A 144,179-nucleotide genomic window follows, 5' to 3' on the forward strand; every position below is an offset into this window, starting at 1 on the left:
CTGTAGTTATGATTTGCATTTCTCTGATAATTAGTGACGTTGAGCATATTTTCATGTGCCTGTTGGTCATGGCCACTCTTATCCAGAGATAAGTGTCTGTGTCATCTCTGTAACCTAGCCACCTAGACCAGCAGAGGTGCTAGTTGAGGGCGGGGAGATTCTAGAATAGGTGGTGGAGGACAGGCAGAATGAGTGTCTGTTACTGCCTGTTCAATGGCAGGGATGGCAGCTTTTCTTACTAACCTTCCTCTTGTAAGATTCTCCTAGGAAAAGAAGCCAAACAGAATACTGGAAGATTTTCTTCCAGAATTTATTATATGAAGCAAGTGGATCCAAGGAGAGCAAGGAGTTGTCTACACAGGATGCCACGGTGTGCCACCCAGATCCCCTTCCAGCTTGTTTCATTCATTCCCCCAGCTGGTAAGGGTGTTGGTGGCAGGTAGCTCTCAGAGAGTTCCCTTTCTGGGACTTTCTGTAGGATGGAGAGAGCTGCCTTGTGCAAAGTTATGCAGAGGAGAGCCTGTAATTAATACCCCAATTTGAGACAACTTTGGAGGATCACCTCAGCCCCAGAGCTTCCTGTGGGATTGACTGAGACCTTTGTTGCCATGGTATTGCAATTCCAATTCACCTCTCCCCATCCCCAATAAGCCTCCTGCACACAAATCTCTATCTGGGAGTATGATTCTTGGATTTCTGACCAGTGACAGAAGGATTGTGCCAGATTATATCCCACTAGAAATACATGAAATGATAGTTTCATCGCAGAATCTCTGGTATTGGATACCTTGGTTTTTAAAGTTGAGGATTTTTTTATCGTGGTTATCTATAAACTTATGACGCAATGTGGTGCACTAGTTTTATTTAGAATTTTAAAAATTACTAGCAAGGTTGAAAATATTCTTACATGTTCATTTGTAAAATGTTTGTAGGCATGACTACTATGGGACCTGGTCTTTATATGTCATCTGGGTCAACGGCCATTTCTTTGTCACTTTCCTACTACTTTCACGTGGCACACAGCAGAAGATTTTGACGCACGCTCATCTTGTTTACCATCAAATAAGACACTACTTTGTCCTCCAACTTCGCAAATTCCTAGAAGGGCAAATTCATGAAATTGGGTTGGGAATATGCTCAATATAAATAAGCTATTTATTCAAGGGCTGTGACCATACCTCATGGCTTCTCTTCGTTTAAGCTTTTCAAGCTTGTGACTTCACCTCTTCCAAGGCTAGGCTATTTTCTCTGGATTCAGGGCTACATATTTTAGGACTAAATGTGCAGACGTGTCACTCAGCACCCATGGCTCTGTATTGGGATCCCCTTCAGACTGACAAAAACTTCAGCTTTTATCTAATTTCATTAGGAAAGATTAAACAATATCAGGATATTTAGAAGCCTTTTCAAAAGTCAGAAATACTTTAATAACCCTCCAAACCGTACTGACATTTAAAAACTTGATTATGCAAAGAACTTCGTCTCTGGGACATGGGATTACTGACTGCCAAAAATAATTCAGTTGAGACCTGGAATCTTTTTTTTAGCTCCAAGAGAAGCGCTGTTAGTAGGATTAGTTAACAGACCCGAATCCCCATTTTGAGCAAAGACATCATATGTGATTAATGTAATATTTGGAAACAGATACCCCATAACTTAGGATGGCTTAACTTGAGAAGTTCAAATTTTTACAGGCTTATCATAAATAGCACTTTTAACCATAATGAACAAACTTCGTATTTATGAACACCTAATAGCTGAAGCTGATGTGCTTTTCGAATAGACTTAAGTCAATGCAAGTAATCAGTGACAACACAAGGCGGTGTGTTGATTTGAAAGGTGAAAACAACTTTTGATTATATGAATTCCTGATTGGCTAAAGAGCATGCATGCTCTGAACTAAGCTATAAATTCTTAGCTTATCAATAAGGCATTGGTTGTCACTTTAAAAAAATCTTACGAACAGAGCTTGGGAAACCAACAGGAAAAGGTGGTAAGTGGAGTAAAGGATGGGTGAGTCATTCAGAAAGATACCTGGCTGGCAAATTTCAGATTTCAGGGGAAGCTGAATGGGCTGATATAAAGACAGGGAAGGCTTCTCTGGAGAAGTGAGCTGATGTCTTCAAAGATGAAGGGTACTGTTAAGATAGATGCTTCATGCTTTTGAAAAAGGAGCAGGGTGGTCTCTGTAAGAGAAGTCACCTTTGAAACTCCTCCCTTAGAGTTGACCATTCACACTCACTCACTCATCAGTGGAAAATTTTTCCCCAAGAGAACCAAATATTGAACACTTCCAGGGTCCCTAGAGCAGTGAAAACTGCTGATTGTGATTACTAAGAAAATTCCCAGGAAAAGACAACATCTTCAGTCCAATTTTCAGGAACCAAACAGCCTATGCCCACCCTCACCCTCAAGATATTTTAAAATATAGATTTATATTCTGTGTTTGTTTTTACATATTAAATATGTCTGTCAAAGTGTGTATCCAAAGCGAGGGTGTTTTCCCATGATTATTTTATATTTTAATTATATGGAATGGATTTTATGGAGTGAAAGTCCAATTCAAGAGTCAACTCTGGGACTCTTCTAGCTGTCATCCACAAACTATTGTATATCATGTGTCAATAATATTTGCATTTCTAATTCCAGGTTGTCATACCTTCTGAGGCACGGAGAAAGGAAAAGAAGAAATGAGGGTTAACAGCCATTGAGCAGTGCTCAGTTTGCAGACAATATGCATAAAAGATCTTACTTAGTCTTTGTAAGCACCATTGCCAAGTAAGTATTATCATCTACATTTTTTTAGGGGAGGAATCTGAGGCTCAGGGAGGTTAAGCAGCGTGTCCAGGTCATCGAAGTTAGTAATTGGCAGAACTGAGACCTAACTGCAGGTTTATTTTTGGAGGCTGCTTTTACCAATAATCTATCCTATAAGAAGATAAAGGTATGGCATTACATTATTAATTTGAAAGTGACCTTTGTGAGTTTTACTTCTTTTTATCCAAAATATGCCTAGCTCCGTGCTGGGTACACAGTAGAAGACCAACGAGGGTAGGTGAGGAAATGGATAAAGCATGACATTTGGAACTGTAGCTCTCAGGCTCCAGAGCCAACCCCCCGGGCTCAGTTCCTGGATTCACCACTAAACAAATACGTACCCTGTGGCAAGTCTGTTTATTCATAAGGCAAAATGGGGATAATACTACTTATCTTTCAGGGTGGTTGTAAGGATTAATTGAGTTGATGCTACTAAATTACTTAAAACAGTGTCTGGTACATAATCAGTTCTCAGTGAATATCACTTTTTTTTTTTTTTTTTCCGATACGCAGGCCTCTCACTGTTGTGGCCTCTCCCGTTGCGGAGCACAGGCTCCGGACGCGCAGGCTCAGTGGCCATGGCTCACGGGCCCAGCTGCTCCGCGGCATGTGGGATCCTCCCGGACCGGGGCACGAACCCGTGTCCCCTGCATCGGCAGGCGGACTCTCAACCACTGTGCCACCAGGGAAGCCCTGAATATTAGTTTTTATCATGATTGATCAGATAGATTCTGTCAGATTGTAGGTATGTGAACTTGGGTAAGCCTCAGTTTCCTCATCTGTAAAATATGGAAAAATAATTTGTCTTTCATGGCTATTTTATTTAGCAAGCATAGCTTTTGTCTGCATTCAGCAGGTATTAATTCACTTAACGCTGGGTAGCAGCCTAAAGAGGCAGGTACCCTTCTGATCCCCATTTCACAGATGAAGAAACTGAGGCACTGAGAGGGTAAATGTTTTTTTCAAGGTCATACAACTGGTAATTAGTTGAATTGAGATTCAAACCCAGACACTCCAGCTCAGAGTTTGAATTTGTAATGATGACTCAATGCTACAGATGCAATGAAATAATATTTGTAAAGCATTTGTCCAGTTCCTGACACATAGCAGAAGCTTAGTAGGTATCAGCTCTTCTCCCATCTTCTCAATAAATACCTTTAGAAATTCTCATGGGATGCAAAATGATGTGAATTTATCAGCTGGTCTACTTGCTTTCCTAACATGTCCAAGCTTGTGTGATAGCAACATCTCTGTGCTCTTTGGGGGTACCCAGAAATATGTGAACATATTTCTCTCAGATTAGGCCCATCTTAGATCATCTTTTCTGTTAACGCATTGGAGTACCAGGAAGAAAGACATCAATGTGCACTCATGCGTGTGCAGTGATATCCTGGAGAGCAGCTGTCAGCGATGACAGTTTGCAGCAGAACAGCTGGCGGGCAGAGCTGATGTTTCTAATGACTGAGAACAAGTAATGGAAGTAAGGCAGCCAAAGAGATGGTGCTCGCAGCAGTGCACACCACCCCACGCTACTGTTCAGAGTTCCCTGATGAGGAAGCCGTAAGAATTCCAGGTGGGACAATTCTGTGCCGTGCAGGACTGTCCTTAGAAAATCAACCTGGATTATTTCATACGTTGTCGGATTTGTAGCCTTCTTCACTCTCAGATACGAAATGCCAGTAACTCCACTGTCATACCAACGACTAAAAATCAAAACTAATCTATGCTTCCACACATTGCTTCCCTGCCGTTAAGAGGTGGTGTATCACCTCTGTTGAGAACTGCTTCTGGTCAGGCCCACGGGGTTCACCTGGGATTATGAGTAGAAGGCTTCATTTTATATTGCCTTGCAGTTTACAGTCAGGGGGCAGCCTGGAAACCTTAGCATCAGCGCCCCCTGGGAGCTTATTACAAATGCAGAACTTATGCCCCACCCCCAAACTATGACTCAAAATCTGCATTTTAACAAGATCCCCTGTGATTTGCATGCACATTAAAGTTTGAGAAGCATTATCATACTAAATAGAAGATGGGCTTTGGAGTAAGAAGGACGGGATTGAAATAGAGACTGCCTCTTACTAGCTCTGCGACCATGGGAGGGTCACTTAACCTTTCTAAGCCTCAGTTTCTCCATTCTGGAGGAGAAGAGGCCAACAGCCAGGTGACGCTGGGAACCCTTGAAAGGCAACGGAAGTCTCAAAACTGTGCCCCCATGAGGAGGGCTGCTCGGTGAGCTTGACTGCTTTTCAGAAATGGATGTTCAGGAGGAGACAGCACAACCGCTCCAACAGCCTCTGGGCCTCAGGACTTGAGATTTAATCACCGTTGGGGCTTACTTATCCCGTATATCATTGATCACTTATCAGCTCCAGAGCTTGCTTTCGTGGCCCAGCAAACCCATCTGCAGCCTGGAATTTCCTCATCGGTGGGAGGTCGATTGGAGGGATGCGGAGGGCAGTGTGGCTGTTGGAACTTCCACGGTGAAAGTGAATAAATTAAAGGAAACCCTGCTCATCCCAGCAGGTCTCTTTATCATGCTCCAGCTTTCAGAAATCTGCATCCTTCTCCTCACAAGACCCCAAGCAGAGGCAGGGAGCTGGGAGCCATCGGTGGGTGGATGGGGCCAGGGATGGCCATGGCTCTGCCTGCAGCAAGCAAAATGCTGAGACGGGTTTTGAACCCTTTGTCTATCTTCTCCCCCGACCTTTTTTTTTTGCGGTACGCGGGCCTCTCCCTGTTGTGGCCTCTCCCGCTGCGGAGCACAGGCTCCGGACGCGCAGGCTCAGCGGCCATGGCTCACGGGCCCAGCCGCTCCCCCCACCTTCTTTTTCTATTTGTTGGGAGTGGAGGGCTAGTGGGAGGGGAGAGGGAAGGGCAATGAAAGTAGGGAGGGGAGAGGATTTGGTACATTATATGCAATATGAGCTGTTCTCTCTCTCTCTTCCATGTTCATTTAAAATTTAGGTCAAAATAAAAATATATGCATTTTGTGGGTTCATAAAACTTCATTTACTGTATCTTTAAAGAAAACAGAAGTAACAGCAATGTATATAAAAGTAATGATTTAATGACTATAAGCAAGACAAAGCAATAGCGTTATAAACACAGCGTCCAGTTCAGTAGCTCCCTTTCTTTTCTCCAGTCCCCAAGTTGTACTCACATTTTGACAGAACATTTGCGTTGCCACGTAAAGAACCACGACCAGAGGAGATGGTGGCGGAGGATAAAAGGAGCCTGCGAGTGGGAGAAGAAAGCTCTGGACAGCAACGTGTCACGTGACTAGCTGCTGAAAGGAAGTTTTTTGTACCTATGCATATTCTCCTCCTTGCTTTGATAGGGATATAGGCATATATATTAATCAGTTCCTTTTCCCTCCTTTCTCATGCCCCCTCTAGCCAATATAAAGCAGGTAACCCTATAATTTGGCATTTAAGTCACAGGAAAGCAAAGGAATATTGCATCTGAACTAGGAATGAATATTCTCGGAGATAAGGTGACATATGGGAGGCGGTGTCTTTCTTTTCCAGGAGCAGGTGAGTACATCCTCAGTTGTGTAAGGGACAGTTGTATCACATTAGGGATAACAGGATGTTATGTCTTCTGGGGGAAGTTCTAATCTGGGGAAAGACGAATGGACTGTACTGTCTGTGTTCAGCTCAGCATCGTTACCACCCTGCGCTCTGCAATACAGAGGAGAGAGCAGAAACCACGCTTCTTGTAATTCCCTTTCCTGAAAGGTTCTGGCTAGAACTCGTCCGTAAGAGGTTCTCAGGTACAATATGGAAAAGGCAAGGCCATTCTCCAGAAGCTGTCGCCAGCAGGTGTGTGGGCAGCTGCGCCCCCCCACCCCGAGCTCCTGAGAATGACCTGCCTCACTGCTGCAGCCTGAGACACTGCAGCCTCCCGGAGACCCAAGAACGTCAGCAGTTATTTGGCATGGTTTCCCTCACCTCTTCTCCTCCCGCTCTCACAAAGCCTGCGTAAGACTCTCATTTCTATCTGAAATCCTTAACTTCATAGTGATTTTAATATACATCCCAGAAATTCAAGGAAAAGTGTTTTTTGTTTTGGTTTTTTTTTCCCCTGGTGAACCCTAGTTACAGGGCTGAATGTCCTGGCACAGGGGCTGAGCTGTGGGCATTTGTGTCTCACACCACCCGACAACATCTGGCTTCTGACTGACTGGAACTTTTCAACACTCTGCCCAGCAGTGTTTGTTACGGTGGTTTCTGTCCAAGTGTCAAGGGAGACATGGTCAGTGGGGGAATAAGAGGGCGGTCTGGACCATCTCACCGTAGCTGCTGTGTGGTCTGGGGCCTGGGAAGGGTCAGCCTGGAGTCCCCTGCTGTTGATTACAGTGGTTGTCAGGTGGGTGACCTTGGCTGGCAGTGTGAGAATCTACACAGAGGCAGCTTAGAGCCTGGTCGGCCGGGTGCCCTAAGAGCGGCCCCCTGGCTACTCTAGAAACCTTCCTATAGGTAGGGATCTTGCTTCTGCAGCCTTGGCCTCGGGTTGTCCCACTGGGTTCACTGGGATGGCTGGCCCAGTGTACGTGCCAGGAACCTCTGGCACACAGTGAGGGCTCTGTGGAAGTGGTCAAGAGCATGGACTCTGGAGGTCCACTGGTGACATCTGAATTCTGCCCCACCACTTACCAGCTGTACGACCTGGGGCAAGCTTCTAAACCTGTTGGCCCTTAGTCTTCTCATCTGTACCGATGGGGATATTAACAATATCTCTCCACAGGGATGTTAATCCATGTAAAATGCTTAGAACAGTATCTTTGACACAGTTAGTCTATGTGAGAATAAGCATTATTATGACGACCCCAAGGAAAGACGAGTTAGCGCAATGATGGAGCCTTTGGACAAGAGGGGGCAGTGACACCAAAGGCAGCGTCCCTAGTCCAAGGCTGCTGTGGACTCACATCCGACTCCTGGGGAGAGCAGGGAGGCTGCATGGGGACAATAAGAGAGAGGTTTTCACTAAAACGCTGGGTGACAGCGGGGGCCTGTGCTCTTGCAGAACTGGGGGGAGGGGAGGCAGTCTCCCCGTTGGCAGAAAACACAGCCCAGCAGGGCAGCGGGAGTCAGCAGAAAGGTGACAGTGCCTGGCAGGGGGTACGTGCTCAGGAGCTGACTGGGCTCGCTCTGGGCTCCACACCAGGCACCCTCGAGATGGCCCAAAATAGCTGAGCGGGACTTTGCAAGGGATCTGACAGTTTTAAGACCTGGGTTATATTTACATCAGATACCAGTCCCATGGGTGGAAATGGCTCTGCTGACAGACAGACCTGGTTTGAATCCCACCTCTGCCACTTACTGAACAGTAAATGCTTGGATAGCAGGGGGCGTCGCATTCACTGTGGAGCACACAGAAGGATTCAGTCCATGCATGAATGCATTTAACATCCTGGAACCTCAGTTTCCCCATCTGTAAGATGGCAAGAGTGTAATGACCCCTAAAGGGTGTCATTAGACAATTGATGCAAGGGTTACATTAGACAATTGCCCACAGGCACCTAAAATTCCTAGTGAATATACATTGCTTCTTTTGTTTTTAATAAATATTCAGTGTCTTGCTTAAATAGAAACACAATACATTTGTTGACTGGAACGGATTAATGCTATTTTAGTGAAGAAAATGTAGCCCATTCTACACTTGCCAAACACTACATCCTTTTTTTTTTTTTTCGGTACGTGGGCCTCTCACTGTTGTGGCCTCTCCCATCGCGGAGCACAGGCTCCGGGCGCAGGCTCAGCGGCCATGGCTCACGGGCCCAGCCGCTCTGCGGCATGTGGGATCTTCCCGGACCGGGGCACGAACCCGTGTCCTCTGCATCGGCAGGCAGACTCTCAACCACTGCACCACCAGGGAAGCCCCAAAGATTACATCCTTTAAGAGAAGAGGTCATACCTCTTACAGGTGTTTTCCCAATTTGATCAGTGTTTTTCAGTGTCATTCATGACTCAGTCCTTTCTGACAAAAATCAAAATATAGCTACTAGCTATTGGTGCATACTGTTGAATATTACGAGAGTAGAAGACTGAAGATAGGTTACTCAGTGATTGAAACAGATTATGACCTGACTTGGAAAAGCTATAATACAGGGAAAAAACTGATCTGGAACCAATAATTCATAATATGTAAACACTACACATTATTATTAGGCTTTTTCTTTCTATACACACTTAATGTGTTTTCCAACCAATCCTGTTCAGGCAAGCTTGGAATAACGGAGTTGTTACTTGCTTTTGTGCCCACGGCGGGTCTTCGAGAAATGACCGAATGATCAACGGGGAAGGGTCTGTTTCACGTCTGGTTCTCTTTGTTCATCTTGAGTCCTCCCCGGCAATCCTCCATGCTGTGCCGCTGGAAGCCAGGTACCTAAACATATGAAATCTGACCTCAATTTTAAATCCATCATCAAATCAACTTGCTCTAGCTTGCAGGTGGATCCGCTGCTCTCCTATGTTGCAAGATACATGGGCTTTGTTATTGCTGCGTTCTTCAGAATCAGAATAGTCTTCGGTTGGCTTCTGGAGGTGGAAATTATATTCTGGATGATTGAAATTGCTTGCTATTTAACTGTCAGATGGATGGGTATGCCGAATTTTTTGAAGGAGAGCAAAGCAAGTATCCAATGGACTGCTACTGCCTTAACGTGACTTATCACGGATCACTACCTGTTTATTGAATCAAAGTGTTTATTTTTATAACTATTTTATAAGGCATGGTATATGGTTAAGAGTAAAATCATTGCTTGGAAAGCTTCTTCATTTCTGACATCCTTCAATTCTCTTTCAAGATCAGAGAGAACTTCCCACTCTGCAGAAAGTATTATTTATTGATGTGGGATAAATTTTCTCTAAGAACAAGCCAGGACTACTTAATCTGAGCAGTACTGAGCATAGGAACCGAACGGCTTGAATAACAAAACATATCAAAATGCGAATCAACACTGTCAGATGCAAGCTTTTAAGAACTTTAATTGATGTAATTATCATTAGTATGCAATACGTCTTACAACAAATGTAGATACAATGAGATCAAATATCAAAGAAGTTGCAAGTTTTTCCATCTTGAAATGACGTTGGCTAACTCACCCCAAAAAAGCAATCTGGCATTGGTCTCTTGGTTAGCACTATTACCAATATCAACTAGCACTTTAAAATCAAAGTTGAAATGGTACATTCATTTGCCAAAAAGAGAGAAAAGGCAAAGAAGGTGAATCCACGTGCAAATTAGCATCTGGCCCAGTTGCAAAATTCATTTCCCAGATGCGAGGGATTGAACCATGCACGCTTGCAAGCAAGATAAAGGGCAAACAGATGACAGTAAACCAAAATCAGCTCCACAAAGAACTCAGAAAACTTTGGGATGGTAAAGGCCAGGTCTACTGCTGTTAGCGTTCAGGTATCCATATGTGTTACCCTAACTCAATAGTCTGTGAGACCTATGTCCTGGGCCATCCTTTCATTCAGGGATGGAAACCATCCTTCATGGTCCCAGGAGTCAGGCGGCGGCACTGGGGGTTAGCTTGGAGTTGTAACAGCTGTCTGTATCTAGTTACTATACAGCTGTCGTTTCATAGATTTAAGTAAAAACAACACATCAAACAAGAAACTGAGATCACGTATACATTTATGTAATACTTAAAATGTCTATAAATATTTTTCTCCAGAAATTGAAAACACTGTAGACATGATTTCATTAATCCTCACAACACATTTGTGAGGTAGCATGGGGTGAGGTCCATAGGACAGCATCACGCCCGACTAAGAAATGAAGACACAGACGTCCAGGGAGGGCAGGAGACTTCACTGGGGCCACGGTAAAAGAAAACAAACTTGAACCCCACTCTGTCATTTGCAATCTGTGACCTAGAAGAGGCTGCTGGCCTCTCTCCTGCTCTGACATTCTCTCTAATGCATTATGACTAGTCCGGTCCCTGGAGAGTACATGGTTGTTTTAGACCAACTGGAACCATTTCCCTTAAGTAGGCTTGAACAGACTCGCTCCCTGAGGTAAAGGACGTCAGTTATTGGCATATATTTCAGGTGTGTGTGTGTGTGTGTGTGTGTGTGTGTGTGAGTGTGAGTGTGCTAAGCCATGTTTGTTGAATGCAGTTGTTAACATTTTTGGCCAACTCAAAAACAGAAAAATGCACTTGGCAAAATAAGGTTCAACCCATCGGTATTTTACACTAACATAACAAGGAGTGTTAGTTTATGGGAGGCTGTCACCTTGCTGAATGCGTCTGCTGTAGGTCCAGATCGCTCTCTTTACCCTAAGGATCCGGAAATTAATAAGAGCAACCAACCCATCAAGCGCTCTTGTACAACAGCAGCCTTGGTAGGGAAAGATGCTAGCTGAGTCAGGATTCCCTGGGAAGAGGCTGGTCCCTCTCACCCAGTATTTATGACTGAGCAACACCCAGAAGACCACCTCTCCAAAGGTGCTTCACGGACGTTTTGTCAACACATCTGTGGCCGAGGGAGGAAAAAAACATATGGAATGTCCTGTCGTTGTTGAATTGTCCTTTGCCGAACTGAAAGCCTATAAAGGGGGTGAGGGTAGGAAAGAGGGATCATTACTCAGGCCAAGCATGGTCAGAAGGGGTACCCTTGGTCATTCCTGGCCATTTTTCTGAGAATGTCCATTTTCTTTGTCCAATTTCTTTCAGAGCGGGGGATTGGCACATCATGGAAAGTGTCACCGGCCCTAATGTCTCTGCCACCAGAGAAGTTTAGCCCAGCACGGTAGCGGCTGTTTTCATGTCAGTACTTTTGCTGGGCCACAGTGAGTGACAGGAGGAGTTGAGGGTCAAGTTTCTGGAAACTAAACAGAGTCATGGCAGCAGGTCCAAGTTTAGAAATAAAATATGATGCAGTTTCAAGTTCTTTATGATAGCATAGGATACCATGACACATTCTGAAACAGAACCCAATGTATATTTTCTACGCTATGAAATCAGGACTAAAATGCTGGCTGCTAATACACAGGTGTTTCAGGAGGACAGGGTTAGAGCCATGAAATAAAGCTATCTAGAAAACACACAGAAATAAAAAGGCAACCATGCATAGCAAAAACAACCCATCCGCCAACACTAAATACTTTTGAGATAAAAATTGAGCGAATCGTTTCATTTAGGTAAAAGTAAAAACTATCCCTAACCTGGGGCGTCTTGTTTTGTCGCAACGAGCATCACAATAAATTAGGGTTTCTCACACTCGGCACTATTGACCTTTGGGGCCAGATAACTCTTAGTTGGGGTAGGCTATTCTGTACATCGTGGGATGTTTAGTGCCTCCATGGCCTCTACCCAGTGGTAGCACCCCCAGATTGTGACACTCAGAAAGTATCACCAGGCATTTTCAAATGTTCCCTGGATGGGGGAGGGGAAGCACAATTACCTGCTGTGAGAAGCACTGCTGGAAACGGATGCCCACAAGATGATCAGCTCTTTCTCAAAATTCGTGATGCAGGATTTGAAAACTAGGTACCCAGGGGTGTCCATTTATCAAACAGCAGAATTAGTAAGGTAAACATTTGGGAAAAATGAACGGATTAATCACTGTGTCTGTACGGAAAAGCCTCACTGAGCAACCGCAGACAAACTAGTGCCTTTAAAAAATTAACAGCAACAAGAACAACAACAAGAACAACCAGTTTACAGCCTTTATCGAACAGACAGTAAGGCGGTGAACCAGTTGCTTTGGGGGTAGAAAGCAAGGAGTCTACAGGCTCCTTCAGGCAGTGGATGTCTCTGACAGTTACTGAGGGCAGCTCTTACCTTCCCTAATGAGGTACGCGGTGTATGTTACACGCCCCTTCCCTCCCACCCTCCTCAACGCCCCCATTGCACACTCACTTCACACGTCTCTCCCTTTCTTTTCTACAGCTAAACTCATCTCACAGTCTTCTCCTGTGGAACCGCTGAAAGCTTGTGGGCTGGGGTCCCAGCTGCGGTTGACTAGAACGGGCATCCTCAGCAGAGACAGGTGTCCTGGAGGGGAGGCCAGGTAGCAGGCAGGCTGAGATCTGACAGCAGCCTGCTACTCTGCCCCTTGGCCAGCTGGCCTCCCCCAGGGCACCTTCTAGGTTCCTCTTTCCTTAATTAGGCAGCTAAGAAACTGGCATCCAGCTAGCAGAGCCGAGCAGGTGTCCTGTGGGACACAACCAGATAAATTGAGATTAAAAAGGAATCTGAGAAACCCCTGCTTCCTTACCTGCAGGGCAAACTCCTCCCAGCACTCATCGCCTTTCCCCTCATCGAGACTGAATGTAATCTCCTAAAGAAAAGTTTAAGAAATACCACACACTGAAAGTTCCCCTAAAAGGAACCCTTGACGACACAACTTGATCCCTCTTCCTGTTTCTTCTCGCAGTGGGACCTGCGCTGGGTACAGACACCTCCACCGTGGCGTCCGGCCTGGACGGCGTAGGGTTGGCCCGTGTCAGCTGCATGTCAGACTCCACTCACTTTTAAATAATTTTCTTTCTTTCTTTTTTTTTTTGGTACCAGAAAGGGGAAGTTGTAGCAGCCAGAGGAGAGGGAGGAAAACAAAACAACCAAACCAACAAAACAGGGCTTAGGGTGGTCGCTCAATGCACATCAGGTACTTGTTATTAATTCTACTGGATAAGCACTGATAAATAAAGACAGTTACTCCTCATCTCAGGCCACCTTCCTTGGTTAGGAGTCATCGTACAGAGGATTGTTGTAGTTCCCCCAGGACCCGTAGTCGTGGTCGTCCAAGAGCCTTCCGTAGGAGGAATGCCTGGTGGGAAGGAGAAGAGGGGTGTGGTTATTTGGAGAAGTTGCCCATCTGTGGACAGCCCCGTGCCCTGGGGCCTGAACCGGGGAGAGGAGACACAATTCTTCACTAGGACACCCCTCGGTAGCAGACGCACCAAGCCGGGAGGCCCCCGTCCGCAGACACCTTGTAAGTTATGACTGATCCACTGGGAGCCCAACTGGCGCCTTCTGTCGAGATCCGCTGGGTCCTTGTCTCTCTCCTTGACCTCCAATGCTGGAGGAGGAAGAGGCCCCTTTTCCATGGCTATTTAATAAGAAGTAATGGGAAAGGGAAGGTTGCATTCCTGGCATTTTGGCTTAGGTCCTGGACTTCATTTTCCCTGAAATGATAACGACACAACCAGAACCGCTGTTGCTCTCACCACGCCCTCCTGACCTTTATATAATGTTTTATAAGTTACAAGTTCTTCTATGTTCCGTGTTCACTTGATCCTCAGAATAAAACCATGGGCCAGGTATTGTTCATCCTTATTTCTCCGATGAGGAAAATGGGGCTCAGAGATGTTAACTGACATGCCCAAAGTCACCCAGCTGAGCTATGAGTCGAACCCTCACCTCCGGGATCTGAAGCCAGTTCTCTGAGCTCAGCTCCCTGGAGTCTGCTTAGCACCTTAGCTCAACGGCAATATGGGTTTATCCGGCTTTGCTGGCTCATTCTGGCAACCTGTTCCACGATTAATGTTATTTCAAAAAGAAACTGAAATCAGATGCTTAGCACTCTTCCGTGTGAAGCCTTTAAGTGGCCCGTCATCCCACACAGAGTCAAAGCCAAAGTCACTACGATGGTTTGCAAAGCCCTGCAGGGTCTGGCTCCTGTCACTTTTCTGAGCAAATCAGCTACTATGCCAGTGCCTTTTGCTCGGTTCCAACCACACCGGCCTCTTTGCTCTCTCCTCTCATGCCTGACACACTCTTGCCTCAGGGTCTTCGCACTTACTGTTCCCTCAGCTTGGAGCAATTGTCCTCCAGATCTCCACATAGCTCATTCCCTCATTTCCTTACATCTGCCCAAATGTCACCTTCTCAGGGAAGCCTTCCTTAGGAGCTCTATTTAAACTTGCCCCTCCCCGCCCAAAGCACTCCCTGCTTAATTTTTCTCATGGCACTCACCACCTTCTAACATGCGATACAATTTACGTATTTATTTTGTGACTGCCTCTCTCCTCAAATTAGACTATACATACGGATTATTTGCCTGTTTTGTTTGTTCTTGCCTCTATCTCCAGCACCTAGAGGAGTAAGTCCTCGATAAATGTTTGTGGCAGAAACAGTGATAGGAAAAAATACATCCTGAACGTCCAATCTGTTCACAAGGTGGGAGCTTCCTGGAAATGATTATGGCATTTTAAGAATAAAACCAATGACAGGATTTGGAGAACACCACAAAATGAGCATCTGGTGCCTCTGAGGTTCAGGCTAGCTTGTGAATTTTGACACCTCGCCACTGGAAATCAGGTAGGCTATCTATAGTACAGATGAACATACCCACTCCCCCTAACTTTCTTCTCAGCTAGATATGAAAATTAAACAAAATGAAAATACAGCCCGAGAGGCACAAAAAGCTTTTGCTATATACTTCTATCTGTTGCTAAAATAAGCGCTGTCACTCTTCTAAGCTTATTTACATCTGTCAGGTAGTTGCAAAGAGATGCTTGACGTGCTGGCTTCAGACTCCTAGCTTTCAAAATTCTGATTTCAGTCCCGAGGGCTGGCTCAGTTGACCCAGTCTATACACCTGGAAACTTCCACAAAATAGTCTGTTTTCCCTGAAGACCCACACTCATTTCTGTGGGTGTAAGAAGGAAAGAGGTCACAAATAACACACCACTGATCTACTGATTGGCAGGAATAGGGGAGGGCAGTGTTGGTAAATGAGGTCCCGCCCATCCATCGCCAACACTTCCCCCACACCTAAAACCTCCAATTCCAATCAAATTCTTTAATAGGAGGGTTGAGAAATGGAAGTTATAGACTGAACAAGTAGAAACCTAGGGATTACAAGACTGGAGCTGGGCCTAAGTTTCAGCATGACTTACTGTGACAAGTCTGGCCAAAAGGGACCCAATAAGTACCTTCTTTTATTGATAGGATACCCTGTCTCACCGCTGTGTGCTTTCTCACAGCATTTTTATATCTATCATATAATTTGATTCTCATAAAATGTCAGTTGAGCCTACAGATGTATGTCCTTGAATATATTTTTAACTCCCTGTTTCTTCATCTATAAAATGGAGAAACAAAAAAATTGCGTTAGGATTGGTGGGTGGATTAAATGAGGTAATGCATATAAAAGACCTGGCACGTAGTAAATGCACAATAAATGTTGCCCAATATTGCTTTTTAATTTTTATTATAATGAAACTTACACAAGCGCATGACAGATCTGCAAATAGAAAAGGATACTGAGTGAAAAGTGCGCCTCCCTCACTTTCTCCAGGAACTCCTGAAACTATGCCCCAGGCAGAGTTATAAAACCAGCTTCTTATATTATAACTTAAAAAAAATTATTACCATGCGAGAGTGGGGTTAGAGGATTAAACATCTTCTGGGCGTCAGGTCTTACTGCTCGTGGTTATTGTAGGCAAGACTATTTGATCAGAGCTATACCTGAATCTGCTGTATTATAAGAGATGTCTACTACACACACACTAGTAAAATAAAGGAGAAAGATGGAGCCTTCATTTTTCTTTGTCTTCTCATTTGAATGGACTGTGAGTTGAGCAAAATACTGATAAATGAGGGAAGCAAAGCAAGAAATAGAGATAAACCATGTTTGGGAGTATACTGAACCTGCAGGGCATGTTTTAATGTAATAATGAGCCTAAACGAGAAGAATTGGGTGTGCTGGGATTCAAGCCAGGTTTGGATAAATCCTGTAATACCGTGGAAAGAGGAAGACAAACACATTTTGTGTGTGAGTGTGTGTGTGTGAGATAAGAAGAGAATCATTAGTGATCACTTTAAACTATCTCTCTTGGTCAGAACCTCTTAAATCATGGCATGTTTTAGATGGAAATGGGGGAATTTTTCAGATTGGCATTTGTCAGGTCTAAAGTGGTGAAAAAGCTCCCACTCTCGGGGCTTCCCTGGTGGTTCAGTGGTTGAGAATCCGCCTGCCAATGCAAGGGACACAGGTTCGAGCCCTGGCCCGGGAAGATCCCACATGCCGCGGAGCAACTAAGCCCGTGTGCTACAACTACTGAGCCTGAGCTCTAGAGCCCGCAAGCCTCAACTACTGAGCCCATGTGCCACAACTACTGAAGCCCACGCACCTAGAGCCCGTGCTCCGCAACAAAGAGTAGCCCCCCGCTCACCACAACTAGAGAAAAGCCTGCACACAGCAACGAAGACACAACGCAGCCAAAAATAAATAAATAAATAAATAAACAAAAAACCCCTCCCACTCTCAAGATTAAGAAGGTGGGGCTCGGCCCAAGGGATCTGGAAGACTGTCACTGTGACGTACTGGGAGAGGTGGTACTAAAACGAAGGCCTGTTGGCTCTGTACTGCAAGGCTGCTGCGTTTAATTTCAATCTTAAGAGCACTCTGTATGAATGACATCCTCGTCATGTCAAGGCAGTTTCATTTACTCCATTTCTTCATAAAGACCGCACCCAGCAAGCCAGCATAGCTAAGTTTTCCATTTGCTGTGCATTGGCTTCCTTAGACAGTAAACCTTCTGGGGGCAGACTACGTCTTACTTTGCTTCTCATTTTCTGAATGTCTGATATGTTGCTCTTAATGTGATGGTACTTTTATAAATACTTGATAATAACTGCTTACATCCAGTAGCATATAAACAGTACACGGAGTAAAGGCACAGAGTTTACTTTGTCAATACCAGCGGGGATTAGCATGGCCTGTGGCAATTCATTGTGCAATATAACCATGGCAAAGCGAAAATACCTTATTAAAGAACAGAAAGGGCCAAAGCCACCATTTTAACCTTAAAGATAGGAAGAGGGAAGAGAACTACCACTAAATTTCTCCCGTGTGATGACATGGCTTTGAAGCACTCAGTATAGGCCCACCGTCCTTGTAAATCAATGACACTGTGCTTACTGTCACTATTGTTCTACTGCGTGGGATGATTTAGTTAGCTAAAAGCAGAACCTGAGGGGACAAAATAGGGAATGATTTCTGTGAAGCCCTTGCCTCACTGCTTCCTTCTCAAGTGGTTTTGCTCTGACAAAGCAACACTCCCCACTCCCTGCAGTCACAACTGGTGATGCTTTGTTGGTGACAACTGGTAAATGTGGTGTGACATTTATGGTTTGAGGCCTTCTCCACAACTGTGAAAAGGTACCTATTTTAAGATAGCTATAGCATCAATACTTAATGGAACTCAACGCTCTTTGAAAATGAATGAGGTGTTTAACTTTTTTCTGTGTTGAGACAAACATATTTTAGAAAACACCTTCTTTACAAGGGTCCACCCCGGTTCCCCAGCAGGTCTCCAACTCTGTTTATTACTACTCCTTCCAAAGTCCTCTCCTCTCTAGTAAAGTGAGTCTTGCCATTCAATCACTGGTGCTTATTATGTGCTAAGAAGGAGAGTTATAAAGATGAATAAGATATGGCTTAGTGCTGGGAAAACACAACTGAACTTGCAGCTCCTTGGTCATTAGCCATTAGGCCTTAGATTCTTAATCATCCATTAGCAAAGCTAGTTTGGTGCAGCTGTCACTGGCTCCTTTGTTTTCGCTGGTGGCTTTCTTTTTCTGATTGTCATTTCCCTGCCTGGCTCCTTTCATTTATTCATTGAAAAGTTATCATTGATCAGTCCTTATTTTGGGATTTGGGGAATACTTCAGTGAAGTAAGAGACAGAAATCCCTGTCCTAAGGGGGCTTACATTCGAATGGGGGAAGACACAATAAACAAGACATGAAAAATAATATGGCAGTTGGTAATAAGTACAATAGAGGAAAATAAAGGAAGGAAGGGGAATGAGGGGTTCCATATGGGAAGTGGGGATTATAATTTTGAATATGGTGATCGGGAAAGTCTCACGAAGATGTCATTTGAGCAGACACATAAAGGAGATGTGGATGAGCCATGGGGATGCCTGAGGCAGGCCCTACAGACAGAGAGAACAGCATGTGCAAAGGCTCTGGGGCAGAAGCAAACAACACATCTGTGTGGTAGCTACTGACCTATAATTAAAAAAAACTTTCTATATTGGGATGGTTTTAGATTTACAGAAAAATTGCAAAGATAGTACAAAGAATTCCCATGAGCCCTTCACCCAACTTCCCTTGACGTTAACATCTGACATAACCATGGCCCATTAGTCAACACTAAGAAATTAACATTGTGAGCTACCAATGTGAAGCTAAGAAATCTGTGACCATTAGTGGTGAATTTATCTGCCCACAGTTAACCACTGCAAGTTAGTGGCAACAGTTAGAGTATCATAATTCAGTATCTTTAAATAATCACCTTTACTTTGAAGGGGCAGGTAACATTTATTTTATATTTTAATATCATACTGGCAGACCCTCATCACAGAAGAGGCCTGCACGTCGGAACACCTGCCTATTTGTCAACAAGTTCAGAGTCACGAGATAACTAGGGGAAATCTATGGTTTAACAGATTCCCATCGCTTCCCCTTCTCTAAACCTAGTTTCTCCTGATCTGGAATAAACCAACACGGCTGCCGCACCCCAAACTTTCTTACCCAGAATCATTCACTCAGCCAGCAAGTATCTATAAAGCAACTCTTATATGTCAGGTATTGCCAGGGGCTCTCTGACCTTCTAGTGGAGGAGACTGGCAGTGGATGCAATGATTCCAGTACAGGGAAGTGAATGGTACGAAGGCGGCATGGGCAGCATGAAACTCACTGTGGAGAGGGTGAGGGTGGGAGCTTCCCAGAGAAGATCTCTTTTGAGCTAGACAACTTGGAATTAGCCAGATAAGAAAGAGGTGAACCAAACACCTCTGGCCAGGGATCAGCACGTTCAAAAAAAACAAAGGCACGAAACAGCAGAGCGTTATACCTGGGAAACTTTAGAGCCAAGTGTGTTTGGAGTGTTGGGAGGAAAGGGTAGAGTGGGGTTACTCGAAGTCTGATCCTTCGACCAGCGGTACTGGCATCACCCGTGAGCTGGTGAGAGCTGCCACTGCATGGGCCCCACCCTGACACACTGAGTCAGAACTTATGGGGCTGAGACCCAGGAAACTGTGTTTTTAACAAGCTTGTCCACTGGTTCTTTTTTCTTTTTTTAAATAAATTTATTTATTTTATTTATTTATTTTTGGCTGCTTTGGTTCTTCGTTGCTGTGCGGGGCTTTCTCTAGTTGTGGCGAGCAGGGGCTACTCTTTGGTGTGGTGCGTGGGCTCCTTATTGCGATGGCTTCTATTGTTGTGGAGCACAGGCTCTAGGCACGTGGGCTCAGTAGTTGTGGCTAGCGGGCTCTAGAGCGCAGGTTCAGTAGTTGTGGCGCACGGGCTTAGTTGCTCCGCGGCATGTGGGATCTTCCCGGACCAGGGCTCGAACCCGTGTCCCCTGCATTGGCAGGTGGATTCTTAACCACCGCGCCACCAGGGAAGTCCTCGCCCATTGGTTCTTATGCACATTGAAGTCTTGAGAATCACTGAGGTAGAGAATCAAGTCAACTAGACCTACAGAACGCCAGAAGCTGACCGGAAAAGGTCATCCTGTAGCTAGCAAACACTGGAAGATCTCAGACTTCATGGCTGGCTCTTTATGGGCCTAGTTTTTCAACCTTACAACAACCAGGAAGAATCCAGTTGTCGAAAATGTCATCACTAGAAAGACTTCAAGCAAAACAGGTGACTTCTACAAAGATGTCTTAAGGGCCAGGCCCTGTTGTGTCTACAAATCAAGATCACATTTATTTTTGTGAAGGGAACAGCCGTGTTGTCTGTCTGGGCTACCAGCACACGTAATTATAGCAGCATCCACGTTGCTGGCGATAGCAGATATGGTCTCCTGCCCGGGAGATTATCTCGTGGCTGAACAGTTTTGAGCCAACTTAAACAAAACAGAACTGACTTACCTCATTCTTCAATCATCACTAATTAAAGACAACCTTCTGCTAGAGGCAGGCGGGGCTTTTGCTTTCTTTTGCCCTGGAATAGAGATTTCTCACAGATAGCTTCTATTAATGAATGTATAATGTGGGTGCCACTTCCCAGGCGTTTAGAAAAAGCACAATTGAAATTGCCAAGATGGAACATGGAAGTCTGCACGTCAACAGGTAATTAGAAAACGGAGCTTCTGTGCTGTCTTCCTCCTCCTCCACCTCTCCTCTCTCCTTTGAATCCCTGACGCCTACGGAACGGGGCTGCTGGTGGCTACAGTTTACTGAGCACCTAAGTAGGAAGCGCATGATAATTACAACGAGGACAGCAGTTGGCCCTTCCATGGCCCTCACTTCAACCCCGGAACTGCGTGTTTACCTGTATCGTAGTTTAATCCTCATAACAAGCCTGAGTTAGGTATTAGTATTCTAGTCCTATTTTACAACAAGGAAAGTGAGCGCAGAGTGATTAATGAACTTGCCCTAGAGTCCATATTCTTTACCATGTTATACAGTCTTTCCAGGTCATCTACATTCATTACTCCACTTCATCTTCAAGACAACCTTGAAAGATAGGTGTTATCAGCTCTATTTTTGCAGGTGAAGGATCAGGGAGATTATAAATTTGCCCAAAGCCACCTAACTAGTAAGTAGAAGGGTCAGTATCGAACCTGATTGCAAAGCCCACGTACCTCCCTCCACCCCACATTGTTGCTGGCTACAGTGCGGGGGTGGACAGTAGAAAAGAGCCTTAGGTTCTGGGCAGTTCATTTTTATAAATTGCATCCAAAAGCGGCTTAGGTTAGAATGCCCTTTTTCTGGTGGTGAGGCTGCCCTTTCAAGCGGATCTTCTTTTGCCTTTGCCGGGACATCGGCTGGGCCTGGGGTGATAGGGCGTGGTTGCAGGCCAGAAGCTAATGGTTCCCTCATGGGCTGTGATTTCAGTCACTTGCTGCTCCAGCCAAGTGAGCTAAAAAAACCACAGACAACATACCTCTGTCATGTTATTGTTCTCAGAAATGTGGGACAATAGGAATGGAGGAAATTTCCAGCCAAGGCAAAACTCAACCTTAGGTACACACACACACACACACACACACACACACACACACACGCATGCACAGTTGTCAATTGAGCCAAGTGTATTTTTGATGAATGATTAGTGGGGCTTTCCAAGAATCTGGCAAAATAACACTTGAAGGGGTTTTAGCACAGCCTTGAGATGCATGAGAGCTATGAACCTCCTTATGTTATCATTTTTCCAAAATAATTACCAGAGCAGCAGAAAGAGGTTTTCCTTAGGGGGTTTCTAAACAGGGGTCTGATCACTTTATCCATCCTTAAGTTTGTAGTGCCAAAGATAAATAACAATCTTATACTTACGCCATGGGGGCCTTTCTACATTAAGAGGGAGGAATTACATTACACAGGAGAGAAACAACGACTAGTTCAATTTAATCATTCACTGAATTTATCTAGTGTTGAGAATGCTTGGAGAAAAAATAGAACTTTTTTAATTTTTTAAATTTAAATTAAAAAATTTTTTAATTTAAAATTTAAATAATTTTTAAAATTTTAGAATTAAATTTTATTTAATTCTTTTAAATTTAAAAATGTTTTAAATTTTTAAGTAAAATGTTATACAATTTTAATCAGCACTCATTAGAACCAATTTTAATGGCATGCTAACAAAATTTTTCCAAACCCAGTAAGTTCTGAGATGGCAGAACTGTGTCTCATGACTGATGTGACCCCATTGCTTAGAAGAGTTCCTGGCACATGGCTAATGCTCAGTAACTATCTATTGATCAGCTGTCCCACTGGCGTTCCTTCCAGCTGACCACTTTGATGATGATGACGATGATGGCAGTGCTATGTACTTGGGAAGCAGCATCCGTTAATCCTTCCAACGATGCTACCAAGTAGTTAAAATTACGGTCCTCATCTTACAGAGGAGGGAAGTGAGGGATAGTGAAGCTCTGTTACATGCCCAGGTGATGGTAGAACCTGCTAGAAAGTGGTAGGGCTGAGATTGGAACTGAGATCTCCCTGCTCCTGGAGTCTGAGTTCTTAGTCACTGTTCTAGTCTGCCCGTCTATCATCAGTGGTAGGCTTCAGGTGGTGAAGTTGAGTTCTTGCCTGGAGTCAAGAAGAAGAGTCCTGAGGTTATTTTAACATCATTTCTGGCAAGTGTGTGGCGAGAGGGAAGTGTTTCTATTTTGTTCCATACTCTCTGGAGGCATTTTTGGTGACACAGCCCTTTGGAACTCACCACTGGTGATTCCAGAATGTCTCTAAAATTTCTCTGTAAGTTCCTTTCTTTGAGTCCCACCCAGAATCTCCCAAACACAAAGAGAAACTCTGTTACAAAGTGGGAATGAGGTACCCAGACTAGTTCATAAAAGCCAATTTAACTAATAATTAAAATACAGTGATAAACTAGTAATTAAGCCAGATGGAAAAGGGTAGCATTCAGTAAGCTATAATTCATAAAACTGTTTGATGCTCAAGGAAATATAGACTTAATGAAGAGAAAGATTGTTTTTTTAATTTGAAGACCACTGGATCCTTTCATAAAGGCTTTTAGACACAGGTAATGCTAGCACTTTAATTCCGATTTCTCTTTGAAACCTGGCTTTCCTGTTCTTTGTACCTTAGATAGGGGTGATATTACAAGGCACTCTCATACTTGACACCAGTCATTAGATTGATTTTGTTCATGTGTAGAACAAAAGATGGAGGGAGATAAAAGGGAAGGGGGAGGGGAGGGTTCCCCACTGGGCGCTGGTCTGGGCTGGGGTGACCGGAGGAGATGAGAGGGGGCAGCAGAGGGGATGTGTGTGTAGAGATGAGAAACTAAATACGTGAGCTCCACGTGGGGAACCAGGACACGCCTCTTGAAGGAGAAGCACAGCTGTGATGAGAAAAGGTCAAGAGTGTGCCTGTGTGCACAACTGTGCCTGTGTGATTGTGTGTTCTTACGTTCAGTTGTGCATTTATTCCATTTATCGAGCATCTTCTTTAGGCCAGCCCTGTGCTCACAGATAAAGTCTGGGTCCTCAGGCAGTTTACATTTTTGTGGGGAAAAGAGACAAAAGACAAGCAAACAAGCATATAAAAAAAACCAAATAAAATCACATACAGTGAAAACAGCCAGGATGAAACTAATTGAGGCACTAGGAGAATAAATAACAAAGGCACCAAACTGGAAGGGAAGTCTCCTGGAGAATGTGACTCGAAAGCCATGTATGAGGAAGAACTAGAAGAAGAACATTTCAGGGAGAGGGACCAACAAGAACCAAGGGCCTGGAGAGACAAAGTACCTGGTGAGTTCTAAGAACTGGATGGAAAGCCAGTGTGACTGCAGCTCAGTGGTTAACAGGGAGAGAAATGTGTGATGAGCAAGAAGACGTGGCAGGGTGGGTCCATGAAGGAACTCACGCCAAGCTGGAGGGTCAGTTTAATTCTAAGGGCAGGGGGAAAGCCACTGGGGGCGTTTGAGGGAGGGAGTGACAGGTCGAAGGAGCTTCCACAAAGTTGGGCTTGGCTGTTGGGAGGAGAACGCATTGGGGGGTCAGGGACCAGTTGTGCTCATCACGGTGGCATGCGTCCTCCTGTCCCTGTTATAGGCACTGGGCAGACTGGGGAACCAGACAGCCACTTGCCTTTTGGCATTTTACAGCTGATAGGACACTCAGTGTGAGTAACGTGGTTTTTGAGAGTTTTGATTTTACAGACGGTAGACGACAGAAGTGGAGGACTCACAGGGTACTGCAACTTTCTCTTTGGCTAAAGAAAGTAAAAACTCAACTACCATCTGTGATCACATTCTTTTCATAAGAGAAAGGATATTTTAAAACCCAAACTATAAGGATATAATCTCGGGAGGAAAAGACCCAATTTTGTAGAAAACACTACGCTTTCCTTGTAGTTTCAACATTTTGCTTTAGAAGCGGTGAGAACCTCCTTCCAGGCTGGGTACACACTCCCACATCAGTGTTCAGAACATCAGTGCTTTGGAACCACTGAGCCTGCCTATCTCGCCCATTTCACAGGTGAGACAAAGTGAGGCTCAGGAGGCATGTGGCTTTCTCAGGGTGATGATGTGAGTTAAGGGCAGAGGGCCAAGGCCCCAGTCCCCTCACTCCAGGTGCATTCTCCTTCCATTACATCATCACGCTGTATAGTCCGGATGATTTCTTCTGCTTTGCCAACTTTCAGATACTGCCCCATCTATTCCTGCCCAGGGTGCAGTATGCTGGCCATTTTCACTTCCCTGCCAAGATTTCTGAGAGCTGAGATACTTATGAAGAAACCAGAACTCAGCAAAACAGCTCACAGCCCAGAGCCTGATAAAAAGGAATTCCATTCTTTATAAAGAAGAGGAGGGTGGTGTCTTACCTGATCTTTAGATAGGCTGCAACTCCGAACACCAGCAACACCACAGCAATGACTGTCACTGTAATGGCGGCGATGCTGCCTGGGAAGGAGAAGAGGCACAGAAAGAAGATGAAGGAAGGGTGTTCATTCCAGATCATTCTGCAATGCGAAACCCAGGAGCTTAATTCTGTTATCAAAATGCTTCTCAGGCTAGGCTAAGTTCGGTAAATGGCCAATATTTATGAAGACCTTTTGGCTGGCCCTGAGTTCAGAAAACAGTTCACAGTAATATTTGATCATTTTTTTAAGAATGCCACCGATCTGTTGCTGCTGCTGCTGCCGTCTGCAGGGGTAGTGGATTTAAAATCTCCTGAAGTACTATTTTCTTCTTTCACGTGCTTTAGCTTGTCTTTCTAGCATTTGCAAAATATTGGAAGACCTAGGATGCTTAGTCAAGGGTCATGACAAAATAATGCTTTTGATTTTTTGATAAAACAGAAACACAGCGCTATGTCAGTAGTGTCCACTTCAAAAGGGTCATCTTGGTAGGAGATGCACTAATTTTAATGATGCCATCAAATCAAAGCATTTTAAAAGAACACCTCTTTGGGTCATGTGTCCAGTTTTCAGCCCTGAAAGGTGAATCTGATTTTGTAGAGGATAAAGTCAAGTTTGGTGTATAAAATAAGGTCAAGTCTGGTAGGTAACGCTATGTTTTGTTTGTAGAAATAACCAGGTACAATTATAAAGTAACATGAAGGTTTTATTGTGTAGTTTAAAATCTGTTTCCAAAGGCAACTATTAATGGGCAGTTAAAAAACAAAAAACAAAAAACCCTTTGAGCACACAGCCTTGTAAGAATAACCATACTGCTTCCAGAGATTACTACTTTGGGGCACAATGCTCCTTTTGTGTGAGTTGGTGGCTAATAATGTATATATTTCAGTTTTATTTCACCTCAGAAATACCAAGAATCAATTGGGCTTTTGTCTCCTCATTGTTAAAGTGACCTTTTGGCATTAAAATTGGTACTAGGGATCCCATTTACTCGTTCAGGCCACTGAGAAATTATTTTTTACTTCAACAAATGAATGGGACTCTTAAACACATTGGAAAAAGCATCAGATCTGGAGTCTGAATATGCGGATTCAAGTGTGCTTCTATCATTAGCTGTCTGACTATGGGCTAATTACTTAACCCTGTGGACCCATCCACCACTCACCTGCTGTGACAGAAAAAGAAGAGCTGTTCTACCTGCCCACATAATTTGAAGAAAATTAAATGAGGTGCCCTGTGCACCAAGCTAAAGTCCTATCCAGATATACCTTCCTGGACCAGTGCCCATCTTTCATGAACTACATCGCAAAGGTGATGGATCTGTCCCACATTTTTGGAGATTTACTATTTGTGGATGATTTTGCCACTTCTCCTTCTATTTTTTTCCCCCCTCTCTTATGAAGGGCTTTTGTATATTGTTCTTCTCATTAGCCCTTCCACCAAAGGAATTAGAGCAGAGCTAAGAAGCAAATGAGTCTACTCATTAACTCTTTGGTAACTCCCGCAAAGGTTTGGGTGAAAGAAGGCCACAGGAGACATGCATGCCCCCGCTGGTTATAATTTCTAAAAGGCCAAGGAGGTATTGCTAACATTGAGACTAAGACCAGAACTTGATGTGTCTACACAGACCGACCATAATGTACCATTTTAGAGCTTCCACACTTCTGGACACTCACACGCCCATCTCTTTGCTCCTAGAGTCCTTTAGGGCCAGATTGGTATAATTATCAGTACAGTTCTCTTTCCTTTTTACTATTGTCAAGGTAGAATTATGGCACCGAACACTCAAATATGAAGACTGGATCAAGTAGAGAAAGTTTGAGGTCAGTCCCCTTATGGATAACCTCTACTCTGCACTCAGCTTCTCAGCCTCCAAACTGCGCTGAAATTAGAACAATTCAAAGTTCACTGAAGCCTCTTAACAGCTCTTTTAAGAGCTTGTGAAATGAGGATTATTACTGCAAGGTAAGGTGATGGGGGTATTTCAAGATTCAAAAAGGTACACTGATTGCAATTAGGAGCTTTGAAAACTGACCTTTAAATTTAATTTCCTCCTTTCAAAAAAATGGGAGGAGAGAAAGAATATAGTTGATTTCTCTATAAGACCCTTCCTTCTTGCCCCAGGATACATTTAATTTAGGAAATCATAGGTTTGTCCTTCAAAGTTTCTTCCCTAACTCTAGGCAGTTGGATCTCCTCCAACTCTGCGATTTACTGGATATATTTAAACACCACCTCTACTGAAGATAAAACAGGCAGTTCCCCAACTCAAGTGCTGTTTTTTTTTTTTTTTTTTTTTAAACAGAAAGTAGTAGAATGACCGGCTTCCTCTCCATGTGACTGATGGCTGTCTGTCTCTGGGTGTAGACCAGTCTTCAAACAGGGCTCTTCAAGGCCACCCTTCTTGTTCACAAAGGACAGCCAGGCAACAAGAGATGGAATTAGCAGGTGATTCCCCCCGTGGGCCCTTGAGGGCAGCTGAGCGAAGGGGCGTTTCTGAGGGTTCATATTGCCCCAAAGGAGGCCAAAACGTGTGAGGTGAAATAGATGGTACTTAAATATTCGGGCCACCTCCTTAACGATTCTGCCACCCACCAGCTCTTCTCAGAGGGTGCCACCATGGGGGCAAGGGTCTTCTGGAACTAGAAGGGCTTCATCAGGCCCCCAGCCTGGGAGGGCTTGTGTCCTAAGCTCGCTTTCACCTCCAGGGCAGCTGCAGCTGCCCCCCTCCGAAGCAGCCGGGAAGTTCATGCTGGGAAGTTCGACGCCATCGCGGTTTGAGCATCTGAGGGGTTTGCTGAGCTGACAGTAGCCGAGGGTAGCAGGACTTTATGCGGGAACCCAAAAGGCCTGATTTCCTCCTTGTGAAAACAAATGCCATTTCCCCCGGAGTTCTGTTTAAAGTAAACTGGATACTTCATGACCCTTTTTTCCCCCTTAGATTCCATATATATGTGTTAGTATACAGTATTTGTTTTTCTCTGGGATAAGGAGGGTGGGAGGGAGGGAGACGCAAGAGGGAAGAGATATGGGAACATATGTATATGTATAACTGATTCACTTTGTTATAAAGCAAAAACTAACACACCATTGTAAAGCAATTATACTCCGATAAAGATGTTAAAAAGAAAAAAAAAATACAACAGGGTATTGCTTTTATCTGTATTTTCATTAGCATTCAGTCAACTCAAAAAATGTATTAATTAATTAATGACTGCATTTTGTGTGTGTCAGTCATAGGATGGGTTATTACTATAATAGCAGAAATTAAAAATATAAGGAAATAAAAAATAAAGTAAACTGGAATTCCCCTTCTCGTACTTCGTCTTTCGAGGCAGGGCAGGGAGAGGAAAGATGAGGAAGGTGTGGCTAGGGCAGGGAAGCTCTGCCCTATGAGGAAGGTGTGTACACTGGGTGGGCAGTGCCCTGGGGATGGGGGATGGGGAGGTGGCTGGCATTTCTGTCTTCCTCATCTTCCCTGTTGGCACGTGTGAGTTTCAGACTGGGTGTGATTCACGCTGTGAAGCCCTGGAACCAGAAGAAATTAAGAGAGAACCGGAGGAAATTTATGTATTTTCTAAGCCGAGATGCTAGAATATTCCACCGTGCCAACACGTTCTGCCTGACCAGAGAGCCACGAGCCGAAGCCTCCCTGAAGTCTGGGTCTCTCTGACGGCGTTTCTCAGGGGGCCATTTCCCCACTTTCATAACAGCTCAGAACAAAAAAACAGAACAGGCTAGAGAATGATCTGTTCTACACTTGTGGGTGGTGACTTCGGTCTGGTGCTGGGCCAAGAACTTTACAGCTCCCAGCTCATTGAATTCTCTTTATGAGATGAAGAGAATGATTCCCATTATATGGACGAGCAAGTTAAGGCTCAGAGAGATTGAAGAACTTGATTCAGGTCTTATAAGCTGGTAAATGATTAAGCTGTCATTTGAACCCAGGACTATATCCTAGGTTTTGCATGTCTAATCATTCATATACTGGTGACATCCCTGGCCCTTTTCTCAGCTTGGCCAGCTCCTACACTTTCTTTATGACAACGAAATAGCAACCCTTCTGGGAAGCTTTCCTGACACCCCCAAGCAAGCTGTAGTGTTGTTGTGTGTTCTCAGCTCATTGTGTCTGCTTCTCTTAAACACTGTGATGTATTTTTGAGCTTCCCCAGACAGATTCTAATCATATTCATCTTGCATCCTATCCCCCTTCTCCCTGAACTCTCCGCACTGGGCACAGTCTCTAGCCCACAGTGGGTATTTAAATTATTTTTTTTAATGTTGAATGATTAAATGTAATACTCGCAAAAAAAATAAAAAAGATAACTGGCAGTTTCTGAGACCAGTCACTGTGCTAAGAAGGTCCCCAAGCAGCAGCCTCTCCACCTGTCCATCGTGGAACCCCTGCTCCAGGTCCTACCTCGGCATCTACTCCTATGACTCTACAGCTACGGTCCAACTGCCCCAGTGTGTGCTTGCGAGTCCCCATGGACGACTGAGCTGGAGGAGAGTTATTTTAGGACTCTCTGTCTGAATAAAGTCAGAAAATATCCTTGAAGTAACCAGCACAAAATCCCAGAAGCCCACGCTTCTGGTTGGACCTGGTCAGACTACCCAAGGGAGAGGGTTTCCCTGGAGGGCATCACTTGCCCTGCTTCGACTCTGTTCTGTGCCCGTGCAGTCCTGGAACAAACGATGACATCATTTACAGGCTCTCTCCGCCGCCCCCAACACCTGCCTCTCTTTACTACGCTTCGGCTAGTCCTTCGCAGACACAGGACGTCCTCCACACTAGAAGGGACTCTGCTCCTGTCCAGACTACCTCCGCATCACTTGTCCTACTTGTCCTAAAGGTGTCCTCCTGTCTTCCTGGGCTTAGCAATGTTCCCAAACCTCAAATGTTCCCCTGGGGACTCTTCTCATTGAGGGATTTTTCCCCCCATTTTAAACATGAAAGAAACGTTTCATCTGACCTCTTTGGCAGGATACTTGCCAATCATATCCAAAAATGAGAATATTAGGATGTGATAGGATGAACTCGAACGACCTCCGAAAGAGCGAGCTTTCCTAGGCTCTTTAAAAAAGTTGTTATTGCTCTGAGAGAGCCGGGGACAGGGGAGGTGACGGTGGGGTGTTCTCAGGATGATAAAAGAAGGTGAGTGTCTTGCTGCTATCTGTGGATGACTTCCGAACTACATCTCATTGGGAATTCATCAGTCAGGCTTGTTTAGAATGCACGTGTAAATGCTTTGACCAAGTTCCTGGGTATGCTTGTGTGTGTCTGATCTATTTTGAGAAGTCTTTAACAAAACCTCTGGACTGTTTTTCAATGTTCTTACTCTTTTCTTTCCTCTTTCCCGTCTAGAGAATAGGTAAGAAATGGAAAATAGGAGCAGGTGGCCACTTCAGAGAGCGTGGTGGCTTCTTCAGTCAAGGTCACCAAGAGGAAAGGAACATTCTGTCTCAGAGGAATTCTTCCTCTTTGAACGCATGTGTCTGCGGGACTTCCCTGGTGGCGCAGTGGTTGAGAGTCCACCTGCCGATGCAGGGGACGCAAGTTTGTGCCCTGGTCTGGGAAGATCCCACATGCCGCGGAGCGGCTGGGCCCGTGAGCCATGGCCGCTGAGCCTGCGCATCCGGAGCCTGTGCTCCGCAACGGGAGAGGCCACAACAGTGAGAGGCCTGCGTACTGCAAAAAAAAAAAAAAAAAAAAAAAAGCCAGAGTAGGGAAGAGGTGGGAATGAAGATGTTCTCTAGAGGATGGGCTGAACTTGGACAGAGAGCAATGAAATTTTTAGGCAAGAACCAGCTAGATGGAGGTACATATATACAATGGAATATTACTCAGCCATAAAAAAGAATGAAATTGGGCCATTTGTAGAGACCTGGATGGACCTAGAGACTGTCATACAGAGTGAAGTAAGTCAGAAAGAGAAAAACAAATACCATATCCTAACACATGTATATGGAATCTAAAAAAAAAAAAAAGGTTATGAAGAACCTAGGGACAGGGCAGGAATAATAAAGACACAGATGTAGAGAATGGACTTGAGGACACGGGTTGGGGGGAAGGGTAAGCTGGGACAAAGTGAGAGAGTGACATGGATATATATATATATACTACCAAACGTAAAATAGCTAGCTAGTGGGAAGCAGCTGCACAGCACAGGGAGATCAGCTGGGTGCTTTGTGACCACCTAGAGGGGTGGGATAGGGAGGGTGGGAGGAAGACGCAAGAGGGAGGGGATATGGGGATATATGTATATGTATAGCTGATTCACTTTGTTATACTGGAAAAACTAACACACCATTGTAAAGCAATTATACTCCAGTAAAGGTGTTAAAAGAAAGAATAAAGGACATTAAAAAGAAAAAAAAAAAAACTAATTCTTCTGAAAGTGTAGCTATTTGTTAAATTGAACTTTATAAGTAGTTATGATGCAAAATTAAAACTCCTTTATAAGGCATACAGTTTGCATGCAAATATGATACAGAACTGTTTTTTTTTTTTTTTTTTTTTTTTTTTTTTTTTTGCGGTATGCGGGCCTCTCACTGTTGTGGCCTCTCCCGTTTTGGAGCACAGGCTCCGGATGCGCAGGCTCAGCGGCCATGGCTCACGGGCTCAGCCGCTCCGCGGCATGTGGGATCTTCCCGGACCGGGGCACGAACCTGTGTCCCCTGCATCGGCAGGCGGACTCTCGACCACTGCGCCACCAGGGAAGCCCAATACAGAACTGTTTTTAATTAGCACAATCCAAGCTTGTCTCCGTGTTAGTCCTTCTCTCTGCTGCCCCATCCCCTCAAATCTTTAAATCATTAAAGTACTGCTTAATCATTTCTTCACACAGTGGCAGAGGTAAACTTTATTAAAATTAGTCAAATATGACCACAATTGGAATCTTTTACTTCATGTTTATACTATTTCTCAAAAGCTAGTTAGTTTGCCGGATTGGTCAGTGGACAGACTTGGGATTCAAACCTTGGGCAGGATCCCTAATATCTATACTTTTCCACTTCCTGTCATCAGAAGCCCTGGTTTGGGGACTGGCTTTGCTTTTATCTAAAAGCATTTTACCTACTTGGGTAGCATATAGTTAAAAATGTATACTAGAAACACAAATCTCTGTTGAGATAATAAAAGATTTGCATTCACCCAAGCAAGTGTGTGTTTCTTTTTTCTTCATTTCTCTCTCCTGCAGGCACATCAGCTGTACTTGAAGAATGCAGGGAGCCCAGGTTTGTAATCAATGCCAAACGGGGCACACAAGTCGGCACAGTTCCCGGTTACCATGGTTTTAAAATTTCCTTACTTCACTTACAATCACAATCTTTCCCAACACAAATGAAGCCTCGTTCCCACCTGGAATTTTTTATAACTACCTGTTTAGGTCGCCCAACCCCAGCTCTCCTTTGACACCTGTAATGTAAACTAGGCTGGGTTTCTAAGAATAGCAAACAGTGCCCCTCATCCCCTTTCCCTATAGCATCCTGACAAGCTGATGTCCACACAGCAGCTTCCCATCAACGTCACGTCAGGGAGCATTCCTCTCATTCAGTGCTCTCCAGACCAAAAGGAGCCCAGGGGGAGTAAGGATTCTTCCCGAAACAGGGGTGACCCCTACATCTGTATGCTATTAACAGACTCTCCTTAAAGACTGAATTCAGTCTTGGTTTAACAACATTTCTCAGGGGACAGCTCTAGTATTGTGCCAAGAACAGTAATAAAAGCATTAAGAAAAACAATCGTGGTCATAAAAGTCTCAGCAGCCTTCCTTTACTGCAGTTCCCTGTGCCAGGCACTGAGTGAGGCAGAGCGGGGTAGGTATCTCCACTGAGGAGTTTAGCAAAAGCAGTTAACAAAAATCTATTCAACCGGTTAGTATGCAGAAATGGGATTCAACCTCTGAGGCTGGATTCCCCAAACTTATGCTTCTCTACTTTCTGTGACCGGAAGACCCGGCGTGAAGACTGGCTTTATACATGCACTAGCGGAACAGTCTTGGGCAAGTCGCTTTACTCCTTTGCGCCTCTATGGCCTCATTTGTGCCCCTATCTCTACCTGTAAAGTGAGAATTCGTTCAATCATTCACACAACTGATGTTTATTGTTTACTACGTGCCCAACTTTGATGAATCGCTTGCTTCCTCTCAGAGTGCTTTTACTAATTAAACAGTGTATTTAAAATGCTTTGTCCATCATGAAGTGCATTACAAAGGTCTCAGTCTCTGGGCATCTCTTATCCATAAAAACTCTGAAGCCGGGAAGAAACTTGAATCCAGAAAAGATCGGAGTCAACCCTAGTATTCGAAATGACTGCGGATCTCAAGCTCAAGTTTTGCTTCCAGCCTGATCATGACCAATGGAATAATGTAATTTTACTGTTGAAAGGAAATTAAGAAGGTTCATTGCCTCTAACCCCTTCATTTTACAGATGATAACATAGAAATTAAGAGATTTGGTTGAGATCAGACTCCATCAGTGGCAGAGCTGGGACTAGATACCTTTGAATTCCGGGTTTGCCTTCTTTAAAATTTTCTACCTCTTGGTCTTATCCCAAGTAAAAGCCTTAAGGCACTGATAGCTGAGGCAATAAACAAAGACAAGACCCCATCTTCTATGTCACGACAATGTTTTCAAAATTCAAACATCTCTATACCACTCTCATGATTTTTGCCATGTCCACATCACTGATACTATTATTTTCTTAATATCTGTCTTTTTTTTTTTTTTTTTGGTGGTACGCGGGGCCTCTCACTGCTGTGGCCTCTCCCGTTGTGGAGCACAGGCTCCGGACGCGCAGGCTCAGCGGCCATGGCTCACGGGCCCAGCCGCTTCGCGGCATGTGGGATCTTCCCGGACCGGGGCACGAACCCGTGTCCCCTGCATCGGCAGGCGGATTCTCAACCACTGCGCCACCAGGGAAGCCCTAATATCTGTCTTTAAATTAAATTATTTTTCTTTAGATACTGACTACATATAGCCACACCCTAAGCAATGATAGCTATGAAATCATGAGTTTGATGTGCTATTTTAGTTTTTTTTTCAAATTCATACTGAAACAAAAACATAGATTTATTAGAATGAAAAAGCTTCATCCTCTTGCATACTACCTGTGTAGGGACTTAAATCATACTTTTGGGAACACTGCTCCCACGAACCAAATTTTCACAAAGAAACTCGGGGTGAGATGCTGGATTGGGGGTAGATCACAGCTCTCAGATCCCCTGGAGGCGGCCAGGAAGAATGGAGGGCAGAGAGTCGGGGTCATCAGGGCCAGTGTCAACACCTGTCACTACTTTAGGGAACGTGGCAGCTTCATGAATACTGCTTCTTGGTGGAGGCCAAAACAGGGGAAATGTGGCACAGAAGGGACAGCTGTCCTGACTTACCCAACCCCCGGGGGAGCAGTGCAGACATGAACAGAGACTGTATTTCTAAGACCATGATGCTAACTAAGCCCTGATGATTGTCCCTAAACATGCTTCGTGTCAGTTTCCGCTTCTCATTCTTTCCTGCAGGGCAGCGTCACAGTGCCTGGCTTTATAAGCCTATCCTAACTCTTTGAAAGTTACCTTATATAATAAATGTAATTCAGCCTGGGCTGAATTATAACCTGTTCCGGGCTGAGAGAACCACACCTTGACATGAGTGGGGATCTCAGCTCTGAGTCAGACCTACCCTAGACTTCTTGAGGGATGGAGAGACAGTGTTGGAGAGATTTCTGGGGAATAATTAAAAAAAAAAAAGATCAGAGAATCCCCTCTACTGTTTGTCCTGGATGAGGAGAAGTCTCCTTCTCCTCTGGTGAAAATTCTGATCTATAGTGTGAGTGGGTGAGCAGTATCATGTTAGGTCATCAAATCCTTTGACTGAAGGACAAAGATATTTCTATTCAGGAGTCAAATCAGAAAGAGGGAAAGAAATCCTGACATCTCTCTGCTATCGGAGTATCTTTAATGCAATTAGCCTTGAGAGTATCAAAAAGATACTGGAGGGCTTCCCTGGTGGCGCAGTGGTTGAGAGTCCGCCTGCCGATGCAGGGGACGCGAGTTCGTGCCCTGGTCCGGGAAGATCCCACATGCCGCGGAGCGGCTGGGCCCGTGAGCCATGGCCGCTGAGCCTGCGCGTCTGGAACCTGTGCTCCGCAACGGGAGAGGCCACAACAGTGAGAGGCCCATGTACCGCAAAAAAAAAAAAAAAAAAAAAAGATACTGGAAACCCTGAAAACCTGGGGGTTTTCCAGTTGGGGACAACTAGCTGTGTGGCAGTGGGAAGGAGGAGGTATGTGTAGGCTGAGAAGTCAGCCTTTTGTAGCCTCTGACTTTCAACTTAAGGGGCCAAGTTGGTGATCTCAACTCTGAAGTCATCCCTTTGCAAATTCCCCATAGAGAGGGGAGAATCATGTATCGCAGGTGCCATTTACCTGCATGAAGACAGAAAAAGAAGGTTTTTGGTTGTTCTCTTTAGTATTTCCTCTATCTCTTCAGTATTCCAGTGATGAAAATGAGACATGACCACAGATAAAACAATACTGAAGGGGAAAATAAACCAGAAAAATTGGTATATGCCCTTTTTGAGACTCATCTAGCCTGCAGGTGAAGGCTCAGACCCCTTTGAGGCTCATCAGCCTTGGCACGTAAGGCCTTCCATGCTGCCATTTTCTTGGTTCCAAGGACACGGCAAGAAGGAAGGGAGGAACTTCTTAGGGCCCAAGACAGAGTCCTAACCCTGTTTGCAATGATAAACTTGCAGTGTGCAAGTTTATCATTTTTTATCATGGAAAAATGACTCTCGCTGGGGAGCAGAGAGTCAGTTTCAGGTCACCTGTCTCAACATCTTGACAAAGGGCCGTGACCCTATAATTCCTGCAGCCCAAGGACTTGGGGATTTCTGCAGAATCATTAGTTAATTTAGCTTTGCCTCCATGTAATTAATCACCTAGGCAAGGTAGGAACCTGCTTTTGGAGACTGTATTTTATTTACCAAGCTTGAATTTCTCCCAGACTCAGGATCCCAAGGTTTTAGAGTTAAAAACTTTGGAAAGAAAATAATTTCCAAACTTTGATGCCAGTTAGGGGAAGAAGGCAACCTCCAGGTCTTAATCCCCCACCTCAGGTGCAAGTGGAGCCTCGGCAAAATCCCGTAAGCTCAGCTTTTGTATCCTCCCTCCTCCATGATTTATTTTCTCCCAGCTAGAAATCTCTAGTTGTATGCACTCTTCAACGCTTATCTTTGGATTTTCCAAGTTTCATGAAAGTGCTACTATTTCCAATGTGAACATAGTTACTTTTCTCTTTCACACTTTTTGGATTATCCTTTTCTGTATTGTGTTATAGGCAGGTGCTAAAATGGGTCTTGATTACCTAATCTTTACAGTAATAATCCTCTTGGGAGTCTTGAAGTGTTGTCACAAACATTTTATTTTTTCAAGTTAACAAAACACAAAGTCTAGAAGAGTCAAACTCTTGCTGGTAACCACACTGAGAATTAGGGACCCAACTGTAATAAGAGCAGCCAATGTTTATTTAGTGCTATGTAAGGGACTCTTTATAGACTTGTCTCATTTAATTCTAAAAAGAATCCTATAAGGCAATTATAGTACGATTATTACCCTCATTTTACAGATGAGGAAAATGTGACACTCAGTGATGAATAAACTTGCCAGGTCATCCACCTAGTAAATGGCATTGGTGAGATCTGAACCAGGCAGTCTGATGCCAAAGTTCATACTACAAGTAACATGCTTACCCTCCTAGAGCCTGGCTTTGAAATGACGCCATAATTTCACCAAACAGAAATATGGCAAAGTGTTTTTGATGGCCCACTTCATGGACTTTGAGATTTTATGACTTTAATCTAAGTTCACCTTAAATTTTGAGCCTGTGTTCTATCCCTGAAGGCCTGTGGGTCTGATGATAAAAGCAAGATACTGTTAAATAAAACTCTGTCTCTTACTGGCCGATATTTTTCTTTCCCAGGACCAGAGAACAAGGCATACCGAGGACAATATCAACTTAGTATCCATTATGTGTTCTCCTCATGCAATACTCCTGACTCAACCCACTTCAGGGGGGGAGTTCTAGAACCTTTTCTGAGGAAGTCAATGGGTTAGTGCTGATCTGTTCTCACTTTCCTGTTATTATTTTGAACAAAAAGACATGCTCTTCTGAGTCAGAAGATTACAGTAAGTTCAGTCTGGATATGGAATCGGGAATATTCCAACCAGTTTTCCCAGTGAGCCAACAAGCCATAGATTCATTTATGATATCAGCAGCTGTGCTTACAAGCTAAATTCCACTTTCTCAGTGAAGTGTTTCCAAAATCACTTTAGTCATATGTGACTAGTGAAAATATTTGAAGCAGAAAAAAAGAAAGTGTTCCATGGAGACAAAGTCTCTAAATGTAATGAAAGGTGAGACAAAGTATGTGATGGAGTTGCATTGCTACTAGATAACAATACCAATGGTAACTAGCTGATTTTATTACCTTGCCATATATTTTTCAAAGGATATTTTGGAAATATTTTAAAACCAGATTAAGATTTAGGCAGTAAAAGTAAACCAAAGGAGAACTAAAAGTAGTAGAGACAAGAATTTAGAATATTTTTTTTACCTGAAATATTATCTGACAGTTGGAGCTCCTTACGGGAGTTTACTTGCTGTAAGCAAGCTTAGAGGTTTAGCTTAAGTTTAAAGAATTGGGCACAAAAGAAAAAATGTGAGTGAGGATTTATAATCCATACTCTTGTCAGCCTTGCAGTCCATGTGGACCAAAGATAGGAGCCAGCATGATGGGAAAAGAGAGATGTGGTGGGATTATGGGAGCTTTGACATGAGAATGAGAGTGAAGAGAAGTGGGTGAATTTGGGACCTACTAAGAGTTCAAACCGACAGTTCTCGGTGATGGAAAGAACACAGAGAAGGAAGGAGGGTTGGACTAAAAGATGTTGGTACCATTCACTGTTAGAGGCCAGGTCTGGGCATGTCATGATTTAATATTTGTAAAACTGAGTCTAGGATAGATACAATATTTTTTAGGATTATTGCTTTCTGATATATTTTGGGCAATCTGGAAGAATCTGATCAATAAATGTTTAACGCTCTTTTACGTTTTTTTGTTAAATCCTCATTTCCCCCTTTAATATATTTTGAATAGATCATCGAAATATAATGGTCATTAACTTACTATTGTATTACTTACAATACATATATTTTTTTTTACTCCTAAAATCTTTCTAGGTATACTTTAAAAATGATTCTTCCCCCTTTTCTAGGAGTTAATTCATTTTTCAAATCTATATTTATCCTAAGAGTTGGTCTGGAATAAGGAGGTGTTTTGACAGCTGAAAGTCCCTTGCAGGTACGGATGCAGAGAGGATTAGATATCTGTGCCTGCCTGGTGTCATTTCTTTCAGGGTATTTATTAGCACAGTTTGTACTGAATAAATCTGGAGTCAGACTAGCAAATTAAAGTTCAAAGGCCTTCACCCATTTTCACAATTAAGAGTCCTTCTCTTTGTAATGGAAAGCATAGGACAGCATAAGACCAGGGGCCACTTGGATTTTATAGACAAAAGAGAATACCCAGTCTGCAACAAGCCGAGTGACTACAATTTTAAAGTTTGCATATGTAGGAATCGGGGACGATTCGAGTATCACTTGGTGTGCAGTATCAGTTTATCCCTTAAGCGTTCACACAGCACCATTCAGTGCAGTTCAGGATGTCGCAAACATACTGTAGTCACGGCTTCCACCCTTGAAGAGCGCTGATTTAATAACCCAGACGATATTTAACACATCACATCTCTCTCTCTTTTCCTTTAAAAGCAAAACAAAAACTGAAAAACGAAAATGAAAACTCATTTCTTCTGCACAGCCGCTTTTGGATGGCTGCGGCTACCACCTGCTTCTCCTCCCATCGGGAAGCTCCACCCCTCAGGCCCAGCTGGCAGCCCTGGGCGTTGGACAACATCCCATGTGGCTCATGTCCACAGCAGGTCTGGAGGCCGTAGGTCCTTCCCAACTTTTCATTCCTACGAATTCAGCTAGGATGGGTTCAGTGGAAGGAAGACCTGACTTCGGGTCACTCAGGAGAACTGAATTTGAATCCTAGCCTGGTCACTCAAGTGAGGACTTAAGTCACTAAACCTCTCTGTGCCTGTTTTGTCACCTACAGCAGAGATACACCATCCAGTTCACCTCGCTGGAATGTTCTGAAGATTAGATGGAGGGCTACCTGTGCCAGTCACGAGCCCAGTTCTTAGAACACGTATATTCTCAGTAAGCCTCGTATGAACGTGAATCTCATTCCTTCTGCCTTGGATAATTCTAATAAACAATTTTTGTGGTATGATAAGCCAACAACAACAACAACAAAACCCCTGGAAGATTGTCTCTCTTGTGTTCAGTTTATAATGAAGAGAGCTTAAACTCAGAGTAGCTAAATGACATGGTCTGTCAGTGACAATGGCCAACCGGAAACCAGGTATAAACCGGTCTACGTGTCACCAGTCCTGAACTCCCTACAGTTTACGTACATGGATTCCTGCCAGTTGAATATTCTTAAGTATAATTCTGAACATGTTCTGCCTCTGATCAAAAGCCTTTGGTGACTATCAATGGCTTGTCAAGTAAAGTAAGTTGCCTCATCCTGTTACTCAGGGTCCTCTAACACTTGTCCTGAAATCTTCCTTCCGGCTTCTTCTGCAATGTCTTCCTCCACACATCCTGGGATCCACAGGCTACTTGTCATGCTGGGTACACGCGACACTGTAAACTCCACAAGGCTGGCGACTGTCTCATTCATGGCCAAATCTTCACTGTCTAGCCAGATGCCTGACTCACAGTGAGAGCTCAGTAAGAGTTCGTTGAAGATGATGGGCAGACTTCATTATGATAAACACAGTAACAATGCTAATAGCAATCACAATAGCAAAATAATAACAATAATGATGCTGCTGTTGACAGTGATAAATAATAGTAAAATAACGAGCACAGACATCAACAGAGTCATAGCTCAACAGTCACTATGCTGTACATAGACCCTCGCCAGGTCTCTCTGGTGAGGGTGTGGTGAGTAGTGAGATCAGTTACAGGGGTATTTAGTTTCTTATCTCCATTAAACTTTTTAATAACCCCATCATTTGGAGACTACCCTTATCCCATTTTATTGGTGAGAAGACCAAGGCTCAGAGAGATTAAATAGCTTCCCTGGTACTGGCTGATTGCCTCTTTCATACATTTATCCAACAAGTGTCATTTCAAGTCTACCATGTGTCAGGCTCTGTCTCAGGGGTTGGGAATGTAACCTACATCCTCCCGTTTGTGAGCAACATCCTTGCTTTCGTGGAGCTGACAGTCTAGTGGCAGAAAGCAGACACCTACTCACCAAATAAATGAGACGATGTCAGCAAGTGGTAAGTGATTAAAAGGAAAGTAAAGCAGGATGAAGGGATCCATGGCGATGCGATTACTGTTTCAGAGAGGGGTATGAGGAAAGGCTCCTGAGGAGATGACAGCTGCACAAAGTCCTTCCTGATGACAAGGAGCGAGCCACTGAAGACCCAGCAGGAAAATGTTTCAGGCAGAGGGAATGGTAAGTGCAAAGGCCCTGGGGCAAGAGTGTCTGCGGTCTGTTCAAGAAGCCGTAAGATTGCAGTGTGTTTGCTGGTGAAAGTGGAAGCAGGTGAGAGCATTGAGGCAGGGCGGGTTCCGAGTGTGCTGAGCACTGCAGGCATGACACAGACTTCAGCTCTTACTCTGATTCAGAAGGGCAAGCGAATGGAGTGTTAGAGCTGAGGAGGGACAGGATCTGTCCTGGGTTTTGAAAAGGGTCGCTCCGGCAAGGGTGTGGTGAGTAGTGAGATCAGTTACAGGGGTATTAAAGTCCCACACGTGAGAGAGGACCGAGGGGTGAGAGGAAACTGGGTTCTGAGGGACCAGATGCAGCGTATGTGAGAGATGAAAGAAGTCTAGGATTATCCCACAGTTTCTGAGGGAGGACTGGACGGAGGGGTGAGGAAATCAGTAATTCATCTGATCCGTATGACATCTGAAATGCCTAAGAGCCACCCAAGTGGAGACCATGAGTTAGCTGACAGCTGGGTGTTGACATGTCTTTAGTTCAATGAAACAAAACAGGGACAGAATTTTACATCTCCGGGCTATCAGCATGTGGATGGCATTTTTTTTTTTTAATTTATTTTGTATTTTTTTTTACATCTTTATTGGAGTATAACTGCTTTGAAATGGTGTGTTAGTTTCTGCTTTATAACAAAGTGAATCAGTTATACATATGTTCCCATATCCCCTCCCTCTTGCGTCTCCCTCCCTCCCACCCTCCCTAACCCACCCCTCTAGGTGGTCACAAAGTACCGAGCTGATCTCCCTGTGCTATGCGGCTGCTTCCCACTAGCTATCTATTTTACGTTTGGTTTAAGTCACGAGATGTGATGAGGTCATCTCAGGAGTGAGTGTGGGGAGAAGAGGAGAGCGTGCGTGTGGAGAGCTGGGGGAGAGGAAGACAGTGTTGGCCCTGGGGTGCTCCAGTGTAGGAAGGTGAGGGGGTGAAGTAAGGCGACAGACACGGAGAAGGAGCAGTGTGACGAACCAAGAGAGACTGTCCTGGAGGTCAAGTGGAAACAGTGCTTCAAAATGAGGGCAGTGACCATCCGTGTCAAATGCTGCTGTTAGGTCGGGTATGCCAGGACTAAGAATTAACCCTCAGAGCTGGCAGTGTGGAGGGTACCAGATACCCCGACCAGAGCAATTTCCGTGCTTGCAACTGCCGGCTGGATTCTGCACCCAGGTATGTGCAGCACACAGGTGCCTGAATCTCCCCTGCCCTGTCTTCTCCTCGGGCTGCAATTCCCTTCATCTCCTACAACTCAGTTCATGTGCTCCCTCTATCATGAAACCTTCCCTAATCCCGCCAGTCAAATCTAACTCCCATAACATTTACCTTGTTTTTGAATTATTTATTGGTGACTATGTCTGGATACTTGTTGAATGGACAAGTCCTTGGATTATAGAAATATGCTATGTGAACTCATACAGAAGAAGACAACATGCTCAACAAAAGTGCAGTATGATTACTGCCACTATGAAGGCAGCACAAGAGTCTCTAAAACAAAAACATCTGCAGATAGTCACCTGTGAGCACAGTGTCACAGGGTACTGCCTAGTCTGCTGGGCTGATGGTGGAGCAGTGCGGCAATGCTGGAGCTTAAAGAAGACCCAGTGGTGGTTTAAAGGATTTGGGCTCTGGGCCCAGCTTTACCACTGGGCGGTGTAACCTTGGGTGAGTCACTCCAAACTTCTGGGACGCAGTTTCTTCACCCTTGAAATGAATCGCTTGTATCACATCTGCTCAAAGATCCTCCCACCCACCCTGGTTCATTCTCAGATCAGAAACTGAGTGGTGTTAAGAGTTACTTGTGTCCTTTCTTTTTACTCAAACTGTAACATCTCAGAGGACAGGTCTTACGCTTATTAATACTTCTTTGCATCAAGCACCAGGTCCTGGTGGCCGCACAATAAATATTCTTCGATTTAATAGATCATAAGGGATGAATCCCCTTGGGTCTATGAAATGTACACTGGCCATGTTCAGTGATCTCCCTCTGACCTGTCACACCTTCCTCTCAAGTCAATCAATCTTTCCTTCATTCATTTACCCTGGAGTTCTTACTGGGGGCCATATTCCCTAGAACTATAAAGTTCTGGTCCATGACCCAGCTCTGTCACTAATTTTGTGTCTCTTAGCCCTGCTGGCTTTGAGTTGAGGAAATCAAGACACATGGTCGAAAACACAAGCCAGAACAGTGGAACAGGGCTGTCTTGGATAATCTAGCCCATGAAACTGAGGGACTTGGAAAAAGTAGTAGGTTACGCCACATTAGGGAGTGTCTTGCATGCCAAGCTCAGAATTTGCGCTCAGTATATTGATCCACCATGTCTACGGTATCCTGGAGGGGGCAGAGGGTGGAGGAAGGGAAACCAGTGAGAAAACTGAGAAAGCAGTGCAGGTGGTGGGTGAGGTCTGAACGAGGAAAGGGAAGAGATGGGGCCACTGCCTCAAGCCTGTTCTTGGATGGCACCTTTGTTAGGGACAGACCTGAGGACCCTAAGTCAACGCCCACTCTCCTCCAGGTACCGAGTCCATTCTTGAGATATTCCCTGCATGCTGGCAGCATGGAAAGTATCAGACAGAAAGTGGGGATGTGGCAGAAAGTAAAGACAGAAAGCACACATCTAAACACAGCGTGCTGAGCACTGGCCGGAGGTACAAACAGGGCGCTAATGGGGACGGGGCTACGCAGAGGAAGCTATGTTTCGACTGCGAGTGCCGGATTCCCTCCTTTTGCCTCTGCAGATCCACTCTCCACCTTTCTCCACTTTGCTCTCTGACTTGCCCTCCAGGAGGCTGAACTGTATGCACCACAATGGGCTTCCTTGACCTTGGCTTCTGGCTGCATATCAGAGTAGGGGGGGAGAGGGGGGGCAGAGTATAGATTCCCTTCACTCCCAGAGGTTAACCTTGAGTTAGTTGTGCCCCTCCCCCAAGAGTCCCGACTCCTCCCAGGGTGGTCTATTCTACAAGACCCTCCTTCTGGGTTCTGGTTACTATTCTCTCCTCCTAGGTCTGACTCATGACAGCTCTGCAATTATGATGCCCTGTGGTTTTCTTATGCACCACCAGCTGTACCTTTGTAATTCATTCCTTTAGCCCAGTTTGATTGCATCTCTCTCTCTTGTTGGGACTCTCACTGATACACACTGGGCCTTTGAAATAAGAATTTGCAATTCTTTGGGACCTTATCCCTTAGTAAACTGTGAGCTCTTCCATGAGGAGTTATGTCTTGTTAATCTGAGCTCTGTTTCTCCCCACCTCCACTGTGTACCAGAGTTTCCATTCGTAATGGTTGTTTATCAATTATTTGTTAAAAGATGTTAATTTCTCCTCGGTCACAGCCATTTCTTTGACCTCAGCTGGTGCTGTGTGGCTCAGTCCCAAATACTCCCCTCTGAGTCCGTGGCCCCTGGCAAGATGACTCAGGCCAGGGCCTAACGCTCCATTTTCCCCTTCATCTGCTGGCTGCTCTCACCTCACTGTTTCTTAATCAAGAGGCCAAATGTTCCTACTAAGGCCTTTTCCTGCCCAATGCCCTGAAGTTTCCAGACTTCACCTCAATGTCAGATGCATGTGACCTCAGAAAAGACCCTAAATCTCTCTCTATCATAATTTCCAAGACCGCAAAATCAAGATAAAAATAATACTAACTTTACAGGGCTGCTGGGAGAATAAAAACAAACGTGACATTCCACAAAAGTTGTTGTCTTTCCCATGAAATATATCAGTGACTCTGAAGAATAAGCACATTCTCTCCACCCCCCCCCGCCCTACTTTCTTTGACTGTTTCCATGAGGTAAACACTGCATTAATACATCGAGCAAAATCATAATAACAACTGATATTTCCTGAGTACTTACTCTCTGCCGGGAACTATTCTAGGCACTTTATATGTCATTTCATTTCATCTCCACAAGAACCATGTAGGATACAGCTTTCTTTATCCCTATTTTACAGATGAGGAAAAATAAGGGCACCCTGATGAAGTAATTTGCCCAAGGTCAGGAGCCAGAACTGAAACCTAGGAAGCTCAACCCAAAGCCTTTGCTTAACCAGTCTCATTGGTTTACATAGATGAAGACGTACGTGAAGACAAATTATAAAGATTGGCCACAATTAATGAACTATCATGGGGAAATTATTAAGAGACTAAAAGTGAAGTTTGCACTTGTGGAAATTCTTAGGAATTATAATTCAGCTAGGTGTTGCACTCCAACATTCAAACTTAATCCGTTGTGTTTGGTCAACTGAACGGCATTCTTAGCACCTCAGTGTCATCAAGGCCACGTGTTCTAGCCAGAGACTCACCTGAACTTAGCGCATGCTCCACTTCCTGCATGATCACCCCGGGGGGGGCAGTGGTGGTCTCCGTGTCTATCAGCATACAGGTCACTCTGGGGGGCACAGTTGCTTGGGCCGTGGTCTCGGTGGGCACTGGCTCGGCGGGGGCATGTGAAGTGGCTACGTGGCCAGAGATGTGCTCCTCCGCTGGGGGCTCTGATGTGGTTAGAGCTCCTGTGGGCTTGGTGCTGGCCTCAGCGGAGTTACGGTTGGTGCTCACAGGGGCAGAGGGAACCTCCTCTGGTGGTGAGGTTGATGGGGGTGAAAATGATGAGGCTGGCGCTTGAGGGGAGGTGAGTGCGGGAGACTCAACGGGGGGCTGCGACCCTGTAGCTGCCACCCCGGCCTCGGGAGTGTCTGAAGTGTGTTCCTCGAGCGTGGGTGTTAAGTGGACCCCACCGCTTGTTGGTGAGGCGTCTGTGTCTGTGCCCTCCCAGTTGGAGGCTGGGCTGGTGGGTTCCTCTTCTCTGGGCTCTGTGGAGACGTTCTTGGCGGATGGAGATGTCCGGGCCGATGCTGTATCTGGGAGGACCGAGCTGCTGGGTGTTCCACCGGTAGGGGAGGCGGGAGGGCTTTGCGGAGAGAAGGCCGTTGGTGGGCTGCTCTTTGCCGGAAGAGAAACAGGCGAGAGGGCTGATCCAGACGCGCTCTGTAGCCTCAGTCCTGTAGAAGAGCCAGTACAAAGGTGGTTAATGTGTGAAAACCTGCGCGGCGAGGCCGTTTTACAGTATTTTCACGTCTTTCTCATTTTACACTGTGCCTCTGTAACTGTGAAGGTGACTTTAAAAATAGTTTCTTCCCGCTGTTGCTCTCTCCTCCCTTGGTGACTATCAGTAGGAACCAGCCTGAAGGCTCTGCAGGAGCAATTAGTGGATCGGTCAACACAAGTCCAGCCAGTACACAGCATGAACTAACCTTGTCTTCTGCTTGCTGAAAGCCAGGCCCTTAAAAACCGAGACACTCTGCGGAATTGATTTTATGAGAATTGGTCTGGACAGTCGAGGGAGCTGTTGCACAATGCTTGCGGGGATGCCCAGCCCGTGTGATGGGTGTGGGGAAAAGGCATGGTTGGTGAGTGCAAAGCCAACCACTCACTGATTGGCTCGTCCCTGTCAGAGGAGCTCATTGATTGGCTGTTCCCTGCCGTAGGCGCTCACTGATTGGCTGCTCCCTGTTAGGGTTGTGAGCTCCGCAACCTTGTACAGGGATGCAAGGGTTATGGGCTTGTCCACCGGGGTGAATAAAGCTGTGAGCACATTTCCTGTGGAGGAGTAAAGGGGGAGGTCCCAGATTAAAAGCTGACAGGAAGAAAGAATCTGAAGTTTGGAAATATTTTCTTAGACTCGAACCTAGTTCTCCCAAATTCTAGCCTGGTGTCTTTACCATCATGTCATTTCGCCAAATATTCTCTTTCATATTTTGTAAAATTTAGAGTTAGTTTCCTTTCTTCATTCCTCCCTACCTCCATTTACCCATTCAGTTTCATTCATTCATTCATTCATTTATTCATTCAAGTATTTAATAGATGGCTTCTATGTACTAGCACTCTGCTAGACCCTGAGTTTATGATTTCATTTTTTATGTAACACATCTCTTGATTGCCTCTCCACACCCCTTACCATTCCCCAACTAGCTTTTCCTCTAGTCATTTCCATCTCAGTGGATGGCAAGACCTATCAGTTACTCAGTTGAAAACCCAGATATCATCCTTAATGCATCTCTTTCCCTCACTGCCCCTCCTCCATCCAATCCATCAGCAAATCATGATGACTCTACCTTAAAAAGATATCCCGATCCAATCTCTGCTCATCACCTCCCTTATTATCTCAACATCACCTGAGCCACCAGTCACTTGTCTAGACAACTGCCACAGTCTGTTTTTTTTTTTTTTGCGGTACGCAAGCCTCTCACTGTTGTGGCCTCTCCCGTTGCGGAGCACAGGCTCCGGACGCGCAGGCTCAGCGGCCATGGCTCACGGGCCCAGCCGCTCCGCGGCATGCGAGATATTCTCGGACCGGGGCACGAACCCGTGTCCCCCGCATCGGCAGGCGGACTCTCAACCACTGCGCCACCAGGGAAGCCCTACCACAGTCTCTTAATTGGTCTTCTAGCTTCCAGATTTCTTCCTTTCAGTCTACTTTTCACATGGCAGCCAGTATAATATTTTAAAGTGGCAAATCAGATTAACTGACCAAAACCTTCCCAAGGTTGTGCTTAGAACAAAATCCAAAACTACTCCCCTATGTCATCATCCCATGTTCTCATCATCATTCTAGTTGATCTCTACTCAAATGTCAGCTCCTCCTCAGAGGAGCCTTCCCCAGACAGTCCTAACCAAAGTCATTCCTACTCCTTCCCCTTGCTTATTTTTTAAAAGATTTTTTGATTGTTAAAATATACATAACATTTTAACCATTTTTAAGTGTACAGTGCATTGGCCCTAAGTACCTTTTCACTATTGTTCAACCGTCACCACCATCCATCTCCAGAACTTTTTCATCTTCCCAAACTGAAATCCTGTACCCATTAAACAATAACTCTCTATTCTTCCCTTTCCCCAGCTCCTGGAAACCACTATTCTACTTTCTATCTCTACGAATATGACTGCTTTAGGTACCTCATATAAATAGAATCGTACGATGTTTGTCCTTTTGTTTCTGACCTATTTCACTTATTAGCAAAATATTGTCAAGGTTCATCCATGTTACAGCACATAGCCAGAATTTCCTTGCTTTCTAAGGCGAAATAATATTCCGTTGTATGTATACACCACATTTTGTTTATCCATTCATCCACTGATGGCCACTTGGGTTTCTTCCATCTTTTGCCTATTGTGAATTATGCTGCTCTGAATATGTGTACACAAATATCTGTCTGAGACCATGCTTTCAATTGTTTGGGGTCTATATACTCAAAAGTGGAATTGGTGGTTCATATGGTAATTTTACGTTTAATTTTTTGAGGAACTGTCACACCCTTTGCTCATTTTTATTTTTCATAAAATAAATAAAATAAAATAGTTTCTTCTTGAAACTACATATTATTTATTTGCCTAATTTACCTCTCTTCTACCAGAATGTAAGCTCCATGAGGGCACAGGGACCTGGTCTTATTTATTGCTGTTTCCTCCAAGCCTAGAAGAGTGCCTAGGTCATCATAATTGCTCAATAAGTACTTGAGGAAAGGAGGAAGGAAGGGGGGAAGGAAGGAAGGAAGAGAGGGAGGGAGGGAGGAAGGAAGGAGAGAGGAAAGGAGAGAGTAAGGGAGATAAGGAGGGAGGTAAAGAGGGAGCGTGGAAAAATGAATTAACTTAGGAACTTTATTTAAAACAATACCCCAGTATTTCTCTACTCCCTTCAACACATCACTTAGTATGGCCACATCCATCATAGCTGCCTGGGGGCTGGCTGCCTACCTGGTGTTATTTGAAGGCAGGAAACTTGCTTACAATGTCAACCTCTGTCCTTCCACCACAACATACACTGATGCCTGATGTCTTGTTAGGTCTTCAACTATTTAACTCTCCAAACTCTGAGGAGATTTCCTTGGGGGTAGCATATAGGTAACAGCCAAACATGATCAAGATTCATAAGGGAAAAAAAAATGGGCCAGATTTTCGCACAGAGGAAGGGAGAAAAGAGGAATGCAGAGGGATGTAAGCATTTGGGATAAGATCTGCTCACTTCTTCATTCATCTGCATGACAGACTCAGTAGCTGATGGAAAATTGTGCTATAGAATTTAACCTGAAAACAGAGTTTTCTCAATATTTAACTGAATTTAACACTTGGATGGTTATCAAAATGATTGGTTTAATTTTTTTTTCTGAGAGGAAGTTACATTTTAATCAGTAAGTATCACGACAGAGGGACTTTTGTTAGCTAATTCATGGTATCTGTGTATAAAGTGACAGTTTCCATCCATCTATGGGATCCTGAAAAGTTCTCTGTGTACTGACTGTATTTTCCAGTGGCTTATCATTTTAGCGATGTTGCGTGTTCATTTCTGATGGGCTTTCACCTGACCCCTGCCAAGCTGATTGGTTTAATTTTATTTAAAGGTGTTGGTCAAGACCGTAAACTACAGGAAAGTTACTCTCCTAGTAAACTGGGGGCACACCTCCCAAATTAAGCCACATAATAGTCCATGTTTCTGTGGTTGACTTTTGGGAGCTGTGACGTGTCAACAATTTCAGGATGAATATAGGTCAAGAGGTCTTTGAAATATGGACAAAACAACAGTTGGAACAAATATTATGAAAATATCAAATCTTCATATGTGACCTTAGAGCATACTGGCTTTGCATCCTGGTAGCTCTCATAGCTCATTAAAGATTCTGAGGCCAAAAAAAAAGAGACAATGTTTAACTACTGTTTCTATATCATATAATAGGTGGGCAGATGGAGGTAGAGCCTTAGTCTGGCAGCTGAGTCAGAGTCTTTGGAATTCTGGGATGAATGAAGAATGAGTCATATGCAAAGGAGCAAGACTTCATTCATTCATTCAAGCTTTTATTGAGTAACTTCTATGTCCATGGCCTTACCCTCAAAGAGTTCACTATCTAACAGAACAGAAAGGACACACAACTTTCTGTAATATGATGTGATAAGCATCTTATGGAATTACAAGCAAGTTGCACTGGGAGCCCCAAGGAAAGATGAATAAATATTGTATGGGGACTGTGGAATGCAAAAATATACAAAGTCATTTTCAAATGACATTTAGAAAAGTCACAGAAGAGATGACATTTGAGTTGGTTCTGAAAGGATGAGACTACACAAGATGCCATTAAAGTGTATGATATTCAGGGCGACACCTGCATTGTCATTTCCAGTGGAGCTAAAAGCTGTACTATGGAAATCGTTATAGTGCTGAAAATGACATGCTGCAAGAATTAGTTTTGTGGCTGGAGACATCCATTTTCTTGTTTAATTCTGACTCATATACTTTTATAACTCCTACCCTTCCTGCTTCCAAAGAGGACTGAGGTGGTCATTCCCGTGGCTACCTATTTAGTACTTATTTAAAGTACTTTGCAGTCTCGTTCAGATAATTCCGACTCCTAACAAACAGCAATGCATAGAAATTGTGGGACAACGCTGCTCATCTTCACTTGGACAAGGCATTAAAAGCCTCTGCTTTGCCTGTTCGATGATACATTCCATATTGCTCTGAGTACATGAGGGTTGGTCTTCATGAAGATATCCAAGGCTCAGGCGCCATGAAGATATCCAAGGCTCAGGCACCATGACTTTCATCATGAAGATATCCAAGGCTTAGGCACCATGAAGATATCATCCAAGGCTCAGGCACCATGACTTTCATCACGAAGATATCCAAGGCTCAGGCGCCATGAAGATATCCAAGGCTCAGGTGCCATGACTTTCATCATGAAGATATCCAAGGCTCAGGTGCCATGACTTTCATCATGAAGACATCCAAGGCTCAGGTGCCATGACTTTCATCATGAAGATATCCAAGGCTCAGGTGCCATGACTTTCATCATGAAGATATCCAAGGCTCAGGCGCCATGACTTTCATCATGAAGATATCCAAGGCTCAGGTGCCATGACTATCCTAGAGAATGCGTGCTGTCCTAGTTGGCTCAGGCTGCCAGAAAAAAGTACCATAGACTAGGTGGCTTTAACAATAGAAATTTGCTTCTCACAGTTTGGAGGCTGAGAAGTCTGATGTGGGCCAATTCAGGTTCTTGTGAGAGCTCTCTGTTCCTGCCTTGTAAGTGGCAACCTTCTAGCTGTGACCTCACATGGCCTTTCCTTGGTATGTACTTGGGGGAGGGGGTGGTGAAGAAAGCCCTCTGGTGTCTCTTCTAATAAGAACACTAATCTCATGATGTGGGCCCTGCCCTCATCTAACCCTAATTACTTCCCAAAAGCCCCATCTCCAAATGCCATCCCATTGGTTTCAACATTGAGAATCACTGAGATAGCCTGAGGAAATATCATTTATGCTTTATCATAGGTAGGACCCGTGTTTCCACAGGACTACAAAATTGATTAACTCAAACAGCTAAGGATATATCCCAGGATTTCAAAAAATTTTTTAGAGCTAGAGAGGGTCTAAGTGATGCATGATTACAGCCCCTCATTTGATAAATGAGGGAACAGACACAGGGAGGGGAAGTGATGTAATTGACCTTACACATCTAAGAGAAGAAGTTGGGCAGTGTTGCCTGGAAAGAATCATGTAGAGACAGGGTCAGAATTAGAATTCCCCACCAGCACACTGTGCCCAGCCTCGAAAAGGCCGGTAGAACGTACTTTAGCAACCACCATTACAGAATAAGCAAGGAGGAGCCCACGTGAGACTGCACAGCTAAAGAAGTTAAAATAATGTACCAACAAGGACCTACTGTATAGCACAGGGAACTATACTCAACATTTTGTAATAACCTATAAGGGAAACGCATCTGAAAAAGAATAGGCATATGTATAACTGAATCACTTAGCTGTACACCTGAAACTAACACAATATTGTAAATCAACTATACTTCCAAAAAGTCATTAAAAGTAAACAAAACCAGCCCCCCCCAAATAATGTAGTGCCCCATACACCTTCCCACCCAAAGTAGAGCTACTTTCTGAAGAAAAGAATTAGTTCTAATATTTCCTTGAGAAAATGGCAGAGTAAATAGAGTAAAGAAATTGAACCCATTAACCGCTAAATTAGAGGTGACTTTACCAGACATGGTGTCCGTGCCCAGGCAGTGACAGGCTCACGTGCCTGAAATGGAGTGACTCAAAGAAGGAAATCTCTCAGACTTGGCCCAAATGAGAGATCTAGGGGTATAAGGGCCAACTTAATCTGAAATTCCTCCTTGTAAATTTACAAATGGAAGTCTTTCCTGAAGTTTGGTCAAATTAAAGCTTTTATGTTGTAAGCATAGCTGCCAGATTGTTGCTCAGAAGAAAAGCAGATTCTTAGGTGGATAGAAAACTATTTGTTTCCATGTGTACTATCCTTTGATATGTGAAAAAAAACAGGTCTGGCTTGAGCCTGGGTTTCTTGCCTTGCTAGGAAGAGAGATTTGGGGGCTGATGGCTGGGACAGGTAGGCGAGTTCTCCCAGTGCTGAGGGGAGTTACAGGATATTCCAGGGTGGAGAGTCTGCATTCTGTAGATGTGCTCTTGCCTCCTGCCCAACTGGGTGTCAGGAAGATAGGTCTGCAACGTTGGCAGCCGCTGGATAATGAGTGCCCTGAACTGCCACTTCTTCCTGGGTTTTGTGAGCAGCAAACTGGGTCAGTGCCAGAGTCCCAGATGGCCTGATTACCTGTGTTGCTCACCTGTTCTCTCCCCCTAATCCCCCACAGCATGTCCTCTCCTGCCCTTGGCTTGTCAAGTGCCTGAGAAAACATGTGACAAAGCTTTGGCAAATTCGGTGAAATTCAATCAAAACACAGTCAAGTGCTCTCCTGGGCGGCCAAGTCAGCCCGAGTGGTGCCTTGGCCTGCGGTCTCGGGGGATCACGCCAGGCCTGCCTTGCAGAGGCCCGACAGCTGCTGAAGGTCTGCACGCTAAGGAACTGCTAACGGTCAAGGCCAACTGGACCATGTCACTCCCCTTTGAGGGTGGAGGGCAGGAAAGGAAGCCTGCACAGAGGATACAACTTCACATCCCCACTGAGGCCTAGAAGGCTCTTTGTGACCAAGCCCAGTGTTGCCTCTTCAGCCTTGCTCCCCACCAGATCCCAGAACAAACCAGCTTTTTTTTTTTTTTTTTTTTTTTTTTGCGGTACGCGGGCCTCTCACTGTCGTGGCCTCTCCCGTTGCGGAGCACAGGCTCCGGACGCGCAGGCTCAGCGGCCATGGCTCATGGGCCCAGCCGCTCCGCGGCATGTGGGATCTTCCCGGACTGGGGCACGAATTCGCGTCCCCTGCATCGGCAGGCGGACTCTCAACCACTGCGCCACCAGGGAAGCCCCAAACCAGCTTTCTATTGTACTCTAGTCCTTCTGCCTCAACGGCTCTCCCTCTTACGCCTGCCTGAGTTACTCCTCTTCATCCTTTAGTGTTAGCTTAAGGGCCTTTGCTGATTCTTTTGCTAAATCCACCCCCCTCCTCCAGCCTCAACCCTTTATGTGCTCAGAGCACCTTGTATCTTAACTTCATAGCACTGAAACTGGCACGTAGCTAGGTAATCACTTATGGGAAGCTTTGTTTAATGCATGCCTCCCCCTTTAGACTCTAAGATTCACATGGAGCGGGGACTGTAGTGGATTTGCTCACCACATATCCTCATTGTCTGATTCACAGTAGGAATGCAAATATATACCTATATATGAATGAGAGAATGAGCTGAGGACTCTATGAAGGACACTGTGCTGACCACTTTCTATGCATCATCTCTTCAATAGTAATATCCATTGTTATCTTGGTTTCACAGATGACAAAACAGAGGATCAGAAAAGTTAAGCAACCTCCCTAAGGTCACACAGCTAGTACATGGCACAGCCGAAGCTTGAACCTGAAACTGTTGGGCTCCAGGCCAACCTTATAACCATCCCACTGTATTGTACTGGGAAATGCAAGGGTGTTTTTGAAGTCTGGGCCTCATGTTTGTAAGGTAATCAAGCACCAGTTTTCCTCTGTCTCCCATAATACATTCTCTAGTGTGGGCCAATAGAGTGGGCTTTAAAAAAATTACCCGACCCTGTGAACGCTTTCATTCCCTTTTATCCTGCTGCAGGCTCCATAATGGATGGCCTCAGGATAAATTCCGTACTCCTTGGTTCAGCACATAACACCTTTTATGATTTCCCAACCCCACCCTTCACAAGCCTTGCGATTCAGCGTGCATTCCTGAACTAGCTGCTGCCCCCCTCCCTGCATTTGCATCTGCTGTTTCTCCCACCCTGGCTCCCCTCTCCCCAGCCCAGTTCTGAGAACTCTGGAGCCTCACGTCCTCTGTGAAGATTCACCAACTTGAAAGAGCCCTTCTTCTCTGTGTGGCCACAGCACTAATCGTAACACACGTTATCCTGAGCCATTTCTCCCCATGCTCGTCTCCTATCAGGCTGGGAGCCCTAATAACAGGGACAGCAGCTTATTGTTTGTGTCTTAGTGCCTGGCCCAGAGAAAGTGCTCCATAAATATTCATTCAGTAAAAACATGGATTTTTCTACCTTTTGGAAAACAAATAGTCTCTGGCTTATATGCTGGGCCATGATGGCAGAAATGTATCTTCCCTTTGATATGTCTGTACGTTCCATAAAAACTACCAGCTAATAGGATATTTTGGACCAGTCTCTAAACATACTTTTGCGATTTTTGCTCACTTGTTTCCACTTTGGAAACTGCAGGGATGTCTTCTCTCTGTGCATGATATAGACCAGAGTCACCAGCTATTGAAATGCTGGCCATCAGTCGGCCTAAACACAGGCGGGCCTTACCATCCCTGCACTGAATGGACTAAACTTCAGCAAGTTTTTAAGAGAGGGAGAGAGTACAAAATAATCTTAAAATGATATGTATACTTGAACATAAACGCTAGGTCTTAATGTTGTTTAGGTTGAGTGAAGCCGCTGTTTGGGACCCTCACACTTAACCAAAATTCCCCATGTTGCGTCTGGTTGGGCTGCTAAGGGCACTCCAGAAGGTTCATCTAACATCTGCAAACCCATTACTAATCAGAGTCTGGTCCAACCATATGGCATTTGAAAGCCCTCATAGGTCTAGACAGAATGTGCATGCCCCAAAGCCATCAAACTGTGTTTAAGAAGACACTTGTTCAAAGCAGAAGAGCCATATCCTCCTGAGTGTTTTGTTGATGGAAATGAGATCTAATTCTAGTCCGAAAAGAGGAAAAGACCTTCTGTTTTCCAGCCATCGAATCAGAACGGGCAGAACTGGCGTATGGCTCAATTTCTCTATGGGTGAAATCAGGACTCATGATATCATCAGGCTCCCTGTGGAGGCTGTGAGTGCTAATGAGAAAATAACGTTTGTGAAGAATGTCGTGCTTCCTGGGGAAAGGAAATAACACCATTTTCTTTCTTTTCGCCAGAAGCAGCATCTGTCTTTGTCAGTCAGATGCCCCCCCAAGACTCATTATCTTTAAGTTGGAGGCTGACTGTGGTGGCCGGCCTCAGGGGGAGGCTTTGCTGAGCAAGGATGCCAGCAGATACCCGAAATTCTGGAGGAACCACATTGGGGCTTCTCTGGGTGGGGCAGCGAAGAGAAAGAGGACGTAGGGAGGGTGAGTACCTTCTCTTCGGCGCTTTGCGGTTAAGGTAGATATGGGCGTAAGCCATGGGTAGTGAGATGGGAGAAGAAGATGACCTAACGCCTCCTTCAGGTGGCAGGGGATCTTCTGAGCCAGTGTTAGGTTTTGCAGTGGGCCCAGTCCCAACGTGTATGGGGTCCAGGGCAAGAGTGTACACAAAGGCCCACAATGAGGATGTGTAACTGTTACAGATTCACAGCCTGTGCTCCATCTAGAGCCCTGCAGCCTTCGGAAGAGGGGGATCCCTCTGGTGACTGGAGACTAAGGGGATCAGGGAAGTGCTGGGGCAGCGTGGGCCAAAGCCGGGCCTGGGACCACCTGAACCCAGGATGGAGACTGATCCGGTTGAAAAGGAAAAAAAGGCTTTGTGTTCGGGTGTCATAAAATGCAGCAGTCTCGGGGCTTCCCTGGTGGCGCAGTGGTTGAGAGTCCGCCTGCCGATGCAGGGGACACGGGTTCGTGCCCCGGTCCGGGAAGATCCCACATGCCGCGGAGCGGCTGGGCCCGTGAGCCATGGCCGCTGAGCCTGTGCGTCCGGAACCTGTGCTCCGCAACGGGAGAGGCCACAACAGTGAGAGGCCCACGTACCGCAAAGATTAAAAAAAAAAAATGCAGCAGTCTCTTGCCTCGTCGAAGGTCACACCCCTTCCTTCCACTCCACCTCCCACAGGCCCAAATCACAATCAAGTCATTTCTTATACCCTGCAGCCCTGGAAAGTACCAGAACTTAAGAAAGTCCATAGTATCGGTCTGCTTTGACTCTGAACCGTTTCCTTCAGAGGATCTTTTTGAAGCTTAGAATTGCCCAAAGGGCTGAGGCAGCCTTGATGCCTTCTCAGCCCCATTGCCTTGTCAGCCTAAATGCCCTTGTCCATTTCTTGCCTCACTTTGTCTCCAGCTCAGTGGGTGTACCGTCCATGCCTTTTTGTTCCACGAAGAGCCAGAGCTCTTTAGGTGGTCAGCTCCATGGAAATCTGCCTTTGGCAGGACAGTTCTTGGGGGCATTCCCAGGCTGATGCATCCTGGCATTCTGACTGGTGAATCTGTAGGCAATTTGACTACTAACAGGATAACGCCCATGAAATGCAGAGAGATGTTGTATTCCTGTTTGCCTCACCACCAAAGTCCACCACTGATCACCTAGGGGTCAGACAAGAGGGCAGGGATGGCTCCAGTGCAAACACATCTCCAAGACTGGGAATATGACACAGAGATTTCCTGTGCTGCAGGAGAGGGCCGCGGGGGCTTTCTGAGAGAAGAGGAATGACCCATGATATTGGTGGGCCTCCTTTCCCTTCCTGCCAACATTTTCTTCTGAGGGTTTTCTGCAAAGGTGTCAGTCAGTATGAATGGTTATGGTTACGCTTCCTAGTTTCTTTTTAAAATTTTTGTGTCCTTTTAAGATAGAAGAATAACTTACATACAATAAAATGCATACATCTTACGTGCACAAATCCATGAATTTTTACACGTGTACATACCTGCATAACCACGACTCAGATCAAGATATAGGACTTTTGGGATTGACATGTATACACTGATGTGTATCAAATGGGTGACTAATAAGAACCTGCTGTATAAAAAAATAAAGGAAAAAAAAAGATATAGAACTTTTCCAGCACCCCGGAAAGTTCCCTCGTACCTTCTCACAGACATAATCCTCTGAAGGAGACTCATTCTGACTTTCATCACTACAGATTAGCTTTGCCTGTTTTTTGAACTTCAAATCAATGGAGTCATATGGTGTGTACTCTTTCATGTCTGAATTATGAGACTCACTGTGAGACTCTCTTATGTTGTTGTATATTTTAATAACGCATCATTTCTCATTGCTGGAGAGCATTCAATTGCATGGATATACCACAATTTATTAACCCATTTTACCAATGGTGCACAGGTAGGCTTTTTCCACTTTAGGGTTATTATAAATGAAACTGCTTGCTTCATAGCTTCTTAGTTAACACTTTTCCAATGCTTATTAAAAGCCAAATCCTGTAATACTTTTCAAGTATTAGGTCACTTAATCTTTACAATAAACCTAGGGTAATTATTATTATTATCCCCATTTGACAAGTGAGCAAACTGAGGCAGAACGAGGTTAAATAACTTCCCAGGATATATAACTAGAAAGTAGTACAACTTGGATTCAAACTCTAGAAGGTAGTCTATCTCAATAACCTGTCTTCTTAACCATCTTGCTAGATAGCTGCCTGTTACTGTTAAAGCTATTGGCCAGACCACTTATTTGCTGCATGACCTTGGGCAAGTCTCTTAATTATTATCTCCTCGTTGGTCAACTTAGGATAACAACAGTACTTCCATTCATAGAGTTATTGAGAGGATTAAATAAATAATCCATATAAGGCAGAAACTGTTGCTTGACTAACCCAATAGCCATTCCCTATCCCCTCTTGCCAGTCTACCTACAGAAGCTATAAAAGATAAATGCTCCTTTTCTAGCCTCCTTTGCACTTAGAGGTGTCTATGTGCCCCAGTTCTGCAAAATGAGGTTGATGAGATATAGGCTAAGGGGTTTCTGGAAAAATTTTGCTTCCATATAAAAACAATATATAAGGAAGAGAAATTCTCTTAGTGCCTACTTGTCCCTCCTCCTTCCTACCTTTAATGTAGATGTGATGTCTGGCACAGTGGCAGCCATCTCGTGAAGCTAAGGATGAAAGTCAACCCACTAGGGATGATGGAAGTGAAAGAGAGAAAGAACCTTTCTCCTTGATGATACTGTTGATCTTGCCAAGCCAGGACTAGAATGCCTGACTTCAGACTTCCTATTAAAGCAACAACAAATGCCTTTGGGGATTAAGGTATTGTTCAGGTTTTCCATTACTTGCAGTATAGATGACAGACCATGTAGAATGCTTATCACAATGCCTGGCACAAAGTAAGAGCTCAAAAAATACTAGGCTATTATGTGGATCTCTGTCTAATTGGAACCTGGGCCCAAATGCCTTCACCTTCTTTAATTTGTTAATGATTTGCAAAAGGCACTTTTCAGGCATCATTAAAGAGGAACTATTCCTCCTCCTGGCGTCAGCTGTGAGCCTCCAGGATGGAGCGCTCCCCACATCCTTCGACAAAGCCACAGGCAGCTGGACCTGTCAGTGTTCCTGGCGGTATATTCTCTAGGCTGATGTCCACGAAAGCTGAGCCTCCTCCCACACCCACAGAATGCATCAGAAAGGAAAAAAAAAAAAAACACCACACAGCTAAATAGGATTTGTATTTCTCCACCTTATTAAAAAAATGTTCAGAAGCATCGTGGGGCAGTTTTCACCACAAGTCTTGTTAAGAACATGCGTGGGGCTAGGTGGCTGCAGCAGGCTGAGGAAAGAGAGCAAAGAGCCCTCAACAACCATCAGGGACCAGGGCCTTGGTACTGTTAGACAAGCTGGCCTGCCTTGGTCAGAGCCATGAGGTGTAAGTCATGAGACACACTCACTAGAATGGCATCCGACCCTCGTTTTTAAACTTTACGCATCACTTAGCAGTTTACTTTTAAAATATTTGATTAGACTTTTGTTTGTCTAGATCCAGTTCAACAAATACGTACTGAGTGCCCGCTCTGACCAAGGCACCCAGGTGTCTAAGTGATTATGGAGGAAGGCAGACTAGAAGAGAGAGAAATTTGTTTTATATTTCACATAGCCTTTCCGTGGACAGCTGCAATTGGACTCTGTTTTCCCCTCGTGTAAGCTGATGCTTAGGGCCTTTTGCACCTGACCTTTCCAGATAAAGACTTCTGATATTGGCACTGTCGTGTTCCTCCTCTACCACCTCTTCTCCACGCAGGTTGTCTGTTTTGTCAAGTATGCTGAAAGGCCAGTGCTGTGGTCTGAATGTTTATGTCTCCCGCCTAACTTCATATGTTGAAATCCTAATGCCCAGTGTGTTGGTATTAGGAGGTGAGGCCTTTGGGAGGTGCTTACCTCATAAGTGTGGAGTCCCCAGGAATGGGATTAGTGGCCTTATGAAAGAGACCCCACAGGACTCCTAGCCTCTTCTACCATGTGAGGACACAGAGAGAGGCTGTCGGCTAGGAAACAGGAAGAGGGCCTTCTCTGGAATGCGACCATGCTGGTGCCTTGGTTTTTGGACTTCAAGCCTCCAGAACTGTGAAAAGTAAATTTCTGTTGTTTATGGGCCACCCAGTTTGTGGAATTTTGTTACAGCAGCCCCAATGGACTAAAGACAGAAGGGAATAAACAATTAGGTGAAAGGGATTAGTAGGCTATTAAGTAAGACTCTAAAGTAAGATACTCATTAATTATCATTTCTTCCCTTTAATCCTCTTTCTGCTTTTTAAGCTATCTCCTAAACAACAACAACTACACTAAAATTGTAAGTTTACAAACTCATGTGTCAGGGCAAAATTCCTAGAATCTGAAGATTATTGTCCCCTAAGACATGGAAATGAGAATGAAGTTGTTACTCGCTTGAGTCAAGTTCTAGGCTGGAAGTGCAGAGGTAGAATCTGCAGCCCTGAAGCTACCTGGTTTTGTGGGTGTCAAGGCCTTCGTTCCTTGGACAAGCTGCTTCTCTTTAAGACTCAGTTTCCCTGATTATTAACCCACTTCCCCATAAGGGACCCTCAATGCTGTGCTTGGCCTCCCTGCCGAGAGGGGTCATTTTCAGAACTAGAACTGGGTGGAAGATGACAGCTGTGGATGGAACCATGCACAGCAAGACCCGACTCATCACCAGAGACTCCAGGAGGGACCTTGTGTTTTACTGTCTCCCGGAATGTGGTCCAAGTCCTGATATGCGGTCAAAGATAGATGGACCATCCCTGGAGACTGGGAACCAGGTGCCCATTTGTTCCCGAATAAAGAGAAGTGGCCAGGAGAACAGGAATCAGTCATTAGGAAGTTCCAGGTACACGTGCAAGCTAAGAGCTCACACGAAGATAGGAAGAGCACAAGCTAAGGGCAGACAAATCTTGTCTCCAGTTTATGTGTGATAAGGGTAATCTATTAACTTTGCCGGAGTGAATTTTCTCTGCAGAAATGTTCCTTATAATGAACAGAATCCATTGAAATCAATATGAGGAACCATGCTTTATGTAAGAGATGTTGTGGGTAATGAATTTTAATCAAGTACGTTAAGTGACGAGGGGATCTGGCTGTTTGAAGGAATTCCATGGTGAATCCTCATTTAATGTGATTAATTACCACCTAATCTGTCACCTGTGTAAAGCATTCTGTAGCCTAAAAATCCAGACCTCAGAATCTTCTGATGAAAATCTTTGGGACCCATTAAAATACCACTCCACAGCCACTGCTGACAGATGCTATTAAACACATCAATCTGGAAGGACAGACTCTGATGACGCAAGCTGAGTTGGGTGAATTGCAGAAGCTGGATAAAAATTGGCTCTGCTGGTAGCTCAGCTTGAAGAATGATTTTGCTTTGGGTCTACTTATTTAGAATAAATGTATAAGTGTTGCTGCTTAGGAAAGAATTATTCAAAAAGTAAAGTTGCCCATCCTATACCTCATGAACCACATCTTCCATCTATTACTAGGTTCCCTCTGGCCATGTTGGGATTAGACAGGGCCCCTCTAAATGTACACATGCTGAATTTGAGGCAGAGGCAGCTCTACCTCATGGCTTTATTTCAAAAGTAATTCCCAGGTCTAAATAACCAGCCTGGCGTTCCCTCCTGTGTTCCAGTCCTCTGGCTCCAAATGCCTTTTGGGTTTTGCCCTCAAAGTCAGTAAGTCTATCGACTGGTTTTTCATTCCCCATCCAACCAGCTCCTCTGGGTTTATTTCTGTCATCACTCTTCCGCTTACCCAAGTTCTTTTTATTTTTAAAATAAAACTTGCATATATTTAAGGTGTACAACATGATGATTTGATAAGACATATACACAATGACATGATTACTACAGTTAAGCTAATTAACAGGTCATCTCCTCACATAGTTACCATATTTCGTGTGTGATGAGAACACCTGAAATCTACTCTCTTAGATTTTAGCAAATCTCTCTTAGCAAATTTCCAAGATTCAATACAGTATTACTAACTATAGTCATCATGCGGTACATGAGCTGTGTAGACTTACTCGTCCTATAGAATGGATCCTATAGAACCTTGTACCCGTTGATCAATATCTCCCCATTTCCCCCACCTCCCCACCCTGGTAACCACCATCCTACTCTCTACTTCAACTTTTTTAGATTCCACATATAAGTGAGATCATGTAATTCTTTTCTTTTTATGTCTGGCTTTTTTCACTTAGCATAATGTCCTCGAGGTTCATCCAGGTTGCTGTAAACGGCAACATTTTCTTTATCCATTCATCCAAAGCCACGCAAAGCAACCCTGGTGTTTGGGCCTGGGTATGTCTTTCCAGTAATCCTTCGGGTCCTTTTGTAAGGAGGATCTTATTCCTGCAGATATGGAGGCTACTAAGGGAAGCACTTCGTTTGCATTGTGGTGAAACATTAAGCTACACGTTAACACACACAGACACACACACACAGACCCCCGCACCACTGTCTCACCCTTCTAAATGCTCCTTCAGAAAGGAAGAATTTTTTCTGCCTAGCCAAACATACAAACTTCTCACATATCTAACCAAAAGGAAATGGGTGGGCCGTTCCTTAGTCCATAGGACAGATGCCCTCATGTCCTTCGGCAGGGGCTATCTGCCAGCCGGACTATGGGGACACCTCTCTCTAGCTCAGAGGCTGCTTTTAGCAAACAGATTCACATCTCACCCTAAAAGCACTTATCAACTGTTAGTCAGGTCTCTGAAGGCTGGAGCAGAAGCACTTTGCCTTGGTAAGATTATGGGGCTGTAATTGCATTCACAAGTCTTCATCCAGAAAATCTACTTTTTATTAAGTCCTGCTCAAATAATATATAGAAAAGCCAAGCTTATTCTTCAGAGGATCAGTAATATCATTTCTATTTGCTGTGTAATTAAATCCAGAGCATTTCAGCTTTGGCTTCTCTCTCTGAAATCTACCCTTTCATTCACAACCTAAGCAAGCAACAGCAGAATAAAAAAGATACAAGCAAACTTTCTGAACAGTACAGAGAAAAGTAATTCTCCTTCCTACGTTACGGCTGAATACACAACCTAGAAAGGAATATGCCAGGTATTGATTTTGATTTCTGGTTTCACCAGAATAAAGCCACAATCAGTCTAGCTAAATACTACTTAGCGAAGTGAGGAAAGCAAAATTCTCTTTAAAAAAGTGGTAAAATTAGCAAGTCTGAAACTTCCAGCCTCACAAATGAGCCCCGATTCCATCATTCCAGCTGCACCCAGGTCGTTTCTTCTTGGATAACATTTTATCACTGAATTCAACAGGTCCCAATCTAAACTGAGCAACTCCAAAGTAATTCTCTTAAATGCTCCGTTGATGCTTCCAATGGCACTAGTTATGTTTAATGTATTAAAAGAAAGTTTGACATAGATACAGTGGGTACAGAGTAGTGGTTACCAGAGGCAAAGGGATGGCGGTGGAGAGCTGGGTGAAATGGGTAAAGGGGATCAACTGTGTGGAGAGAGATGGAAACTGTTTTTGGTGGTGACCATGTTGTGCGGTATACAGAAGTAGCAATATGATGTTGTACACATGAAACTAATATAACATAAACTTATATATATGTTACCTCAATAAAAAATAAAGTCTTTTCCAAAAAAAAGTTTGATTTTTAGCATCCTATCAAACTCATTCCTTGTTTATCCTTCAATTAAAAAAATTATCTGGAGTCCACTGTGTATTCGATACCATGCTAAGTGTTGGGGAGAAAAGAATGAACAAGGTCATTGACCTCACGGAACTTAATATTCAGTGGAGTAAGCCAATGAGTGATGGTACAGGGCAATGTCCAAGCACGTCAGAGAGGGCCTAAGGCACACGTGGTTCAGGGTGTTAGAGCACTTCTGAGCAAAGTGACCTCTCAGATTGGATGTGAGGGGTGAGTAGACATTAGTCCATGAAGAACAGGGAGGAAGGTGGAAAGGATGGGAAACATTTTAAAGGGAAAGAGCATCACCTACAAAATCCCAGAATGAGAGAGTATGAAGTCTTATGTCTGGAACCTAGAATGCAAAATGAGCCGGGACCAGATTATGTTGGGCCTCGGAAGGCACGTAGTAGTTCTGGACTTTACCCCAGTGATTTTGAACAGAAGTGTGATGGGATCAGCTCTGGGCTTTTGGTAGATCACCCGGGTGAGGGTACAGCATTGATTGGAGGCTGGCAAGTGTGGAACCAGGGAAAGCAGCAAGAGGCTGTTTCAGAGAAGAGGAGTCCCTGTCCTGGACTTGGGTAGTGGCCACATAGACGAAGAGAAAGGAGGGACTTGGAATGTGTCTTGGACTGGGCTCCTTTAATGTCACTCTCAGTACCATCATGTGGCCTGCACAGAGTCAGTGCTTGAGGACCTGCAGAGCGTACACAGAAATCTGGGGCCAGATGGCTCTGTTCAAACCCTGCCTCTGTTCCTCATTAGCTTTGTGACCATGGGGAAGTTATTTAACTTCTTGGGGCCTCAAATGTAAAATAGGGATAATAATAGTGTATATTCCATAGTAAATAAACATTAAATGCATAGTTAATACATGTAAGCATTTAGAATGGTGCCAGGAACATATGAAGCACTCAACAAATATTAATTATTATTATTATTAATGTGTTTGCTATTGTCATTTCCTTTATCCACAGTCTCATCAAACTTTACCCAGGCTACTCCAAAATGGCCTCTAAAATAGCTTTCCCACCTTATTCTTCCCTTACCTAATTCTACTCTGTACATGACTTCTAGATTAATCTTCAAGACATCTTTCACCATGTCATTCCCTTTTCCAGATTTTATAAGCCTCCCAGATAAGTCCAAAATCCTTAATCTAATGAGTAAAACTCTTTCTTATCCTGGTCTTATTCTATTCTAAGCTTATTTCCCATTATAGTGATACTCCAGGGTATGCCATTTTGGCTTACGAGAATCTAAATTTGCAAGGGATTTCATGTAATATCTGCTCTGGCTTATGATGATGCATTTATTTACGTTTATGAGAACTGCTTTGGGTGATGTGCACCTCCCAAGTAGCTGAGAGCCAGGAAACAAGAGCCCCTATGAGGTCATCTTTCCAGCAGTGAAATATTTCCAGTATTTCTGGTTTGCAAGTCTATAGCAGTGACAATCTTATGCACCATTTGCATTGCTTTTATTGATTTACTTTATCTTTTGTGGGTTAAAAAAGGACAGTAAAGGTTTAAGGGTATGGTATAGAATAGTTAGAAATGAACTGGATAAAGGCATTCAGCCTTATCACAGGGTAATTAATGAAGGGAAATTGCCTTGGAAGGCCACGCCATGACAACTAATGTCATCTACTGAAGTGAGAGTGTTCATCTTAAGGGGATTTGGTGTTGTTTTAATATAAGTGGCTTAATTTCAGGGCTCAGGAAGTACCAACATCTCTTGAAATTTGAAATTATCAGTAATTATGTTTTAGACTTTATAGGAATTTGCCTTATGGAGGTTTTCTGGAAGAAATTACCCTGGAAAGATAGAGGAAGACTGTTTTCTTCAAAAGTCATACTCTGCTTAATGTTGGGCATTGACTTCTTCTCCTCCACACACATTACCAATTCCTGCTTCCTGGCCCTGCTGGTACTCTGCCCTCTGCCTCAGGTCCTCCCCATCTTTCTTCTACCATTTTACCAAAGCCTGATTATTGCTAGGTCCTCTGTCCTCTGTGAAGTCTCTTGTAATAATTACAACTCACATTGATGTTTCTCTTCTCTAAACTTCTATTGTCTGTTCTTTATACTTTTATTTATATCTTTTTTGAGTATATAAATAATGTATAATTAATGTACAGTAAACAGTTTATATTTAGTGTACAAAACTGAGATTTGACATACATATACTCCTCTGAAACCATCACTGCAAATTAAGATAATGAACATATCCATCACCCCCCAAAGTTTCCTCATACCCTTCTGTAAGCCCACTCTTCTTCATACCCTGCCTTGTCCCCAGTCCACCAAAAATATAAAATTGCCATACAGTTCCTTTTTTTATTTGTTATAAAGTCAAAATCCATTGTTGATATTCTTGCCTTAAACACTCAATTATCTTGTAAAGACATGTAAAAATAAATAAATAAATAAGGGGAGGGCTTCCCTGGTGGCGCAGTGGTTGAGAGTCCGCCTGCCGATGGAGGGGACACAGGTTCGTGCCCCGGTCCGGGAGGATCCCACATGCCGCGGAGCGGCTGGGCCCGTGAGCCATGGCTGCTGAGCCTGCGCGTCCGGAGCCTGTGCTCTGCAACAGGAGAGGCCACAACAGTGAGAGGCCCGCGTACCGCCAAAAAAATAAATAAATAAGGGGAAAAGTATTTTATATTTATCCCCATATATATTCCACTTCCTCTCTCCTGATGTATCAGCAACACATCGTTGCATAACAAACTACCCCCAAACCCAGTAGCTTAAAACAACATGTATTATTTCAAAGTCTCTGGGGGTCAGAAATTAGGGTGCAGCTTAGTCAGTTGCTCTGTGTCACCTCACAAAGCTACAAACAAAGTGTCCAGAGTTTCAGTCAAAACAAGGCTCAAGTGGGGAAGGCTCTGCTTCTACATTCATGCATTTGCTGGTTGGCATGATTCTGGTGAGCTTTTGGACTGAAGACCTCAATGGCTTCACGGCTGTTGGCCAGAGGCCAGCCTCAGTTCTTTACCACATGGGCCTCTCTATAGTGTAGCACACAGCATGGCTGACTACACCATCTGAGGGAGCAAGAAGAAACAGAGGAAGAGTGTGAGCAAGAGGGAAGTCACAGTCTTTTACAGTCTCCTTGGAAGTGATGTCCTAGCACTCTTGTTGCATTGCATTCGTTATAAGCAAGTCTCTAGGTCCATCTCATACACAGGGAGGGGAGATTATACCAGAAGTGGGGATCATTGGGAACTACTATAGAAGCTTCCTACTACTACATTTGTGGGGGGGGGGGTATATATTATACAGGGCACAACATACTGCTATCATTTTTGTTTCAAAAAGACAATTCCTGGAGCTCTTCATTCCTTTGTTTAGATCCAGTTTCCATCTGGCATTATTTTCCTTCTGCCTGAAGGAGTTCCTTTAACATTTCTTGCATTGCTTGTCTCTTGACAACACATTCTTTAAGCTTTTGTGTCTGAAGAAATCTTTACTTTGTTTTTCTTGCGGTTTTTTTTTTCTTTCTTTTTTTGCGGTACGCGGGCCTCTCACTGTTGTGGCCTCTCCCGTTGCAGAGCACAGGCTCCGGACGCGCAGGCTCAGCAGCCATGGCTCACGGGCCCAGCCGCTCTGCGGCATGTGGGATCCTCCCGGACCGGGGCACAAACCCGTGTCCCCTGCATCGGCAGGCGGACTCTCAACCACTGCGCCACCACGGAAGCCCTTGGCTTTGTTTTTGAAAGTTATTTTTGCTGGGTACAGAATTCTAGATTGATCATTTTCTTATTTCAGTACTTTAAAGGTGTTACTTCACTTTCTTCTCATTTGTGTTGTTTCCAATGATAAGTTTGCTGTAATTTTTATCTTTGTTTTTTTATTAATTGTCTTTTTTTCTGGCTGCTTTAAATTCATTCTCCTTTTCCTTAATCTTAAACATTTCATTAAGATGTGGCTTGATACAGTTTTCTTCATTATTCTTTTGTGTGGGGTTTGTTAAACCTCTTGGATTTCTAAGTGTATAGTTTTAATCAAATTTGGCAAAATTTCAGCCGTTAGGTTTTCAAATATTTTTTCTGTACTCCTCATTTCCTTCAAGGACATGTATATTAGGCCACCTGAACTTGTCCCACAACTCATTACTGCTTTGTTCATTTATTTTTAAAGTCTTTTTTCTCACTCTGTCATTTTGGAAAATTTCTATTGCTTTGTCTTCAAATTTACTAATTTTTCTTATGCTGTGTCTAGGTTCTGTTAGTCCCATTCAGTGTATTTTTCATATTAGACATTGCAATCTTTTTCTATAGGTTTGATTTGGCTCTTTTAAAAAAGCTTCCACATCTCTCCTTAAAATGCTCATTTTTCCTCTATCTTCTTGAATATACCGAGTATATTTATTATAAGTATTTTAATGTTACTTTCCATTAATTCTATTACCTGTATCATTTCTAGATCTGGATCTATTGATCACATTTTCTCCTCGTTATGAGTAGTATTTTATTGCTTCTGTATATGCCTGATAAGTTTTGATTAGATGACAGGCACTGTATCTTTTTATTGGGCTGGCCAAGAAGTTCCTTCATTTTTTTAAGTAAAAATAAAAGACACGTTTTTCATTTTCACCAAGAACTTTATTGAACAATGTATTCACCCTTTTGTTCCACTACCTTCTGCCATTTTTCAGGCAACTTCATAATTCCACCTTCCCAAAACTTTTTATCTTTTTGAGCAGAGAACTGCTACAGGTGCCTTTTACAGTCTTCCAGGGAATTGAAATTTTTTCCATTAAGAGATTTTTGTAAACACTGAAATAAATGGAAATCCTAAGGTGCAATGTCTGGTGAATTCAGTGGATGAATCAGAACTTCCCAGCCAAACTATAACAGTTTTTGCTTGGTCATCAAGGAAACATGTGGTCTTGAGTTATTCTGATGGAAGATTATTCATTTTTTTGACTAATTCCAGGCGCTTTTCATCGAGTGCTGCTTTCAGTTGGTCTAATTGGGAGCAGTTCTTGTTGGAATTAATCGTTTGGTTTTCTGGAAGGAGCTCATAATAGAGGACTCCCTTCCAATCCCACCATATACACAGCATCACCTTCTTTGGATGAAGACCGGCCTTTGGTGTGGTTGGTGGTGGTTCATTTCACTTGCCCCACGATCTCTTCCATTTCACATTATTGTACAGTATCCACTTTTCATCACCCGTCACAATTTGTTTTAAAAAAGGAATGTTTTGTTACACTTAAGTAGAGAATCTCATGCAAAATACGGTCAAGAAAGTTTTTTCTTCCCTGCTTAATTTATGTGGAACCCAAACATCAAAGCGATTCACAGAACCAAGCTGGTGCAAATGATTTTCAACACTTGATTTGGATATTTTGAGTATGTCGGCTATCTCCCGCGTGGTATAACGTTGATCGTTCTCAGTTAACGTCTCGATTTGATTGCTATCAACTTCAACTGGTCTACCCGACCGTGGAGCATCGTCCAGCGAGAAATCTCCAGCATGAAACTTTGCAAACCACTTTTGACATGTTCAATCAGTCACAGCACCTTCTCCATACATTGCACAAATCTTTTTTTGCATTTCAGTTGCGTTTTACCTTTCTTGAAATAATAAAGCATAATGTGCTGAAAATGTTGCTTTTCTTCTTCCATCTTCAATATTAAAATGGCTACACAAAAATTCACCAATTTTGATAAGTTTTTTAAAAAAATCCACGCCGATATGACAGTTGTCACAATACAATCTAACAAGATTGTCTGGATGAAGTTAAAGACAACTAAGCGCTGCTAGAGCCAGCATAAGGAAAGAACGAATGAACTTTCTGGCCAGCCCCAAAAATCTGGTCTCTGTTCCTTCATCATGTTCAGAAGTAGAAATCTGTTTCCTATCCTTTAGTAACCTATAACACAGTTTACCCTTCCAGCCCCAATTTTCATATATCCCTTGTGCTCATAAGAAACATGCTCCTGGAGGGCAGAACCCATATCACCTGACTTCTTTTGCACCATGAACAGTGCTGTGCACACGTTGAAAATATATATTTCTCTTTCCATAGTCTCTTGGAAGGATTGGCTGTGAAGTATCTTCCCTTTGCTTTTATGATAGTGCATCCTTGTGGTCCTTCTCTTATTTCTGTCTTCTCCATATTTAGTCCTCTTTCCACTCTGTAAATACAGGAGCTCTCCTTCACGACGTCACCCAATGTGGTGGCTTCAGCTATTATCTTTGTCAAATACTTAGTGGCAACTTTACAACACCAGAGGGTTTTAAACTGGAATTTATGTGCCAAATATTTTAAAGGTGAACAGAGGTGAAAAACTGCCACCTGGCAAAATTAGTCTGATTATTCTAATTACTATGCTTGGTTGACCCCCATTATTTAGGCCAACTCCCCACCTTCTGATCCTAAGCTCACACCCTCTACTGTGATTTTCAGTGGCTGCCCAACTCAGCTGGTAGTAACCTGTGACTTTCCAAGACTTTCCCTGGATGGTCCTAAGTCCCTGTCTCTTGCATCACAGACAGAGCCTGAGGTCCATTTGCTGTTTGTAGTACTGTTCCTGCATAGCTAAGTTTCATCTCTGGCTAGATCTGTATTGTGCCGAGGCCAAGATTATTCCGGAGGCACTCACTAATCCCTATTTATACTGCAGTTGCAAAATTCTTCCTCCTTCCAGCAGGAAAAACTGGTTTTGTAGATGAAGATATCAATGAAATTGCTACCTCATAGGTGCAAGTCACTCCCTTAAGGACCTACTGCAGTGACTTCCAGACCTTACATGCTTGTATTACAAACCCTACCAGTGGACGTGCTACACATTTCCATGTGGATACTCTGCTCTCACCTCAAGTCTAGTATATCCACCCTTCCCTGCTAATCTGATCCTTCCACTGTGGTTTCCACTGTCATTAATGGTGCCTCCAACCTGCTAAGCTCAGGAGTCATCTTTGACATCTTGGTCTCTTAATATTTTTACTTGACCTGTTTTCTAGTTCCAACAGTTTTACACTTAGGATGTCTCCCGTATGTCTGTTTCTCTTATTCGTTTGTTTTCTATACAGCCCCATTTTCACTCATCCCTGATGCCCCCGCCTCTAGCATCACCAGTCCATCCAAAACTGCATTTCCAGGTAAATCCCCTTCAAGGACAGCTTGCTTGTGCGAATTTCCTTTTCAAGTTTCAACAGCTCTTCACTGTCTACAAAGCTAAGCCCAAACTAATCCTCCAGCACTGAAGGCCCCTTCCTCAGTGATTTTGGCTTATATTACCTTTGTAATCTCGGCCATTGGGCCTCCCCCCACCGAATGCTGTCAACTCCAGTTTAATTGGACTTGTAGCTTCTCTTGGAATTCTCTCAGGCCCATTGATGCCTGTTGAAACCCATGAATGTGAACTTCAAGGTTCAGTACACATGCCAACTCCTTCATGTCATTTTCTCAGAGTTTCTATCCAGAAGTAATAGCCATGTGCTCATGCTCAGAATAGTGCCTTGGCACACAGTGGGCACACAAGAAGTATTTATTTGATTAGTGAACCACCCTTTCTCTTTTATACTTTCATAACATTTTGTACTTGTTCAATAGCACTTTTATCATCCTGCCTTGATGCACCTTGAACCTTGAGCACCTGGGATGTGCAAGGTTCCACACTACAGAGCTAACTGAATAACGGTTTTCTCTTTCACAGCAGTGTGAACATGCCCCCTGTACACACGAGCGTCTCTCTCAAGGTGGTGTGAGTGTGTCCACTTGTACACACGGCCGTCTCTCCCACAGTGACATCCCCAAGGGAACAGACCACATCCTACTCCTCTTGGCTTCATGCACGCACCCTAGCGCTGGGCCTTGTATGACACACAGTAAATGCTGAATTGAAAAGAAATGAATTCTCTTCTGAATTAATAAAATAAACACAGCTCACATAAGAGTTGGGATGCTGACATTCTGTTTATGTCTCAGATAATTGAAAGGAGGACAAAGATGATTTAATAGCCCAGGAGGAAGTAGGTGCTGACTTGCTTCTTTGTAGTTGACTTTATTCCTTTCAAAACGGAACAGTCTGTCCTTATTGATCAGTCATAAGAGAAAACCACAAACAACACAAAATCTGTCAAGTTCAGTTTCTTCAAAAGGTGATCAAGCTAACTGAATGGCAAACTTTAAAACTTTACCATCTCCTGACCTTGATGTAACCTGGTTCGATAACACCTCAAATATTTTAATTTTTAATATACAAAATGAATATTCTTGTAGCTATTATTTCAAATTTTAAAAAAGTCTTTACAAATAATTTTAGTGCGTGATATTCTTATGTACTATTAAGATAAGGTTTGATTTACACACCTTTCCTTAATATAATTACTGTTTTTAGACAGGACGACTAGACCATTCATTGTCTTTCAATAACTACCAGTATTTAGAGTGGATGTGTTATGAAAATGCTATGTCTCTTCTCTTCTAAGAATGAATGCCCCCACCTAACAAAGGAGTGGTCCCTGCAGTCTCACCCAAACACCGTGGTCCTGTTTTCCAATCACAGCTGACCCAATGGGGTTGCAACTTGACTCAAGTTAGACCAAGCAGATTCCATCCTCCAGGAAATTGTATTTGAGACTGACACGTTAGGTAGTCAGCCAGAACTACTGTTTAAATTGGGAGGGCATCTTCCCATGTGCATAAAGAAGAAGGGGAAGCCAATTTGCAGATGAAAAATAATGTATCAAACATGAAAGAAAAACACAAATGACATTGAGCATTTAGCATGTGTCAGGTACTATCTTATTTAATTCTTACAGAACTTAACTAAACTCAAGTGTTTGCAGTTGAGGAAACTGAGGCAAAGAGGGATGAATGGAAGTGGCAGAGCTGGGATGTGAATCGAAGAGTCTGACTTCAGAGCACAGGTTAGTGTGACATTCTCCTGCCGTGGAGCAGCAGAGTAGGATGAATGACCTCGAGACTCCGGAGAGCAGAGCCAGCTGGCTTCCTTATCGAGAGGTTTACTGGTCTGGACTGAGACTTGTCTGAATTGTCTGCCTTTGGGTATAAGGAAGACCAATTTCTTTCATTAAGTTCTCCCCCTTTGCTTGAACGATTTCAGAGGTTTCAGTTACCTACAGTCCCGAAGTCACATACTAGAGCTCTGCCCCCTTCATTTACACTCATTGTCAGACCCAGAGTTGTCACTGTCATTGAAGTTCACGTGCATACGCTCACACTCCCATTTCCAGCAACCTCCTCTGCTGTTTGTGTTCCTTTTCCACACACAGGTACACATGCACAGCACGTCTTTGCACCTGCTTCTGTGTTGTACATACAAATCAGTTACTTGCTTGTGGAAATGTAGGAAGGATAATGCAAAGGGTTAGGAAGATATCTGGCACTTTGCTTAATTGATGGGCCTGGTGAAATTATGAGGGAATGTTTTATTGTGAGTCGCTGTTCGTAATACCTGCAATTAATGCTTTTAGTGTAATTAAGCAGTTCGAACGTTAGGGAGAGAAGGGTAATTAAATCTGTGTTTTGTCTTTCATAGTGCAAAGGAAACCTTTCAAAACAACTGGGAAAGGTAAAACCTAGCCAAATCCATTTTTTACCAGGAAAGTTTCTGGCAAACTTTTGCTGGCATCTAAACATATGTAAATCTTCAAATGGGTTTTGTGTATTGCAGGTCCCATGCATTGTAAAAATGCCAACTTTCAGCATTATTGTTATTAAGGGAAGAATTCAGGTATGTAATTTCAGTCTAGTCCTTGTGGTTCTTGGCTTTCTGCCGAATAAAATGAGGCAATTTTATGTCATTTGGGCTCTGCATTCAGACAGATCAGGGTTAAGTCATTGGGTTAAATCAGATCAGGCTTAAATCAGATCAGGGTTCAGTCATTGCTTACCACCTATAAGCTATGCAACCTGGAGTAAGTCACTTTTGAACTTGGGCAACTTACTTTTGACCTTGGGCAAGTTAATTTGTTATTTTCTGTCCTCTGAGCCTCAGTTTCTTCATCTGTAAAATGGGATAAGAGTTGTGTCTCCTTCACAGGATTGCGGTGAGGATAAAAGGGACAATCCATTGTTGGGAGAGCAGCCTGCCAAGGGCCCAAACACCTGTGCATTTCTTTGCTGAGTGTGCCAAACTACAGGCCATCATGGCCGTCTGACACTGAGCCATTTCTGTAGCTAGTCACCTGGCCAATCAAGTAGGTCAAAGTGACACAGAGTGACTACCATCTGACTACTGGCTCCTTGGCTTGTTCACTACTTGCTATAAAAGGTGAGCCCTAGGTCCTGGATTCCTCAACTGCAGCACAATTGCCTGCATTGGCGCCATCTGGGCCCACTGTGCCACGTGGGATTTAGTGGCAGAGGAACGGGCCCAGCCGTGAGATGCTCCTGCTACTTGCTGTGCCATAAATAAAAACTGTCTTGCTCTTATTCACTGAGTCTCGTTGTCGACTCTCAGCCACGTGGAGTTTTGGCGAGCCAGTCTTCTTGCTTGCTGACTCACGTCCTTTGGCTCTTTTTTGAGGGCTGTTTGCCCCTTGCCATCCTCTCTGACAGAAGTTAGCAAGCTTTCTGTAAGGACCAGACAGTAAATATTTTAGGCTTTGGGGCCACAGATCATCTCTATTGTGTATTTTCCTTTGGGTACTTCTGTCTTTAACCACCTTTTAAAAATGTAAAAAAAAGTTTGTAATTCACAGGTTAAACAAAAATAGGCTGAGGGCAGAATATAATTCCACTCTCACGAGGCTGGTCTTCTTCCCTGATATCCACACAAAGCACTTAACACAGCATGTTCTAGATGAGTGAAAAGTCAAGACACGTTAGCTATTCTTACACTAATACTTTCTGTTTGTTAATCTCTAAACCTGAGGCAATCCTGTTAGTACTCAAAATAATGTTCCCAGATAGTGGAGAAATTTGTTACACATATAATGCACAATTACTAGTTCTTTCCATTCTTACAAGTGAGTTCTGCTTCTTTGGTAACAGGACAATTCTTTATATCAGGCTTCCCAATGTGGTACCAAGAACAGGTTACAGGTGTGTATGTAGACACCGAACCCCTTAAACTTCAGAGCATCTGGGCAACTGGTCCTGGGCACTCTCCTCTGTTTACCCCAATGTGCTGTGCAAATGTTATCATTTTCTATATGTTCCAAGTCCTGCCAAAGGTTGTTAAGCCCTGCTACAAGTCATTAAGTTATTGTTTCACAAAGTACGGCTTTGGTGTATAATAAAGGAGGTTGTACATTTTGCGAGCACTCTTTCAACCAGAGTGTAAGAGGCATGGCACTCGGAGAGGCTCACGGGTTCTTTCACCAATCCCAGGTGACTGCAGAACGCTCTCTCCAACTGGCAAGGTGATAAAAATAAGCCACACTAACTGGTTAACTCTTAATGGTCCAGACAGCCTCTGAGTAGAAAGAGGAACAAAAACCAGCCAGGAAGACATCAGTGACATCAAGAAAAAAGACAACGAGATAGGTCTTGAAGGCTTGCTGGACTGAAAGGCGAAGGGTTGAGGGGAAAGGGTAACCAAAGGGAACTAATAGTTCACCATTTCCACAAATTTCCACCCACTGGTTCTGGTTAAAAAGGCAAACTCTCTAGACACCAAACCTAAGAAAAAATGAAGACAGGAAAAGTAGTGGAAGAAAGAAGGAACAGGCGGGGAGGAGGGCAGGAAGCTGAAGGTAAGGGGCTATGGGCTGCAGAGGCTGCACAGGGGACTGGAGACAGTCACAGGGTGACATAGATCAGGGCCAGGCATGGCGCCCAGCAGAGCCAGGCTTCAGGACAGGGCGATAAATTCCTACTGGTGTCTAATGGCTGGACCACACCAGCATCCCATGGCATCACTGCATCACGGAAGTTCTGTAACAATGACCTTGAGTAACCCAGAGATGCAAGGAAAATGCACAGTCCGCTTTGCTTTCTGAGTCAGGAAAGCATACATTTCAGGAAGATTTCCCTCAAAAAACAGTCATGAGTCAAGACTTCAAAAACTCCCTCCATAAAAAGACAGAGATATTAGTTTTCTGTAAAACCTCATCCCCAGACCATACTTGGGAAGGAAAGCCACACTCTACTACGAATCTCATAGTGTGTGAGGGGTGGGGTGCAGGTCAGCGTTCTTTTTTTTTTTTTTTTTTTTTTTTTGCGGTACGCGGGCCTCTCACTGTTGCGGCCTCTCCCGTTGCAGAGCACAGACTCCGGACGCGCAGGCTCAGCGGCCATGGCTCACGGGCCCAGCCGCTCCGCGCCACGTGGGATCTTCCCGGACCGGGGCACGAACCCGTGTCCCCTGCATCGGCAGGCGGACTATCAACCACTGAGCCACCAGGGAAGCCCTAGGTCAGCGTTCTTAATGAGCCTTTCCTGGTCCTGAATGTAGTCAATTCCTCTAGTTTTCCCTCTGAGTGTAAGATTCTGAGTTATCCTTGCACATACATGACAGTATCTGATGCCTGGAACAATTTTGTGTGTGTGTGTGTGACGTTGAGGGTGAGAGGGTGGTGAAAATCTGATTTTTTTTCTGTTACAGTGTTAATGGAAAAGTAGGGGAAGAATCATAAGGCTAGCAAGCATGTTTTACAGGGTCAGAGACCAGAATCTGCTGAATAGTGAGCTGATGGACCTGGGGTGATAATGACTGCCTGCATGAAAAGAAGTTAGAATGAAAACTCTATGTATCTTCGAATAATGGCAACTTAATTCAGGCATATCATTGGGGAAACTGCTTTAGAATTTTTTTTCTCTTAAAGCTTGACTAAACTTCTCAGAAAATGTTCCTGAAGGAAGTGTTTCTGAAAGTTGTCCCAGAAATGGAAGGCCATTGCCTCTGGAGTAGGTCCACGTTCACCAACAGTGGCCGTGTTTCTAGCCTTATTCCGAGGCACCAGCAACTTTATTTGAAAAATACACTCATGCACTAAGGGTGACCAGTGGTGATCTTTGGATGGCTGGAAGAGGAAGTTGCTATTTTTTTTTTTTAAGTTTGCTTGCTGGAAGTTTCTAATTTTCTACAGCACATATATATCACAACTGTAATAATGCAAAGCTCTTAAAAAAAAAAAAAAAAAGAACTATGTCCAAGCCATCGTGGGAGGGCCCATTACATAGAGGTTGGTGTACAATTTGCTTGCTTTCTCTGATCATATTAATCTGATTAATACAATGAATGGAGTCAAAGGTAATGCATTACCAGCGCTTTACAAACTTCTCTGGTATGTAGGTGCCTGTAAAACGTCTGGGAAATGTCAAAATCTAGTAAGGAATATCCCTTGCCTTATTCACAGACACACTACTGTCTTTCAACTATCCCAAAGTTCGTAAAGTGGATCAAGGAAACAGAGATTACTAAACTACTGCTGGTTGGAGCTTTAGGTCCCATGTTTTTTGTTTTATTTTGTTTTGTTTTCCAGAAAGAAAACCCAAATCACAACCTAACATGACTGGGAAATCCAAAGCGCTCATTAACTACGCTGTCTGGTTATGTTTAAGGAGAGCTCATTTATCGCTAAAGCTAGGCAAAAGATGGTTTTTAAAACAATGATACATCAGAATTTAACGCATCTAATACAGGCTGCAATCTTTCAAAAATTGGATGTCATGATCTACCTGTCTTAGTGTTCAGGGACTGCACTGACATTTAAAGCCTGGGGTGGCGGGGAGGGAGGAGAAATGTGCAAACTGTCTCTTGAGGAACATGCCATGGCAGCTTCGGCTTTCAGAGCGGGGCAGGGCTGGGCATAGTCTGATTGACACAGTAGAGTGGGGTGGCAGGGCAGCGGCAGTGTCCAATCCTGCCCCTGAAAGTCGTCCCCTCAAATCGTAAGCGGTCACAATAATGTTTGTCTCCACATTCACCTTTCTCCGCTGTGGTTGCGACCACTTCCGCAATCTATGCTAATAAACCAGAATGAGGAATGCAAATATTCTGGCAGGCAGGTATGGCCAATAAAAGACTTATATGTCTCCATGTCTCCTAACCTTGAATGGGCAGAGCCAGACTGAAAGAACTCCTCTGGAAACCAATTCATCACGTGTGACGGTCTTCTGTGGTCCCCTATCCTAGGGGCAGCTACTGCAGAGAGCTTATTTATGGTCAACTTAGGAAAAGTTAAAGCGGGAGTCAGATGCTTTTCCTGTGATCTCTTTCAAGCTTCAACTTAACTGCATTTCTCTGTATGATGTTATCTCTTCTACAGGCTCCTAAAGCAACAAAGATGAATCATAAATCTGTATATGTGAGAGCTGCTAATTAAAGTATCTTTATTAAAATTATCTTTTTGTAAGAATGTTGTTGCTGCTAAAATAAATGTCATTTAAAAATGCACACACACACAAAAGACCAAGGACATTGGTAAATACTGGTATCGAGTCACTTTTGACTCCATTCATTGTATTAATTAGATTAATCTGGTCAGGAGAGGCAAGCAAATTGTACACCAAACTCTGTGTAATGAACCCTCCCACAATGACTTGCGTATAGTTTTCTTTTTCATTTTCTTTTATAGCTTTGCATTATTACAGTTGAGATATATATATATATATATATACATACATACATACATATATATATATATATATACATACATGGTAGAAAATTAGAAAATTCAGACAAGAAAACTTAGAAAAAAATAACAACTTCCTCTTAAATAAATATGGAAGTCTATAAATCTGGACAAGTCCTCTTGGTGTAATTCAACCATTTCCAGTGGCCCATCCTCCCAGCGTCATATCTTTGCTATGTCAGGAGGGAGCCGTGGGTCCCAATGTCCTGAAATCTGAGGGAGGTGGCCTGAGTTCCCTTGGCCAACACCTCAGGAACTTGTGTCAGGAAGGAAGAGAAAGCCAGAAGCTATAAAGTATGGACAGTATAGGTTTTTTACACCCGAAAAATGTATATTTAACTTAATGGCCAGCTAGAGGCTTGTGCCATTGTAAGAGGGTCCAGGGGGAGAATCTGAGGTTACCCAGACCTTCAGGGCAGGATTTGGTCTTCAACTTGTACTCCCTTCCTGGACTCAGATGCAGATAAGGAGACCTGACTCTCCAGTGGTCCAGAAGAGATCACGTCCCCAGCTCTACCCTGGGATGATGATTTAACACTGGGGAAGTGCCCAGTGTTAAAGTTTTCAAGATGCTGAGATCTTTAGGGGGAAATAGAAGTATTTTATATGCTGAGGTCATTTATTCTTTTAAACTCTTTAAAATCTGTTCATAGTTATTGGAAAAAAATGTTACTCTCTTCCACATATATTTTTCCAGCATCATCTAATTGGCAGGTTTTGCTAATTTTTCTCTTTCAAGTTTACGCTGCATATGACGTGTACCACCCTGAAAACACCCAGGTTTTACATTTTGCTGACTGAAAAACAAAAACAAAATTCAAACCAGCAAAATCATAAACAAGGCTTCTAAAAGCAATGGGGAAGTAGAAGGAAGAGGTAAGTTTAAATACTACTGCGTAATGGGGATTGTAGGAGGTACATTCGTATATTATTTTGTTTAATCTTCAGAATAACACTGTGGGGTATTATTGTCTCCTCATTTACAAATGAGAAAATGAGGCTCAGAGAAATAAAATTCACATAGCAGAAAAGGGGCAGAGCTGATGTTTTCAACTGCCACCTGCCTGAAACAAAACCCACGCCTTCCCCTCTGTACTGGACCAGCTTCCAGACGCCCTCAACCCTCCTATGCCCAAACTGTAAATTTCATTTCATCTCGCTGCCTGGAAACATCAAGATGACATCATTAGGGACTTCCCACTGGAAATAAAATAATCCAGAGAACACAGAGAGTCGGCTGTTAATAGGCTCAGATCGATCTGTTACTTTCTTAGGGTCTCTGCCCATCAGAATAAGAAATCATGGAGTACTACTTTGTGTATTTACCAGAAGAGTTTTCACAAGGATGTGAAAGTAAAAGACAAGTCCCCTAAATGGAACTCTTGATTCTGGAATCTATCTACAACAGAATGTCAGAACTCACACGATGCAACTAGAAAGCTGCGCTATGAACACGTTGAGAACATTCAGATTCAGCTGGGATGTTTACAAAGGCAGAGATTTCAGAAAGGTTTTCACTTAGATTTGTGTTTCTCTCTGAAGGTACCTTGTTGTTATGAAACAGACACACACACAACTCGATACTAAACGGACTAAATGGAGCGTTCTGAAAGAAACACACAGAGAGGTTTCAAAACCAAGTAAGCAAATGTGGTTGAAAGGAAGTGTTGTCACAGGCTTTAAAAATAATCTTTTTTACACTGTAAAAACTAAAACAAATCCAATGTTTAGGGCAAAAAAGCAGGGATCCCTAATGGTGGAATGAGGTCTTGCATAGGATGCGGAGGTTCCAGGGCCATGCAGCCCTGCCTCTAGCTCTTCCTCCCTCCATCTCTGGAGATGCTCAGGGAGCTGGTGCAGACAGTGCTGCTCCTCCAGGTGTGATTCAGGATCTTCAGGGCTTTCACCCCATGTCCCGCTCAGAGCCAGGGACGTGCATGTTATCAGTGCCCTGGCTCACCTGTGCACAGCCCCAGCCAGACCCCCACTGCCAGTCACCTCGAGGAGCTGTATGTGAGTAAAGAAGCAACCCTGATATCAAATCCTGGTGCTCGTGGCTGTCTTCTGGTCCTTGTGGGGACTGGCACCGTCCTGCTAATCGGCGCTGCAGAAAGAACGTGTCCCTACACCTTGGACGTCTCAGAAACCTTCAGGACTTTCTCCTGGAAAGAGTAGACTAGACCAGGCTGGGAGAAGGTGGGATAAGGTCATTAAAAAGTTAAGCCAGGTCCTCAATAACCTCACTGGTGGGGAAAGGCCCCGGAAGGGACAATTCAGGAAAGCAGCACTCGGAACCTCAGAGCTCACCTTGCCCAGCTGCTGCTACATTGTCAGATGAGCAAGCCCAGCACAGAAACACGACCTCAAAGGCAGTAATTCTCAGCCGCACTGTTATTTCATGCACCATTAAGAGAGGTGAAATGCTGCCGATAAACTAAGATAGGTCGTCGATCGTGAGATGCATCCCAGTTTCAGAGATGGTAAATGTAAAGAAAAACAAGTGGGTGTCTTAGAATGGTTGAGATGTACTAAGCCACTTGCCCCCAAATGCTCAGAGCTCAGTCCTTAGGGTTTTTTTTTTTTTTCCCTCTGCTACACTCTGTAGCTGCATTCACGGACAAAAATCCCAAAGCTCAGAGCTTAAGTGACTTATGCAAAGTCACTGAGCTGATAAGGAGAGAGGCAGGACTTGAACTAGACACGGAACTCCTTCAAGATGGCTCCCATGACTCTATGTGGCCTTTGCTCCAAGGTATTGATCTCTGGCTCTGGAAAACTAAACTGAATTCCTCAGCAGAACGTTTGTCTCCTGATTAGGTTTTGCATATGATAATATAAAAATTAATAAACTGCTTCCTTGATCACATGCAGACAGGTCGAGAGCAACCAGAGTGAGCATTTGCCAGTGGGGAGGACATCGCCTCTGGATTTACAACGTGCTCAGGAAAATCTATGAAGTAGATAATCCGTAGGCGTGGCAATGAAAGAGCTACTTGTGGCAGTTAGAGTTGATGTTTTATTAGGTCTTACTGGAATACAGGAGAGGGGAGAGAACAATTTTATTTTCCATAGGCCTAGCCCTTCCCTTCACCCCAAAGCTAGCGTGCTAAGATTCCTCCACAACTCCTGTGCCCACGAGTAAATGACAGAAGCTTACCCTGCTTGTCACTAAATGCTCCAGGGGCGGATGTGTGAACTCCCCAGCCCCAGGTGACCCAGAAGCCCCTCAGACTTGAGAAGAGGGACAAGGCCACACAAGAGGACAGCTCCCTCTGCAGTGTCATCTCTGGCCAGGCTGGTGTCAAGGCACGAATTAGGCTTGGAAGAGAATGATGTGGAATGTCTCACCTGGCTGGCTCCCCAGGAACCCCGGATACCGTGTACCTCCTGTTCACACACTGTCACTTCGAAGTTTAGCTTAGGGAGGCATGGCCTCTGATTCCTCGTATGGGGACAAGCTTCCTTTAACTCAGAGTGTTCCAACATCTGGATTACAGGTGAACCTAGTCCCTGGGCTGGGGTGAACTGCCTTGATTTTGATTCTTATTTTTTTTTAACATCTTTATTGGAGTATAATTGCTTTACAATGTTGTGTTAGTTTCTGCTTTATAACAGAGTGAATCAGTTATACATATACATATGTTCCCATATCTCTTCCCTCTTGCGTCTCCCTCCCTCCCACGATTTTGATTCTTATTGATATTGGATCTTGAGTACTCCAATGACTTGGACAATAAAAAAGGTTGCATCTGGACTCACTTGGCCCCTGTAAGGTGCCCTGCCAGCTCGGCCCACAGATTATCTCAAGATGAGGGTGCAGTGCACTGTGATCTCAAAAACAGTGGGAAACCAAACCCCGAGGCTCCCTGGCCACTCTTGCTGCCGGCCTGGTAGCAAGGTGTTGGGAAGTGCCCCAAAGAGAAGGAGCCGGGGAAGGAACAAAGGTATGGCCTTCTCAGGAGGTGTTTGGTTCCATTGCCCCACCGCCCAGGCTTTTGGCCTGTATCTTCTTTGCTTTCCCTGCCTTGTGAAGAAAGGCAACACTCTCAGAACAGCACCTTCAAACAAGCTGCTTGAGAAAATGTATCACTGCTCTTGAGACACTGTTTGCACCAGCAAGATGGGCACGTTAGCTCTTGTGATGAAATGGGAGGCCGCCTGCACTCTCTGTCCTCTTCTGGCTCTGGAGGACCACTGTGTGGGTCTGGAAGGCGACACGTGGGTGCTGGCGCTGGAGAAGATGCAGTGGCCGCTGCACGCAGATCGGGTGTCTGCTTGCCAGCAACCTGGACGATACAGCCTTCTGGGTGCCAGGCTGTACGCCCTGCCTCTGAGTCCCTCCTTGTATGTATGTTAAGCAAGAGTTATGGCTTGTGCTTTCCCTCTGAATGCCTGCAAATGCTCTTTAAGTGACCGAACACAGCCAGGAAGGCACCCTGGACCCTCCAACACGACCACCAGGGCCCGTGAGCTTGGTTTCTCTGGGCACTCCTGAAAGTGAGAAAGAGCAGCCGGAGAATGTCAGCTGCCCCTCCTCACGCCCTTCCTTGTCGTCAAGAGAAGCCCTATGTACACATACCATGGCGACCTTGACAACATCCACCTGCAAGGAGAGACGGGCAGCCAAAACACAGTTTACTGCATATACGTACACAGTCGAGTCTGGGTCTCTGGGAGGTTATTTCTAGTGAACATGAACAGCTTTGCAGACCAGCTCATCCTAGGCTATTATTGTCTTCCACAGCCTTTCTTTCTTTCTCCCTTTTTCTTTCTTTCTTTCTTCTTGCTTTCCTTTCTTTCTTTCTTTTTTTTCTTTCTTTTCTTTCTTTCTTCTTTCTTTCTTCTTTCTTTCTTCTTTCTTTCTTTCTTTCTTTCTCCTTTCTATCTTTCTTTCTTCCTTTCTTTCCCTTTCTCTTCCTTCCTTCCTTCCTCTCTCTCTTTCTTTCTTGCTTTTTCTATCTTTCTCTCTCTCCTCCCTCCCTCCCTCCCTTCCCTCCTTTTTTCCTTTCTTTCTCTTTCTTTCCTTTTACAAAGAAATATTTTTTACAACTGTGGTTTTCACTCCTGAGCTGTACATTACAATGATGTTACAAAATTACCAGCGTTCAAGCTCATCCCCAGTTTCAGGTTAAATGCTCTGGTGTGGGGCAGTGACACTGGAATGGCACAGTGTCAAACCTCAAGACACTAATCATGCAGTTGGAGACATTCTCGATTCCTCACAGCCTTTCTTAAACATAGGAAAGCACCACGACTCTTGGAATGAGCAGAAACCAAAAATTCTACAGAACTGCCTGTATTTCTAGGATACGATCTTAACCTTCCCAAACTTAAGCTTGGTTTAATTCTCTCCAATGAAATTACACCAGGTACTTTGCTACCTTTGAGTAAGGAGGAGACAGAAGTACGTGATCAAAAGGAAAAGTTCTTTCTTTTGTTCTGGGAAAAAAATTGGATGCAAAATTGGCAAAAGAAAACACAGCAGACAACTGATCCTAAAGTACCTTTTCTCTCTGTAGTCAGCAGGACCCTGGCAGGGGGTGGAGGCTGGTTCCACAATTAATTAGTTTCAGTTAATGTAAGTGCCAGTATTATTTCCCCCTCCTTCTCTTCTTCCATATACACTGACGAATAATCAGGGTATGACATGTAAAAATTTCAAAACTCATTTGAAGTTGAGGTGGTATAGCATTCAGGAAGCACAGAAGTCTAATTACAGAATACAGTACCCACACAAAGGATGAGCCATAAAACCAGAATAAATCGACTTTCTTATTTCCTGACCTGTACAAACGAAATTATCCAGACCTCATATTTTAGTAATCTGATTTCCAAACGATGCAATGTTTTTTTCCTTAATTTTTCTTGAGACAAATGCTCTAATTTTATATGTAGTACTTGGGGGAAAGTAAAGTTCAGTGTCTAATTTTTTCTGATCTATTTAGAGCTATTTTCCTCTGCTTTCTAGGAGACAAAATAGAGAAACAGAAATGGGATCAAATTCTATAAATAAATTATGGTTGGCTTGTCCTTAACTATTATAAACTGCTGAAAAGCAATGAAGTCATAGACATAGATTAATTTTATTTTGAAAGCTGGCTAAGAGATGGCATTAAAATTAAAGAGCTTTGCGAGAAGGAAAATGAAAGGAGGGTGAAAATACCCTGCGAAGACTTCAGAAATAATGCAACAGTTACGTTTCTTTGCCAGCCTCTTCCAAGACATCAGGATCCTATGTTCGCTGCTTTATCCACTGTGCTGGTGTGACACTTAAGTAACCACCAAAGTTGGGGTAAAGCCTGACAACCTGTCAGTGTGTTGCTTAATAACGGTTACGTTTTGCCCAATATTCTAGCCACTGTTTCACCTTCTCCATATATTAAAATATCCCCTAAGGAAAAAACCGCAAGTTCAATAACAGCAGAACAAGAGGACCTTACAGGTAGACATGGATTTGCTTGGATTTTATGAACTTCTTTCATCTCCTTTCAGAATTTAAGAGTTAGGAGAGTCACAACGTGTTAGCTTATGAAATTTATTTTGGAACTGAAACCAAAAAAAAAAAAAAAGAACAAGTTTAAACTTAAGTTTTCACCAGCTCAGCCCATGTGCCAGTGTCAGCCTCCATCAGCCCTCCCCACAAGCTCTCCCCATGACACAGTCTATCTCTCTGCAGACCGAGCCCTAACCTTGCCCTGCAGCCAAAGCCAGGTGGAGAAATGGGGCTACGTGAAGGTAATTTTAGGTCAGAATACAGGCCAAAACGCAAAACTGGTTCTGCTCGATATTGCCTGGGTGTCCTCATTTCGTCACTTGGCTTTACATGGAAACACAGTGCTCCAAAACTTACACAAACTTACACAAATTACAAACCACCATGACATTTTACACCAAGATGCAAAGGGGGACTGAGCTTATCAATTTTTTGCAGACCTGGATATGTTCATGTGAATGAATGTGCTGGACCAGCCCAGAGGGAAAGAAAGCCCTCCTGTAGTTCATCCCTTGACCTCAACTGGCAGATGTATGGGATTTGTGTTTGCACTATAAGTAAAGTTCTTCCATCTGCATAAGGATCTTTTGACTGGAAAAATGACTTCTGCTCTGGGAAAGAACTGCCTAATGGATTCTAGGTACCAAACCATCTGTAAAATTAGATGCCAAATCCTCAAAGTTTGCTGTCTCCAGACACAGAAGCCAATCAATTTGCGAGGAAACTGGCTCATATAGCATTAACCCGGTCATGCCAGCGGCCAAGATCCAAATGCTGAATGTGAAATCACAGGTGGAATCTGCTCCCGGGCTGCACCATGCCAAGACTATGGATGTAACCAAATAATCTGGATGGGAGTCAAGCAGGGTGAACACTGGTAGTATAGGTGCCACTCAAATGGGAATCAGATGGTATTGGCATGACTGATGATGACAAAGTCTCTCTCCACTTCAGTCAAGTTCCTCTGAGCCCTCTTGTCTGGACCTCAACCTTGGGGCCCCCTCATGCCCTTCCCCATCCTGTCTTTGGCCTGCCTAGCCCAGTCTGAGCAAGAATCCTGCTAAGTCAGTTTAGTGAGAATCCCCCCACCTTTGATTTCTGATCACCTTTGATACCTGACCAAGTTCCTCATCCCTCACCTTTGATGTAAATAAAAGTCCTTGGCCTGCTTTGAGCAAGATTCCTGCTAAGTTGGTTTAGACAGAATCACGCACCCCTTGATATCTCCTCTTGGTGATTTTCCATCCACTGACCCTTTCACCCTGCTCCTTGGGGGATCCCCACTTGAAACTGTCGTGTTCAGAGGTGAGCTCCATCTCTCTCCTCTATTGCGATAGCCTTGACTCCTATTTCAATAGTCTCAAATAAAGTCTTCCTCGCCATTTTAACAAGCGTCAGAATATTATTTTTTTTTCTTTAACAGTTATGACTGTACTGCATTAGGGGCAGAAAACTTGACCTTTGGCGACAGTGACAGTGACAACAAATGTCACTGTCTGCTTAGCAGAGAGTTTTCCTTTTTGTGATTACTTTGTTTAAATAAACTTCTTTTTAAAACTTTAGTCATTTATTTTACTGCCTTCCCCTACTAGTTTAACAAAGAACCAATACTGACTATTTTAGTCTTCAGGCTTTATCTTTAAATAAACGGCTTATTTTGGAATAATTTTAGATTTACAGAAAACAGTGGCTATTTTAGTTATGAGGCTTTACTTTTAAATAAACTGTTCATTTTGGAGTAATTTTAGCTTCACAGAAAAGTTGCAGAAATGTTACAGAGAATTGCCATTTACCCTTCACCCAGTTTCTCCACTGTTAATATCCTACTAAGAAATTGTCATTGATACACTACTATTAATTAAACTTTTAAATTGAATTAAAACCAATATTAATTAGACTTTATTTGGATTTCATCCATTTTTCCATTCATGTCCTCTTTCTGTTCCAGGATCCAATCCAGGTACCACATAAATGCTGGCTGACCTGCCCATGCCTCCCTCAGCTATGCCCCCTGCCCCTCCCACGCCCCACCCACTGCTCAGGAAGGAGGAGAACGAGGCAGCAAACACGCAGGTCAGCTCCCAGACACCATGTGCCATTCCTACCCAGGGTCTGCTACAGAGAAGGGCAAAAGTTTCTCTTTGCAGAGGAAGGAAAGAGCTATGTTTGTAGACCAGGTACCACAACAGTCTCCCAGCAGCTCTGCCTCTGAGTTCAAGGATAAATAACTACACGGGCTGTTGCAAAGACTTGTGTCTACACCTGATCATTCCTCCTTAACGAATGATTCAGCTAAGTGGGTCATTCAATCACCTCACAGTCCAAGGATGAAGAATTTGGGCTCGTATTTTGTAAATAGTAAAAGAAGGTCTGTATTTTTGTTGACACTTTGGTTTAACCACCAGGCAAATTAACAAAAACAACAACAAAAATACTCCAGTATAATGACAAGAAAAAAGCACTAGCTATGAAAACAGTGTTCTGGGCATTTTGTACTCAATGAGCTGTTGCCAATACATAATGTTTTCCATTAGCATTTGTCAAAATCAGGGACTAAAATATCTGTCAGTGAGTTATGGATTATTGGGGATTTACTGGGTGCAGCATTTGTATTAGATAAAAAGGACCAGAAATGTACATGGTAGGGAAAAGAGAGGTGGCTGACAGTGACAACAGAAACCATGTAGCTTAGGCAAGATGCTTTCTAAAGTAGAGAGGATAATCCAACCAAACATCAGGATAATAAGAGCCCAGGCCAGGAAGCCAAAAGACCCGCTGGGCTCTAGTGCTAAGTCTATCATGTCCGTGTGACCCTAGGAAAGTCAGTTTCCCTCTCTGAGCCTCCATTTCCACAACTGTAAAATGGTAGTGCATGGGGGGAGGGGCGAATGAGGAAAGTTTATATCAATCTCTACGGTCCCTTGTATTCTAAACATTTTGTGGTTCCACGACTCTACACCTCCACTGTCTAACAGAGCAGCCATTAGGCACGTGTAGTCATTTAAATTTAATAAAATTAAAGAAGATAGAAGTGCAGTTTCTCAGTTGCACTGGTCACATTTCAAATGCTCAGTAGCCAGAGAGAGCTAACGGCTGGTGAACTGGCTGGTGCAGAAAGAGAACATTGCCGTCATCACAGAAAGTTTTATTGGACAGCCCTGTTTTTCTTTATAAAAGACACTTGAGAAGTCTAATAGGAACACTATTCATGTTTTCCGTTATTGATTTTATTGTAAAATTAATGATTGCTATGACGAACACCACTACTAAGAGCTGACATTTATTGAGCACTACTACTGCTGGAATTGTAGCAATTAGTCTATTTTGATTTAATCCTCACAACAACCCTCTGATAGGTACCATTATTTTCTGCATTTTATAAATGAGGAAAACAAGATTCAGAGTGACAATGTGCGTTGCTCAGAGCCACATCTGAGAAGTGGCAGAGCTAGGCCTTGAGCCCTTTGACTGTTGTAATCCAGACCCCCAGTGTTTCACCCTGGCCCCAAGTTTGGCCTCTGGTCTTGTTGTCCCATGGCCAAGCCTCATGGATTCCTCACAATCCCCCTATTGTGGACACTGGGCCTTTGTATGTGCTTTGTCTATGATGCCCTCCCTTTCCTCCTTTCCTTTGTTTGGGAACTTCCTATTTATCTTCTTAAAATATCTAAATATTACTTCTCCATCTGGCAAAATAGTTACCCTGTCTGCTTTAGGTTTCCATCACACTCCATTCATACCTCAAACATGGAGCCCACCAGGCTGCATTATAGTATCTGTTTGCAAGTCTGGTCTCCCACTAGACTTAGTGCATTCAAGATGAAGTGTGTGTCCAGTACTTACAGTTTAAAAAAGGTGCTGAGTCAATGTTTGCTAAATGAAAATGTCAAAATCTCCTTCTAAGATTAGGTCACCACTTTTTCCAACCACTCCAGCTTATCTAGATGCTTTCCACTTTCCCTGGAATTTGCAGTTTAGATGCATTCATTATCTGCAAGCAGAGGGCTCCAGGGCCTTCAGGCAGGGAGCAAAGTTAAATACATACATACACACATAATCATTTTGCAGACATGAAATTCTTCCCGAGTCTTTCTGCAAGCAGGCTGTCATCTACAAGCAAGGAAATCTGACCCTTCCTACCAATTCTGGTGAAGTTTTGCCCACATTTTCTACCACGTACCAGACCTCGGCAGTGCACTGGGCTACCTGCTTATAGCGACAGAGGCCATTCAGAAATACTGCAGGCCAACAGGGTGTAGCTTGGCTGCTGTCTGGCTTCAACCCTTCCCCAAAGCAATAGGACCGCAGAAGCTTTATAAAGTGATGTTAAAATTACTCACAAGGGTCTTGATGCCCAGTTAAAAAGACACCTGGTCACCTCACACATTCTCTCTGGGACCAGACGGCACCAGCCCACTCCCTGCCCTGTAGCTATTCACCCCAGACAGAAGATGGAAGAAAAACAATTTATCCCTGCCTTTCCTGTCCTCTAAAATCATACAGGTACCTCTATTTAGAGTCACCTTTTTGCTTCTGCATTTTAAAAACAGCTGAGATAGGTCAAAGCCTAAAGTAAAAAAAAAAAGGAAAAAAAAAACCCTAATTAATTGACCAAACAAAGTCAGAATTATTACCAGAACAAAGTGTGGGAAGAGAAATACTATTTATCGAAACCCTTCTGTATATCAGGATTGTTCTGGGTAAATTAACCTCTTAAAATGCAACAACCCTAGGGCTTCCCTGGTGGCACAGTGGTTGAGAGTCCGCCTGCCGATGCAGGGGACACGCGTTCATGCCCCGGTCCGGGAAGATCCCACATGCCGCGGAGCAGCTGAGTCCGTGAGCCATGGCTGCTGAGCCTGCGCGTCCGGAGCCTGTGCTCCGCAATGGGAGAGGCCACAACAGTGAGAGGGCCCGCCTACAGCAAAAAAAAAAAAAAAGCAACAACCCTAAAAGATATCTTTAATGATCACATTTTACAGATGGAGACATGGAAGTCCAGAAAAGAGGTGCTGAATCATTGAAAGAGCACGGGTTTAATGGCCGAGAGCTCTGGGTTCAAATTTGGAATCCATTAGCTCTGTGGCTTTGGAGGAATTACTGGACCTCTTCAAGCCTCTGTTTTCTCATTCAGAAGCAGAAACCAATAGCACCAACCTTCCAGGGCTGTTGTAGAGTTGGAAAAGAAAATGCCTATAACGTGCCTAAACACGATGGCGGGCATCTTACTAGGTTTCATGTTAATTTCCCTTCCCCCCTGCTTGTCTGGCTAAATGGCAGAGCTGGAATTCAAAAGCAGGATCATGGGCACCAAACCAAGGTCTTTGCAGATCTGTAATGAGAACTATTTTGAGCTGCTCCTCTACCACTGTGGTGACAGAATCAAACTAGCTGAAGCTGAGCCATTCTTACCTTTGTACTGGCAAAACACTCTCTATTGTTTTATATATCTATGCCCAGATGTAAATCTTTCCGAAGTTAAAATCAAAACAAATAAATCATGTATCCCTCCGTGCATTATAATGCCCTCTCAGCACAGCCTGATCACAAAAATATCTCTTCCAGCCACTTAATGTCATATAACTACTTAGGAAAAAGGTTTAACGTTGGCAAAAGATAATAGAATAATTACTGGGTTTCAGTTCCTATGGAATTTGCAAAAAGCCAGTAAGACATAGGGAGAAATAATAGCCTTTTTTGTCCTCAATCTTCCTCGTAGTCTCCCAGCTTTGAAGTAGGCTATGTACGCTCTGGGAAAAAAAAAAGTAAGTCCACAGAAAACGTTCTTGTAAAAAGGTGTAGGCTGCATTTAGAACTGGGGAGGAGTTCAGTCTTCGTATTTTCTTGTTGGTCAGAGATATATTTGTCCTTTGCTTGGTAGGGAGAAAGATTCTGAACTTGTAGAAAATTCTTCAAATCTACACTCCAGGGAACGCACTGTCTGTGTTACCGCAGAATGTATTTTGCAGACAGTTTTCTCGCCAATGCGCAAGTCTATGAAAATGGTCTGACCTGACAACATATGTCCCAGTCTGTGCACCCCTCGCCTACCCCCAATGCCCTGAGAACACTGTAGAGACAGCTGTGCTGCCACGAACAGGTGCAGAGTTGGAGTCGTGAGATCGGCCTGGAGTTCTGACCCTGCCCCTTTCTCTGTGGCTTTGGGTTGTGTCAATTCACTTCTACGAGTCTCGTTTTTTCTCATCTATAGAATGGGTGTGCTGGCTGGCTGCCAAGAGCTTTTGAGTACTGAGTGTCAGTTTGCGCCTGAAAGCTCTGTGGAAACCATCAGATGCTATGTGAATGTTTTTATTATAGAATTTAAGGACCAGGAGCCTAAAGAACGGTAGGCTCAGGGCAGTATTTTCCATTTTTAGATTGAAATTCATACTTGCCACTAGTCCAATTAATTTTGGATCATTTTTGGGGGGGGGGCTAGAGTTTGGAGACCTTAAGTAACACAAGTGGCTTCCAAAATACTGAGCTGTGTGCAGGAATATGCAGCTTTTATGACATCCTATATAACACACTGTAATGGAAAGAAAACCAGTCCAGCAAGTCAAAACACCCATGGCTGACTCCCCAGGATCTCACTGACTGCCTCAGTGACACACCTCTGAACCACTTTGCTATTCCCCTCCCCACTTCTATAGCCTCAATTTGAAAGGACAATCTCCACCTTTGTGGGTGACCCAAGGCGAGGCGAACGCATGTAATTATAATCTGTACTTTGAAAGCCACAGCCCCAATAAACATAAGCCAGCACTACTGCAGTGTAAGGGCGCCCTCAAGCACCACACCACCCCTAGGTACCTTATGAATTGTCAAAGAAAGAGTAAATCCTTTAAGGGTTAAATGAATCACAGAATGAATATTAGACGCTCTTAAATTTATGGGAGAGCCAGAGTTCAAGTACTGGATACAATCTATGGAACGTCTCCCAAGAAAAAGAAGGCACAGAAGTTCATTCATGCAATGTTGCATACGATGTTCTGTGAATTTCCTGGAGCTCATTTATAGATCATCTCAATTTGGAAGGTCTCAGGTTAAGAATCTGTTTTGGATCATAAAGAGTAGATGCTAAAGCTCATCTCATTTAAACCTCTTATTTAACAGATGACAAGTGGAGGCATGGAACTTATCAGTGACCTTACCATAAATGTTAGACATGGTTTTAAATATGCTGGGTTTTTTCCAATTAAAAAAATCAGCAACCCACATAAGAGTACAGAGAAAGCTCAGTTATTCGGACTATTTCATTTACCAGAATATTTACTTCATCATCCCTGTTAAATCAAGACCAGCTTATGCATATCTTATCCATTTTCCATACCGTAAATTGAATTTATACCTTGAAATGATGCCGTGTAGCAAGGAAGCACAGACTGAATTAATCCAATGTCCCACTGAAAGCCAAACTGCTCATGCTTTTAGAAGGATACTTTATCCACTAGGGCTTAAATCAAAATTCTTAGATGAATTCAGATCTAACTGCTCATCAGGTTTCCTGAATTTACACAGCTTCCGGCTAATTGCCTATGTTCTGCCAGATTCCTCATCAAACATAAAACTCAAGTGTTGCTTAACTCTGATGCTAAGAAAAATGCATTTTGATGAAAATAAAATCAAGAAAACGCGTGAACAGTATAATTTGCACGTTTAGGAGTCTGGGTAATGAGGGCCAACATTCCCATTGCAGACTGGGATTAGGTGCCTACTTTTTATTCACTGTCAGCACAACCAGTGGGAATGGCTCTTTTGCAGGTACAGCAGGGTTGGCTGTGTCTTCTGAACACAATGTTGGGACAGGCCAACAGCATCACAAGTGAAAAGAAAACGGGCAGGTAGAACCCTTGCGTTTACAGCAAGGTCCGATCGCCACATTGCGCATTGTAATCGCAACACTGCGGCATTTCTTTTGTTGGACATTTTGAGTCAAACAAGGTCATATTTGGGTTGTTAAACACCCGGCAGTAAGTGCTCGGCAAAGAACGTAGGTGCCTTTTCACATCCAGCGGTAAAGTTTCATCAGTACGGCTTGGCACAGCTGTATGGAAGACAAATGATGTCACTTTGGCTAGTGAAGACCTGACAAAGTACAACTGGCACACGCCAGTGAACCCGTCTCTCTAATTCAAGTTTTATGTGCCTTCCTAGAAAGCCAACCCTGACTAAGTCAAAGGGAAATGGAGTCTTTTCCCTAGAATTCCTGTCCCTTCATACATCATCTCAGAAGGCTTTCTGCTTTTCCTGGGTAGTTCTTGTTTTTTTTTTTTTTAATTGAAGTATACTTGATTTACAATGTTGTGTTAATTACCGCTGTACAGCAAAGTGACTCAGTTATACATCTAAATATGTATTTTCTTTTTTAATATATTCTTTTCCATTATGGTTTATCATAGGATACTGAATATAGTTCCCTGAGCTGTACAGTAGGACCTTGTTGTTCATCCATATATAATGGCTTACATCTGCTAAACCCAGCCTCCCACTCCATCCCCCCCAAATCCCCTTCCCCTTGGCAACCGCCAGTCTGTTCTCTATGTCTGTGAATCTGTTTCTGTTTCATAGATAGGTTCACTCGTGTCATATTTTAGATTCCACATATAAGTGATATCACATGGTCTTTGTCTTTCTCCTTCTAACTTACTTCACTTAGTATGATAATCTCCAGTTGCATCCATGTTGCTGCAGATGGCATTATTTCATTCTTTTTTTATGGCTGAGTAGTATTCCTGGGTAGTTCTTGATTAAATAGGGAATGATCTCTTCCCAGTGATTTTGAGAAGCATTTATTGTGGGTATCGAGCCTTAGCGCTTCACAAGGTATATTCCAGAGCTACTCCTAGTTTCTGCCTCATGTGCCATGGATTCCCAAGCAGCAGCCATGCTACCCTCAGAGAGGGGGTTTCAAGGTGGCCAGGCCAGCTACCATACAATTGGTGGTCCCCAAATCGGCCAGCGTGACTTGTCAAGGGAAACAAGCTGTCTCACCAGACGTGACCCACTTTCCTTCTACCTCCTGTCAGGTCCCTTTGGGGTTCGAGCCCCAGCTGGCTCATCTGCTTTCCTCAGTCAAATGTCTCTGGAGAGGCTAGGATGCTCTCGGATGTCAGTAACGGTGGGGATCACTTTTCAAACTTTCATGTTTCTTGTCACTTCTTTCATTCTGAAAGAATTATCCTAGAGTCCAATCTTCCGTGGAAAAGTTTGGTCATTCCAAGCATGTGCCCCAAACCAGATATATGAGCTGGTTGACCTGCTCACCATTATATAACCTCAGATTTCCTGATTAACTCCTTTAATCTTAATTGTTTTAGAAAAAAATTCAAAGCTTCTAAAGCTCTTTACTCCTAGTCTCTTGGGCACTGACATTGGGTCCCAGGCTGTCTTACCACATTGCTTTGGCGAAACAATGGCTCTCCCTGGGATTTTAAAAATATAATGAGGCTGTTCTGTTGCTTTGTAACTTTTTGTCTCAGCATGAAGTCAGCTCTCATCAAGGAGCTGTGTTTACAGTGTCAGAGCTTTAAATTTTTTTTTAAATTCTTTTTAGAATAACCCAGGTCAATAAAGGCTTCAGGAGACCTCTCAGTTTTCTTAGAATATTTCTCTTGCCTATATAAGCAAAACTATCTAAGTAATTAAATCTCCTATAAGTGAAATTATATTTTTTCCAAGGGAAAGACTTGCCAGTGTGATGTTCACTCTAATTTATAAGGAAAGCTATGATTCCAAAAACCCATTGAATAGGCAGCTACAGAACAAAATAAATGCCCATGTTCCACCTAATTAATATCCTAGTTACTAATCAGAAGACATGGACGCACATGATTATGGCTGTTCCATGTTGTAGGATAACCTGCTATTTTATGGGGAGGAAGTGTTGAATTTTACATATTACAGAAATAGCATGAATCCACTGAATATCAATTTTCCCTGAAAAAGACATTCTTTCTACGCTACTTGGTCTCCTTCTTTTAAAATTCTTCTAAATATTTTAGTAAGGAAGGAAGCAGGTAAGAAAGGAGGGAAACACACATCCTACCCACAAATACAAACACACACCGCCACACACTTTTCATGTTGGCAGACAGAAATCCACCATTCTACAATGTCACTATTTCTACATTTTTCCACGAAAGATTCCTGTGACCTCTTGTGTCCCACATCCAATAATACATTACTCAGAACTGAGGAAAAGAGACTCTTTAGGGAGTGGATCATGCCGTCTCTGCACAGAGGGGAAAGGTATGGTATCTATAAGCAATGAGCTCCACTGCCGAAGGGCAGAAACTATTTTTATCTCCTGGCACTTTTGCTCTTTCTATACTGCATCCTGAGTCTACTTCATCCCCAAGGTTGCACACAATATAGTATTAAGCGTGGCAGAGAAAAAGTGACACAGTACCTTCCAAATAGTCCACATACTACTAGTCATGTCCAAGTCAGAATGTTCCTGAAGCATCTAGAGGCCTCTCCCAGTTGGCAGACTGGCTGAGTACGTTCTGAGTAGGAGAACTGCTATTGCTTAGGACAACCCATTCTGTGTGGGTCTCTAAGAAGGGTCATTAAAAATCTCATTAATGTAGACCTTTGATTTTCAGTGAGCCTGATAAGTTTAGAAATGTGTGAAGGCATTTCCTCCCTCCTTCCTTTCTTACCTTCTTTTTTTTTCCTCTATTTTTCTCTTATTTTGCTTGTCACAATTCCTGTAAGGTACTACTGTGATTTAGCATTCAAGGACCAAAGGATGCTATCCACGTGTTATATCCCCTCCAAATGCCCAGAACACTCTGGTTGAGAAATACCTGATTTAAACAGTCTCAACCGAACTTCTACCATCAAGAGCAATAAATAAACAGATAAGTAAACAGGTAAATAAAAAATACGAGGTGACAGCAGCTGCTGTCTTGAATAAACGTAACTCGTAATTGATTAGGTTATTAACTGCTCCTTTTATCAGTGGAGGAGGGTCTTTCATGAACATGCCTTAGATGTGAAAATAATATAGTGGGTATGGGTTGAAGCGTGTTCCTGCAAAAAGACATGCTGAACCCCTAACTAGGGGGGACTAGTACCTGTGAATGTGACCTTAGTTGGGAATCCGGTCCTGGCAGATGTAATCAAGTTAAGATGAGGGCATACCGAGTAAGGGTGGGCCCTAATCCAATCAAGACTGAATGACTAATATCCTTATGAGAAGGGAATCGAAGCAGACTCAGAGGGAAAAAGGCCATGTGAAGAGGCAGAGATCAGAGTTAACACTGTCACAAGCCAATGAACAGCGGGGGCTACCAGAAACTGGTAGAAGCGAAGAAGGATCCTCCCCTTGAGGCTTTGAAGGGAGCGTGGTCCTGCTGAAACCTTGATTTTTAACTTCTAGTTTCCAAGACAGTGAGAGAATCATTTCTGTTGTTTTAAGCCATCCCAGTTTGTGGTAATTTGTTATGGCAACCCTAGGACAATAATAGCTAATCTATATTTGTCCCAAGCTTGGAAGGTTGGCATAGTTCAAGGAAGCAAGGAGTTGGCAGCAAACTGGGGCGAGTAATGTTTGGGGACAGACACTTACTAACCGGCAACCTCTGCTGGGTAACTGAGAAGCCAGGAGAAGGTTTCCCTTTCTATCCAGGAAGGTACACTACCTCTTACATTCCTCTACCTGTGAATCCTTTAAAGACAATCTTCACTGGATTCGTTTAGCCAGGGTGAAATTTTATTTCATAAAGACGTGCAGGTAAGGGTGGTCCCCCAAAGGTAGCAAGCTTGTCTGGAAGTTGACTCTCATTCCTTTCCAGATTTCCCGTGCTGATGTGTGATGGCGTGAAGCAGGCTAACTGGATCTCCTCTCCTTTCTGTGCTACCCCTGGGGCCTTTCGGTGTTCAGTGCATTCACCATGCCTCGCACTGTGCAACTCCTCATCCAGGTGATGTCCCAGCTTCTAGGCCACTTTCCACTATCTCAAGGTATCTGTCCTCTAGGCCACTCCCTCAGGCTCCATGCTCATCTGTGCGCCAGTGCATGGCAACATGGTGATCTTCTATTTCCACTATGCCGTCTTCGTTAGCTGGAACACTTGTATGGAGACAGTCAAGTTATCCCATCATCTAATATTTGGTCACCCAGTGTACACCTCATAAAATAAATGCATAAGATCAATCAATCAATTGAAACAATTCTTTTATCTATTATTTTTCAAAATAATGTGTTGGTTAATTAGCATCCTCTAATGGAGATCAGTGAAGTTTTGTGTAATCACTGATTTGTTTTTGGTACCATTAGGAACTCATGAGCTCAAACAATGTGATTCAGTCCTTTGAAATTATCCTTACGGATGTTCCAACTGTTCTCTCTTTGGCCAGTGGGAGCCTCAGTAAGTGGTTCTGAGTCCTTTTGACAGGAGGCTCGTAGTATTTTTTTTTTTTTTTTTTTTTTTAGCGGTACGCGGGCCTCTCGCTGCTGTGGCCTCTTCCATTGCGGAGCACAGGCTCCGGACGCGCAGGCTCAGCGGCCATGGCTCACGGGCCCAGCCGCTCCGCGGCATGTGGGATCTTCCCGGACCGGGGCACGAACCCGTGTCCCCTGCATCGGCAGGCGGACTCTCAACCACTGCGCCACCAGGGAAGCCCTCGTAGTCTTTGATAACATCCCTGCTGTCTGGTATAACAAGATCCTCCAGGCTCATCTTATACATTTCCTAACCCCGACCTGGAGTTAGCCATTTCTCCTGGAGCTTTCATTCCTTGTACTGGAAATAAAATGTAGCAACCACCATCTGAGCACCTGAATGACCCTTAGGCAGATCCGAGTCTGCTTCTCCTTCTTTGGAGGGAAGCAAGCAGTTTGGCCTGGCTTGAATGAGTCCTCACAGACTGTGAGACGAGGAAGCGTGACAAGTGACCATTTGGAGTTACTGTAACAGTCCAGGATGAGACGATAAGGTTCTCAACCAAGGCTGTAGCTGTGGGGATGGCGAAGAGGATCAGAGTTGGGAGAGATTCTAGAGACTAAATTTACACAAGGGGATTTATCAACTGACTTGGCAGTTCAAGGCAAAAGATAGCAGACCTGGGTTCAAAGCCTAGCTCTGTCGCTCACCGACTGTGAGATCTGCATCTCATTACTCAACTTCTGAGACTTAAAACCTGAACTACAAAATGGGAATAGACTGCCTGTCTCTTGGGGTGGTTGGGAGGATGAGATGAAGCTGCAGATGAAATGAACATAGTATCAAGTGTGATAACCACGACAGCTAAAAATTAAACATGAGAATTTCCCCTCTTCCCAACAGGCCTAGATTTTTCTACAAAATGAAGGGGTTGGCCCAGATCACACCACAGCCTCTTCCAGCCCTGTCTGCTCCAGCCCCCTCTCCCTAGTGTTGTTCTCTGATAATGCCATGGAGTATTAATAATGGATCTCCCAGCATTTTCCTAAACCACATTTTATTGATTATTTTATTGAAAAGATGAGAAAACAGATTTAATGTTGCCAAAAGGGAAATATATCGTATATTCTTCTGAGGGCTGGGTTTCTTATTTGACATCAAAGTTGACAAATTTCATTTTAGAAAATCTTAGAGTGATGTTTTAATTTAAAATTGCTTCCATAAGAGACCAACACTGAAGATATTAAAAACTAACAAAGTACCTTAAACACTGATCAGTTAGCTCAGAGCCTCTTAAAATACTTTCCAAGATGGCTGTCCTGATCAATGATTTATGCAGCACTCTGGCTTTAGAAAATATAATATTACGTTGTCAATCCCTTCCCAGAACCTTCCTTGCCCATTAAGTCAGTGATATCCTGTAAACCTTTCTGAAGTTATTTGTTTTTCTAAGATCTTATTTTTGAGGACTCTGTTGGAAGGTTTTTTTTTTTTTTTTTTGCGGTACGCGGGCCTCTCACTGTTGTGGCCTCTCCCGTTGCGGGGCACAGCCTCCGGACGCGCAGGCTCAGCGGCCATGGCTCACGGGCCCAGCCGCTCCGCGGCATGTGCGATCATCCCGGACCGGGGCACGAACCCGTGTCCCCTGCATCGGCAGACGGACTCTCAACCACCGCGCCACCGGGGAAGGCCGGAAGGATTTTTGAATCAAGATTTTGAGGACAGTAGTAGCCATCTAGCAGTTACTAGAGCCACACTGTTGATAAAGAGGGATTAAAATACTGATTACAACGTTACTTTTTAAATTGTGAAGGCAATACAAACATTAAAATAAACTTCAGGCCAAACAAATGAGCATAAAACGTGACATTGACCCAAAACTCATTTGACGGAAATAACCAGTGTAAACTTCTAAACTCTTTTCTCCATTGGCACACACGTGACGTTTTAACTATTTTATCATGAGGTACATTTTATTCCTTCGCTTGCTCTTTTGATATGTTGTGAAATATAAAGTTGCAATATAGTAGTTCAATATATTGTCACCATTTCTACCTGTCAGTACGTAAATGAACTACCTCATTCTTTTAAGCAATTGAATATTGCCCAGTTGAATAAACATGGAACTGTTCACTATGATCTGACTAGTACTTTATAATTACATATTTACATTGCTCCCAATTTATTAATATTTTTTAAAAGTTCTTTTGGGATTGACATATATACACTAATATGTATAACATGGATAACTTATTAAAAAAAAGTTCTTAACCAAGACAAACAAATAAGACTTGATCGGATCTGACAAATTCTTGTCAATTTCTGTGTATTTTACAGTTTCCATAATAAAAAATGAAAAACAAATCAGTGCTTGAGTGCAACTTTGAAAAACTGTTATAAAACGAGAGACAACTGTCACTTACGGACATGCAACTTTTTTTAAACAAAGACTTGGCTGTAAATTTCTGAATGTCAAAACCCCCATCTCCCCTCTGCCTAATAACTCTCCAAACTGAAACCCCATCCTCGGTGATGCAGTAATTTTTGCTCTTTCAGCAGCCACACTTGGCTTTGAGATTTTGGGTGTCAAAAGCCTCCTCTTGTCAATGTCTGTTCCTTTTCCTTCCAGTGGCACTCACGACCCCAGACACAGTTTCCGGTCAGTCCTGCCGCACAAGGGTCGGCCTCGCATCCTTGCCCCTCCTCTGTTCACGGTCCATCCTGCTCTTCAAGATGGTGTAGCGTCTTCCCACCTCAAGAATGGACAAGTGACCTCACTGAACAAGCAAGGAGCATGTTTTTCATATAAAGAATCATCTTTTTCCTTCTTTGGCTGGTTTATAGGTTGCTCTTCAAGTTGATATCATCTTAAATTTTACTATTATCCCTTAGGCTTCAAGACCGGCATGTTATTCTTTTTCAAGATCATGTTCTTTCTGGCAGCTGCTAAATGAGTAGATGTTTTTATTTAAGGCAGAAAGTAACATGAGTCTTTGTTGGGTGATGAAGCTGGGGGATATGCCAGCCTGGGTGACTTTAACACCAGCCACGCCAAGGGGTGTCAGCCCTGCAGGGTGGGGAACAAGTGCATACAGGATACAGGTCTGATTTTCGTCAGGACTTCCCATCACTTCTATCTATCGCTTGGACTAAAACACAATTCATATTTCAGAATCACCAATGAAGACAGAAAGAGTCTGTAAGGCCAGGAAATCTCCTATTCCGTCCTTCAGCTTATTTGTGACTAACTTACACCCTCAATACTCAGCATTTGAATTGACTTAACATCCTCAGACGTTACTGGGACATTGGCAGTCATGCCTCCCTTTGACTTAAATCACTTTCACCACCAGGCTCTTTTTAGCTCTTCAGAAAATTCTCAAAAATGTTCAAATAGTAGAAGTACCTTTATCTTCTCTAGCAGAGCTCAAAGGTGACATTTTCTTAATTGGCCAGAGAGTATCAGAAGTTTCAGCTATTTTCAAGTGATAGCCATGGTAAAAAAAAAGGCTTACATTTGTAAAAGAAGTGTTTTATATGTGCATAGCTTTAAAAAAGCTGATTTTCAAGTTTAGCTTTTGTAACCCTCAATGAAAACGAAAAGCCTGACTCTTTTTGAAAAACAGCTATTTGGAAACACTAGACAACAAGCACTTGATAGTAAGCAAGTCTGCCAATGTCTCCTTTTGGGGGGATCTAAGGTGAAATTTAAATTAAGTCTTCATTGTGCCAGCCCTCAAAAATGTATTTTAATCCTTCAGTTCAACAAATATTTTGAGTACCCCCCTTAGTGCCACACAGCACTGGGGATACCACAGCAAACAAGAGAGACAAAAGTCCCAGGATGGGGGGGACTAGGGATAAAGGAAGAGAGACATCAAAGGAAAAAGTAGAGGCAAGAGGCAGATGAGGGGCAATGGGAATATGGTGTCGGCAGGCAGAAGAGACTGCAAATTTAAAAATCCTGATCAAGGAGAATAAAAGAAATCAAAGAGCAAAAAATGCATGATCTATAAGGTCCAGATTAAGAAGCATTGATGAAACTGACCAAAGCAAGGTTTGCTATTTTTAGTATGTATTACACATTTTCTTAATAAAATAAGATTGTCCACATGATTAATCTCTCTGGTGGCTCTTGAGCAGAAATTCAGGATAAAGATCAGGTTTCCAGGACTGACTGTAAATATGTTCATCCTTTGGGAACACAGGAAAGGAAATCTAATGATGCAGAAATAATCATAGAGCGGCCAGGAAAGAAAGAGACCAGAAGGGGAAGGGCAGACTGGACGCTACAGCCAAAGAGCCTGAAGTCAGTAATCAAACACCTCCTCAAAGTATGCTTGACAATTTCAAGGGGTGGGGGAAATAAAAGAGTAACTGACAAAAAAATAAATAAAAATGTTGGTAAGGTAAGTCTCACTGAGAAGGTGACATCTGAGTAAAGGTTTTAGGAAGGTGAGGGAATTAACCACATGTATATTTAGAGAAAACATGTTCCAGAGAGAGGAACCAGCCATGGCGTGCAATAAGGAAACCAGTGTAGCTGGTGCCAGGGGAGCAGAGGAGAGGTAGAAACCCTGGTCCAAGATGAAGGGGGAGCAGCTCAAGTGGGTCTGGATGGCTGCTTTAAGGACTTGGGCTGAGATTTCACTCTGAGCACAACAGAAAGCCATTGCAGAGCTGTGAACAGAGCAATGTCATCATCTGATACATTTCCACTGGATCGACAGCTGCTCTGTAGAGACTAGACCTTAGGAGGGAAAGGGTAAAAGCTGAGAGGCCCGAGAGGAGGCCCCTGCAGGATTCCGGGAGAAAGAGGAGTGGGGCTCACACCACAGACAGCAATGGAGGTGGCGGAAAGTGTCTGACTTTATGTATTTTAAAGGCAGGGCGAACAGATTTTCTTGAAGCATTGGATGAGGGGTGTTGAGAGAAAAAGAGACTCAAACATGACTTACGACTTTCAGCCTAAGCAACTTGGAGTTGCCATTAATTGGGATGGGGAAGGCTTCTGCTGGGGACTATTCTGGGAGAAAAGTCCAAGAGTTCATATTTGGACGTGCTGCGTTTAAGATGACTGTGAGACGAGATGGTCAGCTACTGATTTTCTTCTGACCAAGTCAATCGCCCTCAAAGAACGTAAGTCCACTGAGGGCAGACTTCTATTTTGTTCATTGCCGTATCTCCAGAGCCTTAGACAACACATGAAGATTCTCCATTAAAAATTAATTTAACAGGGACTTCCCTGGTGGTCCAGTGGTTAAGACTCTGCCTTCCAATGAAGGGGACACGGGTTTGATCCCTGGCTGGGGAACTAAGATCCCACGTGCCACAATGAAGATCCCGCAGGCCCCAACTAAGACCCGACACAACCAAATAAGTAAATAAATAAATTTATTAAAAAATTAATATAACACATATTTGCTAGGCACTCATTACATGTCTTGCTCTGTGCTCCATGCTGGGGACACAGTTGGGACAAAACAGCTAAAATTCTCATGCATCTTATATTCTAGGAGTGTGAGGCGGATGCGCCAATGCAGTAAAATAAAACCTTCTATGCATTGTTTAATAAACTTTTGTTGAATGTTTACTCACATGGCACTTGATGTGTATTATCATAACTCTACGAGGAGGAGACCGAGACCCCAGAGTTGGCATCACACCAGCCTGTCTTCCTCCAAAGCCTCTCCCACCATACCATGTAGCCTCTCAGAGAAAGTAACACAAATCCCATCCTCGTCGGGTAAATACCAGGGTTGTGTTTCTCTCCAAATAAGCATTGAATGGGGAATCTGCTCAAAACAGGACTCTTCGTGAAGAGCAGTCTAGGAGGCCAGCCCGGAAGCGGGCAACCCCAGGTCACTCAGCCCTCCTCATGCAACCAAACCACACAGCTGAATTCCTCTTGACACTTCAGGGCATTTTCTTATTCTTCTGCCCCTTTCACAATGCTGAGGGTACCTGAATTACCTGCCATTAAGGGCTGTCACATCCGTTTCCTCTGAAAGGCTCAATTTGCAACCTTCCACAAAACTAGAAAGGTGTACTAAAAGAGGATGGATGTGCATACACACTTGAGGAGGAATCTCTTATCTCCTTCACCTAAAAATGAAACTTGGATGAATTTTCCATTCCCAGTAGCAGCATCAAGGAGGTGGTTTGGTCTTCAGTAGCCCCCAGTAATTTCAACAATCACTTCCCCCTCGTTCAGCCACCTGACATTCTCTCCACCTCATGCAACAGACCACTCCCAGCCTCTTCCACGTATCCTACGCAGAAATTCTGAAACAGCCATGGCCCCTGCCCTCTGTCCATTTCTTATCCAGTTTCCACAGGGAATGTGATATCACACTTCCTTCCCCTCCTACATTTCCTAGAAGGTAAACGATGAATGATCACTTATCCTCAAAAACTGATCATTCTTTCTCATGCTCAGACCTGTCTGAACAGTTCTTCAAAAAGGACAGTTCCACGGCTCTCTCCTCTGGAACGCCATCTCTGACAACATTGTAATTTTTAAGACCAAACGTGCCGAGTTCCCTTTGGTTGGGTGACGGCCGTATTCAGCTTGATGTTACCTCTCACGCAGTTGACCCATCAACAGCGAGAATTTACATGACCAGCCGAGTGTGTGATCCACCAATAACTTGCCTCTTTTCCCAAACCAACAAAGAGGTGGTGCAAGTCCACCAGATTTCTCTAGGAGCCTCTCATGGACAAATGGGCTTTGAGACTCCCTCATGTAATTCTGAGATGTACTGAGTCCTCTCCTAATGTGACACATTACCTTAGCTCAATAGAATGACCAGAGTCTTAAACATTTCCCTAAACACATATAGCTTTTGCATGGTGAATAAAGAGGACATCCTTTTATTTTTACAATAATTATTACTGTTCTTCCTAAAGAATCTAAATGACAGTACAAAGCAAGAATCATATAGTGTGGAGGGTTTAACAATGAAATAACTGTTCAACGCCAGTATAACGGTAGCTGCCTGTCGTCTATCTGTGGATCACAAAAGCTTTTCCAATGGAAAATGAAAAGATTTTGTAAGGGGCAGACAACCCCAGTAACAACCCATCGTGGATAAAACAGTGGCTGAAAAAACTCTCTCAGGAATGAGGTGATGCTTCTGGACTACACAAGCTGGCAAGAATATCATCATTTTAAAGGTAACATATATTTTAATAACCCCATACAGGGAAATATAATATGTTCTATCCAGTGAGAAGCTTGAATGATAGCTTTAAGTTTACAACCATGGCCAAAAAAATGAAAAATGAATTATACCTTCTCTCCTCCAATTCTTCTCATGTGCAACACCTGCCCTAAAGTTTCTGTGCCCTTATTTCCTCCTTCAGGGAAAAGAAAATCAGGTGTCAGAATCTGGACTGTAACTGGAAGATATTATCATCAAAGCCGTATTCTATCATGCATCTTATTTTGTATTGAATAGACATGTTTTCTAAATATCGCACCTGGTAACTTTCCACAATTTTTTTTCCACTTAACAATTACCTAGTCACAGATTTGGCCTTAAGTATAAAGGTGCAAATTTCCACCACGGTCTAATTGCTGGAAGGATTTTTTTCCCCCAATCTGCCTTGAAATTCTGTCTAATATGCTGCTTCAGGCCCCATATAGCCACAGATTCCAAGTGATACCTATAGACCTATCCTGCAGGAATTATGCAAACCTTATATAATAATTGTGAGATGTGTTAAGATCCTGGCACAGAAGACAGCATTGAAATCCAAAGCTGTTCTATTAACTTTCTTTTTTAATCAGCTGCCTGCTGGATTCTGGAAGGCTCTTAGTTCCAGCTCCTATGCAAGAACACTGTTACCATTTCAAATAGTATACTGTTTTGTTTTTTTTTAAGAAAAGGTCACAAAAGGGTAAAGTAATGTAGCCTCAGGGAAGCTACAGAAATCCCACCGATTGTTCAGAAAACCACAACAGTGCACAGTAAATGGATATGCAATCCGATTCAAAATGTTCCATTGGAGAGCTGCCTCTGAATCCTAACGTTGTAAGTTGCTCTCAGAGAGACAGAGCTGCTTTGAAATCTCCGAGTTGTCTTCCCATGAACAGATTGTGATGAATGAATGAAATGGAGTGGGACGGCTAAAGCCGGGTGGGGCAGGGTTCAAAATAAAGCCAGTCCTATGTCAAAGCCATTGCACTGATGAACCACACACGGAAGGCCAAAGGGAGAGTTGCTAGAATACACAATGATCAGTTACATTTGAATTCAAGATAAACAACGAAGAGTTATTTAGCTTAAGTGTGTCCCAAGTACTATGTGGGATAGACTTAGAATTCACTATTTATTTGAAATTCAAATTGGACTGGGCAACCTATATTTTTAATTGCTAAATCTGGCAACACTAGCCAAAGGACAATTAAAACAGCTTATTTTCAATTGACATTATGCCACCTTGCACCAATGAAAAACACAGATGACAACAATTATATAATCGCCTATTTTGTTGTAATGGTTTCTATTACGTATAAAATGGCAGAAGTCTCAAGGTTTATAAACGATATTAAAACAGGTAAAAGAAATGGGCTATGCTGCTGTAAAGGATCATGAAGACCATTTACAGATCCACACCTCAGAAAATCTTATGTTACATCAATCCCCGTCCTTTAAATAATTTAAGCTGTGACTACGAAATGTCATGCCATGAACTACATACACAAATCTGTCTTAGTTTCTAGTAACCCTACTTGCACATTAACTGGATGATAACCTATTAGCCCTGCATTTCCAACTAAAAAGCAATCGTTGCATAAGGCAGGTACCCACTATTTGCCTACCTCTTTTCATAACCACTGCTGTCTTCTAAATGAAACATTAATTTTTCCTAGGCAACTGTTTTATTCAACACCTTGCTAGCAAAGCAAAGACAGCCATCTCTCTGTATCTGTGGGATCTGCATCAACCTTGGGCCGAAACTACTGGGAAAAGAAATTCCTGAATCCAAAAAGCAAAACTTGAACTTGTTGCTTGCTGGTAACTATTTACATGGCATTTACATTGCGTTAGGTATTATAAGCAACCTAGAGATGATTTAGAGTATACAGGAGGAAGTGCGTAGGTTATATGCAAATACTATACCATTTTATATAAGACCCTTAAGCATCTGAGGATTTTGGTATGGGGGCCAGGTTCTGGATACTTAGGGATGACTCTATTTGATTCCTAAACTAACGTATCCAATTTCAGTAACTTCTAAAAGGGAGAAAACCATTGTGCATGTTACAGCAGGACTCCTTTCATTGGGTGTTAAAACAGTCAATACACTTTGAAAATATTGTTTAAATGTCCCTCTTCGTTGTTTCCAGTGGATGCTGTACCCCCCAGCCCCACCCCTGTCCCCCCCAAAAATTGTAGTTTAAGAAAATCTGCTCCAACGGTGTCAATATTTGGCCAATATTTTTCTTATGAAAGCACAAGCACGATGAAAGCACCACTAGACCAGGCCCAAATGATCAAGTTAAATTAGAGATCCGGCCATTATTGATGTTTTTGGATTCTGGAGAGAGCCATTCTGGGTCATTCATACGCCATGAAATGCCTTTTCCTAAGTTGTTTGATCTGAATTATCCAAAATTTGTGGCTCTGGGAACCTGACCTTAAGATTTAGCTGAGTTGGGCTTTTGAAACACACCAGTCTGCAAAAGACTTTGTGGAAGAAATAGCATCTTCCGTGAGACTTGACTTCTGTTTGTTACAGAGCGTTTTTTGGACTGTTGTGCTAAATTTGAGCTGGCACATTATTAACCTTTTCAAATTAGGCATTTAGTAGGCTCAGCTGAATCTTTTCTTAATTTGCACATGAGTGTTTGCCCAAACAGCTGGCATTGTGCTGGAATATTAGTTTAAATCTTCAATTTACATAGTCCAAGCACAGACACGTACACTTTGGACAGGATGACCTAACTGGTGCCAAACACAGTCAACTTTATTAATAAGAATAATAGCAACAACAATTGCTAATAGTTATTGAGCGCTTACTATGTCCCAGGCATTATAGGTATATTCAGTTATTTACCACTTTTAACAGTCTGATGAAGTTTTATTTCCCCATTTTTGCAGATAAGAAAACTTGAGAGGTTAGATTACGTGCCCTAAATGATACAATTAGTAAGTAGTAAAACTTGGCTTTGTACTGAGGCAATCTAGCTGCAGAATCGGCAGCCGTGCTTCACCACTTCGCAACACTGTCTCAGTAAATCCATCCCATAATAATGGAGAACTTCCACCTTCTCAGGTAGGTTTCACAGCGAAGGAGGTGTCACTCTGTGACACAGACTTCAGGGGAATAGGAGGTAACCAGGCTAAAGGGATGCAAGCCACCCTTCACCTCCACTCGCAACCAACCACAGGCAACCTTGCCGTTCCCATAAATGTGTGTGCATTTTTGGGTTTATTTTTAACATGTTTACAATAAGATTTACGATATGGCTTTAATATGCTTATGATAAAGCCCTGTCATGTATGAGGACCTATACTGAGAAGAGAGCCATAAATGTGTAGGGTGGGGTCTTCCTTTGAGGATAAGGATGTTCGAGATGTTAGTCACTTGGAGAAGAGCTATAGCTGACAGGCCTGGGACACAAATAGGCTCTCTAGCTGGGTGGCAGACTGGAATCTAGCTCTGCTGGTCTTGATCACCAAGGGGCCAATCAGTCAGCTTGGGTAATGGGGCAGATTGCAGTACTCTCCCTGGGGTGGGGCAGACAGGGCAGAACCTAAGGCAGGAAAAACTGGGTCAAGGGATTTTTGCCTCTCTTACCTATGCCTGTTTCCCCTTGAACTCCTTGAACGTTTGGAAAAGGACTCTGGGAAGTTCCAGTATACCTCAGATGTCTCAGGGAGGGAATTTTTTAACATACCGAGCCATAGAGCACTGGAGAGCAGCAACGACGGTGGTGGGAATGAAAGAACTGAATCCAGAGAGGAGAGGGAGAGGGATGAAGATGGAAGCTTCCTGTGGCCTGCCATCCTCCCTCCATTCTTGGTTCTGCTGCCTGCCCTCGGAGGTTCTGGCTTGTAATTTAGAGGCAGTACTCCTGTATGCCTAGAGTACTGGCCTTAGAGGTGTTTGGGAACGGTTTGTAAAATAGCCATGCTAGTTTTCTACCCCAATCAACCCTGAGAGAACTGAAGACAGCCCAAGGTTTCTCTCTTCCTTCTTTTTAAAATACAAGTGAGTAAGTGTAGAGATCTACTTTTGCTGTGTTGTTCACAAGGCACAGGTATTTACAAGTGTCCATTACACAGGCTGGACAAAACACTATGTATATGTATTGAGTAGATCTAAGCCCCATTCCTGGCTCAAGAAAGTATCACCTCAAGAGTTTTATGGAAAATTTCCTGAATTCTCTAAAGATGGGGTGGGGGGAAAGCAACTGCCTGATGAAGCTATCTAGAGCTTTGCCACTTTCATTTCAAGAACGCTTGTCCCTCTCTCCTTTACAACTTTTTCTAGAAAAGTTATATTTTAGTTTCTCAAAACACCTTCCTTTGGGATGTCAACAACCTTGTACGGTATTTATGCCTCTTTTTATATTATGTTCCTGATAACTTATTGCAAGTAGCTCTAACAACACACTGACCCCCCGAAGAGATTCCTTCAGAGGCACGAACTCAGAGGAAAGGACGCTTCATCACTCAGGGAGATGTACTCAGAAACATAACTATGTCTTCCGGGGTCAGGGGAACCCCAGAACTGGGAGGCTGTGATCTTCTTTGTTCTGGCTTCGACACATGTGTGCAGGGATGAGTGAGGCTGCGCAGTGGGTCCCCAGCTACCAGCCTCCTCAGTCTGGGCCGTGAACAAGGTCAAGGTTCTTGCCGCAGCAATAGCGAGGCTAAACTCTAAAACTGGCCAAGAAAAAAAATAATAAATTTAAAAAAATATATATGTATCTTGAGCTCCTTAGGGAGGAAAAAACCCCACAATACACTGCCTTAGTAGGGTTACTCCCGGCGTTGCCAACTGCCAGAGTTGTTAAAAAAATAAAAATTAAAGACAAGCCACTAAATAAAATTAGCCAACAAACCTACCTACCAGCTCTATTGGCTCACTGAAGGTTTTCTGAGCCTCAAGCCTCATGAAAGGATTTCTAGAGAGGAGAAAGGAAGGCACCTTTCCTGTCATTTCGTAAACGTCTCTTGGCAATCCCGGGGCTAGGGAGTCGGCTGTCACACTTGGGGTTACAGGCGCTACCAGCCTGGCCCAAGGCTGTGCAACCAAAGCGGCAGGAGACCGGGAACCCTCTGCGGACGTGCCTCCAAACCTTGCAGACACCAGAGAGAAATGGGAGCTTTCTCAGGCGTTCAGCAAGTAGAGGAAAAAGACCCGCTCTAGCCTCAAGTTGGGAAACTTTTCCTCAAAACTGCATTATCCGTTGTGAGCTGCCTGGAAACCCCTAGCTTCTTTTCAAGGGATTGTAACGACTTGTGTCCACAATTACAGGAACCCAAGCAATTCAGGAGGAAAAAAAATACACACACGGACTACAAGCATGAGTCAAATGGCTTGTGTATGTGGCTTTGGAACATTCTTATCTAAACACGCCGGTGTCCCCGCACTCGGGCTGCTTTTTCCACCAGTGCCTCATCCGTAGTCAGTTGTCCCTTGTCTGCCTACATTTTCTGGAAAAACTGGATAGCCCACCCTCAGACTTAAAGAGCTGTTCTGAATCTCTCCTCTACGCCCACCAAACCGAGCTCAGTCCTCCGGCTCCTCTCTCCCCAGGCCCTGCTTGGAGGCCGCTGCCATCCGTGGTCCTGAGGCCAGCGATGCGCGCGTGGGGAAGCCGTCCGGAGGGTGAGTGTGTGTAGGAGGAGTGGGTGGAATGGGGAGGATGCTAGTTTTAGCCAAGTTAACAGTTTCTGCCAGGGCACATATTTTGGGGGAGTTTCCAGGCCATAGGGTAGAATTGCAAATCCCCAGGGGTGATCACGAGCTCGAGCCGGGTCGGAGCAGCTGCCCTGAGACTGTTAAGGCCGCATCACCCCCACGCGTAACTAGGAAGGGTCGCCGGAGATGAGAGACCACCAAATCTCGGGGAACGCAAACCAGCCCCGCCGGGTGCGCGGCCACGGCTTAAAGCTTTCCCAGATGCGATCCCTCCTGCTTCTCCTTCTTATCCCTCCCTGAGTCCAACCGCGTCAAGAGGTCTGGTGCCCAACTCTGGCAGGGTGTGCTCGGAGACCCGAGAAGCCTCTAGTTTCAGTCAGTGTCGCCAGCCCGGGTTTCAAACGCATCGTGCAGCCACCTGTTTCACAAAGCCCGGAGTTTGTGCGGGCGCGGGCTGAGGCCGGAAGAACCCTGTCATCCCCTCGGTCCGGCTCGGCCCAGGATCTCCAAAAACGCACATCGCTCTAAATCCAAGTGCGCACGCAGCTCTGCGAAACGCTGGAGGCTCGCACCACTCCGGCCCCCAGCGCGCGGCGACTTATTTCCCGGTCTCCCCGGTTCAGCCCCCGCCCCCAGCGCTAGTCGCCGGGCCAGCCCTCCGCCAGATTGGCGCCCCAAAATACCTGCCGTGAAGATGCAGAGAGCGAAGAGAGTCTTGTAGACCATGGTACCCTGGTGCTTGGTGCCGAACCCGGCGCGGGCAGCGGGAGAGTTTGCCGGGACTGACCGAGCGCGGGCAGCTCCTCCTCTGTCCGCTGGCTGCGGTGGGAGCCGGGCGACCGGGCGGCGGTAGGGGAAGCTAGGCGAGCGCCGCGCGGCTCCGTCAGCTGCTTGTACTCCGGCGCCCGGCGCGCTTCTGCTCCATCCCAGCCGCCCGGGCCGCCTCCGCCGCCGCGACTGCTGCCGCCAAACCCCTCCCACCCGGGTCCCGCGGAGATGACAAGGCCACCCCTGGCCTTTCCTCTCCCAGCCCTCGTGTCCCGGGAGTCGCGGCCCAGGGCGGCCTCTGCTGGACAGTCAGGGCGCGAGACCCGAGTTTCGACCCGGTTCAGCAAATGTTTGGGGCGGCTAGCACTGTGCTGGGAACTAAGGGGAGGCAGAGAAGTGGGAGTAGATTTCTGCCCTCAGGAATTTACCTCAGCTTTTTTTACAGGAGTAACAACCTTCAAACACGTGACCGCGTGCCATCTTAGGTGTCACCTCGAAGAGCCAAGACCCCACTACGGTAAGGGAACATACACTTCTTTCCAAGTATGAGAACCTTTTCCTTTTCTTTCATTTCTCCAAACGTTCCTGCATGTACATTAAACCCTCACACACATTCAACCCCACTGCATTTCCTGGTGCCTGGGCCAGGAGGTCTGCCGTCCTACTCAGCTTCTCACGAGAAGAAACAGTACTAATGTCAGGTAACAGTGATCATGAGATAATTATGAGCCAGGCACCCTACTGGGTGTTGTATCACGATGCTTCTAACAACCCTACGACATAAGAATTATTATTTCATTTTAAAGATAAAAAAACTAAGGCACAGAGAAGTTAGGTAATGTGCTCAAGGTCACATAGCTGGTAAGGGCTGGATCCCATAACTGAAGAGTTTGTGTACCAGGGCATAATAACAAAGGCTGACATTTCCTGAGAATTGCTGTGTGCTAGACAACTGTGCAGTACAGGTATTAACCAGGTCAAGTTCTCAGAACAATTCTTTGAAGTGGGCACTATGATAGCTTCATTTTCAGGGGAGAAAATGAAAGCATGCAGAGGTTTAAGTACTTGCCCAAGATCACACAGCTAGCTAATGGTACAGATAAGTTGCCTGCCTAGGGACCTGGGGTCATCCCTGTACTATACTCTCTCTTCAAAGCCCAAGGTTTCTGTGTGTTCACACAGATCGAAGCTGATCCTTCACTTAATCCTCTCCACCACCTTAGACTTGCTTATTTTCTACACGTCTATCAGACCAGATGCTAGGTCATCTTCCAATATCTATGTTATTATGAGCCTGGTGGTCCCCTAGTCACTAGAGCTGGGATTAAGGAGCCGTCTTAAAGAACTGATTTGCTCAGGACCTAGCAGTGCTGGAGAACAGCTTGCTTTCTTTCATTTTTAAATTTATTTTACTGAAGTATAGTTGATTTACAATGTTGTGTTAATTTCTGCTGTGCAGCAAAGTGATTCAGTTATATATATGTATATGTTTATATGTGTGTATATCTATCTATATATTTTCATATTCTTTTCCATTATGGTTTATGAAAGGATATTGAATATAGTCCCCTGTGCTATTCAGTAGGACCTTGTTGTTTATCCATCCTATAGAACAGCTTTCTTGTTCTGTGACTTCTTTCTCATATACCAGACAGAGCCCCAAGTTGTATTTTCTCACTCCCTCGGGCCTCATGACTTTATCTGTGATGATGTCAGTTCCTCTTCCTGACCCCACCGTCACCACTTGTAGAGCTTGTCACGCTTCCACAACCAGATTAAACTGAGCTCATGTTTTCTCTTTTGTCTTGGTAAATTTATTGATTCTTGTTGAAATGAGAAGTCAAAGATATTACAACCAAATGCCCAACCCCCTTTCCTCCTCCCTGGCCAAAGAAACTGCAAATTTATTTTTATTAAACAAACTCTCTTAATGCTTTTGACCTTCAGGTCCTTCTGGTTTCTAGGCTAATCTATGTGATGATGAAGAATTACTGCATCTGTGTGGTGACTGCCATGGAGGCAGGGACCACACACAGATGGAATTTTGCAAGCACGTTCTGTAAGGCACTGGTGCCTTTAGATGGGGCCATTTAAGTAAGTGACCCTATGACAGAAATAAAGATTTTCAAAAACACTTCACAGAAAAAAAATTGTTCAGTTGAAACTCAACAGACATTAATGGAGTCCCTTAGTAGTGTAAAGCATGTGTGACAGGCTTTGATATCTAAGATGATAGTTTTGTACCCAAAGGATTGTGACTCCCACGTATGAATCAGTTAAAATCTCCAAAGCTTTTCATTGTATACAGAATAGAGTTGAAAATAATTTCTTTAACTAAAATAATTCATTTTTATTAACAATTAAAACTTTTGATTTATTAATTTAGTGAAAACATATTTGACCACTTACTAGGTGCCAGACCTTATACTAGGCTGTGGGAATGAGACAGGTTGTAACAGTCAAGGTAGGTAGGTTCTGCTGCTGTAATAAACCACCCCAAAGTCTCAGAGGCTTAAGCAATAAAGGTTTACTTCTCGCTTATCGTCATCTGCTTTGGATCCAGGCTACTCCCCAGAGTAGATATCTTCTACATCAGGATTCGGTGTTATACTCCATATCAGAAACTGCTTCTATACTCAGGAAAGAAAGAGGAGGAGAGTTATGTGCAGCATTTATGTCTTCCACCTGGAAGTGACGAGTCTTTCCTTTTTAAAATTAATTAATCTTACTTTTGGCTGCGTTGGGCCTTTGTTACTACACGCGGGCTTTCTCTGGTTGTGTCGAGTAGGGGCTACTCTTTGTTGCGGTGCACAGGCTTCTCGTTGCAGTGGCTTCTCTTTTTTTTTTTTTTTAAATACTTTTATTTTATTTTATTTTTTGGCTGTGTTGGGTCTTCGTTTCTGTGCGAGGGCTTTCTCTAGCTGCGGCAAGCGGGGGCCACTCTTCATTGCACTGTGTGGGCCTCTCACTATTGTGGCCTCTCTTGTTGTGGAGCACAGGCTCCAGACCCGCAGGCTCAGTAGTTGTGGCTCACGGGCCTAGTTGCTCTGCGGCATGTGGAATCTTCCCAGACCAGGGCTCGAACCCATGTCCCCTGCATTGGCAGGCAGATTCTCAACCACTGAGCCACCAGGGAAGCCCTGCAGTGGCTTCTCTTGTTGCAGAGCACGGGCTCTAGGCGCGCGGGCTTCAGTAGTTGTGGCATGCGGGCTCCATAGTTGTGTCTAGCAGGCTCGAGAGCGCAGGCTCAGTAGTTGTGGCACACGGGCTTAGTTGCTCCGCAGCATGTGGGATCTTCCCGGACCAGGGCTTGAACCCGTGTCCCCTGCATTGGCAGGCGGACTGTTAACCACTGCGCCACGAGGGAAGTCCAGAAGTGACGATTCCACACCTTTACTGGTTAAAGGAAGTCAGTGGCCATGCATAACTTCAAGAAAGCAAGGAAGCACATTCTTCATGGTTGTGATGTATGCCACAGTGGTTAATTGTCCCTGCCATCAGGAAGCTTATATTCTAGTAGTGAGGAGTCAAACATTGAATGATCCCCAAAATATATGCAATAATTTATTATGTTAAAGTGGTGGGGGATGGGAGAAACGGGTGAACTGTTTTATAGTTGTTTGTTAAAATAAATTGAATAAAAAAGAGTTCAAAATATATGCAATACTTTATTATGTGAAATGCTATAAATAATAATACCCACTAACACGTATTGAGCTTCTGTTCTATGTTCTGTTAGGGATTGTTTCAAGCATTTTGTGTAATCTGTAAACTCTACACTCTGTAAGTTTATCCCAATTTTGCAAATAAAGAGACTGAGAGATACTTAACAAAAGTGTAAGTATGAAGGAAACCAAAAGATGCTAAGATATTATGGCAGGGGGACTTGCACTCCTCATTGGGGTCAGGGATGGAATTTGCATGTAACTTTTTAGTCATGCCTTATAGCAAAAGCCAGTTTCTTCAGAGATTTCTTGGTTCTTTCATAATGCTCCACTGGGATAAAATCTAAGATAAACCTGCCTTTTACTGACTCCCACTCTTTTTTTGATCAGTGATTAAATGAATTGCTAGGGTTGCAGACGTTCAATATTTTTAAAATATTGCCCTTGGTTGACTTAACTTTCGACATCCTAAATTTATCATAATTTATAGATAAAGTCGGGTAATACATTTTAGGTAATATGGAAGTGTTAGCTCTGGACTCTTGGATTCATCATGGCCTAGGAGAGACAAAATAACTCGGTTGAGAGAGCTGGGTAAGTAAGGCAGTCTGTGCAGTGGTTAGAGGCTGAGTTCTGATGTCTATTCCATGGTCCCCATAGGCTGGCTTCCAATCCCCCCTCTTCCATCTACTAACTGACATTACTTGGTATCTCTATGCCTCAGTTTCTTCCTGGCTTCATTGGGAAGATTAAGTGGATTACATATGTGAAAGGCTTGTCATGTTCTAGGTGCCAGTAAATGTTAGCTATTATTAGAGGAGAAACTTTGAGGTACATTTAAAACTCATTTGGGGATCTAAAGTACAAGGAGAAAACATTAATGCCTGCTGTAGCTATTTCTTCATATAAAAGATTACGAAACTTGGATTCTCCTCTGGGCATTTCCACTCCTGCTACATCTGAGTTGCAGGGGAAAGCTCTAAACTATCTCTGACAGCTCCTCCCCCAACCCCTCATCCCCAAAGGCAGGAGTGCAGCAGTTTCAAGACCCTGATATATTTTGTCTTGGTTTCATTTCTCTTCCCAAGTTGCACTGCAAAAATATCTCCCTGGCTTTTGCTATATACTTAATTACATAACTTTGCTTCTCTCTTAACTCCAATTTCCTTTTAAAAATATTAATGGTAAAAAAGATTAAAGGCAGTGATGCAATATGAGAAAAACAGGAAATTTGGAACTTTGCCAAGAAATATTGGTTTGAACAAAGGCAATTTTAAAAGCACATGATGAAACATAATTGTTTCCCTGATTTAAATAAACTTGTTTGGAGCGCTTTGAGGACACTAAACCACATGTCACTAATTTTTATTTTAATTAAGGAGGAGACCCTTAAAATATTTCAGGAAGGAAGAAACTGACCTCTTGGAGGTGATGCACATAATGAAACTGCTTTTTAAACTTGATTGAGTTGATACTGTAGATTTGCATTGTCCAATAGAAGTAAAATACAAATCATATATGTAATTTTAAAATTTCTAAAAGTCATATTTTGAAAAAGGAGAAAGAAACAAGTGAATTTAATTTTAATGCTATGATTATTTAAATTGATGTATCTAAAATATTTATCATTTCAGCATGTAATGAATAGCAAAACATTAATAGGATATTTTACATTCTTTTTCTTATTGCAAGTCTTCAAAATCCAATGTTTATTCTACATTTATACAACATCTCAATTCAGACTAGGTACATTTTGAATACTCAGTAACAAAACATGGCTAGCAGCTATCATAACGGGCAGTGTGGCTATAGAGAACTGGGCCCAGCCTCTTGCCTTGCCTCATGGATATCTTCTGTAAAAGTACAGAGCAGTGCTGGTGGGACTTTCTTAACTGACAGTGGAGTAGTTGGAAGCCTAAGACTTGCTGATTGCGTGGCCTCTAACCCTCATTAACTTCTCTAAATCTCAGTTTTCCCCTCTATGAAGTGAAGACCGTGATAATCATTACACCTTACTTCAGAGGATTACTGAATATAGTCCTTATATTATTAATTACTTAATTAATGCATGGAAAACATTTAGAACAGACCCTAGACAGAGCAGAGCCTTAATAAATGTTTACTTGTTATATTTGGTAAGAATGGTTATGATGATGATTACAAAATGAGTATTAATAGTAAAATCTTCCCAATTGTCAGTGTAGCATTAGCGATTCCTTACCACTCAGAGGCATTGACAATATTGCTTGTCCCTAGAAGTCTACTTTTACATAGTTTAGAGCAGCATTTATCAAACATTTTGGTCTCAGGACCCCTTTGCACTTCTAAAATTAGAACTCTGAAAACTATTTGTTCAAGGGCCCTTTCAGGTAATTGCGCGTTTTGTTCTTTTATATTGCAACAAAACTCAATAAACAGTGGTTTCTTAAAAGTTAGTAGCAAGGTGGAATCTGAAAGCATCTCAATAAAATTTTCATATTCTGTTACATTAAAATCCATTGGTCTGTTTTGCACTTTGGATGTGTCTTTTACCCATGTGCGATTTTGTAACATCATGCATTGATCATATAGAAAATATTGGTTCACTGAGTTACGCAGATCTTCCGAATTTTAACACATTTCATTATACAACATCAAAAACTATACTTGTTAACATCTCCACTCATATCATCAAAAAGGTCTTTAAATAGTGGGAAGCTATCAAGTTAGTGGTAGAAGATACAAGTTTGGCAAAATTCTAATTTTCACTTGAAAGCTTGGTTGCTTTCCTTGAAGTGACATCTAACATCCCAGAAAAAATGCCTGACAAATATCCAAGTCTGAATAACCATAGTTTGTCTCTTAGTTGTTCTTTTAAGTAAAAATTGTGTTCCACAAAAAAAGTGGTTAGTTAAGCCTGTGACTCAAGTAATCACATAAGTGCATTTCCTTGAGACAATCACGCCCCTTTGGCATGCAGCCAACATGCTTTACGCATACTTCCCATTTATTTACATAAAATATGAAAAACTATACATATTCAAAATTAAGATTTAACAAAGTTAATAAGTTTTACTCCTCTTTAAGGGAGTTCTTAAGTGAAACATGCTTTTTTCCCCTTTAAACTAGACAGGCATGGTGTTGAAGAATACAATGCCTACAAATATAATTTGGAGCCACTGCTACATTTATGCTGAGGCATCGGACATTTTCCCACAATCGCTTTTGCATCATCAATGCAAAAATTTTAAAAAAGGACTAAAAAATAAAAAAGGTAAATAGCATCTTCGTATTATTATGAAAAGAGTCTTGACTTTGCAGACCTGAAAGGATCTTGGGGATCCCTAGGAGTCTGTGGACCACACTTTGAGAACTGCTGGTTTAGCAAAAACATCTAAGAAGGTTGCTGAGAACATCAACTGTTTTATCTGTCCAGAGCAGCCCTTTCTTCAGAGAAATTCTCTTTTCCCTTCTCCAAGCAAGTTGTTCCAGTAGTGGTTGCATCTTCCTGTGGAGCCTGCCTCTTTTTTCAGTGATTGGTATAGGGTGGACATCAGGCTCTGTTTGTCCTACTCAGTGCACTTCCCCAGGATTTTCAAACTTGGGACCAGAAAATACCACTAATAGTTGTGCTCTGAGATGAAGTTATGGGGTTCTGGTACTCTGGTGGACCACTCCAGCATGTGGAAGGAACTGGTCTGAATTAGGATACAGAAACTTGATTCTTGGAGAGAAGTAGAAATGGGAGAAAAGATGCCCAGTGGCATTTTGGTCCCTAGTCACACTAGTTCCTAGTCTCTAAGGTTCAACCACATCCTTGCCCTTCTCCCCCCCCACCCCCACTCTGTGAGCATTTTCATGAATTTCCCCTTTTGGTCCAGCTAGTTCAAACTGGGTTTCTGCCACCTGCAACCTAAAGCAATTGGCTAATGCAGAGGGTAGCAAAAGCTAATTTCCAAAGTCACTCAGTGTTCAGTAATAGTGACTGAGGATAGCTCTTCCCATTCAGAAAAATTTAATTATCAGCTCTGGGCTAAAAATAATCATAATAAAAACATACCACCGCTACGTTATTGAACTGATGTGTGGCAGAGCAAGTCAGGATATTCAGCTTCTATTTCTGAAAAACATTCATGTAAATGAAAATTGTTAAGCCCATGAAAGCAAGTGAGGTTCACCATTGATACTAAAGGTTTAATAATACATGATAAATTTGAATAATGTCCACAAATATTTGTAATGAAAAATACAATGAATAACCTGGGCTTTAAATACCTTCCTTTTTCACAATATTTGTGAATTTGTCCAATAAGGCCTTTTTTGTGCTCTACACATACTTTTACCACCATCAATTGTAACACATCTTGGTAGATTCCATTTCAGGTTGTACTGAATTGATGTTTTTTTTAGGTTCCTTGAAAATATTCTTGGACTTCCCTGGTGGCACAGTGGTTAAGAATCTGCCTGCCAATTCAGGAGACATGGGTTAGAGCCCTTGTCTGGGAAGATCCCACATGCCACGGAGCAACTAAGCCCGTGCATCACAACAACTGAGCCTGCACTCTAGCGCCCACGACCCACAACTGCTGAGCCTGCGTGCCACAACTACTGAAGGCCACGTGCCTAGATCCCGTGCTCTGCCACGAGAGAAGCCACCGCAATGAGAAGCCCGCGCACTGCAATGAAGAGTAGCCCCCGCTAGCCACAGCTAGAGAAAAACCCACATGCAGCAACGAAGACCCAACGCAGCCAAAACTAAATTAATTAATTAAATTTAAAAAAAGTACTATATTGAAGAAATATCTACATCCCTGTACTTACTGCAGAATTATTTATAATAGCCAAGATATGGAAACAACCTAAGTGTTCAAAAAATGTGGTATATATAAACAATGGATATATTAGATATTATTTAATATATTTAATAAATAAATGAATATTATTCAGCCATGAGAAAGAAGGAAACCCCGCCAGTTGTGACAACATGGATGGACCTTAAGGGCATTATTATAGGTGAAATAAGTAAGACAGAGAAAGACAAGTACTGTATGGTCTCTCCTATGCATGGTATCTAAAAACCTCAAACTAGTAGAAACAGAGAACAGATTGGTGACTGCCAGATGTGAGGTAAGGGCTGGGAATATGGGTAAAGGTAGTCAAAAGGTGAAATCTTCCAGTTATACGATATGTAAGTTCAGAGGATGTAATGTACAGCATGATGACTATGGTTAATAATACCATAGGCATATTTGAAAGTTGCTGAGAGGAGAGCCTAAAAGTTCTCCTCATAAGAAAGAAAAAGGTAACTGTGTGAGGTGTGATGGATGTTAACTAGACTTATTGTGGTAATCATCTGGCAATATATACATATATCAAATCACTGTTTTGTATACCTTTAACTTATGTATTTCAATAAAACTGGAAAAATATAAAAAAGAAAAGGAAAGGAGATATTTTTGACTCTTAGGTATACATAATAATTTATTTAGCAAAATACATCTTTGTTAGTAAATAACTTCAGTATTTTTCTTATCTGAAGTATAACACATTCTGAATTGAAGAAATCAGTTAATCAGGTTTTATTATATATTTTTGAATTATTTTTGCTCTGGTTACCCCAAGTTTTGCCAAGCATAACAAGAGGTTTAAAAATCAAGAGCTTAATTTAATGAATATCATGTTAGATGAACGTGATTACTTATAGTCTTAAAGGCCAGCCAGCCTGGTTTTTACTGGAATAACTAGAAAAGAGCATCTCAAAGATGAAGATCTTTCTTTAAAAAATCCTGTCTTATTCTCACTTTAACTAATGCTCTTAACAAAATGTCCTCTCTGCTTAAATATTACATCTGTGTGCTATAGACTGCAAGTTTGTGTTCCCCCCATATCATATGTTCAATCCTAATGCCTAATGTTATGGTATTTGGAGGTGGAGCCTTTTGGAAGTGATTAGGCCATGAGGGTGGAGCCCTCATGCTTGGGATTTGTGCTTTTGTAAAAGGGACCCCTCTCCTCCCCTGTGAGGACACAGCGAGAAGATGGCCATCTATGAACCAGGACACAAGCCCTCACCAGATATCAAGTCTGCTGATACTTTAATTTGAACTTCCCAGCCTCCAGAACTCTGAGAAAGAAACTTCTGCTGCTTATAAGCCACCAGTCTATGGTATTCTGTTATAACAGCTTGAACAGACAAAGACACTGTGTAACAGTAAATTTTTTTATGAAAGGAAAATAGATACTTTGGCTCCAAGAGAACGAATGTACCAATGACCAATGGCCAGAACACATATGACAACAGAACTCTGACCCACAACCTCTGTAGGAACCAGTCCAGAATGGTCAAGACTTGGTCACTTACCGTCAACTTCCCTATTTTTCTCTCTTGTTTCCAACACAAGACCAACCAAAGAAAGCCAACACACTCCCCAAACCAATCATATAAGACGCCTCGCTTCTAGGTAGCCTCCTTCCGGTTTCCCCATCCAGCACCTTCCAAACATATCATACCTGAAGCCATCCCTTTTTTTTCCCACTATAAAACTTTCATATTCCCTTGCCCATCTTTCAGTCTGTCCCAAACACAAGTGATGGTGTTGACTCCCTTGCAAACTTCGAACAAATAGCCTATGTTGGTTCTCATTTGGGTGGTCTTTGTTTACTCGTGTTCTCTTTGAGATCCCACCGAGATGCAGTGTGCACTGCTCAATGCTGTGAACCCCAGCCTTCAACCTGGTGCGGTACCCACAGAGGTCCCTTGTGCTTGCTGCTCATGACTTGTTGGATTCATGCTGACATGGAAAGTCAGCACCTGGTCTGAACTATGCTCTCTTTGTGTTGCATTCCTTGGCTGTTTATTCACAGTTTAATACTCAGGTTTTGTTATTGGTTTCCACTTGTTTGGCATCCTTGGTAATCAAGCCATTCCTTTTCATCCTTTTCTGCTTTCTTTGGACTTCCTTTTTGTGTTATCTAATACTGTTACTTGTCATAAGAAGGAGAGGCAAAGGGTGGACAAATGACCTTAAACAAATCAACCTGTAATAATTTTTTCTTTTTTTCTAGAAGAGAGGGACACAACAAAGTCACAACCTACTGATGATAACCAAGGTTATTCTAAATTTGAACTTAATAACCTATGAAGGGTGGTGGACCAAATACTTGCTACCTGTAAGAGACTAACAGATACAAATATGTGAAACAACAAATGTAAAGTCTTGGTTCTGCCATGAACTACTCCTCTTTCCCTGGCTTTCCGTATACCTCTACCAGATCCCACTTCCTTTGTGTCCAGAATGCCTGGTCCTGTTTGCCTCAGACCAACACCTCATAAACCTTAGGAGTAGTACTCTGAGATTTGTCTGTACAAAGAGACCTTAATTCTATAAGTCCTCAAGGCTGGAAATTCTGATTCAGACACAAACTCTAAAACGATGCCACCCTTGATTATTCAGGTATTCTACCTGGGAGAATTACTGACTCATTGTTTATGCAAACCATCAGAGCAGTATGATTCCCACCTGTGGGAATCATACAACTGGAAAAGACTGTAAGAAACTTATCACTAGCTTTGGCAGAGGTATTAATGCTACCACCTCTGTTTTAGATGGAATATAGATTAGTCTCAACATATTCACATGAATAGTGATGAACAGTTGCATTGCTCTAGATTTCTTGTTCACTAGTCATGGTGGCGTCTTTGCCATTGCTAATTCTCGCTCTACTCGTATCAGTGACAGAACACGGTTGAACAGGTTATACGTCACCATAATGAAAAAGATACTGGTTTCTCTAAGGTTGATTCTCATGGTTTATGAAGTTGGTTCTTGGCCTGGGTTGAGTGATTGGAATTCCTGGTTCAATGATTGGAATTCCTGGTTCAAGCATTTTACAGGAACTGTTAATTATTCTTGTTGCTATCACAATGCTTGTTATGTCGGTCCATTGCATTCTGCCTCTAATAGCCACTTTCTCATCATATGGTCACCATAATTGTATAATAAAAAGGTCAAGACAATCTTGCTCTGCAGTTGATTGTGAAGGCGGCTAAACAATCTCTGAGAAATGGAAGTTGGCTCTTTAGCCTTCCATAAGTTGGTTACCTTCTGACAAGTAAGATACGGACCAAAAGGGGAGATGAGAGACTGCATATACAACAGTGGCCAGACCATATCATACATGACAATAGAACTGTGACCCACAACCTCTCTGCAGCAACCATTGCAGGAAGTCAAACTACTGCCTCTGCAGCAAGTGTACCACAGTGGGCAGGACATGGTCAGTCGCTGTCAGCTTCCATATTTTTTGCCTTTGCTTCCAGCTCAAGACCAACCAGAAAAAGCCAAATATGCTCCCCAAACCAATTACATTTGACGCCCTGCTTTTGTTTTATTTCATTTTAATGGTGGACATGTATTTTATTTGTTGTGATGACTGAAAATGTGAGCAGCAATTATGGCAACGTCCACAGAATTTCCCCTGTGGTGTAAAATAACAGATAAGACTTTTATAATATTATCCCTTGATAACTGAAGTTCACGACGGCTGAAATGCTCTATGGGGCTCAGTGACGCCCTGCTTTTAGTTTTCCCTTCTTCAGCTTCTCAGTGCCATCAGCCTCCAATCAGATCATACTTGAAGCTTCCCCCCTGATCTCCACTATCAAGCTTTCTCACTTCCTTGTTCATCTTTGAGTCTCTGCTAAATGCAAGTGTTGGTGGCTGACTTCCTTGCCATTATAAACTGTGAATAAATAGCCTTGTTTGTCCTGATTTCAGCAGTCTTCTGGTCAATGACTTAGCTTTGTTTTAGGATATCTATAATGCTGGGCATAAGGATAGTAATATTATAAAGTCAGTCTCAGACACGAAAGGTAACCGTGAGGGATAGTAAGGGAAGGTTCTTTCTTAAAATGAAGGAAAAGTGGTTTCTGAAAAATTGCCTAGAAATCTTCTGGAAAATATGAAGGGGAATAAAATAAGTGATTTGGTTGGCTTTGTAAAATGACATGATGGGCTGAATGGAGTCCTTATTTTTTACAATAAGAAAAGAAAGGGGAAAAAAGAAGTTCAGTGCTTTGTGTCTCAGAACAACCTTATCCAGATTCTAAAAGCACTTAGCAAAAGTCATCTGGTATCAAGTATTAGAAATCCTTTTTCAAAAATGAGAAGTGAGAGCACTGTGGATTTTTCCAGGAGAGGAGAATAAGGATTTTGTACTTTGCCATTAAATATTCTAATAATTATTTCAGTACTATATTATTCCATAAAGTAGTCTGTACGGCAAGCTTTTATATACTGTGTTATGTATACTAGGTCAACTCCTAACAGTACAACAAGACAATTAACAGCTTTTGACTTTTAAATCTAGTCTGTTTCTCTCTACTATGTAAAGAAAGCTGACACTGGAGTTACATATTTATGTGGAGTGATTTTATGGCTTGAAATAATCCTCACACCTCAACTCCATCCACAACAATTTCTATCATCTTGAATTTATTCTCCTTGCCTTGATTCTATAAATAAAGAAAAAAAAACCTCTTGCCTTAATTTTCATTTATCTGCTTTAGTCTGAAAAGTGCTTTAATCTTATAAATGTGGCTGTAAATCTAATTTTCTGAAGCACAATTTACCGCTTTAGACTCTATCACGATGCTATGGAAAAAATGATTAGGTGTCTGAAATGCAAGTCACTATTACGTTATTTTTAAATCACAACTTACTGCTATTATAGTGATTCTTAATTTCCTAGAATGCCTCCAGTGTTATCTAAAATTGTCCAAAAGGTTAACGTTAAAAACAACAGCAGGTGTGTGCCAGGTGTGGGTCTTTCCGCAGAGAGACGGGTAGTGAAATGAAATACAAACAGGGCTTAACACTACAGGAAGGTTGGCGGAGGATCTTCCAGTTTTTAAAAGTGGTCTTTCTTTTGCACTCTTGGTTTTTCTCACTGTCAGCGTTAGAGTAGGAAACTGGGCTTGGACAATATCACTGACTGGTGGAATGTTACAGACCAGCACAATTTTGTGTGTGTGCCTCTGGTTTGCTCTTGTATAGGTGTTGCTATTGTCTGCCTTACTGAGATGACATAAGAATAAATAACACACTGTACTTTTGAGGTTAAGCTTGTCAACCTGGCCATTATTTCTTTCTGATAATCTTTCTCACTCCTCTAATCTTTTGTAAGGATTTCATTTCCCCTTATGTTTTACCTTCTCTTAGTAACTGCATGTTACTCTCCCAGCTTTATTATTCATATTTTTCAAGGGTAGTACATGACATGTAAATATTATTCATATTTTTTCAAGGGTAGTACAGCCACTTTCCTTTTATCGGTCTTTTTTTTTTCTTTTATCGGTCTTTGAAGATGGAATTTAATATATGCTCTCCTACTTTTTGATGCCTTCTCACACCAGCAAGACAGTATCTGATCTTCTTGCCCTAATAAAATAGAATTGGTTTTTTATCCATGAATTTTTATCCATGTACTTAACAAATCCATATTGACCGCGTACTCTGTGTCAAAAGCAGAATGTATATATAATCATACATGCATCCCAGATGACTACTGGGGTCCCCTTTCCTTGGATATTTAGGAAAAAATATTCAAACACTTACTGCACATCCCAGAGGAAGCCCATCACCTCTGGCAAAGTTTTGTTGTTGTTTGTTGTTGTTTTAGATTCCATGGGCTTATATTCTCACGGTCACCTCACTCTAATTTCCTGAAGACTCCAATGACTTGATTTTCCTTGTGTCCTGCCTTCCATGGCTTTTCTATTTTCTATGCCATGAACAGACCCAGGTGTGGAGTTAGCCATTTTCCCTTAATTTCCTGCAAAACATAAGGCATTCTTGCATGCAATGCAAGATAAATGCAATGCAGTAAAGTTGCATACAACTTTATTAAAGGTTTGGGGTGATGGAGTGACAGAGAACCAAACAGAAGATAACTGAATGTGAATGCTACCCTACTCCCTTTTTAGAATCTCTTAGGCCACATTCACTACCAGGACCCGACAACTTCACTCCACCAGCCACCTATTTATGGAGGTGGCTTGTTCCTTAGCTCTCTCTCTAGTCCCCTTACATTTTTCCCTTGTTTGCCTCCAACCTCCCCAAATTCCTGCTAATTTTAAATGCAAAGCAGTTTCATTCTCTCTTAATTTCACTGGACCATTCCAAATCATACTCTGGAGGTCACAGCCACAATGGACTGTGAACATATTTATTTATTTATTTATTTTTTTGCAGTACGCGGGCCTCTCACTGTTGTGGCCTCTCCCGTTGCAGAGCACAGGCTCCGGACACGCAGGCTCAGCGGCCATGGCTCACGGGCCCAGCCGCTCCGCGGCATGAGGGATCTTCCCGGACCGGGGCACGAACCAGTGTCCGCTGCATCGGCAGGCGGACTCTCAACCACTGCGCCACCAGGGAAGCCCTGTGAACATATTTTATTCAATAGAAGACTCTCTATAGCTAAAATCTGCCACTGACTTAGAGGCAGAAGTGGCTGCAGGCAGTTTTGGATTTAAAAAGCAATATAGTTTTCCCTTCCCTGACTTGTGTAAACAACATACTGTGAGAGGAATCATTGCGGAGACCTAGGCAGAACGTGGTGTGATGGTCCAGAGGAGACACTTGGGAGAGGAGAAAAGCTTCACAGATTTGAACTGGTTTTAAGGTATGAGAATGTATGTATCAGTCAGAACACTGGGGAAAAGGACAAGAGAGCCATTTATTCTAGGTTACTATATAAATATTAGTATAATTAGGGAAACCTATTACTTGTAATTAGTAAAAGTGTGATATCATTTTTTCACCCCTCATATTTAAACTATGTTGCTATTCTTTCTCAGTTCACCCTCTTATCATTTAACCTTTTCAAATCCTCACTCTCATTGCATCTACTGTGTATTTCAACCTCTGCTCCTTTCCCTCTTCTAGTCTTTGGACCCTCTTCTGTCTTGACCTGCCTTCTTACTCTATGATCCACCATTTCGACTATGTTCTCTTTAACAGGCTTGACTGTGCCACCGCCCTCACCAGGAGCTTACACAACTTGTCAGTTCTCAGGACTGGATAATCCCACATTTCCCCTTTTACTCTGTCTCCTTGCTAGCTATCTCCAGAGAAAATTATGAAATGAGAGCTGAAACTAAAATGATGTCCTGTCTCTGTGCTAAATAATAACTGGGTAGACTTTCCTGTCCCTATGTTAAATAATACTGAAAGCAAGCACAAAATAACTTAACTTCTTGCTCCAGGAAACTATTTCTCCTGAGAAACGTGACTGACAAGTTGATCATCAAGATTCCTTTCAAGGGCTTCCCTGGTGGCGCAGTGGTTGAGAGTCCGCCTGCCGATGCAGGGGACACGGGTTCGTGCCCCGGTCCGGGAAGATCCCACATGCCACGGAGCGGCTGGGCCCGTGAGCCATGGCCGCTGAGCCTGCGCGTCCGGAGCCTGTGCTCCGCAACGGGAGAAGCCACAACAGTGAGAGGCCCGCGTACCGCAAAAAAAAAAAAAAAAAAAAAAAAAAGATTCCCTTCAAGACCCTTGCCTCCCTGTGCACATTACTCTAAAATTATGATGTCATAACTCTGCATAAGCCCAACCAGCTTCGTGGTTGGCAAGACCTGCCTAAACATCATTCAGTCAGGTTCTAAATCCTACAAGCATCCTCCTCTGACTTGACATCCCTCTTCCAAGATGCTACTAATGCTCTATCAAGGTGCTCTTCTCTCTTACTGAAGTCTAATAAACTTAGCTTTGCTTGATAAAGACCTTTTCCTGGTGACCTTTAGGGGAGTCAACAAGAAGCATTCTCCTTTGATGTCCTGTAGTTTCATGCTCTAATTTCTGCTCTCTCCTCCCTACAGGCTAGCAATTTTTTCATTCCTCTATTATCCTTTTTTAAACTTTTCCCCCCCAGATGTCCATAGCAACACTATCTCTCAATTTCAGCGAATGACCTGATTTCGTCTTCTCTGTCCCTAAGAAGATAGGAAATGAACTATAAGGACAGTTACAATTTGGTCTTCTCTCTCCAAACGATCTTCTCCACTGGTTTCTACAGCTCCTGTGATCTTCATCTCACTGCTGCTCTTTCTAACTTGTCTTTTGCCATTTACTCCTTAAATAAAAGTGTTCCACAAAGTTTTTCTTTTACCCTCTGTTTGAGGACAATTTCATTCAATTTCATAGCTTCACAGTGATCTTTATGCAGGTAGTTTTACTAACCTGCTTTCCTATCTCTAACCTCTTCTTATATGACCTTCAAGCAGAAAACTGTGCCAAGAATAACAAACCTCGGTTTCAACACAACTCACAATTTACTCAGGCTTCTCCAAGCCCGCAGAGTTGGCCTTGACCTTGGTCCTGTCCTGTCTTTGGCTTGCCCGGCCAAGTCTTAGCAAAGAGTCCTGCTAAGTCATCTCCCACCTATGACATCTGATCAAGTTCCTCATCCCCTGCCTTTATGGATAAGTCCTTGGCCAACCTTTAGCAAGAATCTTGTTAGGTCAGTTTAGCAAGAATTCGCCTCCCCTCGATATCTTGTCGGAGTAATCTTCTATCCACTGACCCCTTCATTCTGCCCCTTGGCTATAAGTCTCCACTTGTCCTGGCTGTATTGGCAGTAGACTCCAATTTCTCTTCCCTATTGCAAACCCCTACTTCAACAGTCAAATAAAATCTTCCTTACCATTGTAACAAGTGTCAGAATCAGTTTTTTTTTTTTAATAGAACAGAGGACAGCACACAGACTCAATGCATCCCACCTACCCACCAGCTAGTGCAGGGATGCTATATCAATTTCCCTAAATCCAGACGCCAGCTGGGAGTAAGGGAGGGAGTAAACCCTGAATTGAAGAGGAATGAACCCAAAGAGCCTGAGTAGTAAACCCCAAGAATTAAGTTGAAATAGTATCATCAAGCGGTTCTATTTGCAATGAAAATTGGGACCTGGTAAGCCAACTGCAAGTATGGAAAAGTAAAGAGAGTTGCGTGGCTTTGTATATCTCAGCAGCTTTATTTCATTTAAGAGCCACGTACTTCTGAAACAATATCACCTCTAGGATAATTTAATTTTTTCGACCCCAGAAAAAGAAAATGGACTTTTTGTAGAGACTGATTACTGTCTCTGTACAGAGCTATTTGCCTTCTCACAGTAACTCTCTATACTTCGAGGGGAGTCAGGGGGGCTTCACAAACTGAGTTATTCCTGGGAGTCCTTTACAGTGAGCCTTTCTCATTTATTAAACATTGAGACATTTACAGCCTCAGGTATGCTATGCTTCTCCACCATATAATTTGCATCACTTAATCAGTACTTATTTTTCATTCTTCACAAACCCAATCCAAATGCATACCTGTGTTTACAAGCTCTCCAACTACTAGCCAGAGGGGTCTGTCACACACAGTCTAGCTCTCCACAAAATTTCGCGAGCTGGTATGCATCAGGTAGTAAATGTCAGCCTGACAAATTGCTAAATCCAGAAAGGCCTCTCCTCCCATCAGTAAGCACTTTTCAGATCATTTTGCTTTGAAGTTTTTAATAGAAGAGGGAGAGGGGAGAAAAAATAGTAATGTACTTTGCTCAGACTGATTGAGTTATAAGTCTATAGCTTTCCCCCATACAAAGAGAATGTTATTCTTTTTACAGCTCTGGGTCTGGTAGATTTCTGGAAGACCAGAGAAAAAGCACATCACTTTGGAGGTGTAATTTTTTTCTTTATTTTTCTCCTGAGGGACAATGGTAGTAGTTCAAAAAATGGAGTGAAATGATTTTGAAAAATTGAGTGTAGTTAACGTATTTATTACTGTCTTTTGCAAATTGTGGAATGCTGGCACTCTGATATTCTAACATATTTTCTGAGGCTTTCTGTATGCAATTTGTCAGTGTATGTGTATAGTTACAAGCGCTCTTTCTTTGGAAAAAGGCCTCTTTGTACTGGAATCTGAAGGAAAAAAAGAGTTTAAACGGGGTGTATTTAAAAATAATCTGCTGAATCAACATATTTGGAACAATGTGTCGCTAAATATTCATTCTCTCTATTTCCTCACCTACAGGCACATAATCAAGGAAAACTCTGAGGTCATGGATATACCTTCAACTTGAAATGAAATTCAAGGATGAGGACCCTTGCACTGGTATGAGCTTGAACTAAACACCTATAAAGCCACTTCCAAATTTGAAACTCATTTTCTCAGATAATTTAAGCTCTTAAATTTTATTTGGCATTAATTATTTGACTAATTCAGGTGATAACATTTTAGGGTATATTTATCATTCAAGTTCAAACTTATATTTGATTTGTAGCTTTCTTGTGCTGGATGGATTCTATTTCCCATATTTCATCTACCGTGAAGCCTGGAGATGATGTTAGAATTCTACCAGTTATCAGACTATCATAACTCCTAAACCATTGCTTTTCATCCTTTGAGCAAAATCTTTCCCTCTCCTGAAGCTCCTATCTTCAGATTTTATCACCTTCCTTGGTGTCGTTCACGTCTACTCAACACCTGGTCTTTCTTTGTGGTCTCTGTCTTTCCATGTTATCTCCTCAAATCCCATGATGAATGACTTCGGCATCCATGGCATCAGTAATCCACCACTGTGACTTCACTGTTCCCTGATGTCCTTACCTTCCATAACTATCATCTAGACTGCAGAAACCTATACCCATGGGCACACCTATGATCTGGCTCTGTGCAACTGTTCCACTTCTGAAATTCTAAAGTCTATTTTACTCTAACCTCCCAATACACACTCCGTCTTTGACCTCATTGAAATCCTTGACTCAACCATTTCATCCCAGTTTTCACCTCCCTTTATGACAATTTTCTTCCCCTTCTACATTTCTTAGTTAAGATTGCATTCCACTATAGGAAAGAGAAAATTCAACCGGTGGTTTAGTTTAAATAAGTAGGTGCTTACTTTTCTCATGCAATAGAGAATTTAGAGGTAGAAGGTTACCACAGGGATTTTAGGCACTCTGTATTCATTTTCTAGGGCTGCCATAGCAAAGTACCGCAAACTGAGTGACTTAATAGAAATTCATTGACTAACAGTTTTGGAGGCCAGAAATCCAAGATCAAGGTGACAGCAGGGTGGGTTTTTCCTGAGGTTCGTGAGGAAGAATCTGTTCCATGTCTCTCTCCTATTTTCTGGTGGTTTGCAGGCAATCTTTGGCATTCTTTGACTTCGTAGAAGCAGCTCCTGATTTCACCTTTCATCTTCATGTGCTGTTTCTCTTTTTATGAGAACACCAGGCATTTTGGATTAAGACTCACCCTACTGACCTCGTTTTGACTTACCTCTGTAAAATCCCTATCTTTAAATAAAGTCACTTTGTGAGGTACTGGGAATTAGGACTTCAATATATGAATTCTGAGGGACACAATTCAACCTATAACATGCTCTGTAACATCATCATGGGTCCAGGCACTTTCCTTCTTTCCTCCCCGCCACGCTTAGCTTGTTGGCTTTGATTCTCGTGTGTGTTGCCTCACACTTAACAGATAGCTGCTGTACCTCTAGGACTGCTCCACATTCAGGGCAGGAAGTGGAAGGAAGTGAAAAATGGCCACACTGTCCACATCTGGTCCTTTTTATCAAGAAAGCAAGAGCTGCCTTTGGTTTTTATCATGAGGCAGAACTGGATTACGAGGTCAGAACTGGATCATGAGGTCAACTTCAGCTGAAATAAAAACTGGGAAATAAAGTATTTAGCTTTCCAGTCTCACTAGGAGAGGAAGACAAGGGAGAAGAAGGCTGGGAATTGGTGTTGAGTGAACGTCCGTGTATTGTCCACCACAGCAGGTTTAGCCATTTTCTTACCAACCCTCTAATATCCTCAGCATATATGTGTTCGTAGCATCTGCTTTGCTAATCTCCAACCTTAGATGATCCCATCACCTGCCTTCTCTGTTAACAACATCCAGGCCTGGTGGGAGCTCCTGGAGGAAACCTCTCATCCTCTAAACTGGAACCACTGCTAATCCATGGTCTCCAACCAAAGGAGTCTCTAGGATTATTTAGAAATACTTGTGCACATCTCTGATCAGCTCCCTCTTCTGTTCGTCATGGAAATTCCAAACTACTATGGTTTTCTTCATTTACTCTCCTGCCACCCACTCTCTGTCCCTAGGAAAACTGTGGTTATTATTGTGAATAGCCTCAATTTTCTTTTCGCTTACTCTACTGGTCTCGACTTTCCTTCGAGTTCCCTAGTCCCCTTTGGCTTGTTCAAAATTGATTCCTTAATACAGGCTCTTTATCTTATTTCCTCTAGCCTCCCCCGGACTCTGCTGCTTGGATTACTCCCTCTGTTGTCCAATTTTCACCCTTTCCCTTGCTATTATCTTCTTTTTTAGCTGTAAACATGTTCAAGTCTCTTCCACTGAAAAGTAACTAAATCCATCATTTCCTGCATACACACATTCTTCTCCAGCTACCACTCTTCTCTGTCTTCTAATTTTTCTGATAAACTTCTTGGAGGAATAGCCTTTACTTGTCTTCATCTCTTCTCCTTTTAATCACTCTTAAACATATTATAGTCAGCACCTTGATCATCGAGTAAGATTGCTGTGGTAATTTCTATTGACCTCCAAAGTGCCGAGTCCAACCGACTTTTTAAAGTTCCCATCTTATTTCAAGCATTTGACATAGACATTTTCTAATCCCATGGCTTCTGAGATGTGACTCTCTCTTGACTCTCCTCCTCTCTGATTTTTTTTCTTTCTGCCCTTTACTTCTCTTCCTTACATGTATTTTGTTCATTTTTTAAATTGAAATATGGTTTTATTTTTTGAATAATTATAATTTTTAAATAAAATGTTATAAGATCTTTCCAAAGTCAGTTTGCAAGTAGTTTAGAACTAGCGCAGCTCAGAACCCCCTTCTCCAAGGTGTTCCTTTGGGTCATACCTGGCACTCTGTGACAATGTTTCTAAATTGAAGTATAGCTGATTTACAATATTGTAGTAGTTTCCGGTGTATAGCAAAATAATTTGGTTATACATATATATGCATATATCTATATTCTTTTTTAAAACATTCTTTTCCATTATAGTTTATTACAAGATATTGAATATAGTTCCCTGTGCTATACAGAAAATCCTATTGTTCATCTATTTTGTATATGGTAGTGTGTATCCGTTAATACCATACTCCCAGTTTATCTCCCTCACCCCCTTCCCCTTTGGCAACCATAAATCTGTTTTCCATGCCTGTGAGTCTGTTTCTGTTTTGTAAATAAGTTCATTTGTATCATATCTTAGATTCCACATATAAGTGATAACATATAACAGTTTGTCTTTCTCTGTCTAACTTACTGCACCTGGCATGATAATCTCCAAGTCCATCTGTGTTGCTGCAAATGGCATTATTTCATTCTTTTTATGGCTAATATTCCATTATATATATCTATTCTATATCTACTTTTATATATATCAATAGATATAGATATAGATATATACCACATCTTCTGTATCCATTCATCTGTTGATGGACACTTAGGTTGCTTCCATGCCTTGGCTATTGTAAATAGTGCTGCTATCTTTACATGTATTTTGCATGTTGCATCTCCCTGGAGCTCTGTTCTTAGCCTCCTTCTCTGCTGGTTCTCTACATCCTCTCTGGGCAATCTCATCTACTCCCACATTTTCAGCGTGACTCAAATCTTTACCCATCTCTCCCTTGAGTTCTTATTATTATGTTAAACTGCCTACCAGAAATTGATTACTAGCATTCCACAGGCATCTTAAACTCAACTTGTTCAAAGTTCAATTTATCATCTGCTTTTCCTCCTTACTTTTCTACCTTGGTGAAAATGGGTCCTGTATCATCCTATCTCACCACTGAATGATCACCACATTTTAAGTTCTTACAGCTGAATTTCCTTCCTTTTTTTCCACTGCTCCCTTTGCTTAGCTCATTATCTTTTGCCTTCTCTAGAGAAATGGGCCTAACTGATGTACCTTCCCCCTGTCTTACAGCCCGGTGATCCATCCTCCAACCTCTAAATCACTGTTACAGTACCTATCAACACAAATTATGCCCATGCTTGAAATAAGGCTACACATAACCAAGTCCTTGCCTCCTTCTCAGGCCTTACGTCTTGCTGTCCCTCCCATCTCTGCATACCCTATGCTCTAGGTGTATCAAATTACTTGTGGTGTTCAGTGAAAAGAATAGTCAATCTGTTTCACACATATATGCCTTTGGTAATATATCCTCTGTCATCATTTGATGATTATCTACTCATCTGAAACTCTCCTTTTATGAAGACATTCCTCACCCCTTCACCATTCTTCAGGGAGAAATGTCTACTCTCTCGTGCTCCTTCCGTATCCTTACGTCAAAGCTTCTTGACACTTGGTTACATTTTCTTATTTACATGTCTGCCTTTCCCTTCTAGATTCTAATGAGATGGAGGGCAGGGACTGACCCTTGTGCATCTGTGTGGCCACAGCACCTAGAAAGCCTGGCATGCAGTTGTAGGAATGTATGAATGAACTCCTGTTTAGAGGAGTAGAAAATCACACCGAGTTTAAAATTTAAAACGTGAGCCTCAAGTATTGGTTCCACTGATTATCATCCGTGTCACTTTGGGCAAGTTATTTGAACTTTCTGACTCCCAGTTTTATATGAATATTTTTGAGCTCTTATCTCTTGTGCTAATGTGTGCATTTAAGCCACAGGGTTTTTCCCATCTATTGTGAGCTTTTATAGACGTAATGTATGTGAAAGCACCTTGTAGACTGTTAAGATTTATTCCAGTGTCAGGTGTAGTATAATTGCTGTGATCCATGCTTAGATATTAGCAAACATTGATGAAAATAAGAGCACTGATGAGTAACTTTTGGGCAGCAACATGCATTTGCTATTAGTGAGAATAATGACATGCATTTATTTTCATTAGTTGAGTAGTGTTTGTAATTCAAGGTTAATACATATAAGGACTTGTTTTTGTTTATGCCTGAGCAGGCAGGCATATTTGAATTAGTTTTCTTTCCAGAATATCAGTTGATTAAGAGGTGAGAAATACCCCTGAAACACTAAATTACATTTATTTGTTTGTCTGTTTGTTAATAGTTAACATCCACTTGCATTTCGATTTTCTCTTTGGAAGTGTGCAAAATTCTCCTTTCTCTCTTCTTAAGTCATTTCAGCAGACTTACTTCATCAAAGCCAATTTGAATTTGACACTGACCATGAAAGTATGTATTTATATATTTTGTGTGGTATTTCATGTTTCATTTCTCAGGCTTATGGCCTAACGTTCTGACCTCTGTGCTGTAATCCCGTTCTGGTAGGAGAAGCTGCTTCCCTGCGTGTTTTATGTTCTGTTGTTTCATTTGCCCTTGAGATTGTGATATCAAACCCTTTTCTGCAATTGAGGATAGAAACTATCCATGCTTGAATAAATTTTTTTTAGCAAATTTGTGAGGTAGGCAGTATTTACCTGAGATCTATTGATCTCCATGTCTCTCCTACTGTCGGTGTTTCCTCTCCTAATTTTCCCCACCCATTCCTCTTCCCTCACTGCGTACTCTGCATCCGTATTCACTGCCCCCGATAGCAAAGCCATTTCCAACAGAGGAGACAGAGTGTAAGTCATTGTTATGAGTTGAATTGTGTCCCCCCAAATTCATATGTTGAAGCCCTAACCTCCAGTACCTCAGAATGTGACTGTATTTGGAGATAAGGTATTTAAAGAGGGATTGAGTTAAAATGAGGCCCTTAGGGTGAGTCCTAATCCAGTCATGGGAGTCTTTATAAGAAGAGAAAATTTGGACAAACAGAGAGACGCCAGTGATATGAAGGCACGGAGAAGACTGTGTGAGGACACAGGGAGAAGATGGCCATCTGTCAGCCAAGGAGAGAGGCCTCAGGACAAACCAACCTTGTCAACACCTTGATCTTGGACTTCTAGCCTCCAGAACTGTGAGCAAATAAATTCCTGCTGTTTAAATCATGCTGTCTGTGTTACTTTGTTATAGCAGCCCTAGTAAGCTAATATAGCCAGGAAGTAGGACACACCTGGCATCACGTGTGGTTGGAGAGTGATAACTGAGTGGCTGGAGAAGGTAAAAGCCAGGTCATAAGGGCCCTTGTTAGACATTGTAAACTGTATATTACAAGGAATGGGGGGCCACTTTCAGTGTAAATACGGAATTAGTCGGATCAGAGTTCTACTTTAAAATGATCACTTAGGGGCTTCCCTGATGGTGCAGTGGTTGAGAGTCTGCCTGCTGATGCAGGGGACACGGGTTCGTGCCCCGGTCTGGGAAGATCACACGTGCCACGGAGCGGCTGGGCCCGTGAGCCATGGCCGCTGAGCCTGCGCGTCCGGAGCCTGTGCTCCGCAACGGGAGGAGCCACAACAGTGAGAGGCCCGCATAGCGCAAAAAAAAAAAAAAAAAAAGATCACTTAGGCATTAATGGATTGGATAGAGGGGGTAAATATATGATGAGACCAGTTGGGGAATGGGCTTACTGCTACCTTGGTGGAGATTGTGGTTTGACCTAGAAGAAAGGGTGAGCTTGAGGTGTGAGAGGGAGATAGATCTTGTGTTAGACACTTACTGCTCACAGCAAATTACCCCCAAAACTTGCTGTAACTTAAAACAGCAAACATTTATTATCTCATGGTTTTTGTGGGTCAGAAAGTCCTGAGCGGCTTAGCTGGGTGGGTCTAGTTCAGAGTCTCTCATGAGGTTGCAGTCAAGATGTTGACTGGGCCTGGAGGATCCATTTTAAGAAGACTCGTGTGGTCTCTGTCGGGAGGTTTCAGGTCCTTGCCAACTACTTACCAGAGGCATCGGTTCCATGTCTCTTAGACCAATCCATAGCGTCAGCTTGAGGGTTTCCATGGCATGGCGACTGACCTCCTCTAGAGCCAGGCATCTAGGAGATATCACTACTAAAGCGTAATGATGACTTAATGACCTGGTCACATATCGTCACTTCCTCTGTTTTCTATTCAACAGAAATGAGACTGTCACTGAGTCCCGTCTACATTGGAAGGCAGTGGAATCGGGTTCCATCTTTTTTTTTTTTTGCAGTACGCGGGCCTCTCACTGTTGTGGCCTCTCCTGTTGCGGAGCACAGGCTCCGGACACGCAGGCTCAGCGGCCATGGCTCACGGGCCCAGTCGCTCCGCGGCATGTGGGATCTTCCCGGACCGGGGCACGAACCCGCGTCCCCTGCATCAGCAGGCGGACTCTCAACCACTGCGCCACCAGGGAAGCCCCGGGTTCCATCTTTTGAAGGGAGAAATGTGAAGGATTTATGGACACATTTTATAGGGAGGCTGTTACTATAGTCCAGGCTAGAAGCAATGAGGCTCGGGATAGTACAGCGGCTAGAGGCACCCACTTGAGGCACTGTTATCAGGATGTCCCTTCTGGGCAGTTCATATGGTGGATGCAGGGCTTGCTGCCCTGTTGGCATCATTGTGTGAAGATAAAGGTGCACTGAGTGAGACCATGGCCTCACGTCATCCTCTCAATCGACATCCATTTGCAGTGCACTGTAGAGCTGTAAGCTCTGGCTGTGTCTCCAAATCAATCTCGCCGTGACTTTCACTCATTGATTTTAGTTCTGTGAACTTGAGAGGATGAGATAAATTCCATTGCCTTTTAAAAATGACAGTCATTCAGTATTTGAGGAGCGCTATCACACTGTCACCTAAGACTTCTCTTCAGGGAAACTTTCATTCTTTGTTGAAAGGACATGGTTTTGAGACTCTGGTTCTGTTCTCCCCCCTGAAGATGGAGTCCAGTTTGTTATCTCCCCTCTGACCTGAGCAAAACACTCCATGTGTATTCTGGTTAGTGAGGTAGACGTTTCCTTTAACAGCACATTCACTGCATTTCTATGAATGTAGGCTAAGAGAAGCTGCATTTATTTTTTTCCTGCTAGCTGCATTACCCAAGCGTCATCTAAAATACTTGGGCTTAATGCACATCTCGTTTTGTACAATTTAGTTATTTGAATATAGAGTCTGGACTTTTCCTTTATCTTTGCTTTTTTTTAAACACCTCTTTTGCTTGTATGAAGGGTTTATTATTATTATTCAACAGACGTTAGTGTTCTTATCCTCAAATAGTGGGCCATCTATTCTTTGTATTTTTTTTTTTTTTTTGGCCGCACTGCCATGGCATGCGGGATCTTACTTCCCCACCAGGGATTGAACTAGGGCCACGGCAGTGAAAGTGCTCAGTCCTAACCACTGGACCGCTAGGGAAGTCCCATCTTCGTGCGTATTTTTTATGTAAAAACACCGATCTCAATAATAAATCCTTTTAATTTCCTTCACGTAATTTAGACTAAAGCCTCGTTTCATTTTCATAGTGTTGGCATACTGTGAGGTACCCTTGCGGTTTTTTTCCTTTTTATGTATCTTTTGCTCAGGTAGTTGTACTCGCCCATCAAACTAGAATTTCCTAGTGCCGGCGGTGACATCACGGTGTCAGTTATAGTGCTTGAGAACAGCTCTACCATATCTTTGGAAACTCCAAATGCAATAGAGTGTGGCACGTCCTTTTCTCAGAGACAGGAAAAGGAAATCAGAAAGTGTTCACTGAAATGGATGTCAAGAGTCCACACGGAGGGCCATGTCATAGTGGCCACTCTACCCTGCTTGGTGATACTCCCTGTTTAGCTACTACATAAATAAACTCAAAACATCTAATTAAAGCATTTCATTTTATCCCAGGAGATGTGTCTCATTGTGAGCTAGTGAATAAGTTCATGGGTTGACATGAAACATTTTACTGCTTCCAAGGAAACTAATACTTCCGAAAAGATTCAGCTGTGAGGCCAGTGTGTGAAGAGGGTTTTAGGGAAATACAAAGCAAAGCAGATTACAGCTCCTAAACCTGAGGTCCATTGAAAGAAACCTGGTCCTCCAATGTCTTTTTGCTTGATCTAATGAATGATATTCGTTGTTTTTGTTTGTTTATTTTATAAAGCCCAGTCTCTTTAGCATGGTACCAAGTATTTAAGCCTAAGAGTGGATTCCCCTTTCTCCTCCTTAGGCTAGTTTAGTTTGCTCTGTTTTAGACTGACATCTGGTGGTCAAGAAGGATCAACCAATTGCCCTTGCAGTAAAAGAATTCTGTCAAAGCAAAGGCGTGGCCATTTTGTGCTCAGCTATTGCCAGGAAATACTCCACAGGATTATTTATTTTCACTTTCTCTTGTACATAAATCAGAGGGGCTGTCTGAATTTGACCACACTTATCAAAGTCTTTAAAAATACTTACAGTGTTTTGACCACCACTTTAAAAAATATATCTCAAATAAAGGCATGCAGACAGATTTATGTATAAGCATGTTCCTCAAAGTGTAATTTATAATAGCAAATTTGGAACTAACCCAAATATTCAAAAACAAGTATTGTTAAAATTAGAGTGTTGCATTCCATGGTGCGCTCATACTTTAGAGGAACATTTAATGACATGGGAAAATGTTTATGATGTCTTATGAAGTGAACAAAACCAATTAGAAAACAAGTAAAGTTCCATGATCCTGGTTTTGGTTTTCTGTATATTTCCTCCTTTCAAAGGCATGAACGTGTAATATTTTTGGAAGCAGAAGGTAAAAAACCCCCAACATCATAAATGTTATATAAGTATGGCTACATGCATAGTAGAGTATCCAACTTTTTTCAAAGTAACCAGTCCTTTAAGATATCTCACCTGAAACTTTGTCCAGTAAACACGTTCCTATAGAATACTGGTGCAAAAGGTCATGAACAATTGTTTCACTGTTCTTGGGATAAGTAATAATCCAGGAAGCTTGAGCACGCAGCTGCCACTCCAAGTTTGCTAACGGGTCTTGTGGCTGAGACAAAAAGCATGATATTTCTTGCATGGCCCTAAAGACTCATTAATTTGTTCTAAGGCTTATATTTTGCTTCTAAGAGTTGGTGGTGGGGCAGTGGAAGAAGATACAATTTAAATCTCTGTGCCATAACCAGGGTTCTATTTTATAATTGGACACAGTCCATTTCTTACAGCATTTTTAAGACGTAGCTTTGAGATTTTTCTTTGTGCATTGAACAGGTATAAATAGACTGCTTTGCTTGCTTCATTGGGGGATTTGCCCAGAAAGAGAAGGCTAAAGGGATCTCACAGGATGGAGCTAGGAGCAGCTGCCCTTGTGTCCTGAGAGCAGCTGTGTGGTGAGCCCAAACCAGCTAGGTGTCCCTTTCAAGGGGCTTTACATTTCACGGTTGTTTGCTTAATATATTTGGACACAATTTCCACATACATGGTTAACATGCCACTTTTGTCTATTCTCAGGGCACCAGGTGGCAGCTCCAAGAAGAGGAAAATCGTTTTCAGAGCTCCCTGCTGGCTCAATCAACGCTTTTCAGTTCTCTTAATGAGATGGTTAACCTCTTTTCTCATTTAACCAATCGGTCAACAAAACTTTGATGGCTCTTACAGGAGTTGTTTATGATTTTCACTCATACAGGTATTAACGCCATTGCCCTTAGATTGACAAACAGGAATTCAACTAATCCTCCAGCTCTGGTTGGAAATAGATCCCCTTATGGATCTTCTACCCCATAAATTCTGCTAAATTCCTGGCTGGGGCGTAACGAACATTGCTACTTAGTCATTTTCAGAGAAAAAGAAATGAAATCTGACTGGCATACATTAACCTGTGTGTGTGTGCTTCTTAAACACATGTGCAAAGACACACTGACTTATTCATCTGACTATTACCTTATCTGACTTTAAATATGAATGTGCATAGCGGACTATGGTTAAGTGAATATTACATTTTTTTTAGTTATTAAGCAGTTCTTCCTCTTCTGTCAGTCATGTTTTAGGAAGGATTTCAATAAATACTCATTGGCTGTTTTTATGTTTTGGTGCTTTTGTCTAAGTAAAACATTCTCAAAGTAACATTCACTGGGAGATAGGACTCAATGCAGAAATATTCGCTTTAAACGTACCCTTTTGTATATAACGCAAGGTCATGTTCTATTGTCATAATGATCTTTAAGATGTGGTGGATGGAGTATTTAGAGCGGGAGTTACAGAAAATCAGGGACAGAGAATTTGCTTTTCAAAGTTAGACCTTTCTTGAAGTGTTCTAACTTCAAATAAAATTTTAATTTTTAAGAAGTTGTTCCCTGGGCTTCCCTGGTGGCGCAGTGGTTGAGAGTCCACCTGCCGATGCAGGGGACACAGGTTTGTGCCCCTGTCCGGGAAGATCCCACATGCCGCGGAGCGGCTGGGCCCGTGAGCCATGGCCGCTGAGGCTGTGCGTCCGGAGCCTGTGCTCCGCAACGACAGAGGCCACAACACGAGAGGCCCGCGTACAGAAAAAAAAAGAAAAAAAAGAAAAAAAAAAGAAATTGTTTCCACTCTTCCTTCTGTTTAATACACTTGGCTACTTTCTGAAGTTTATCACTCATCAAAAGTTTAGGGAAGATCTTCCCTTCTTCTTTTTTTTTTTTTTTTCGGTACGTGGGCCTCTCACTGTTGTGGCCTCTCCCGTTGCAGAGCACAGGCTTAGCGGCCATGGCTCACGGGCCCAGCTGCTCCGCAGCGTATGGGATCCTCCCGGACCGGGGCACGAACCCGCGTCCCCTGCAACGGCAGGTGGACTCTCAACCACTGCGCCACCAAGGAAGCCCCTTCCCTTCTTTTTTTTTTTTTTGCGGGCCCAGCCACTCCGCGGCATGTGGGATCTTCCCGGACCGGGGCACGAACCCGTGTCCCCTGCATCGGCAGGCGGACTCTCAACCACTGTGCCGCCAGGGAAGCCCTTCCCTTCTTTTTCTGATCAAGGAAACTATGCTGAAAAAAATGATTTTTTACTTCAATGTGCTGAGCCTAAATTGTTAGCCTAGAATTTCAGATATTAGAAGTCCATGATTTAGAAGTCAAGAACAAACTATCTTTCAATCAGTCTATTCCTAGGCTTTATAAACTGAGGAATAAAGTGAGAGAAGAAAAAGATACAAACTCATAAAATGTTAACATAATATTAGTTCTACTTTATAGAGTCCCTGTTACAGTTTGTTTTTCTCATCACATGGTTGTTTATATATATATATTTTTTTGAATTTTATTTATTTACTTTTTTATACAGCAGGTTCTTATTACTTATCTATTTTATACGTATTGGTGTATATATGTCAATCCCAATCTCCCAACTCATCCCCCCGCCCTGCCCCGCTTTCCCCCCTTGGTGTCCATACGTTTGTTCTCTACATCTGTGTCTCTATTTCTGCCCTGCAAACTGGTTCATCTGTACCATTTTTCTAGATTCCACATATATGTGCTGCCACACTATATTTGTTTTTCTCTTTCTGACTTACTTCACTCTGTATGCCAGTGTCTAGGTCCATCCACATCTCCAGCATGGTTGTTTATATATATATTAATAGCAGCTCAAGTAGTCCCTTGCCCCAACTTCTCCTTATCACTCTAGTTAACAGTGCTATTCCGTAGAGTTTTCTGTGATGATGTTGAAATTCTATATCTGAGCTGTCCAGTATGGTAGCCACTAGCTTCATGTGACTTTGGAGGACTTGAAATGTGGTTGCTGTGATCAAGAAACGGAATATTTAGTTTTATTTAATTTTAATCAATTTCAACTGAACTAGCCACATGTGGTTACTGTATCTGATAGCACAGCTCCAGTCCATAACTGGTTTTATTATCCACATAGTACTTAGCACGAACTGCAATTACCTTTTACATTTCATTTATTTCCTTGTTAGTTGTCCGTGTTCTCTTTACTAGGTTGTAAGCTCCCTGAGAGACCTGGTCTACCTCTTACTCAGCTGTGTCTTTATTACTGAGAACAGTGTATGGTATGTGGTAGGTACTCAAATTATTTATCAAAAATATTCAAGGATGTTATTATTATGCACTCTACAGATGATCAGGAGCAAAGAGGGAACGTACCTTGTGAAAGGTGGCAGGTTTTTGAACCCTGGACTATCTGACTCAACCTCAGAATCCTTCCCTTTTACCAGTTGGCCAATCATGGCTTCACTTCAGGCTCCTGATAGACAAGCCCCAGGCATGGAAACTGTTTTGGTTGAATTAACACAAAAACCTGAGTGGTCCCAGATGTGTTTTGATTGTTGGTATTCTGGCCAGGAAACTTTCAGGCATTTGGGTTAAGGCACTGTCCCAGAAGTATATATATTACAACTGAGGGATAATATTTTAATCTCGAATTTCCCAGACTGTTCATACCACTTAAGAATTCTGACCCTCTTTGAGATGTTATTAATTGCTCTACTATATGGGGGAAAAGTTTCTGGAAATGTGTTTTTCCTAAAATGTCTTTATATATGTAAGAGATAAATAAAATACATTTTCTCAGCTGCACTTTTTATTTTGAGATAATCTGCTTAAGAAAAAAGTAGTCAAAAGTCCTAAAAAGCTACAGGTAGGAACCCCAGAGGCTGGCCTGCCCAATGATACACACTAACAACTTATTACAAATGATCTTCAGGGTAACCCGTAGGCTGTCAACGTACTACTGCTGTCTGTGTTGTCTGACGTGGTAAACTTACAATGACACTTTTGTGATATTATATTGTTTATTTTTTGTTAAACACTCATACTATACAAATGTATTTCTATGTGTCTGTGTCTGGAAGAGAGAAGCTTTAAATAAAGAGTGTTCAAACTTATTTAAATAAACAAGTCAACTCTTGCAAAGAAAGTGAACCATTGTAGCCTCCGCTTTCTTAAAAAACAAGAAGCGTGCTTTTCAAGATGAAATAGAGACTTTTTCAGTGGCCAAATGTAAGACTACCTGAATACTGGGAAGCATCAGTTTTATGTTCTTATCTTAGCAACCACACACCTGTGCCAAACAACATTTTCACAGGATGTTGTAAGGAAACAAAATAAATGGACAGACTTAAGACTATGTCTGAAACACACTCTGACGTGGCAACAGCGCTCTTAATATTAAGCAATAACCAACGCAAAATACTATTTTCATTTGAAAAGATGACAAAATGTAAAAGTAATGATGTTTTAACCTGACACGTGCTGCTGTCTTTTTTGTTAAGAGAATCAATATCACTCACTATGTTTTATTGTTGTTTTCTTATGCTGTTCCAAAGTATAAAGAAATGCACCTGAACTAATTTTACTCATTTCCTGAGGGATAAAATGAAATCTTTGACCGTTTTTTGCCAATCTTTTAAATCTAAGTGTACATTATATCTTACAAACTCCTTTTGGTGTTTTGTCAATACATTGAAAGTTTTAAAGTGCCTTATAGTTAAATACATTTAAGAAACTACTTTGGCCCTTTAACACCTCAGAATTCAGCAAACCAGATTAGTATTTTGGCTAGCTTTCTTTTTTCAGGGAGTATGACTCTTTAAACCAAAATGAGTCTGTTTGGACTGAGAATCAGAGGAAATTGACTAGCAAGTACTGATAAGAGGGAACAAGCCTTGGTGACATTTCCCAGTGGGGGCCTGGGATGTCAAGGAGGCAGCATGAGGGCACTTGGGGGAGAGTAAGAGAGAGAGGCTTGGCCTGGCCTATATCCTAATCCCCCTTATGGGGCAGCAGGGACCAGATCCAGGCTTGGGGTCCTTGGGCTCTAAAGTGGAGTATATTGTCCCAAATCATCAGGAATGTCTTTACAACTGGAGGATGCCTGTCAGTCAAAGTTCTTAAAGTGTGTGATGGGTCAAGCAAGGAAAACCAGGAAAATTTGATAAGGTCAAAGGTAAGAGCAGACCCCCAAATTGGAGAAAATCAAAAGTGTGAAGCAATTCAATGTAATAAGAGCATGATTAGAAATAAAGAAGCTTGAAGCTCATTGGGTAAGTACGTGGGCTTGAGGTGTCTTATTTTAACCTGAAATAAAGATACAGAAGGTGGCAATATTGGAATTTGAACCAACCCCAGAATTCAAATTCTTCCTCCTATTTGCACAATAGGGTTCCTATCCTTTCTCTTTTTCTCACTAAAGGAACTTCCTTTTGTATATAATGCTGATAATGGTAGTCTTCTCATGAGACAACTGTGAGGATTAAATGATTATAAAGCCATAAATCATTTAGACCCACATCTGTTACAGGTTGGTGCTCTGTAAATATGGGCTGTTATTATTAAGTCAAGAAAGGTCCTGGGCTTCCCTGGTGGCGCAGTGGTTGACAGTCTGCCTGCCAATGCAGGGGACACAGGTTTGGGCCCTGGTCTGGGAGGATCCCACATGCCGCGGAGGAACTGGACCCGTGAGCCACGACTACTGAGCCTGCGCAGCTGGAGCCTGTGCTCCGCAACGGGAGAGGCCGCGATGGTGAGAGGCCCGCGCACCACGATGAAGAGTGGCCCCCGCTTG

General features: G+C 43.0%; 1 protein-coding gene across 1 annotated transcript; it reads right to left on the reverse strand.

The window, feature by feature from the left end:
• Positions 1 to 9,786: 9,786 nt before the first annotated feature.
• PARM1 (prostate androgen-regulated mucin-like protein 1) lies at positions 9,787 to 110,601 on the reverse strand. Its single transcript, XM_033406524.2, has 4 exons — positions 110,086 to 110,601; positions 45,066 to 45,761; positions 25,092 to 25,170; positions 9,787 to 13,601 (listed from the first exon to the last, which is right to left on the reverse strand). Exons 1-4 carry the CDS (start codon positions 110,126 to 110,128, stop codon positions 13,517 to 13,519), a joined length of 903 nt encoding a protein of 300 aa, XP_033262415.1. The 5' UTR covers positions 110,129 to 110,601; the 3' UTR covers positions 9,787 to 13,516.
• Positions 110,602 to 144,179: the final 33,578 nt, after the last annotated feature.

Source organism: Orcinus orca, chromosome 4 (assembly GCF_937001465.1).
Source record: "Orcinus orca chromosome 4, mOrcOrc1.1, whole genome shotgun sequence".
In the NCBI taxonomy this organism is placed as follows: domain Eukaryota; kingdom Metazoa; phylum Chordata; class Mammalia; order Artiodactyla; family Delphinidae; genus Orcinus; species Orcinus orca.

What these genes read in the sequence shown, in the direction of transcription:
- PARM1 (XM_033406524.2), bottom strand. Translation starts at nt 110,128, where the DNA reads ATGGTCTACAAGACTCTCTTCGCTCTCTGCATCTTCACGGCAG. An exon ending in TCTCTGCATCTTCACGGCAG is followed by an intron (nt 45,762 to 110,085) that starts GTATTTTGGGGC and finishes GCTCTTCTACAG; the next exon opens with GACTGAGGCTACAGAGCGCG. An exon ending in GGAGCATGCGCTAAGTTCAG is followed by an intron (nt 25,171 to 45,065) that starts GTGAGTCTCTGG and finishes TCTCCTTCCCAG; the next exon opens with GCAGCATCGCCGCCATTACA.